The sequence below is a fragment of the Callithrix jacchus genome, chromosome 12 (assembly GCF_049354715.1).
Source record: "Callithrix jacchus isolate 240 chromosome 12, calJac240_pri, whole genome shotgun sequence".
Lineage (NCBI taxonomy): Eukaryota > Metazoa > Chordata > Mammalia > Primates > Cebidae > Callithrix > Callithrix jacchus.
In genome coordinates, this window is record NC_133513.1 from 122,053,931 (window position 1) to 122,198,109 (window position 144,179).

Here is a 144,179-nt window from a genome sequence, read left to right on the forward strand (position 1 = left end):
ACTTCCTAGTTCTCATCCTATCCAGGAATCGAGGTTGAGGAATTTGTTCCAACCACCTGGTAAAAGTTCAGATGGGATGTGAGGAGGTCTGGATCCTTTAACCAACTTTCTACTCACTCCGCAGAAAGCACTTGAAGTCAGGCAGCGTTATTGCCAAGAAACACTGTGTTCTGTGTGTGCTTGGAGCTGGGAGTATAAAAAGGCAGTTGGTGTGTTTTTTGAGCTCAGGAGTTTATTATCTGGTTGGAAAGCACTGCGGAGGGATGCTGAAACCATCGATGGCCACAGTGAGGAACAGCAAATCCTCCCGGAAGAAATGCTATGTGGACGGCGGCCTTGACCCTGGGCTTCCCCTATGCAGGCACTGGGCACTGTTCCAGGCACTGGGCACTAGTAACACAGAAGTCATAACAGCCACCTGGAGGGCAGATGCTCTTGTTGTTATAGATGAGAAAAGTGAGACACAGAGAGGTCAGTAACTTTTCCCCCTGACTATACAGCCAGTAAGTGGTTAGAAGCTCAGGCTATCTGGCTCTGGAGTTCATACCCACTGCCTTCTGGCCCTGAGGAAATTAGCAACAGAAGATGCAAGAGGAGAGAGGCAAAGGGCTCTCCCTAGGGAGGAGAATTATTGCAAAAGAAGAAGGAACCGGCTGAACAGACGCAGGGAGCGAGCCAGCCTGTGAGCACGTGTCACTGGAGATGGTCCTGTTAGGAGAGAAGGGTGCTGGATGCACAAGTCAGTAGGTGGGTCTGGGCTGGACATTAGAGCAAGGAGAAGTTTGAACTTGACTCGTAGATGATAGAAGCCATTTAGCTTTTTGATCGGGGGGAAGGTGTTTGAGATGATATTTATTTTAGGCAAGTTGTTTTTATAGAAGTGAAGATGGAGGAAATGAATGAAGAAGCTTGAAGAAATAAACACCATGGAATCAGCAGAATAATTTGGGAGATCCTGAGGGCTTGGGTTGGGACTGGTGTGGAGGGAGTTAAGGCAGGGTTCCCAGGGCATGTGTGGAGGTGCCTGAATGCATCTGGGGTTGGGGCAAGGGTGGAAGGAGCCCAGCCAGAATTTTGCCTGGAGCCCTGGGTCAGGGGTCCCTGGGAAAGATGACAAGGTGACTTTGAGCCATGCTGATTCTGAGATGCCACAGCTCTCTCTGTGTGGAAGACACGGTCCACACACGGGGTCTCTCAGTAACGGGTACAACACAGCTTACTGGGGAAGCCAGACAACATTTTAATTTGCTACTTTTAACATTATTACACAGGATTGGGACAATTTTTTTAAAGAACAGAGTAATTTTCCACACTCTCATTAGATGATTCAATTATTTTCATGAAAACTTACTAATTCCACTTATGAATTCCGAAAATTCTTTCACTAAAATTATACATATAATTGGCATCCAGATGTTGATCACAAAACACTTCCTCTGTGACTCTGACTTTTGAGAGGAAAGAGGGGAAGCATATAACATCGTTTTAAAAAGTGTGTTCCCGGAATAACTGCACAGGGGTGTTCATTAGTTTACTATGAAGGCTTTGTCAGACTTCCCTCTTCACCCCCCGCCTGTGGCACCTTCGTCTGAAAGAACATTCCTCCCGGTTTTCCTGGTTTTATAGCTTTTTGGTATAGATGGTCACCTGATTAATTAGCTATAAAACGACACAGGAAAATATAAAACAGACGCCCAATTGCACCTTGTGTGTAATGTATTATTCATCCCACCCAATACAATGGTGTGTTTGCAGGGGCTTTCTGGCAAGGTGTTGTCAGTCATGCACTGGGTTGCAACGTGGACAAAGCAGAACACACCGAATGCTGCTCTCCAGAATCCCCCTTTTGGCTAAATAAAGAAAAAAGGATAAACAATGCAATGCAGTCAGTTGCCCCAACCAGAGATCTCTCAAGTGCGTTTCCAGCATCCTGCCACGTGCGGGGGCCACGCCATCAGCCAGTCGCTGGACCGGGAGGTTGGGATCCTGCTCTTTCCGCTCCACTGTCGGCATGCCACAGCATCCCCTCTTCACTGTTGAATTTGGTGGAACGGTGGCTGAACTAAGGAAGAGGGTTGTGCTCTGAGAAAATTCAAATGTATGTATTGAGCAACTGCCATTTTCCAGGACTTCAGCAAGAGTCTAGGGTTCAATGCGGAGGAGTGGGACACAGTCGGTTGTGTTCCTGAGGGACCTGCAGAGGGGTTGAGGAGACATCCCAGGTGTGCCAGGGACTGGACTTCTCCCCTGTTGTGGCTCATTAGCTCTGGGGACCAAGCAGGGGGACAAACCCAACCTCCATGGTCTCAGAGGGCTGGCAATGAGCACCAGCCAGTGAGAGAGTCACTCTCACGGGTCTCCCAGCTAATAAGAAAGCTTTTCTACCTGAAAACCAAGGGGCAGACACAGGAGAATAGAACCGCAGAAAAATGGTGTTTTGGGGAAATATGGGCATCATTCAAGTCATGGAAGAAATTCAGACTGAGTCTGAATTCCGGCACACAGCCTGCCCGTCACAGCTGCCCAGCACTGACTGCCTCTCGCGTTTCTCTCTGTACCAAGAAGCTGCTCTGCCTTCAGAAATACCCTTCAGAAGTTTGTGTTAAGAGATGGGTTTTTTAAAAGGCAACGTGCACATTTTCTTTCACAGACCCTCTTGGGAAAATGGTGTCTGCCCGGCCACCTGTTGGAATGCATCCCGAGAAGGACGCTGAGAGTCAATATCAGATCAATAGTGTCACACACAGTGATGCATGAGACGTGATTGTATCTCTCGCCTGAAAATCCATTTTGACAGAAGGGCAACATCAAGTCATTTATGACACCGAGATGATGGGCGAGCTGGTTAGTGAGTCTGCACGCTGCCTTCTCACTGACATGGAAGGAGAAACCGATGTGGACTCCGATTCTAACTGACAATGGGCACCATATCCATGTTAACACATCAATAAAGGACCAGGCGGTTTCAGGTAGGAATACAGCTCGCTCAGACCCCTGTGAGGAAACTCAATTAATAGTCCAACTGCAACTCCTTTTTCCTGTTACTGGGGACTTTATGAGCTCATCCACCAGTAAACCTAAGCCCCCTCCTCTCTGAGATCCATCCAATCTATACAGTAAGGTGAGCCACAGTCTGGCTGTCTGTCCAATTTCTTTTAAATTAAATATCTTAGTTCATGAGTGAGTCAAAAAATCAGCTCCATAATACGCCTGGCGGGAATAGCTTATCATAGCCCTAAAACCTGGAAGGCAAGTATGTTTTAATACAAAATTAATACAAAAACCCTTTCTTTTTGAGACAGGGTCTTACTCTGTCTCCCACCGTGGAGTGCAATGGGGTGATTTTGGTTCACTGCAACCTCCACCTGCTAGGCTCGATTCTCCCACCTCTACCTCCCAAGTAGCTGGGACTACAGACACACCACCACACTCTGTTGATTTTTTAATTTTTACTTATTGTAGAGATGAGGGTCTCACTATGTTGCCCAGGCTGGTCTGGAACTCCTGGGCTCAAGTGGTCCTCCCTCTTTGGCCTCCCAAAGTGCTGGGATTACAGGCGTGAGCCACTGTACCTGGCCAGAATCAGTTTTTCGATTGGCCATTTAGCTAGGATCTCAGTACTTCTTTGTTCTCTCCCTTGAATGACATTTCCATAAACATGACAGCAGTGAACCTTGGTTTTGAGTTTTTTCACAGAAAAATATTAGCTTTATAGTAAAAGCAAGGCATGCAGGCCTCTTACCCTAGATAGGAGCATGTCAAGTGCCAGTGCCCTGGCCTCTCCTGAGATCCTGGCAGTGCTTACAGCAAGACCACAGGTCTCCACAAATGTTCACTGAATCAATGGCAGTAGGGTTCCCCATTGAACAATTCAGTACAATTTGATTAAACCTTTAAGTGTTACAGTTTACAGCATGCAGCAAAAATATCTCATCTGATCATGTCACAAGATCTATGGGCCTAATATTCTTCAAGCTGTGGACTCAGAGGGGCTAGGTGACTCGTCCTAGGTCACACAGCATGGAATGCAGTCATAACATAGAGATCCCATTGTGTTCTCTCCCTCAATCACACTACCTGCCTCCAGCTCCTGCACAAATATGTTTAATCTTAGACGTTCAGAGCACCGCATGCCATTTGGGTTTTAGAACTAATTTCTTTGATGAGGGTTCTTTCTGAATTATAAAATATTCAGCTAATCTGGATTTGGGTTTCTCAAATACAAGCACTGACTTCTGATTCCTGCTGATCATTCACAATCCACCCAGTGCCCACCCTGATCCCCAGGTGGAACCTGGGGACACAGCATCAGGTGACTGCCATTGATGGCATCATGTGCATGGAGGTGACATACTGTCTTAACAATTAAGAGTCACCTGTTGAGCCAAATTCAGGGTAAGCCAGGTCTATAGAACAGAATCTTCCAATCACACAACACATTGATTCCCGTTGACATGTGACTGTGTGATAAAATACGCCTGCCATTGGTTCCAGCGCAGACCTCTCCTTGTGGCAGCTCATAGGTATCCAATGCTTCTGAATTTTGCAATACTTCCTTACACTTTGCTGCCTTCACCCGTAAATAGCCAAACAAGTTGTGGATTAGAGCTCACACCTGGAAAAGATTCCCTCTGGAAAGACACCAGCCACCGCTCTGCAGCCGCCTCTGCTCTCCAGGCAGGGATATTCCTCAACCCGCACAGCCACACCCACAGCTGCTCTGTTCCTGCAGGAGCTAAACCGAATGGACCAGCCTGATCCCAGCAGGGCTGCGGCGAGTGAGCCTCTGCCTTCAAATATCCCTGCTTTATCCAATGGGAAGACACCTGCTCAGACAAACTAACACCTGGTGTTAAGAAGCTCTGGTACCTGGAAGGAGAGACATAGCTAGGACTTGGAAAGCAGAAAGCTGAGCTGCAGCTTCAATGACAGGGAGCCCAAGCTCCCTCCTCCTCAAACTAGATTCTCAGCCTCCGTTCTTTTCTCTTCCCTGTGACTTCCAGTTCCCACTCTGGGGTTCTGGCAGTAGATCCCCCTCTTGCTTTCCCTCACATTGCGGCTGAGCATATAAGACCAGTTCTGGCATCTGCCATTTGGGGCTAAAGCTCAATGAAAGAGAAGCCACAGTTCTCTGTCAGCGTCATGACAAACAGTGGTAGAAGAATGGCATGTCACAGTTTTACTTCCAAAGCATGTAGGAAGCATTAATGAATTAACAAGCTTGTTGAAGGCTTTGAGTTCCTTTATGAAAGTTCCTTTTAGATTTGACAGCTAGTTCAACAGTGGAGAAAGCAACATCCTTTTCACAATCATTTGTTGAGTCAATAAAATTAACTTAATGTGCATTTGAAGTTACAAAATCTGGGAGGTAGAAAACCACACAAGTTCACCCTTAAAAACAGTCTCCTTCCCTGCGTTAATGACGGATATCTAAATGAGTGGTCAATGCAGTTGGTGTGTGGGACACGGATGTGCAGAAAACTCCCATCAGAGTCTCTCACAGAAATGCAATCACCCAGTCAAACTCCGCCTGCTCTCTGGTGGGCTCTGTGGAATGACAGCAGTAAGATGCAAACGCTGCGCAAAATAGAAGGCCCTTTTCAGTGCATCACAAGTTGTTTCATGTAGGTTGCAGAGTATGTGGGGCCACGTTCGTGCTATAATATTCACTGTATTCTGTAGTCAAACACATTCGACAAAAAGTCCATTGAGCCCAAACATTCCCAGATAAAAAAAGAGAATGAAAATGTCTGCTGACAGTTTCTAAAGCTTCTGATTTTCCATTTCCTCCCTCCCCGGGACACACTGTAGTAGGGGAATTTCAGGGAGTACAACTCTTTCTCTCATCTGCCTTTGCTTTGATAAAAAAGCCCCACCAACCCTCAAACTATTTTTCAAAACTAAGTTTTTATACTTCACTATGGTTTGATACAATGCATTTCAGGGCTGCCTACACAGGCAATTTGAGGTCTTGGGGAAGGAGGCTTGAGCCTCCCTGCAGGAAGATTCCCTATGGCCCCATCCTGGGGTCTTCCTGAGTGAGAAGACCCTCTTATGGATGGTGGGGCTCTTTCCAAGGAAAGGGGTCGTCTTGAAGCAGAGAAACCAGACAGGATGCCAAGAATGTGAGTGAAGATGCTGATAGCCAGTGGGATGAGCCTCTGTCCCAGTCAGGCCTGGGCTGGGGACATGGCTTTGCTTGTCTAGCGAAGTAGGTTAGTGAGGTCAGGGTGCTGCCATTCACTCTACTCAGCAGAGCTTGCATTTCCAGCTTCCCAGCCACAGCTGCAAGGGACGAGCGATGGAGAGGTGGAGGGTTCTGCACTGCTACCACCTCCCGCCAGCATCTCAGGAAGTGGAGGGTGAGGCCGTCAGTGGAGGGAGACACGGACAGAATCCAGCCCTTGCTTCAGCTTTTTCGCTGACTCATCAGCCTAAGCACACTTAGGGTTTTCTGCCAGCCTGCTCACCTCACAGTGACTAGAGAGAGTTTTCATGGCTGGAAAGGCCTACCTCATCAGGGCAAAGGACCAAAACACCCTCCAGGCTTGTTAATTCCAAGATGATGGAGAGACCAGCTTGCATTTCTAGTGATCAAGTTCAACAAGATGTCCCTAGAAAGTCAAGCAGGAAACGGCACGAGGGTCCTCTTGGTTTTTCTTTTGTATGTCTGTATTCTCCCAAAAAAGGTGGGGGTTGGGGTACAGAATTGAAAGGAAGTTGGAACTGAAACCAGCTGCTTGAATTCTGGCTTCCATGGTGGCAGCGTCTAATCATGTGATCTTGGGTAAGTCCTTGAACCCGCTAAATAAAATCGCCGAATGTATTAGAAAATAGAAACCAAAGCACGTAAAAATAAAGAGCTAGCCAGTGTGATGAGGCAAGAAAAAGAATTAACAGGCATACCACATTAGGAAAAAAGAAATTAAACCGTCCTTATTTCCAGTCAACATGATTATCTGTGTACATAACCCCACAAAATCTACAGGAAAAAAGCTTCTAGAATGAATAACAGCAAGGTGAGAATGTTCAAGGCAACACGCAGAATCATATTTTTATTTACTAGCAATCAACAATTGAAAACCGATATTATCAAAAATTACAATAGCTCCACAAATATTTAGGTGTAAATATGAGAAAACATGTAAAAATCTAATGATGAGAACTACACAATTCTGATGACAGAAACCAAATATAATCTAAACGAACGGAGAGACATATCATGTTCATGGTTGGAGGACTCAGCAAAGTTGGTGTCATTTTTCCCAAAACTGATTTGTAGACTTAATGCACTTCCAATAAAACCCCAGCAGGACTTTCTGTAGCTATTGACAAGCTGACTATAAAATTTATGAGGAAGGCAACGGAACTAGAACAGCCACAAAACCATTTTGAGAAAGGACTAAATTGAAGATCTCACATTTCCCAATTTTAAGACTACAAACTATAAAGCTACACGTTTAATTTTTTTATAAGAGCTACTTTACTTTGTGTTAATTTGATTAAAGCAGTGTGATGTGGGTGAATGATAAATGCTTTGACCGATGGAACAACATGGAGTCCAGAAATAGGCCCAACAAAACACCATCAATTTGTTTTTGACCACGATGCTAAGGGAGTTCAAAGGAGAAAGGATCGTTTTTCAACAGACATTCACACGCAAAAATATCAATTTCAACCTGTATCTCAGACCTTACACAAAACCTAACTCAAAATATAGCACATATATAAATGTCAGTGCAAAATGGTAGGTTGACTCTGGAAATGGTTGACAGTTTCTTGTAAAGTTAAACATAAATTTACCATATGAATCATCAATTTCACTCCTAGATGTTTACCTACAGGGTCCAGCCCTATAGGCTTCTGTGAGCCCCTCCCTGTTGGTGCAGAGATGAGAAACTGTAGAAATAAAAGACACAGACACAGAGGTAGAGAAAAGGGAGTCTGGGCTCGGGGTCCACTACCAACCAAAGCATAGAGACCTGCAGTGGCCAGGGTGCCTGGACATTCTGACTTTTATTGAGTACAAAGCAGGAGGCAGGGAAGGTAGGGTGAGGTACTGGTGGTCGGTGATAGGGTCAGGTACACCACGTGTCTTGAAGATAGGGGGCCCAAGACTTTCAAGTAGCGGAGGCCAGGAAGAAAGCTAACGCGTCAGTGCTTTTCGTGTATTTGTCAGAAATATCAAGGACACTAATATTATGTTAATATTGTTAATTCTTATCTTTTATGAAAAGAGAAACCAGGTGCAGAAGCAGTGTGTGAGAGTAGACATGGAGCATGACCACTGAGGCCCAGCATCACATAGAGACAGTTAAGCCCCCAGATGTCTGTGGGCCTCCCTGACAGTCACCAGGCATTACTGCAAGCGCTTGGAGAAGCAGAGTTTTCTCCTAACTTCCCCAGGTAGGAGACGTCCCGGCCATTTTGGACATCTCCTTCCGTAGCTGGCTAAACAGCGGGCTTGCACAGCCGAGGCGCCCTCCAGCAGCCCTTACGCAGGCGTGACAGAGGGCTCAGAGCATCTTGCCTTAGGATCACTTTGTTCACAGTGTCACCTCAGTTCCATAACCCAATAGCCATTATTAAAATTAAAGGTTATATTGAGTATATATCGTTATGATTATAAGTGAGTAACTATAAGATTATACATGATTATATAAAGGAATAACTATGTGCCTACATTTCTAATTCTTTCCTAAATCAATATATGGGAACGGGCTGAGGCTTCAGAGCCTTGCCATGGCACTTGTGGGGTTTCCCCCCTACATTTATTTACCCAAGAGAAAAGCAAACATATATTCAAAAATAACCTAGACACAATGTTTATAGCATTTTTTCCCTTATTGGTCCCAAACTGTAACCAATACAAATATCTTCTGGTGGGTGAATGGATAAACAATGATACAATGAAAGACTCTTCAGCAATAGAAAATAACAAACAATACACCCAATGTGGATCAATTTCAAAGGCGTTATTCCGCGTCACCCTCTATGCATACACATTGCCTATGACGTTCTCACAAAATGCTAAGCTAAAGGTCAGGGAACATACCAGTGGCTGCCACGGGTCAGGGATGTGGACGATTTAATGACTAGCAGGCAGCATGAGGGAGTTTTGGAGGGTGTTGGAGAGGTTGTATATCTTGATTGTGGCAGTGGTTACGTAAATCTATATATATGTTAAAACGTATAGCACATATACCAAAAATTTGAAAACACCTACTTTTGCTTTATATTAAGTTCAATGCTTTTAAGATCAAAAACAAGAAAAATAATAATAACATGATTCACCCATCTTATTCATGGATTTACTCTATAAATATTTTAAAGCCCAAATAAATGCAAAGTGTTGCTACAAAATTAAACACCTTGGACCGACATTGACTTTTCAACTTCCAGTAGTTAAGGTGTCCACAGAGTTATTCGGCATCAAAGGCTCTCTTCAACCCTCTTCAACACAGTTCCTCCAGGCTTCACGCCAGGGGTTGCCTTGTGTAGGTGGATCCACTGGAAACAGAGCTTCCCTCAGAAACCTGGACTTTACCTGTCACGCCTTCCTGATGGGACTCCTGCTCACTTTGGAGGATAGTGGGACATCCTTAGGTGCTGAATGGTGCCCCTCAATATTCCTGTGTTGAAGTCCTGACTCCCATGATCTCAGATGGTGACTGTACTTGGAGATGAGTCTTCAAAGGGTAAAATGAGGTCATTAAGGTGGGCCCTAATTCAGTATAACAGAGTAATTTGGACAGACACACATATAGGAGAGCCCATGTGAAGACCCAGGGAGAAGGCAGCCAATTGAGGAGAGGGGCCCCCAAAGAAACCAATTCTACCAGCACGCTGACCTCAGACTCCCAGGTACAGAATTGTGAGGGGACACATTTCTGTTGCTGAAGGCCTCCAGACTGTGGTGCCGTGTAAGGGCAGCCCCAGGAGACTCCTCCAGACACCTCCCACCCAGTGGGTTCTGCAAAGTCTCCCAGCTCCCGTGAGCTGTCCCATACCTCACTTCCCAGCTCCCGTGAGCTGTCCCATACCTCACTTCCCAGCCGTGAGGCATGTAAGGAGTTAAGAAAAGCATTGTAAAATCAGATCAGGTCTCCACTGTCTGCTTAAAAGTTGCATCTCTAGATTTTACATGAATTTTTAATTTTAGATGACACCTTTGACTAGAAGTGACAGTGGAGCAGATCATTTGTGTAATTACAGCAACAATCACCCAGGAAAGGGAGCACCTCTCAAAAGAACAGAAAATGCGAAATGGATTTGATGGTGAATGGGGCTGGTAGCCGGAGTTGCGGGAGCCTTAGCTTGCTGGAGCTGCAGAGCAGCACGTGCCCTCACAGCCTGCAAAACAGGAGGTTATTTCTTTTCCCATTTTAGGGTAGGAATGCTATAAATTCTCAGGGAAAAAGGCAACACTTGCTTCCAAAACATGTTTTCTGAGGGCCAGAAAAAAAAACGCAAAAACATAACAACAACAACAAAAAAAAAAAAAAAAAAAAAAGGAAAGCTCCAACAGGAAGACATCAGATAAATAAAACTCAGTCAGTAAATAAACCCGGATCGCAGCTTGTGCACGTGCTCAGACTCCGTGTTTCCAGTGATCATGTCCTCAGCAGCACGAAACGCTGTGTTTTGGCTTTCTTTCCGCCTCAGATCTGATATTCAAGGCATATTAGCGACTATAAGGCAGAGTAATTAAGCTGACTTGGTCTAGAAGACACGGGTATGGAAACGCTTGGCAATTTTCATAGCACAAAGTAACCTGATGTGTCACACGGTGAAGAAGCAAAAAGCAAGCTGAGGGACGATAAACTCACAGGAACGCAGTCTGATGGCAAATCTTTCTGCTTCCACAACCTGAGTGAAAAGAACAGCCTCCAACTTAAATAACTTTAGAGGAACGGGAGTCGCAGCTGCTGTGGATTTTTTTTTTTAATTTTTTTATTGGATTTTAGGTTTTGGGGTACATGAGCAGCGCATGCAAGACAGTTGCGTAGGTACACACATGGCAGTGTGCTTTGCTTTTCTTCTCCCCTTCACCCACATTTGGCATTTCTCCCCAGGCTATCCCTCCCCACCTCCCCCTCCCACTGGCCCTCCCCTTTTCCCCCCAATAGATCCCAGTGTTTAGTACTCCCCTTTCTGTGTCCATGTGTTCTCATTTTTCATCACCCACCTATGAGTGAGAATATGCGGTGTTTCATTTTCTGTTCTTGTGTCAGTTTGCTGAGGATGATGTTCTCCAGATTCATCCATGTCCCTACAAACGACACAAACTCATCATTTCTGATTGCTGCATAATATTCCATGGTGTATATGTGCCACATTTTCCCAATCCAGTCTATCATCAATGGGCATTTGGGTTGGTTCCAGGTCTTTGCTATTGTAAACAGTGCTGCAATGAACATTCGTGTACATGTGTCCTTGTAGTAGAACGATTTATAGTCCTTTGGATATATACCCAGTAATGGGATTGCTGGGTCAAATGGAATTTCTATTTCTAAGGCCTTGAGGAATCGCCACACTGTCTTCCACAATGGTTGAACTAATTTACACTCCCACCAACAGTGTAAAAGTGTTTCTATTTCTCCACATCCTCTCCAGCATCTATTGTCTCCAGATTTTTTAATGATCGCCATTCTAACTGGCGTGAGATGGTATCTCAATGTGGTTTTGATTTGCATCTCTTTGATGACCAGTGACGATGAGCATTTTTCATATGATTGTTGGCCTCATATATGTCTTCTTTCGTAAAGTATCTGTTCATATCCTTTGCCCACTTTTGAATGGGCTTGTTTGTTTTTTTCCTGTAAATCTGTTTGAGTTCTTTGTAAATTCTGAATATCAGCCCTTTGTCAGATGGGTAGATTGCAAAAATTTTTTCCCATTCTGTTGGTTGCCGATCCACTCTAGTGACTGTTTCTTTTGTCGTGCAGAAGCTGTGGAGTTTGATTAGGTCCCATTTGTCTATTTTGGCTTTTGTTGCCAATGCTTTTGGTGTTTTGTTCATGAAGTCCTTGCCTACTCCGATTTTTAAGATACTGATAACAGCACTGAAGTTTTGGAAAAGCGACCCCTGTTGAATAGCTGGTTTGAGAGCAAACGTCACGTTTTTATTGCCTACAGGAAGACCACAACTCATGAGCCGAAGTCAAGCAAAGCATATCCTTTGAAAATTAGAGACAAGTTACTTTGCCCTCGGAAGAGTGGCCTATCATTTACATGTTGCTGTGAGCATCCTGTAGTCTCTGAACTGGAACTTGGTATTGTCAGCGGAAATAGCCTGGGAACAAGCACCCTCATCTTGTGGCGATAATGTTTTCTTGGAGGAAAAAATAATTCAACAGGTGGAAGGAACTAGCGCTGTCTTCTGCTGGGTTTTGAGGGTCATGACCTGAATTCAGTTTCCAACTGGAAGGTTTGGAAGTTGCAATTCACGTCTCTCCTTGCTTGTTCTGGATGCTGTAACTGGAACCAACATTGCCGTTTTCAAGGTGCTGGTGGAATCAGTGGGATTATTAATTTGGGAATGTGATCGAGGTGTCCAGTTTATTATGGAGACCAGCAATTCTCCCCAGCCCCAGAGGAAGGAAGGATCACAGGGGTCCATTGAGGGTGTTTTCAGGATGGAACACTGAGAATGAAGAGAGGGAGCCATCTATGGCAAGGGCCTGGAGTTCAAACCTTTCCCTGCATTTTTCCAGATTTACTACATCTTGAATGAAAATGAGAAACACCTTTCTTGGTGCAGAAATAGATCCTTGGCTCATAAAGTTAAGTCCAGTGTCGAGGAGGCGATCTGTGGCATCTGAAAGGATGTGCTCTGCTCCTGAGAGAGCTCTGCCTGAAATAGTCCTTCTTGAATAAGGAAGTTGCCTCCTTATTCAAATTCCACTTCCCCTTTGCATGTTCTCTGGGAACACGAATCTTTTAAGGTAAGATGTTCATTTAAAATGCACACGTGCTGGGGGGAGGTAGAAAGCCAGCTGTAAAGTCCCAGGCACGCGTGTTTGTGTCAGGTGAAGAGACTGAGGCAGAGGCCATCCAGGCTGTATCGTCACACACAGGAGCCAACCCAATGCAGTCACTCTCGTGACTGGGCTTTCCCAGTGGAGGAGTTTAGACAAAAGAGAGCATCCTGCTAGTAGCACACCAACGGGAAGGATCCTTAGTTGATGAAATGCAGTCACGTCCAAAGGGAGAGAAGACCCCAGACTGCAATTCCAGCCAGCGGCTCAACTGCACACTCGCTCGTGTGTGTGCGTGCCTCCTGCCCGTGTTCAACAGGTCACCAGGGGAAAAACAGCTCTGTGAGAAAAGAGAATGCGGCTGATTCAGCCAGGACCTCAGCAGTCAGCTGCTGAACTGACAGATCAAGAACTTTTCTGGGCAGAAATTGAACCAACGGTGGCTTTGAGAGGTGTAATAGGAAGGGCACAACTGCTGGACACAAGATACTACTGGGTAAAAAGTCAAGGTGTCCTCGGACCCACTGTTAAAGTTAAGAAATATTAGCGAACAGGATTCTTGGTTAATTACGCTCTGTCTGTAATCATTCCTAAGGTGAATGAAGTGATTACTCTTTCCATAATTGATGTTTTCCAAGGGTTGCTTTAACAGTAAAAGTCCCCTGACACATTGAAGGATGGCAAACTTGAGGCTTTAAGCAAGGGGCCAGGGTAATTGCTGGCGAGGAGGAGACAGTGTGTCTGACCCCAAGGTGGGCAAAGTCCTGGAGACATTAATAAGAGATGAGATCACAAAACATCTGGAGAAATAAACCAGTCAGGGTGGCTCGTGACAGCAAAGGCTGCCTGGGAATCGGGTGGGATTGTGCTGGGAGATAGGCAGAAGGCATCGCCCTCCAAGGATGCTTGTTCTCATCCACTTGAATGGTCCACACCGATGCTGGTTGCATTTAGTACAGGTCTGATGAGCAAAATGGCTTCAGAGTAGTCAAAGACTGTGTGTCAAGACAGTTATCTAGAGATGGGGGACACCTGTGAGCAGATTTCCCTTCCCCAGAGGGACTGAGGACAGGGAGGCAGGGCCCAGCCCAGGGCTTGGCACCTCTGAAACGCAGAGAAGTCCAGGCTTTCACAAAACAAGTGTAACAATCGCCGTTAGTAAGAACCGTTCTCCCTTCAGGTGACTGACACCCAAGTCAAGTATCTTACGCAAAATGTGAATTTATTCGTTTACACGGCAGAGAAGGAAGCTGAGGTTAGCCACAGATTGGAAAAACTGTACAAAAAAGGAACTCAATGACAGACCATGGTACCCAGGGCCACCAGGTTTCCCCCAACCCCTCTCCCTCTCCCTCTCCCTCTCTCACCCCCCCTTCTCTCCCTCTCTCTCTCTTTCTGTTTCCCTCTCCCTCTCTCTGTCTCTCTCTTCCTCTCTGTCTGTCTCCCTCTCTCTCTCTGTCTCTCTGTCTCCCCCCTCTCTGTCTCTCTCTCTCCCTCTCTCTTCTTCCCTCTCTCTCTCCCTCTCCCTCTCTCTTCTTCCCTCTCTCTCTCTCCCTCTCCCTCTCTCCCTCTCCCTCTCCCTCTCTCTCTCCCTCTCCCTCTCTGTCTCTCTTCCTCTCTGTCTCTCTCTCTCCCTCTCTCTCTCCCTCTCTCTGTCCGTCTCTCTCTCTCTCTGTCTCTCTGTCTTCCCCCTCTCTCTGTCTCTCTCTCCCTCTCTCTCCTTCCCTTTCTCTCCCTCTCCCTCTCTCTCTCCCCCCTCCCTCTCTCTTTCTCTTCCTCTCTCTGTCTGTCTCTCTCTCTCTCCCTCTCTCTCCTTCCCCCCTCTCTCCCTCTCCCTCTCTCTGTCTCTCTCTCTTCCTTGCTGTCTCCCTCTCTCTCTCTGTCTCTGTCTTCCTCTCTCTCTGTCTCCTTCTCCCTCTCTCTGTCTCTCTCTCCTTCCCTCTCTCTCTCCCTCTCCCTCTCTCTCCCCCTCCCTCTCTCTGTCTCTCTGTCTCCCTCTCTCTCTGTCTCCCTCCCTCTCTTCCTCGCTCTATCTCCCTCTCTCTCTCTGTCTCTCTGTCTCCCTCTCTCTCCCTCTGTCTCTCCCTCTGTCTCTCTCTCTTCCTCTCTCTGTCTCCCTCTCTCTCTCTCTCTCTCCCTCTCTCCTTCCCTCTCTCTTTCTCCCTCTCCCTCTCTTTGTCTCTCTCTCTCTGTCCTCACATAGAGTTTTCATCTTTTTTCTTTTCTTTTTGCCTCTGTCTGGCTTTGTTCTGTAGACAGACTCTACACAGCAGAAAAGGTAACTAAGAACAATCTTGAATTCACAGCCTCAGAGCTCAGCAGAGAGAGAGAGGGACTTGTTTTCCGTCAAAGCACAGAGATCAGCTGCTACAGGGGCCGTGATCGGTCCCTTCTGGGTCGCATATCTGCTGTTTATATCAATGGCTTTACTCGGAGGGTGGAATCTTGGGGCTGGTAGTTCCAAGAGAGGATCATGATTAAAGTGGAAAGGCCCCCTGAGTGAGAGACAGTGGGCTGAGTGTGGAGCCCACAAACACAGTGGGAGTTCCCAAAGCAGAGTGTCTGCCTCTGTGAGCTCTGGAGCTTGGTCCACATTTTTAAAGCGGGTTAGGATCATAAACGCATCAGTTGTGACCGCACGTTACTCTGGGTTCTAACCCACATGTTCTTGGAGTGGGAACTTTGGGTTTGCATCACTGGTAAAGGAAAGTCCCCGCAGTGTTTTTGCTGTTATTTGAAATCTTTTAGGGGCCTCGGATCAAAGGCCAGATCTTCCCGGATGGGGCTTTCCTTGTCACTGTGAGATGGAGCCATTGGCCGTCACCTTAGTTTGCTGTTGGGAAAAATGGCTCCCACTGCCCAGAAGCTCAGCTGCCCATGATCTGCACAGCCTTGATAGCCTAAAGCACCAGGCGCCTCTCCGCTGCTGGAGAAGCACTTCGGGCTGGCTCAGTCTACCCTGGGCTCCCACATCTGCAGTTGCATAGGTTCTGGGCAGAGGGTCAGTGGCTACATCTTGTAAGTAGGCAAGATATTGTTAACTACACAGAAAGTCAGTAGGAAATTTAGGTTGCAAGCTGGCTGGACCTCCCCGATGCTCTTCCTGCCTCCATTCTTGCCCCTCCTCACCCCCACATACACACCAATATCTGTTCTCTAGGCGAATTTTAAATCCTTAAATCCAGTTTTCCTCCCACTTCAAATCCTCCCCTGACTTTCCATCACAATAAACAATGATATGGAAACATTTCCCCGGTCTGCACGGCCAACACCTACCCACCCCCAGGCCTAGGCATTCACACTCCCACCTCCTGCCAGGCTTTGGTGGCTGCGTGTTCTGCTCTCACCTTCCGGACCTTCTTCTTGTCCGTGGTCTATTCTTTATTCACTGAATGCCCTTCCTTGAGTTTCTAAAAGGTGTTTTTAAAAAAGTTATTATTTATTATACTTTAAGTTCTGGGGTACATGTGCAGAGTGTGCAGGTTTGTTACGTAGGTGTACACGTGCCATGATGGTTTGCTGCATCCATCACTCTGTCATCTACATTAGGTATTTCTCCTGATGCCATCCCTCCCCTATCCCCCCACCCCCTGCTAGCCCCAATACCCCAATAGGCCCTGGTGTGTGATGTTCCCCTCCCTGTATCCACGTGTTCTCATTGTTCAGCACCCACTTATGAGTGAGAATATGTGGTGCGTGGTTTTCTGTTCTTGTGTCAGTTTGCTGAGAATGATGTTTTCCAGCCTCTTTTTGCATCTTGAAACTCACATCCAGAGAGATCTCTGACCTTCCCAACTAAAATAGCCTCCAAAGCTCAATTTATTTCATTAGATTTTGCCTTGCTGTGTTCTCCTCTGCCTCTGCAAGCTAGACGGAATGAGAGCCGGACTTCCTGGTACCTGCCGCTCATCAGCAGTGCCTACCACAGTGCCTGGCGAGCAGAAGGCCCTCAGTTAAGTGTGGCTAGGAAATAAAGCACTGACGAATCTTGTAGCTCAGAAGACATACAGCAGTGTTCCCGCTGAAGATTTGGGCGTTCGTGGTCTTCAGTCCATGCTTTCAACGATTAGCAAGTCACACGATGGCCGACAGGCACTTGTCGTTTTTGGAGGGCGGAACTGTCATCCTCGCTGTGAGACTGGTAAACGGATTGCCGCTTAGCTGTGTTCTTGTCTTTGTTCTTCAGAGGCAGTAACTCTCTTCACAGGTTGGAAAGGACTTTTTTTTTGGCCTTACGGGATTTATGAAGCTCTCTAGGCAGAGCCCTTGTGGTTATTCTATGAATGAATGAATGACTAGATAAATATTAAGACTTTTTATTCAAATTTGATGCTCAATAAACTGCTTGAGCTAAATAAATAATTAAAATATGAATAGGTAATCTTCTCAGATTAACAGTTAAAGAGGCAGAAGTCTAAATCAGACAGAGAAGAGTTAAGAGAACTTCACACGTTTTTCACCTCTTTTTACCCATACGATCAAATTCCTTCCAGGAAAGGCCACCTGTACACATCCCTGACCATGAGGCTGCCCACACTGAGCTGAGAGGTGAGGACTGTGAGGCGGGGCAGCCTTCAGGGAAAACAATCAGCACTGTCGCCGATGACCAGGCTGGAGTCACCAATTCCTTATACAAATAACCAATTCGACCAAATTTAATTTTTTAAGTAAATTAGACTCAAGCAGTGGGCTTTCCTTGCCTTTACAAATGACTGCTACCATCAGTCCCCCTGAATTTGTTTTCCTTATCACTTGCATAGAGGTTACGTGGACATGGTCAAGGGTGTAGAAAGAATCACGGTGGTTCTTAACTGGGAATGCTCAGCACAGGAAGGCAGGTGTGTGCACAAAGCTCTACTGTGCAGGCATCAGACAATCAGTGTTTGAGATAGCACCAAAGTCAACGAGGCTGCTCTGTTGGGGATTCACATGCAAACTGCAATTAGACCAGCGTGGAACCACTCATCACACTGCACTCCACGAGAAGGCTGGCTGGCTCGGGTCAAGGTCCCCTAAGGGAGGATATTAGCTATGGATGTGACACAGGATGGTTTTCCAACCTGCTCATTCGAGAACTAATTGCTAGGTCAGGAAGTTGCCGACACTCTCTGAACAAGCTAGGAAAGGGGTAGAGGAGAGGGCAAAGTTTCATCGTGAATAGAGGAATGATCGTGCTTTAAATGCCATCTTCTTCGTTGCCTGACGCAGTCACATTATCCCAGAGGCCACTTTAGTTGGTCTCCAGCTGTGAGAAAGACAACATCACATCTGTGGTGTCAGGTGGAGGCGAACACAACAGGAAAAAAATTAATTGAAAAATCTTGTCCAGCTATTTTGTGAAGAAATTAATAATGTGCTTGCCTTGTGGAGAGATGGCCCATTTTTGTGTTGTGTGCAGATATTCAATGCATAGTTAAGTAATTCTAGTTTGGGTGTACTGATAATGAAAAGACTTAAACTTAGAAAAGATGTAAACATAGAGAACTCACTCAGCAGTTTTACTGGAGTCAATATACTAAAGTCATCAAGGTCTAGGCACTAAAATATCTGCACTGGTCACAAACAGATTTGTTGTTGGTGCATGTTTAACTCATCTAAGTGAACTATTTTCTGACCAGCAAACATGGCTGAATGTGAATCAGGCAAGGACCAGTGTTGAGGGTGGGAGAACTGACTGCCAAGTCCTCATCCCGGGACCGGGGTGCCTCACATTCACTTATTTGGTGCATCCTGAAACCTAGGTACAAATACGTGGGCTCCTTTGTTACCACACACTTGACTGACATGGGGGAGGCAGAGAATTCCCCTTGAGACAATTAAAATAATCAATTTTTCCATCAGATCATGTGAATATCACATCAATTACTATCACATTTTTAAAGTGACTCCAAGTTACTTGTAATACACTATTTGCCAGTCTTTTAATTGTATCAGTAAAAATGAATTTCCACCTGATATGGTAATTAATCTAAATATGTAATAATGCATTTGTTTAGGTATGGAAAAACATAAGAGAAAATCAAAATGAAAGGATGCCAGTGGGTCCTTCACATCACGTGCTCCCCTTCCCTTGGGCTGCATCTTCCCTGAAGGTCCTTGGTCCCCTTGTTCTGCAATCAGAGTTTCCTACACTGCTGGGTACAGAAGGTCAGTTTATGAAATATTTCACAGATGCCTTGTTAACTTCCTCAAACGCTATTCCTAGGGAGACATGCTGAAGGAAAGGTGTCTTTTGACCTGAGCTGGGGTGACTTTGGGAGCTCCTGAGAACCCTGATTTGCCCTACCCCCAGAAGTAGGCAGGTCAGGACCACAGACAACGTGGGAGAATGTCCCTTCTCTCCCGGCCCCTCTTGATTTCAGGGGTAGGACACTACTTCATGATGGCTCCAGCATTTGACATCCTTCCCACTGAGCAACATGTTTCTCCTCTTCCTGAGGGGACAAGGTAAGGAGACTCAGCAGGTGGCCTGAGCCAGCAAGGAACTCCAAATTGTAGCTCTGCTGCTACCAGGGCAAGGCACTTTCTTTTCCAGCGTCTTCCATTTTCTAGCCATGTGGTGGAGAAAATAACCCCGCTCCCTCAGGGTGGTTAAGTGCAGAGTGGAGAAGCGCCTTGGAAAGCCATGCACAAAAAGGCACAGGCTGCTCCATTTCATCTCATTGACAGAAGATATTCTGGCTGATTTCATTGAATGTTTCTAGGATTAAGTAATCACTGATCATATTCATCATTAAGCTAATAAGGACTAATCTCTGTGTTGTGCTAAAATGAATTGGAAACTTGACTCCTGATTGACAGATTCTTGTTGAAGGCGAGCTGTGGAAGCCACACAGAAGCAAAGGGCCAGGGACTTAATTTGATTTTCTTGTCCTGAAAGTGGGGTGGCCTGGGCATGCTCAGGTGAGGGAATCCCTGATATCTACTGATCTGCTCAATAATTCAGTCAATATTTAGGGAGTGCACAGTGTACAGTCAGCCAACGGGGCGTGCTGGAGAGAGACCAGAGGAATTGTGAACTTCCAAGGGCCATCCAAGGTTTAGTAAAGGTGTGAATCTGTAAGGTGGAAGGTGCCATTGTACCAGGGTGTTTCCCGAAGCACCCTACTGAGCTAGAGACAAAGTACCAGAAACACGGAAGAACCCATCTCCTGAAGCTACAAGGCCATGTCAGATAACATGTGTCAACACATGCATGTTGGCACACACATGCATACACACTTTAAATATATGTATCTATGTCATTGTCGATAATAAGGCATCTAGCCAAAGAAAGGCTGCAGCACAATAGTATCTTCAAACATGAATACCAAATGAATTCAGTTATGATCACTGCTATTTCCATGCACACCAAATGAATGTATGATGACTAGACTCTCAAAGTGTTACCGAGTTTTTAAAAAAAATTCTAGAAATAATGGGAAAATTAATCTCATTACATGCTGAAAAGGTAGCATTTTAGAAAAGGTGTGTGGAAATACCTAGACCCTTGGCAACCAGTAGTTTTCAGAGCCTGCCTCGGCTCATTATCCTTCCAGCTTTGTCTAGAATCTATTTCCACTGCATTCTCAGCAATGGCCCAGCAGAGAAGGTCTTGCGTCTGTCATTTGAATGGGCATGAGTTTCCTTCATCGCAGGAGTCCTTGGCTGCTTCTGAATCTTCTTGACCTTGGAAGGTTCATCCCGTTCTGGATGTGGGGCCCTGACTGAGGCAGGAAACCCCTGCCTGCAAAGCCGTCTTCCCAACAGGCAGGACTGGAGGAGTCTTTTCTGAGCTCTCCAGGAAACAGATGCTGGCAGGAATGCAGGGCCTTAACTAGCACAGTCGGACCCTGGAATGGGACTGTTCGAAGGCCGCCTTTCTCCTGCAGAAGTCACTTTTTCAACAGATTTTTAGGTGTACCTGGAGTATGCAGAACTTGGGGAGGAGTGGAAGATCCCGTGGGAGCACGTGCAGGCACACACACCCTCGCATGCTTCAAATATATGTGTATATGTCATTTTCAGTGTGTTTATGCATATATACATATTTAATCCATTTTCAGTAACCTTTTTTATTGGGTGACCCCAGCTGTAGGGGGTCTGTCCCTGACTCCTGGAATTCGATGAGTTAAATAGTACATTATTCAATGACTATCATTTGGTGTGACAATTCTGTGCTTGACCCAAAGAAGCTGACATGATTTGGATGGATGACTCCATTTATATTCTAATTTTATAGAATTTATCCCTTACTCTTACCTGAATTGTGTAAAATTCTGAGGATCCATGCGACCAGAGTAGGATACTCAGGGGAGGGGCAGGTGAAATGCAGGTGGCTGAGCCCCACTTGAGTCTGTCTCAGGAGGTCCGTCCAGAGTGGGATCCTCAGGGGAGGGGCAGGTGAAATGCAGGTGGCTGAGCCCCACCTGAGTCTGACTCAGGAGGTCCGTGAGGGTTTGCAGCGCTCACTGGGAGGTGAGAACTGTGCTGTTAGCTGCGTTCTCACTGCCGAGCCCACCTGGCTGCTGTCAGCTCACTCCTCTATGCCAGTTCATCTTCATCTGGTCACAATGGGGGAAGAGGAGAGGCAGTGGGAAGGTGCTGGGAGGGGTTCAGAATCGGAGGCAGAGACTTTGTCAGCATTTTCTCATTGGAAACAGTCAAAAGGGAGGAGTCAAATCTGGCCCAGTGTCCTGGTAACAAATCTAAGGTAAAAAGAAGACCCTGAGGAGAGGAAGTGGGGTGCCACGGCCCACAGAGCACAGCATTGGGAGACTTGAGACACTTTGGGTGCCAGCGGCAGGACCAGACCACCTTTGGGGCATTTCCTCTGTATTTCCAGGCAGTGCACAGACCCAGAAGTCATCGAGGCAACTAGAGCCTCCCTAGACCCTTGGGTCCCTGCACCCTCAACCCCATGTCAGTCCCGCCCAGACCCTTCCTTGCAGTGTTCTGGGGCCACGTCTCTCACATCATGACCCTCTTGTCTTCAGAACGTCAAGCACCAAGAAAGAGTCCTCGGTAGCCTGATTGGAGTCACATGTCTGGTGCTGGGGGTAAGGGCTGGTAGGGGGAGATGGCCTCTTCAAAGCCCAGCAGGGCAGGACGGAGCAGTGGTGTGAAGATCAGGGAGTCGACAGGGAGTGGGGAAAAAATGCCACTTTTCTTCCTCCATAGAGTTCATTAATTAATTTCACCATGACTCATTTCCTAGGGCACATTTCTGCAGAAGCAGAGAGAAAAGGTGAGTGTACACAAATGTTCTTGAACACATCAAGAGATGAAGAGGCAATTCCCTGCAGCTTCTGGAGGAGCGGGATCAGGTACCGAGGCTGTACACGGGCCCCTGAAAGAGAAGCATCCCTGGTGGCCACAAATCCAGAAGCAGGGTCATGTGAGGCCTCCAGCCTGGCTCCTCCTCCTCCCAGCGGGGCCTTGGAGCAAACCATGCCACATCTAAAAGCCTCAGTCTCCTCCTCAATACATTAGGATTCACAATAAGGAACGGACACCAAATCCAAAGCACTGTCCTGGAGCAGGAATGACATTATTAGAAACTTAGGTGAAACCTGAGTGAAGTTTGTAGTCAGTTAATCTTACTGTACCAGCGTGAATTCCCCATGGTTCGGTAAGACGTTCACATTAGAGGACGCTGGACGAAGGATATGTGGCATGCTCGAAAACAATTTCAAGGCAAAATGTTTAAAATAAAGGCAGGGCGGGGGAAGCACCTGGTTAGTATTTGTAGGATGACTGTGTCTTAGGATTACATGAGAACAAGTCCATAGGATGACCACGACAAAACCTGGCCAGGAGAACGCTCAGGAAATGGGAGTTGCTCTCTGAGCTGTCAGCACAAAAGCAAGTCAGCTCCTTACCAAGCCGTGCAGGGGCCCTTCTCAAGTCCTGCTCCCTGTTGCCTTTCCTACCTCCTAAAGCTACAACGAAGTCATTTAGTCACTCCTCAGAGGTTTAGGATGCACTGTGCTTTCCTGGGCTCTGGACCACCACACCCTGCTCCCAACACCTGTTTCTACTCTCTTGACTTGACCTTGCTCAGCTTAGATGCCATTTGTTCCAAGAAGTCACTCGTGATCCACATAAAACAGAATTAGGGCCCCATCATCTATGGGGCTGCCATCCTAGTGCTTTGCACCCTTGATGCTAACCCCTGATTACGTATCAGTCACCCTCCAGAATGAGGACCCAGCAGTGTGCTGGATCATGCTCTGCACTGGATCAATATTTGTTGAGGACATGAATGGACACTAATTGTGTCTCTCCAGGCAGTGGGCTGTAAGCTTCTTGTGAGTAATGATCTTGAGTCTTGTATCTTCTCAAAGTCTCCTTCTGTGGTGTTGACTATAAAGTAGGTTACCAGAGAAGTCATTGCTTGATGGAAGAGAAAACAAACAAACAAAAAACTCAGGTAAAAAGTAACTGCATGAAATGCAATCAGGAGACAAGTAAGAAAAGAAATCGAGCCTCACCTTCTCCCTGAGAGCATGCTGTCCTCGGCAGTACATTTGATATTGTCTCTTGTAAGTCCTATGTCCTGAGGGTCTGCCATGGGCTGTGCGTGGAGCAGGACACCACTGGCCCCTGCCTCCACTCTGGCTGCTCAGCTGGGTGATCAAGATCAACGGTTTATCTGCATCCCTCAGAATTCACGATTATAACATGCCTTTCCTCTACTGCCTATCTTGGACACATTTTTCTTCTTTCAGAAAATAGATTCTTCTGTGTATCGATGACACCCATCCAAGGAATACCCATTTGGGTGACACTGTGAGTATCAGACTAGTCACTGCATTCAAAAAAGGCACAACCTCTTTGGAGAAAGCAGATCTGTGGGAGATATCCACAAACTTGCCACAGGAAAGTCAATGAGGGGGCCTGCCTGGGTCAGGGAAAGTTCTGCATTGAATGTTAGCCTTGAGTTTCTGGCAATGTTCTGTGTCTTGTGCTAATGCAATACTACGTGATGCATTAAAAGAAAATTATCCTACATAAGGGCATGGACATTTGTGAAAAGAGTGGGGAAGGCAGGTCTACCGTGATTGCTAGAGAGTTACAGATCTTCGGACACCCCCATCAAAAGAACCAGCTGAGTCATTTGCAAAGTCCAGTGCTAAATGAGAATGTGACTCCTTCTTAAAACTGATTAAGAATTTCAATACTATGCAGCCATAGAAAAGGATGAGTTCATGTTCTTTGTAGGGACATGGATGATTCTGGAAACCATCATTCTCAGCAAACTGACACAAGAACAGAAAAGCAACCACCGCATGTTCTCACTCATAGATGGGCGTTGAACACTGAGAACACATGGACACGGCATGGGGGGAGCTTCACACACTGGGGTCTGTTGGGTGGGGCTAGACAGGAACAGCAAAGGCTGGGGAGGTTGGGGAAGGATAACTTGGGGAGAAATGCCACTATAGGTGATGGGGGGATGGAGGCAACAAACCACCTCGCCATGTATGTACCTATGCAACATGCCTCCATGATCTGCACATGTACCCCAGAACCTAAAGCGCAATTAAAAAAAAAAAGAATTTCATGACAGTGACAGCAAAGCATTAAATGAAGTGTGCAGGCTTTCTTAGCACGGGGCCCAGTGAAACTTCACATGTCACATGCCTATGAAGCCAGCCTTGCCTATCAGTCAAACACCAGGGTCAAGCCTCCTGCCCATCTGTCTGGTCATTAAGCCCTTCAGCCTGGGTGACGGCAGACAAAGGAACAGGAGAGTGCTCTGTTTAATGTGGTTCATTTCTCGACTGAATCCTACAGCCTCAACCTTTCCTCAAAAGATCATTACCTGTTTAAGTGGACATATTCTAACCAACTTCCTTTTTATGAATGAAATTTCGGGTCCCCTGATCTTCGTTAACCACTAAAACGATTTTTCATACTCTTATGTATCTTAAGATACATAATTGTGAGAGAAATCAATTAAAAAATGAAGTATGATATCTATTCAGGGGCAAAAATTCCTAAATAAAAGAAAAACTAAAACCCAGAGCAATTAAAAAGACTCAGAATAAGCCCTCAACAACACAGTTTAAAGAGAAAAGCTTCCAAATGAGGCCAAGGAGGCAGGAGCATCTCATCTTCAGTGTCAGGTCTTGATAGGTGTAAATCAACCTGAAAGAGTAGGTGAGCTTTTCAGCAATAGCTGTTGTGAGATGTGTAATGATCGACACAGAATCCAATGCAAAGCACATCCAGAAAAAGTTTTTTCAGTGTGAGCTTTTTGAGACATTTAGTGCAAACTATAATAATAAAATGCTGATCATCCTGCTGGCAGAAGTATATGATTTATGCATGGGTGGAAATGTTTGGAAATTGACCTGGATGTCCTTTATTTGGCAACTTTTAATGTGCAAATGAGAATAAGAGAAATTTTTCTAGAAAAAGCCAGTGCCGTATCAGTTAAGTCATGGAAAATGAGCTCAGGAGAAGAATCCACGTTATCCCAAATTCCCTCACTTTTTGGTTAAATAGTGGGTTGAAGTTAGTGACTATCTACAGAGTGCAAAGCAGAAAAACAGCAGAAGAGCTCTCAGCTCTGCCGCCTCTTTGTCTGGGGAGCGTGGCGGGAGCTGGTGTCAGCCACCCTCTGCCAAGAGCATCTCTGGGCTTTTTGGTGAGAGGCAACCAGGCTCGGTACCTACTTCCTGTTTCCAGAGCTGGGAGCAGAAGTACCACCGAGGACTCTGGGAGTCTACAGAACCTGTGGATGTTTCCAGATCAAGTTACGGTTAGTACTATTTCATATTGAGTATATTTAACTGTGTTTCCATTTCTAGAAAGTGATAACAATGCATAGTGCTACCAATAGGTAAACAACTGATTCTAGACTTCTCAGGGAAGCTTTGATTTCAGTATTATGCCCCTGGACCTCTTGAGCCCCTTCATACTTAGTGGGCTAGTATGTGGATATATCCTTGTTTCATCATCATCATCATCATTATTACTGAAATTGTGGTCTTCCTATGGTGTGGAATAATTCTAATTGAATCAAAAGCTTTAGTTGAGTAGAACGTCCTTTTTCCCTTGAAAAGTGTTTGGATGGGAGTGGGCTGCTGTTGTCTAGCTCAGTCCTTGACGTTCCTTAGCTATGTCTTGGGTTTTGTTATCTGGCACTGTCCTTTACAGAGACACAGGAGGCCCCATGGAGGGCTGGGCACATTCTACTGACCACGCAGCCATCACCAAATGTCCTACTGGCAACAGGGAACTTCCTTCTAATGGGTTAACAAGACTTTGCCCGTGTTGCCCGTCATGACAATAGCCCTACTGGGGCTGTTTCCAGCTTCCATCTCCAGTGACTTCTTATTCACATTATATTGAATTAATATGCACATTATACCAATGAACATTCTATATTTCTTCAATTAAAATTCCCAGCCCTAATATACTGCTTTAATTGCCAGGAACACCAGTGTTATGTCAACACCTCTGTCTAGCACAGGGTGAGACTGTTTTTCTCTGTTAACCATGATGGACACACGTCTTCACATATCTGTCCAGAGTGAGAACTGACTGTGCAGCCACCAGGGATGCCAGACAGCAGAGCTTCTTATTCCTCAGAGAAAGAGGAACGTTACCATCCTCAGCTTTTGCAGGCTTTCAGCATGTATTGTGGCTGATATCTGGCTGCTGGTTGCCTTTAAAGAAAGAAAGAAACCTTCCCTGTAACCAAGAATGGAAACATGGCACCATTACCTGGTGCAGCCCCGATAGGAGACAGCTTTGGGACCACTCACCAGACATGGGCCAGCTAACTCGGGGCAGCCCCACATGACTTTTCTCTCCTCCCCAAACACACCATCTCCTTGACAGACAACTGACTTTGCATTCACTGCCCAGAAGCCCGGCTGCTCCCCTCTACTTGAGGAGCTCTTCCTCCACCCTCCAAGGCCATGTGTGGCAAGCCACTCACCTGTGTTCCACAAACACGTGTTGATCATCTGCTCTGTTCCGGCTCTGTACTAAATGTCAGTGGAAGGGGACGGATGACAGTCATGACCTCTGCCCTTGAAGAGCACAAGGTGATAAGGTATAAACAATATGGTACAGGTGGCCCATGTGGCTGGGCTTTGCCTGGGGGAACAAGTGAAGTTCAATTGAATGAACGAAGAAATGAACCAAAAAAAAAAAAAAAAAACAAGAAAAAAATACAAAAAGAAAGAAATGAGATCACCAGACTCCATCCAGTATTTTATACCCCACATTGACAAACAGATACGCATGTAGTCCGTTTAATCAACAGAGTGAAAGCCAGAAAGTCCAAGGTCAACAACAATAGTGAGAAATGTCGCATATTCTTCCACGCAGCACACCCGAGCCCGCGCTGACACTCTACGTCGGCATTCTAGGTGCCTTCTGCTCTTTTCCATACATAACTCAAACATTTTCTCACATCTCCTTATCTTTTCCCGTAGAATATTAAAACTTGATATAATGCAAAATCCTACTCTCCTGTCACCTATGTGAAGTAGAAAATAAACATTCATAGCCCAGTGAGGCAGAGTCCATTTTGAAAAGTGGATTTGTGCTGCTGAAGAGTGTGGGGCTGACAGGCACCACGGTCAAAGTCTTGTTAACCCATTAGAAGGAAGTTGCCTGTTGCCAGTAGAACATTTGGGGATGGCTTTCTGGTCAGCAGAATGTGCCCAGCTCTCCATGGGGCCTCCTGTGTCTCCATGAAGGACAGTGACGAATATCAAAATCTAAGACATAGCTAAGGAACGTCAAGGACTGAGCTAGACAGCAGCAGCCCACTCCCATCCAAACACTTTTCAAGGGAAAAAGGACATTCTACTCAACTAAAATGTGGAGACGGCCCACAGTGCAGGGTCTCATGGCGAGTTTGGGCTGCCGGGGAAAGGCCAGGGCCTGTGGGCTCTGCAGCTGAGTCCTCCTCATGCCTATTGATTTAGGACGCCTGCCCCACCACCTTCCCAAAAGTCAAGCATAATAAATGTACTCTGGCCTCATAAATCTCCGGATTCACTCACAGTTTCCTCTTTGTTTTCTCTCCTCTGGACCCACTGGGACACAGTAAGCTTTAATAGAACGCTCAGTAGAGGTGGTTGCTGAGATGTTTCTCTGCCCTTGGAAATTGAGATCAGCGCCTTGGGACACACTTTTACCCAATGGTAAGAAACCCATAGCCACCAACGAACTGCCACTCAGATGCCAACATGGGTCTGCCCATCACACAGCAGAGACAGTGGAGAGCTGGCCTTTCTCAGTCAATGGGTCACCTGCAAAGTCAGACCAGAGTAAGCTAGGATGTGGCTCACCCGACTCCTGGGAAGCAGCTGAGCATCTAGGTTTGCACAGCTTGGATGCAGGCCTGGTGACTGCAAAAGGCAGTGGGACAAATGAATTGGGGGCACAATAGTCATCCTCAGCTCAGCTCAGTGGCTCTGCAGAGGCTCAGGTTGGAAGAAGATTGTGGATGAATGACTCTCAGTCAAAAAGCAAAGAACCACATCAAGGAAAACTAGAAAGCCACGACTAAGACCTGATGAGGTCCAGAAAGAGGTGTGATGGGGGCCATGACAAGGTCAGAGGTCACAGCCAGGATCAGTTCCAGAACATGGCTGTGCCAGCAGGGCCTGGGACATGGTCAATGCTTGCATTTTAACCCTAAGGCCACATGCACATGATGTTGTTGAGTTTCTGCTCTGTGACAGGTACCATGCCAGGCCCTGACAATACTGAGGTGGGTAAGACTCCATCTCTGAGCTCTGTCCTAGCTGGGCAAGCCGTCATGGAAATAGATAACTATAATCCAGATGTGTGACTGGTGCATCTGAGCTGTGCTCCCTGCTGTACCCTCAATGCCTGACCAGAACTCATGCAGGGCAGGCATTCAAGACATCTTCATGAACAAAGTAATGAATGAGTGAGTGAATGAATGAAGAAAACAAGTAGGTAACAGAGAAGTCAGGAAGAGAGGCGGGTAGAGAAACAGCATAGAAGAAAGTGACTAAATCACATGGCCTTAGAGGGTCTATTTATTCCAAAAGATAATCCATTTTATCTATTTCTTAGCAAATTATAAACAATTACTGTAAGATAAAATGCATTACAATTTTGTTTTTCTTTTATCTGTTATGGAGTGAAAGGAAAGTTCATCAGTGCTTAACAAAATGATGCAGCCATGCTTCCAATAGTCAGATTATCTGAAAGGTCTGAAAGTACAAAAGTTACTGATTTGGACAGGAACTCAGGAGGGTTGAAAGGAAAATAGAATTGATCAAAACATCTGGAAGCCTGTTCTGGACAAGTGGTGGGAAGTGGGCATGGAGCTGGCTATGAGGATGTGTTAGATGAGTCTGCTTGGTGTGTGTGTGTATGTGTGTTTGTGTGTGTGTGTTTGCATGTGTGTGTGTGCATATGCACACACAAATATCAGGTAAACCAAGAAAGGCTCACTGAATGAACCTTCTAGTTTTCAGATTCTCCCATGGCTGTGTGTGGATTTCTGAGATCCCTAGCTTGGACTTTAATGCTTTCCACATAGTGGGAAATAGAACATTGGAAGCAATAGAATAACTTGACCCAGGGGTCAACCTCTAGTGCTTAGGCTCCCTCCTCCAGAAAATAGGCTCCTCACATACAGCCTGGTGCAGGAGAATACTAAGGCACTGATATGGTTTGGCTCTGTGTCCCCACCCATATCTCATCTTGTAGCTCCCATAATTCCTACATGCTGTGGGAGGGACTTGGTGGGAGATGATTGAATTGTGGAACTGGGTCTTTCCCATGCTGCTCTCATGATAATGAATGGGTCTTATGTAATCTGATGGTTTTAGAAACTGGAGTTGCCCTACACAAGCTCTCTGTTTGCCTGCTGCCATCCATGTAAGATGTGACGTGCTCCTCCTTGCCTTCCACCATGATTGTCAGGCTTCCCCAGCCATAAGGAACTGTAACTCTATTAAACCTCTTTTTTTTTTTAAATTGTAAATTGCCCAGTCTTGAGTATGTCTTTATCAGCAGCATGAAAATGGACTAATACAATAAATTCATACTGAGAGTGGGATCCTGATGAAGAGATAAGTGAAAATGTGGAAGCAATGTTGGAACTGGGTAACAGGCAGAGGTTGGAACAGTTTGGAGGGCTCAGAAGAAGACAGGAAAATGTGGGAAAGTTTGAAACTTTCTACAGACTTGTTGAATGGCTTTGACTCAAAATGCTAATAATGATATGGACAATGAAATCCAGGCCAAGGTGGTCTCAGATGGAGATGAGGAAGTTGCTGGGAACTGGAGCAAAGGTGACTTTTGCTATGTTTTAGCAAAGAGATTGGCAGCATGTTGTTCCTGCCCTAGAGATTGGTAGAACTTTGAACTTGAGAGAGATAATTTAGGGTGTCTGGCGGAAGAAATTTCTAAGCAGCAAAGCATTCAGGAAGTGACTTGGGTGCTGTTAAATGCATTCAGTTTAAAAATGGAAACAGAGCATAAATGTTCAGAAAACTTGCAGCCTGACAATATGATAGAAAATAAAACTCCATGTTCTGAGGAGAAATTCAAGGTAGCTGCAGAAATTTGCATAAGTAACAAGGAGCTGAATGTTAATCCCCAAAAGAATGGTGAAGATATCTCCAGGGCATGTCAGAGATTTTCACAGCAGTTCCTCCCATCACAGGCCTGGAGGCCTAGGAGGTAAAAGTTGTTTAGTGGGCTGGGTCCAGGGTCCCTGTGCTGTGTGCAGCCTAGGGACTTGGTGCCCTGTGTCCCAGCTGCTATAGCCATGGCTGAACAGGGCCGATATAGAGCTCGGTCCGTGGCTCCAGAGGCTGAAAGCAAGACTCAAGCCTTGGCAGCTTACACATAGTGTTAAGCCTGGCAGTGCAAAGAGCCAAGAATTGGGGTTTGGAAACCTCCATCTAGATTTCAGAGGATGTATGGAAACAACTGTATGTCCAGGCAGAAGTTTGCTGCAGCTAACTATTGATTTTACAGGTTCATAGGCAGAAGGGATTTGCCTTGTGTCACGTGAGACTTTGGACTGTGGACTTTTGGGTTAGTGCTGAAATGGGCTGAGACTTTTGAGGACTGTTGGGAGGGCATGATTGGTTTTGAAATGTAAAGATATGAGATTTGGGAGGGGCTGGGGGTGGTATGATATGGTATGGCTCTGTGTCCCCATACAAATCTTATCTTGTAGCTCCCATTATTCTCACATGTTGTGGGAGGGAGGTGGTGGAAGATGATTGAATTATGGGGCAGGTCTTTCCTGTGCTGTTCTTGTGATAGCGAATGAGTCTCATGAGATCTGATGGTTTTAAAAACTGGAGTTGCCCTGCACCAGCTCTCTCTTTGCCTGCCGCCAAGCATGTAAGACACGACTTGCTCCTCCTTGCCTTCTGCCATGATTGTGAGGCTTCCCCAGCCACGTGGAACTGTGAGCCCATTAAATCTCTTTCTTTTGTAAATTGCCCAGTCTTGGGTATGTCTTTATTAGCAGTGTGAAAACGGACTAATACAAGTACTTAAGGGGAAATTTTCTGAAGTTAAACATTTGACAAAATAAAATTTTATCATCAAAAAAAAAAGAAGAAATAGCCATCAATAGTGACAGACTGAAACCTGTAAGCAAAAATTAAAATACACGGGAAAAGATTGGATGACATAGTAACAAATGGAACACCACAACGTGAAAACAGTCAGGGTAGGGTGAACGAGGACAGCATTACTGAGTCCGTGTTGGCCTAGCATTCCTCCAGGACCAGGCACTGCTCATCTTCCCCATCCCATCATGCCAGACACACACGCCCAGACTGCACCTTCCAGTACATACTGACCGTCATGCAGACGCACACGCCCAGACTGCGCCTCCCGGTGCATGCTGACCGTCATGCAGACGCACACGCCCAGACTGCGCCTCCCGGTGCATGCTGACCGTCATGCAGACGCACACGCCCAGACTGCGCCTTCCGGTGCATGCTGACCGTCATGCAGACGCACACGCCCAGACTGCGCCTTCCGGTGCATGCTGACCGTCATGCAGACGCACACGCCCAGACTGCGCCTTCCGGTGCATGCTGACCGTCATGCAGACGCACACGCCCAGACTGCGCCTTCCGGTGCATGCTGACCGTCATGCAGACGCACACGCCCAGACTGCGCCTTTCGGTACATTCTGACTGTCATGCAGACGCACACGCCCAGACTGCGCCTCCCGGTGCAAGCTGACTGTCATGCAGACGCACACGCCCAGACTGCGCCTTCCTGTACATACTGACTGTCATGCAGATGCACACGCCCAGACTGCGCCTCCTGGTGCATACTGACCGTCATGCAGACGCACACGCCCAGACTGCGCCTTCCGGTGCATGCTGACTGTCATACAGACGCACACGCCCAGACTGCACCTTCTGGTGCATGCTGACTGTCATGCAGACGCACACGCCCAGACTGCACCTTTCGGTACATACTGACTGTCATGCAGATGCACACGCCCAGACTGCACCTTCCAGTACATACTGACTGTCATGCAGACGCACACGCCCAGACTGCACCTTTTGGTACATACTGACTGTCATGCAGATGCACACGCCCAGACTGCGCGTCCCGGTGCATGCTGACTGTCATGCAGACGCACACGCCCAGAATGCACCTTCCGGTACATACTGACGGTCATGCAGACGCACACGCCCAGAATGCACCTTCCGGTACATACTGACGGTCATGCAGACGCACACGCCCAGACTGCACCTTCCGGTACATACTGACGGTCATGCAGACGCACACGCCCAGACTGCACCTTCCGGTACATACTGATGGTCATGCAGACGCACACGCCCAGACTGCGCCTTCCTGTACATACTGACTGTCATGCAGACGCACACGCCCAGACTGCGCCTCCCGGTGCATACTGACTGTCATGCAGACGCACACGCCCAGACTACACCTGTCGGTACATACTGACTGTCATGCAGACGCACACGCCCAGACTGCGCCTTCCAGTACATACTGACTGTCATGCAGACGCACACGCCCAGACTGCACCTTCCGGTACATACTGACGGTCATGCAGACGCACACGCCCAGACTGCGCCTCCCGGTGCATACTGACTGTCATGCAGACGCACACGCCCAGACTACACCTGTCGGTACATACTGACTGTCATGCAGACGCACACGCCCAGACTGCGCCTTCCAGTACATACTGACTGTCATGCAGACGCACACGCCCAGACTGCGCCTCCCGGTGCATGCTGACCGTCATGCAGACGCACATGCCCAGACTGCACCTTCCGGTACATACTGACTGTCATGCAGACGCACACGCCCAGACTGCGCCTTCCAGTACATACTGACTGTCATGCAGACGCACACGCCCAGACTGCGCCTTCCTGTACATACTGACTGTCATGCAGATGCACACGCCCAGACTGCGCCTTCCTGTACATACTAACTGCATGAACATGATCACTGGCCCATATTTTTTTTTCTCAGCTGTTTTACAGATACTGTTACCCTCCCCAAATAAATGCTGAGAACATCTAAAATGTTATTTTCTCCAGAATCTCTCAATGAAACCCAAGTTAGTTCTTGGGCTTGTTCAGTGAGTGCTGGTAAACACTGGCAAATTCCATCCTGGAGTAGAAGACACCAAGAAGTGTGCAGGGCACAGCAACATGGTGACCACACACTGCTGGATAGTGTCTTCAATTCTGGACACCCTCTAAGTGTATCAGAATAAGCTCTGTTACACACAGCATTTCATTGATCTTAAATCCCCCTAAGAGTACCCCATATTCTAACATTTCTCAAAGAAGGCTGGCCCTCGAAATGAATGCACATATTTCATGTGAGATTATTTCTTTTCCCTACCCATTGAAAGCTGTTTGAAAAGAGGGAACTCTTAAAATCAAGGGAATATCACAATCTGTATTCGATAAATAAAGATATCTTCAGGTTCTCTGAGAGATGCCCCAGAAAACTAACAGTGCTGAACCACCCTAAGAGTCTCCACACCCACCCGCCCCATGCCTCAGTATCTGCCGTTTCCTGCACTGTGGTACCAGCACACTCACTCGGCTGCCTGGCAAATCCACAATTATTCTTCCAGTTTCCAATCTTTTCAGTGAAACCTTCCCTCCTGATGACTTCAGCTGACAAAATCTATATCCTGCTTCCACGACTAGGGTGACCAACTATCCTGTTGTGTCCAAGACCAGAGTCTATAACTGGACAGCTGTTCATAACAGTATTTTTTTTTTGAGACAGAGTCTTGCTGTGTCACCCAGGCTGGAGTGCAGTGGCACAATCTCGGCTCACTGCAACCTCCGCCACCTGGGTTCAAGTAATTCTCCTGTCTCAGCCTCCTGAGTAGCTGGGACTACAAGCACATGCCACCATGCCTGGCTAATTTTTGTTTTGTTTTGTTTTGTTTTTTTAGTAGTTAGGGGATTTCACCATATTGGCCAGGCTGGTCTCAAACTCCTGACCTCAAGTGATTCACCTGCCTCGGCCTCCCAAAGTGCTGGGATTACGGGGGTGAGCCACCACGCCCAGCCCTATGTTTCCTTTTGCTGGAGCTCTGATCATATTTTATTCGAATTAACAACTCCTTCATGAGCTGTCTATGTGCAGCTCTGAGTCACTCATAAATCACTGAATTCTCTTAACAACTCTTTCAGAAAGTTTCTACGATGATCTCCATTTTACAGGTAAGAAAACTGAGACACAAAGGGTTGAGTAACTTGCCCAAAGTCACTCAGCAACCTTTGGCCAGTTAGTAGACTTGAGACAGCGGCAGGCACGGTCCTTTCAATGGCCTTTTTCATGTCAGTCCTTCTCCAGGCCTGCTAGGTTGTGCTTGGCATTGAATCCACTGTGCTCTCTACTGCTCTGTTGTCTTCTGCATTCTCCACCTCCTGGCCCCAGTCCAGGAAGACATATGTCATGGAGAAAGAAATATATCATAGCAACGGCCTTCTTTCTTCCCCACTCAATAGTCCCTTCTGTGCTGTCTTTAAATTTTAATGTCATGCAAATCGCAGATCCATGTATTTTAAGCAGTGTTTGATTGCTTCATTCTTTGGGGTTTATGATACTAGGCAAAGCTTGGTTACATTTGGATTTAAACTCCCTTTTCAGGAAGGCACAGAGACTAGGAGACACTCCTCATCACAGGGCTGGTGCTCTCAGGCCTATCCTACCAAAGCCACACCCTCTCAAGGCAGGGCTTGGAGGTTTCCAAGCCAAGTCAGATCCCCTGGGTTTTGATTTCACATTTATTTATTTATTTTTAACTGTCCCCCTCCTGCCTTATTACAGTTCAGGGAACTCATTCATCTCTTCACCTAGTATCTTCACCGGGCCTTTTGGGATGCAATTGCTCTTCAGCGACTGAAATAGCAAAGGCTCTTCAATGTGCCTGCCGATGTGCTAGCTAAGATAGGCATGTGACGTCACGTAGCATCCACTGTGCTTGCTGGAGATGGGCCCCGTTGGTGACGGTCACAGAGGCTGGCATTCTGCGTGCTCTCGGCGTGAAAGATGCTGAACGACGAAACATAAACTTGCCTTTGGGCGAGTAGATGAAATCCTGGGACTCGTCGAAAGAGACGAACTCTGGGAAGTATTCTGAGGGATTTTTCAAATAAACCCCAAGTGTGAAAAGTCACTGGTTCATTTTTCTTATTTGCATCAGGAGGGAGCCCAAACAGCGACTTAAGCTTCCTGGTGGCGTCTCGTGAAATGATGCAAGTGATAAGATGCAACTGTGTGGCAAACTTTTCAAAATAATCGCTACCGACAGATGACTTGACAGGCTCTGCACAGACTTTCCAAACATTCGAGCCCACGGTGGTCCACTTCAGAATCCTTTCGCCTTCTGTCTTCTGGAGGGTCCCCTCTGATTATGTTTTGTCATCCTAAAAGTGTCCCCTTGGGAAGCAGGGCTGCCTTGGCCAATCAAGGATGGTTAACATCCACAGCAGAAGGTTGCGCACAGGTGGACAGGAAAGCCAGTCAAATATCTCCGTGTAATCGCTCAGGCACTTTGGTGTCATAGCATTCCTAATGTCTGTGAATGTCTTCATGCAAGGCTTCAGGAGTTACTTGAATTTTTGACAAAATGCAAAATAAAACAGGCAAATTTTAAAGATCAATTATGCCATTAAAAGTGGTCTCATCTAATGGTTTGCGTGCTTTTATTTTAATCAAATAATTTCAGAGGATTAAAAATGACAGCATAAATAGCTAGTTGGTTTCAATTTGTTTTAGAAACGGACACTAATTGTTCGTGTCAGTTTACCTTCCTGCTGCCCAGTGCTCAACTCTTGCATCAGGCAAAGCCAGCACTTACTTCCGAGCCTGCAGTCCCAACGTTGTGGGAAGGAGGGGGATGAAGAGAAGAAAAGCTGCAGATAAGGAGTGGGGCTGGGGGGATATTAATTAGCTCCCCTGTACTACACTGTATTTTAATTAATCTGACAGAGTTTTCAAAAATGGAATTGACTTTTCACCATTCTTTTACCGTGTGAGCACTCTTCCTTGTCACTGAGCAGGTCAATTGTACTCCTGCTTTTGGCTGTTCTCTGTATTGATCTCATGCCCTAGCAAAATGTCTGGTGTGATCAGCCCACAGCAGAGCAGGGACGATGTTCCTGGACAGTGATCTCTGGCCAGAAGCTTCTACCAGAAACTAGTCACTTATAAATTGTCATCCTGAGCCAAGCCCCTCACATGGTAATCCAACCCACCTTAAAAAGCTTTCAGGAAAATGCCAAGTGGCTTAGAGTAAAGAGAGATACTCCTCAAAAAAAAAAAAGTACAATGACTATATGACCCCAGTAATCCCTCTTCTGGGATTTCTTACACGTAACTCTGTGAAGAGGTGGGTATATAACCCAATGGAAACAGAATCCAGGCCTTGTAGAGATATTTAGGTTCGCATGTTCATCTCAGCATTATTCACCATAGTCAAGATGTAGAAACAATGTAAGTGTCTGTTGACAGACTAGTGGATAAAGAAGATGTGGATGTGGACACACACACACACACACACACACACACACACACACACACACAATGAAATATTATTCAACCTGGGAAAGGAGACCCTGCTGTCTGTGACAATATTAATGAACCTGGAGGACATTATGCTAAGTGAAATAAGCCAGACACAGGAAGATAAATACTGCATGATCTCACATGTGGAAGGCAAAAAAAAAGTTAACACGGTGATTACAGTAGACAGATAAAGGAAATAGAAAGAAGCTGGTCGGAGGGTACAAACCTGCGGTTACAGAGGAGAAGAAAGCCTCGAGGTGGAATGTACATCATGAGGACTGGAGCCAATGACATTTGTTGTATATTAGAAATTTGCTAAGAGAGTAAATTTTAGCCGCTCTTACACACACACACGTAACTCTGTGAAGAGGTGGGTATGTTAATTTGCTTGATTATAATAATTACTTCACTTTGTCTATGTATATGAAAACATACTATACCTTAAATATAGTGAATTAAAAAAAAAAGCCTTTAGAATTTTTGACCTTCTTAGAGCCTTCAAATTAGGACATCTTCCTCCCTTAACTGAGATTTCCATATTACCCAGAGACCAAAACTTCTTTCAAATTTCTATCAAATATCTGACTACTTCCACAATTATTAAAATATTAGCAAGAAGGATTGGGGGCATTGAGGACAGCTCAAGACAACTAAAAGGTGCTGCTGGCTTTCTGGAAAGCCTACTGTCTAACAGTGCAGCAAATACGTGCTCACACAGGGTTGGCCTTCCAGCAGTGAGCCTTTGACTTAAAAATCCTTAGAAACCTCCATAACACAGACTTTTGCCCAAGCGCAGTGGCTCACACCTGTAATCACAGCACTTTGGGAGGCCGAGGTGATCAGATCACCTGAGCTCAGCAGTTTGAGATCAGCCTGGCCAAAGTGGTAGAACCCCATCTCTACTAAAAGTACAAAAATTAGCCGGGCCTGGTGGCGAGTGCCTGTAATCCCAGCTACTCGGGAGGCTGAGGCAGGAGAATCGCTTGAACCTGGGAAGGGGAGGTTGCACTGAGCCGAGATTGTGCCACTGCACTCCAGCCTGGACAACAAGAGTGAAATTTCATCTCAGAAAAAAAAAGACAGACTTTCCTCCTCCTCTCTTTCTGCGCTGCTCCAGGCCAGAAGCCATGTCCCTGTGAGAGGTTTGGCCATGAAGGAATTAGATTTGCTCAGCCCCCCAGGGCCTCTTACACTGGCCTGAATCTGAGCTCAGTCGGGGCCTGTATCCTGGCCACCCTCGTACCCACTGTGCATAAGTAACAGGACCCTCAAGTTGTGGGATTTTTGCTGCTTTCCTGAGTTTCCACCCTGAAAGCAGGTTTGGAAGCCTTGACTTTAAGAAGGATCTGTGTTGCAGTTGGTTGTGTCTGGGTATCTGGTATCACTGCACGGGCCTCTGCTCGGTTCTTCCAACATGAATAAATGGCTCATCATGGAGCCCATTCCCTTCCCTGTGTAAACCACAGAGCAGACATCTGGTGACCTTGCTCAAGTGAAGCACTGGCAACCACCACTCTACCTTATTTAGATTCAGAAGAGTAAGGAGAGAGTTAGAATGCAAAGCCCACAGCAAGCTGCCTTTCCCACCAAGCCCCAGCGGTTCCAGGATGCATGGAAACCCCTGAGCCCGTTCCTAACAGCTGTTCCCTTCCATATCGCCCCACAGGCATTGCCTCTTGGCCTCTGGTTCCCGTTACTCATGGTACTCCTCCAACCTCATGAGGCCTGGCTTATGTATTAATAACTTGTAGAAAAGTGTCCAAGTCTCCTACCTTCTCTGGTTTCTGTTTTAGAGATGATACAAGGAAATATAACATTCTGGATTACTTCATCTTACCCAAAGCAAGAACATCTTAAAGGATTTAGATACTAAGAAAAAGAATGTGCATGATATAGTTCCTTCCAGGAACATTCACAAAAGACCTGGAAGCCTCTGAGGATTCCTCCCGAGGACACGGGCCCTGTGCGCCGGCTCATGCTCAGAAGGACGGCTGCCTCCACAATACAGCCAGTTTGCACTGGCCAACGGCAACCAGACCCCAGGAAAGGTAAAGTAGATAGAAATGTATTGCTTCATACTCAGATTCACTCCTCTGTCTGTGAGATTATTCTTAAACACACACCCACATGGATGGCCTTTGTCCACGGCCCCTCCTTGCTGGAGCGTGTACCAGCTTGTAGGAGCCAGTTGTTACATTTTCAGGGATTTTGTTAATCTTTGTTAAACACAGCCATTGTTAAATACTAAATTATACATACTTAATGTTAAATAAATTATATTTTATAAAAGACAACAGATGCCCCAAACAAATGACTTTCTAATTACTTTGTGACATTTTCCAGCAAACTGTCCTTTTGAAGTTACTTATGCCAATTTTATCTAGATGGTAAGAGTAGTATATATTGGAGGGCTACCTAGTAGGAGTATTTACACTTCGGAAACGGGCAACCACTATCCATCAGAACTTTCCCCCTTGGAACACTGCATGTGAAACACTTCCTAGCACAGTTTCATGCCCTCTGCTCTCAGCTCTACAATAGTCATGCTAAGTCCATTTGAGGAAATGCTCAGAACGCATTTCTCCATTCATTCGTATTCCCCATGAACTCTGCTGCCAATGAACAGTCATTCAGTCCTGTTAGTGAAAAGCTGGAATCTCATCTTTTTCCTTTAAATATGTTCAGCCATGTAGAGAATTATTCCATGTAATTGACTTTATCTCCATAGTGCGATTATTAATATTGGGGAGAGGTCATGTGCTTGGCAAGGCTTATGTTCCCAAGTATAAATCAGGATAAAGTAGGTTAGGTCTGGAAGGCGGAATGATGTTTTTGATTTGGCTAGTGTAGAAATAGAGTTGGATTTAAACAAGGGCTTAAAAAAATTGAAGTCCAGCTGTACAGACATGATTGAAATAACCTGGATACGTTTACCAACTTCGCAGCCAGTGGAAATCAGCCCAGGGACAAACTGAAGCCACCGTGCCAGAGCGGGGCCTCTCTTGTGGCCTGGAATCACAGCGAGTCTGTGTTGTGTGCCCTTTTATGGCCAATTATGGGCATGCTTCATTTTGCTCAGTAGAGGGGAGCTTGTAGTCCCCTTGTCAAATCAATGAGCAAGAGACAGCACAGCCTGTGCAGGTCTCTCTGAGAAACAGAGGCACCCACGTCATCCTTGCAATAAACTTTCCAGTTTCTCTGATTAATATCAAAAAGAAGTATAATAACATGACGTGAAGAACAGACACGATCCTCTCATTCAGAGGCTTTGCACCACAGGTACCCAACCATGCACTCCAGGTTCAGGCAAACGTGTCACAGTCCCCAGAGACCTCAGCTCCCACCTCTCTCCCAGTGCTCGCTTCTCAGGGTCAGTGGCAATTCACATCTCCACGTCTCCTTCTTGACAGCTTAGGGCTCCAAAAACAATTAAAAAAAAAAAAGCCAGACAATGCCCATCTTCTTACCCCACTGGGAGTGACTTCACAGGGAGGATGCTTCCTGCAGAATCCCCAGCCCTATCTGATTACCGCCTGTGCACCCTGTCAACATTTCCTATCGTCATGTAGCTTTATCTCCTCATCTCCGTTTTTCTTCACTTATTACTCTTAAATGGATATTTATTGAGGATTTATGACATGCCAGACAGAGGGAGGAACATGCACAAAAGCATGTTGAGGGAACGCTATGAAATGCATTATTAGTGAAGGCATTCCTTGGGGCAATGGCAGAGGAGGCTGAAAAAGGTGTGTAGTTTATCAGGGTGTCTGTTGAATGTTGCATGAAAATGTCCTCAATAAAAGGGAGATTCTACCTGATGTGAATTTGGGGCGTGTATCCATATGCACGTACAAACGCGTGTATATTTAAGATGGGGAGGTATCTACTGTCCCTGCCCCACCTAGGCAAGAGTTTATTATGATGTTAAGTCACTCTTATTAGGTCTCCCTAGCTCGGTATTTCATTTTGCTCAAATTTTCCATTTTTACCCATATTTAGTTCTGGGCTGACCAACACAAGACTCTTATGCACTTTTCTTCTTTCAGCTTTTCAATAGACTACGGTAGTGTTTGATACCAATCTGTGAGTGCCTGTCTGTGACTCTAACAGTCCAGGTGGCAGGGCCCCTCTCTTAGATGTTGTGAAAACAGGGTATTCACAACATGTTCTGAATACGGGGTGTGAAGAATTCCAGCCCTTCCAGGAGCCTTCCTTGTCATGGCCACCCACTCACAGCAGGCCTGGTCGTGTGACCTCTTTCGGCCAATGAGTGTGAGCAGAAGCCACACTGGCCACTCCCAAGCAGTAGCTATCACAGCCAGGAGACTACCATGATTTCCTTTTTCCTTTCTGCTAGGAGACCCAGAGCCTCCCAGACGCGGGCTACTCTGTCAGTTGGGGACCTGTAGCAAAGAGAACCTGGAGAATGCCATGGCAGATCCACGATGAACACAAAAGATGGTTGTTACCGTAAACCTCTGGTATTTCGAGATCTGTTTTTACTGTATTGTGTAAATTAGTCTATCCTGAATGGGCTAATGTGCTGCCACTTTTTGTTTGGAGTTTTGGGGAAGTCCACAGGGAATTACAATTTTTCTTCTGTCACAGAGTGTTTTTTATTTGCTGCTAAGGTGAAGAATAATTCCTGGTATCTGTAATATATATATTTTTTGAGACAGGGTCTGGCTCTGTCACCCATACTGGAGTGTGGTGGCATGATCTCAGCTCACTGCAACTTCTACCTTTCAGGCTCACGTGATCCTCCCAACTCAGCCTCCCAAGTAGCTGGGACTACAGGTGTGCACCACCATGCCCAGCTAATTTTTGTGTATTTAGTAGAGGCAGGGTTTTACCATGTTTCTCAAACTCCTAAGTTCAAGGGATCTGCCTGCCACGGCCTCCCAAAGTGCTGGTATTACAGGTGTGAGCCACTGCACCTGGCCTCTATAAAAAAATTTTTAAAAAATTAGCTGCGTAGGATGGCATGCGTCCATGGTCCCAGCTACTCAGAAGGCTGAGGTATCTGTAATACTAACTCTTTTCTAGTGGCTTCGGATATACGTGAAACGTACATAGCAGAGCTTCTATCACGGTATTAGTTGACAAATATATGACTATTAGGTGTCTAAAAAGTGAGTAAAAATAGCACCAGTAGAAATCACCTTAGTAAATAATAACTAACATGAAACAAGGCATGAAACAATAAACATGCTCCTTCCAAGTGCTAAAATTGTATCTGCATCCACCAAAGCTAATCAGATTCAGTTTTATTTGGAAACTGAAGTCTCATAAATAACTTTGTTTTATTTGACTCACCGTAACAACCACATGGGCTGTTCTCAGTACGCTGCTCTTATTTTTGTGAGCATGCCTTTCGACTTGACATTTCACCCCTCAGCCTCAGAGGTTTGAAGACAAGCCCTAGTGCCTTACACCTTTCATGATGCATCCCCTGATTTTAACCCCAACTCCTTGAACAAAAATTTCCAGGCTGTTTCTTATTTGTCACATACTTTTCTGTCTTTTCTTATTTTTTAACAATCAAGTTTTTTAACGAAGTCATGAAAGTCAGATTATACAGAATCAGATGGAGTCAAAAGCCAGTTTTCTTTTACTGTGTCTCGCAAATCCACTTGCCTTTTCAAAGATAATTGCTGAAAACATTATTTGGCGGGTATCGTTTACGTCTTTTTATGTCAAAATACATGAGTAAATATTTTACACATGCAAGTGTGTTCTGGTTGGTCTTATTGTCATGCAGAATACTTTATTCACCAATAATCAGTATCTCTTTCACCTTTTTCAATAGTATTTACTTTTAATTTTTTCACAGCTTTAATAAGGTGAAATTGACAAATAACTGTATATATTTACAGGATATGGCATCATGTTTTGATGCATGAATACATTGAGAAATGATTAAGTCAAGCTAATTTCCTCATCCATCACCTCTCATATTTATTTTCTTTTTTGCAGTGAGATTATTTGAAGTCTAATCTCTTAGCAATTTTCAAGTCTCAAATATATTGTTATTAACTGTTGTCATCATGCTATACAACAGACTTCCAACTTTTAAAAATTCTAAATAAAATTGTGTACCTTTTAACCAACGTCTCCCCAACCCCTACCTCTCCAGTCCCTGGCAACCACCGTTCTACTGTGTTTCCGTGAGTCTGAAAATTTTAAATTCCACCTACCATTAAGATTAGGTAGTGTTTGTCTTTCTGTGACTGGCTTATTTCACTTACCATAACGTACTACAGGTTAACCAGTGTCATCACAAATCACAGGACTTCCTTCTTTGGAAGGGTGTATCATATGTATAGTATAGTATCCCACTGTGTATCACATCCCACTGTGTATCACATCCCACTGTGTATCACATCCCACTGTGTACATACATCCCACTGTGCATCATATCCCACTGTGTACACACATCCCACTGTGTATCACATCCCACTGTGTAACACATCCCACTGTGTACATACATCCCAATGTGCATCACATCCCACTGTGTATCATATCCCACTGTGTACACACATCCCACTGTGTAACACATCCCACTGTGTACACACATCCCACTGTGTATCACATCCCACTGTGTACACACATCCCACTGTGATCACATCCCACTGTGTACACACATCCCACTGTGTAACACATCCCACTGTGTATCATATCCCACTGTGTAAACACATCCCACTGTGTACACACATCCCACTGTGTATCACCTCCCACTGTGTATCACATCCCACTGTGTACACACATCCCACTGTGTAACACATCCCACTGTGTATCACATCCCACTGTGTACACACATCCCACTGTGTATCACATCCCACTGTGTATCATATCCCACTGTGTACACACATCCCACTGTGTATCACATCCCACTGTGTATCATATCCCACTGTGTACACACATCCCACTGTGTAACACATCCCACTGTGTACACACATCCCACTGTGTATCACATCACACTGTGTACACACATCCCACTGTGTATCACATCCCACTGTGTACACACATCCCACTGTGTATCACATCCCACTGTGTATCATATCCCACTGTGTACACACATCCCACTGTGTACACACATCCCACTGTGTATCACATCCCACTGTGTACACACATCCCACTGTGTACATACATCCCACTGTGTATCACATCCCACTGTGTATCACTTCCCACTGTGTATCACATTCCACTGTGTATCACATCCCACTGTGTACACACATCCCACTGTGTACACACATCCCACTGTGTATCACATCCCACTGTGTCTCACATCCCACTGTGTACACACATCCCACTGTGTATCACATCCCACTGTGTACACACATCCCACTGTGTATCACATCCCACTGTGTACACACATCCCAGTGTGTATCACATCCCACTGTGTAACACATCCCATTGTGTACACACATCCCACTGTGTAACACATCCCACTGTGTACACACATCACACTGTGTATCACTTCCCACTGTGTATCACATTCCACTGTGTACACACATCCCACTGTGTATCACATCCCACTGTGTACACACATCCCACTGTGTATCACATCCCACTGTGTATCACATCCCACTGTGTACACACATCCCACTGTGTATCACATCCCACTGTGTACACACATCCCACTGTGTATCACATCCCACTGTGTATCACACATCCCACTGTGTATCACACATCCCACTGTGTATCACGTCCCACTGTGTATCACATCCCACTGTGTATCACATCCCACTGTGTATCACTTCCCACTGTGTACACACATCCCACTGTGTACATACATCCCACTGTGTATCACATCCCACTGTGTATCACTTCCCACTGTGTATCACATTCCACTGTGTACACACATCCCACTGTGTATCACATCCCACTGTGTACAGACATCCCACTGTGTATCACATCCCACTGTGTACACACATCCCACTGTGTATCACATCCCACTGTGTACACACATCCCACTGTGTATCACATCCCACTGTGTACACACATCCCACTGTGTATCACATCCCACTGAGTATCACATCCCACTGTGTACACACATCCCACTCTGTATCACATCCCACTGTGTACACACATCCCACTGTGTATCACCTCCCACTGTGTATCACATCCCACTGTGTACACACATCCCACTGTGTATCACCTCCCACTGTGTATCACATCCCACTGTGTACACACATCCCACTGTGTACATATATCTCCATTTATCCATTCATACATCAGTGGACACTTAAGTTGATTCCACATCTTGACTATTGTGAAAAATGCTGCGATGAATATGACAGTGGAAAACAGACAGTTTTCATTTCCTTTGGATATATATATATATATATATATATATATATATATATATATAAATATGCAGGAGAGGGACTGCTGGATCATAGGGTAGTTCTATTTTAATTTTTTTCTGAAACCGCCACAGTGTTTTCCATAATGGGTCTACTAATTTTCATTTCCATATCAAGAGTGTTCAAGGGTTCCCTTTTCTTCATATCTTCACCAATGTTTATCTTTTGTCTCTGTGATAATAGCCATTCTAACAGGTATGAGATGATATTGCACTGTGGTTTTTATTTGCATTTTCCTGATGATTAATGAAGGTATTTTTTCATAAATGGTTCCTGCTTGCCATGTGTATGTCTTTCTGTAAAACATGTCTATTCGAAACCTTTTCCCATTTTTTAAAGGAGTTGTTATTTTGTTATTGAGACGTTTGGGTTTGTTATAAATTTTGGATATTAGGCTTTTCTCAGATGTATGGGTTTGCAAGTATTTTCTCAGGTTCCTAACACGAGTATTTTTGCTCCCCCTTGTAGTATTTTATAGGATGGGTGTACCATACTATATTTAATTACCGTACAATTGATGAGAATTCAAGGCGGTTCCAGGTTTTAGCTATTGCAAACGATGCTGCAATACTATCTGAGTACTTTCGGCTCTGTGTAATTGTATTGATATTTCTAGAGGACAGTTTCTAGCAGCAGCTTGTTGTTAAGGATGTGGATAGTTGTTGCCATAAGCTCTTCAAAAATGCTCCAGCAAAATGCATTCAATAAACCCCTGTAAATGTCTATGAATGTGCCTCCTACTCCCTGCCATTGCTGTCACTCATGATTACATTGATCTGTACTAGCAAAATACAGTATCTCCTCATAGCTGTGCTCTGAATACACTCCCTCCTATTGAGCTGAGACTATGTTCACATGTTTATGGGTATTTTCTTTCCCCCTACCCTCCTTGAAAATACCACCACTTTAATGTTCTTTCTTTTAATATTTTTTCTATTCTTTATATATCTTTTTCTTTATTTTTTATACCTCTTGTCAAATTTTTTCCAATCTATTTTTCAGCCTTTTAATCTCTCAACATTTTGTTTCATGTTACTTTGTGTGTATTTCTTATACATAGCACATCACAACTTTTTTCTTTGTACCTAATCTCCTCTTTGTCTTTTAATGTACAAAATAAAGGTATGCACATATCCTGGCCTAATTGATATGCTTGATTTTCTTATTTGTTTTTTTCTTAATCTTTCATACCTTACCTAGTTGGATTAAATTTTTCTTCTTAATTGCTCTAGTGTTTTGTAATTTATATATACTATTTCTGTTCTCTCATATTACCTTTAAATATGTTTCATATAAATGCTAAAAGTTTGTAACTATAATTTACCCTTTGCCCAAAATAAGACAAACATTTCACACACTTGTCACCTTTCTCCTATATCACAAGTTTAAAGGAAAGTATCCTTCTTTCTTACAAAATTGTACTTATTCTACTTCTTTTTTTTATTTTTTTGGAGATGGAGTCTTGTCCGTCACCTGAGCTGGAATACAATGGCAAAATCTCAGCTCACTGCAACCTCCGCCTCCTGGGTTCCAGTAATACTCCTGCCTCAGCCTCCCGAGTAGCTGGGACTACAGGCACCCGCTACCATGCCCAGCTAATTTTTGTATTTTTAGTAGAGATGGGCCTTTACCATGTTGGCCAGGCTGGTCTTGAACTTCTAACCTCATGATCTGCCTGACTAGACCTCCCAAAATGCTGGGATTACAGGTGTGAGCCACTGCACCTAGCTTTATTCTACCTTTATAGTAATCAACTGTTAATAAATGCAACAAATTTAAGTGATGAAATAAATGCTTTATACAGATGTTTTGTTCAAATATATTGATTTTTAAATGATAATTATTGGTACTGTCCTCCCCAAAGCAATTCTGCTGCCTCTAGGACCCAAAGGAGTTCAAGTTGATTACATGTGGTAAACTCCGCTTCTCAGTAAACTATACTAACTGCTCTACACCGTAAGTCCCAGTTCTGGTTGGTGGGAAGTGATATGGTAAAAAACACACAGCGATTAACCACAAAGATCAGACGGATTCAGGACAGAAGCCGTACTCAAGCTTTACTCTTTTGAATTTCACCATGGCTGAGCTTGGGTGGCTGACAATGTCTTTCAGCAAAGTGGGGTGAGTTCTCAGGTAATGTTTACTTTATCAACATGGTTTTTGTTACTTTCATTAAAAATGGACTGGAGTTTCCCAGTGGCAAAATAGCAGTCCGTGGAGAGGAACAGAGCCCGTTTCCCAGGTGCAGCTGTTTGTTGCAAGCTCTGTAGAGATCTTGCTTGTGCTGGCACAGTCATCGAACTGTTGGAAAGAGGGTGCACCGGACTCACACTCCGGGGCCCCCAGCACAGCGGGAGGCTGTTGGCATTGGCGTCACTCTCCAGCATGGTCTGGGGGGCGTGATGTGGTGGGGCCAGCCCAGGTCCCTTGGAAGATACTTTCTCGAAGCATTTAACTAGAAGGATTAAAATGCAGTTTTATTACCAAATCGAAAACGAAATAGAGGAATGAGGACAGAAATAAAGCCAAGGCATATTACTTATGTAACAACTGTGACTGACTCTAACTTTTCTATTAAATGATTTGCATATCAATACACATAACTTATATACAGTTCAGCCTTGCTTATACACATACATTAAACCAAATCATATAAATATTTTTAAAGAGTCAGAGAGTTGATTGCTAACCAAAAGAAAAGCTAAAATGGCACTATAAAAAATTGACAAAGAATGGTTCAAGGCAGGAATATTTACATAGGACAAAGAAGCATATATTTTATATTTGATAATTAAAATAGCCTGAGAAGGAATAGCCGTCATCATGCCATATACAGGGAGCAACGTAAACCAAATTGTATCAAGAAAAAATAATGTTGAGTAAAATCTGAATTAAACCATGTTTGTAGAGGAACATTTAATCTACTCTCTCCAGCACTGGAAAATCAAATAGGCAAAAATGTGAGCCTGTAGAGGATATAATTGACAAAATTAGCAAGTTCAATCACACACAAACACTTATACTTGGGTACACATAGAGCTAGAGTTAGTGTGTTATGACTATTTGCGTGTGTACATGTATAAGCACATATAAGTATATATGTGCACTATTATAACTATTATGTGTGTGTACATGTATGAGAACATATCAATAAGTTTGTGCTTGTACACAACGTGCACACATTTGTAGGAAGCAAATAAAGATTTTATATTTTATCAAATATCCACTAAAATAAGTGCAAATCTTTTACTTCTGGATGTGAAGATCCGCTATGATACAGGAGCCAAATTGCAGTCCTAATGAAAATCCCAATAGAATTTCACTAAATTTAGAAATGATCATTCTAAAAATTATCTGGAAGATGAAATTATAGAGAACAATGCCAGGATACCCACTCTTTCAATTTCATTTCAAGGTTGTCTTGGAGGTTCTTGCCCCTGCAGTTAGAGGAACAGTCAAAGAAAAGCTGAAAGATTAATTAGAAAGAAGAAAGAACACTCTCATTTTTGAAAATGATAAAATGATAAATAAAATCACAAATAAGAAATTGTTTACATCAATAGCCCAAAAGGATTTTCAGGTTAATGAATGAATGAAGAAGTGACTTTAAAACTTCTCTAGGGATAATGTTAATAAAGAGAAGTCGTCTTTTTATATAGTCATATACAACAAAAAATGAAAAATGTGAAAGTATCATTCTCAGTAACGTTAAAAATATCAGGTACATAGGAATAAATATCATACATACTGTGGGCAAGGCATCTACATAGGAAACGATAAAACCAATTAAGTTAAAGGTGATCTCAGTAACGGAGACATAAACCATACGAATTGGATGACACAATAGCATGAAAATGCCAGCGCCCTAAGCTGATCGGTGGCTTTCGAGTGGGAATACAGCAGATCTAAAGATGATCTAATTCTGAAGCTGATTTAAACATTCTTATAAAAATCCAAGTGCAAACACCAGCTCTGGTCACCTTAAAAGAAAAGAGCAAGTAGGAAGGATTGCTTCATAAGAAATAAAAGTTTATTACAAAGTTATGTTAAGACAGTGTGTATCAGCAAAGGGATATGCAAAGAGACCAACAGAACGGAATTTAAGGATGTGAAACAAACATATACGTATATGGCAATGGATTTAGGACAAAGGCGGGATTGTAGAACACTGGGGAAAAGGGTGGACTTTCAAAAACAGTGCTGGGAAAATTGGATATTCGCATGAAAAAAATATTGTATATCTTATATGCAAAACTCTAGCCCAAGAGATTATAGACTTAAGTGTGAAAGGCAAAAGAATACCCTGTTTAGAAGGCATTGCCGACAAACATCCTCGTGACTTAAAGGTAGAAAAATATTTCTTAAAAAGAACACAGAAAGTAGCTATGAAGGAATTGGCTGACACATTTGAAAACCTTAAAAATAAGAGCATCTTTTGATCCATAGACACCGTCACATATATGAACAAACAAGCCACAAAACAGAAGAGGGAAGATATTTTCAATTCACATACCAACGAAAAGCACAAACCTGGAGCATATACAGAATCTCTACAAAACCACATGTAGAGACTGGACAATTCAGTTTAAATGGGCAAAAGGCATGAACAAACACTTCACAAAGGAGGGAATCCCAACTGCCAATAAGCGTATAGTGCTCAAGGCATCAGAGAAAGGTAAAGTCGAGCCTCAGGAACTTCCGTCATACTCGCCTGAAAGTCTAAAAGGAAAAACTAGTCAGTATCAAGTAGTGGTGAGAATGGAGTTCAATGGAAATATTTAGACCCTGCTGGTGGGAGTGCAAGTGTGCCTGGTATACTGGGAACACTCGGCTTTGCCATCAATATTAAATGCACGCATACACTTCGAAACTGGCACCATACCCTCTGAAACATGGTGCGTAGAGTCTCACGTGCCCTGAGGACGTATGCAAGAATCCACAGCAGCTTATCCAGAAAAGCCCTAAACAGGAAGCAACTTAACTTTTCAGCAACAGCAGAACAGATACATATACTATAGGATATTAATGTTAGAAAATATTTTGTAGCAATGAAAACGATTGCACGGAAGTTATACATAACAATGTAGATGAGTTTTCGAAACAAAACAGTGGCTCACGCCTGTAATCCCAGCACTTTGGGAGGCCGAAGTGGGTGGATCACGAGGTCAAGAGATCGAGACCATCCTGGTCAATATGGTGAAACCCCGTCTCTACTAAAAAAACAAAAAATTAGCTGGGCACGGTGGTGCGTGCCTGTAATCCCAGCTACTCAGGAGGCTGAGGCAGGAGAATTGCCTGGACCCAGGAGGCGGAGGTTGCAGTGAGCCGAGATCGCGCCATTGCACTCCAGCCTGGGTAACAAGAGCGAAACACGGTCACAAAAAAAAAAAAAAAAATTAAACAAAAGAAGCCAGATACAAAAGAATGTTAAGTTTTTTTACGTAAAGTCCATATTTATATAATTCCGTTTATATGGAGTTCAAAAGTGTGCAAAGTTCATGACAGTGTTTCAGCATTTGTACTTGGCTGTGATCGCGCTGAGAGTCAGTGTGGTGGCTCCTCTCCGGAAGCAGTGAGTTGAGGCTCAGCTCAGGCTAGGGGGTCTCGGGCCTTCAGTGTTCCGTTTCTTGACCTGGGTGGTAATTACATGGGTGTTTATTTTTAATAATTTGTTAAGTTCTACATTTATGTTTTATACATTTTAATACATGCATTACATTTCATAATAAAAAAGTTCTAAGGAAATGAGAATTTTTAGAAAAGAATAAATTTGTCAAAATGAGAGTAATAAGCAAGCTGTATATACGACCATGCATAGTCACTCCGCAGTCCTGGAAACAGTGTCCAGGAGCAGACAGCCCCGCCAGGGCACAGAGCGGGTCACTCCACAGCTTGGAAACAGTGTCCAGGAGCAGACAGCCCCGCCAGGGCACAGAGAGGGTCACTCCGCAGCTTGGAAACAGTGTCCGGGAGCAGACAGCCCCGCCAGGGCACAGAGAGGGTCACTCCACAGCTTGGAAACAGTGTCCGGGAGCAGACAGCCCCGCCAGGGCACAGAGAGGGTCACTCCGCAGTCCTGGAAACAGTGTCCAGGAGCAGACAGCCCCGCCAGGGCACAGAGCGGGTCACTCCACAGTCCTGGAAACAGTGTCCAGGAGCAGACAGCCCCGGCCACGGCACAGAGAGGGTCACTCCGCAGCTTGGAAACAGTGTCCAGGAGCAGACAGCCCCGCCAGGGCACAGAGAGGGTCACTCCACAGCTTGGAAACAGTGTCCAGGAGCAGACAGCCCCGCCAGGGCACAGAGAGGGTCACTCCGCAGCTTGGAAACAGTGTCCAGGAGCAGACAGCCCCGCCAGGGCACAGAGAGGGTCACTCCGCAGTCCTGGAAACAGTGTCCGGGAGCAGACAGCCCCGCCAGGGCACAGAGCGGGTCACTCCGCAGCTTGGAAACAGTGTCCAGGAGCAGACAGCCCCGCCAGGGCACAGAGCGGGTCACTCCGCAGTCCTGGAAACAGTGTCCGGGAGCAGACAGCCCCGCCAGGGCACAGAGCGGGTCACTCCGCAGTCCTGGAAACAGTGTCCAGGAGCAGACAGCCCCGCCAGGGCACAGAGCGGGTCACTCTGCAGTCCTGGAAACAGTGTCCGGGAGCAGACAGCCCCGCCAGGGCACAGAGCGGGTCACTCCGCAGTCCTGGAAACAGTGTCCAGGAGCAGACAGCCCCGCCAGGGCACAGAGCGGGTCACTCCGCAGTCCTGGAAACAGTGTCCAGGAGCAGACAGTCCCGCCAGGGCACAGAGAGGGTCACTCCGCAGTCCTGGAAACAGTGTCCAGGAGCAGACAGCCCCGCCAGGGCACAGAGCGGGTCACTCTGCAGCTTGGAAACAGTGTCCGGGAGCAGACAGCCCCGCCAGGGCACAGAGCGGGTCACTCCGCAGTCCTGGAAACAGTGTCCAGGAGCAGACAGTCCCGCCAGGGCACAGAACGGGTCACTTCACAGTCCTGGAAACAGTGTCCAGGAGCAGACAGCCCCGCCAGGGCACAGAGCGGGTCACTCCGCAGCTTGGAAACAGTGTCCAGGAGCAGACAGCCCCTCCAGGGCACAGAGAGGGTCACTCCGCAGCTTGGAAACAGTGTCCAGGAGCAGACAGCCCCGCCAGGGCACAGAGAGGGTCACTCCGCAGCTTGGAAACAGTGTCCAGGAGCAGACAGCCCCGCCAGGGCACAGAGAGGGTCACTCCGCAGCTTGGAAACAGTGTCCGGGAGCAGACAGCCCCGCCAGGGCACAGAGAGGGTCACTCCGCAGCTTGGAAACAGTGTCCGGGAGCAGACAGCCCCGCCAGGGCACAGAGCGGGTCACTCCGCAGCCCTGGAAACAGTGTCCAGGAGCAGACAGCCCCGCCAGGGCACAGAGAGGGTCACTCCGCAGCTTGGAAACAGTGTCCGGGAGCAGACAGCCCCGCCAGGGCACAGAGCGGGTCACTCCGCAGTCCTGGAAACAGTGTCCAGGAGCAGACAGCCCCGCCAGGGCACAGAGCGGGTCACTCTGCAGTCCTGGAAACAGTGTCCAGGAGCAGACAGCCCCGCCAGGGCACAGAGAGGGTCACTCCGCAGCTTGGAAACAGTGTCCGGGAGCAGACAGCCCCGCCAGGGCACAGAGCGGGTCACTCCGCAGCCCTGGAAACAGTGTCCAGGAGCAGACAGTCCCGCCAGGGCACAGAGCGGGTCACTCCACAGTCCTGGAAACAGTGTCCAGGAGCAGACAGCCCCGCCAGGGCACAGAGCGGGTCACTCTGCAGTCCTGGAAACAGTGTCCAGGAGCAGACAGCCCCGCCAGGGCACAGAGAGGGTCACTCCGCAGCTTGGAAACAGTGTCCGGGAGCAGACAGCCCCGCCAGGGCACAGAGAGGGTCACTCCGCAGCTTGGAAACAGTGTCCAGGAGCAGACAGCCCCGCCAGGGCACAGAGAGGGTCACTCCGCAGCTTGGAAACAGTGTCCAGGAGCAGACAGCCCCGCCAGGGCGCAGAGCGGGTCACTCCGCAGCTTGGAAACAGTGTCCAGGAGCAGACAGCCCCGCCAGGGCACAGAGCGAGTTACTCTACAGCTGTGCCTGAGAGGTGCAGAGCTCTTAAAATGTGATAGGTGCATCTTTTTAAATCTATGGGGGATAGATGGGTTGATTATTTAATAGATGGTCCCAGGACAAATAGTGCTAGCAAACACACAAAAAAACGATTGAACCTAAATATTTCCCCACCCCATCATACAGGACAACAAACACTAGATGAAATAATAAGTTCATTATAAAAATCGAGTAATCAACAAGATTATTTGACCTTTGGGCAAAGGAGCGCATTCTAAGTAAAAACAAAGCGAAACCTTAGGGAAAGTGTTAATAAATCGAAATCACCATTTATGATTTTAAAACTTCTGATGTCTAAAACTTCCAGTCTAAAAATTCAAAAGCATATATCAAACTGGGAAAGTTGTATTTCAAACCTTTATGACACACAAGGGTGAACACCCTTAATGCCCAAATGTACATGTGTGGATGTTTTAGAAGGGGCTAAGACTCAAGGAGAGGGCCGGGGTCTTTTCAAAAAAGGAAAACATTATACAAATGGATATTGATGACGAGGAAGTTTCCATCTTGCAAGTACTCAAATAGTGAAAGGTTAGAACAAGGTGATCCCATTTGTTACCTATCAAATTGTCAGGGATTTTTAAATGCCTGTTTTTAAGTACTGGCAAGGACACAGTTGGGTAGCATTCTCATCCTGCCGACAGACTGTCCATCAGGGAAAAGCGATTGGCCGACGAGTATCAAGAACTATCAATCCATTCCTCCTTTTTTTCCCCAGTACTTCTCCTCCTGGAAGCCTATTCCAGGGAAATAATAAGAAATATGGACAAAGATTAATGCATAAATGTGTGGCTTGATGTGTTGTTTGTAATAGCCAAATATTTGGCTATAGCCTAAGGTTCAGCACTACGGGGCAGGTGCAGCACCACGGGGCAGGTGCAGACCCATCCCCCGGTGCTCCATGCCTCACTACTGGAATCCCACTCCTAAACAGCTTGTGGCAGCGTGGGGAACTCATGCGTGAAATGAAGGTGAGGGCAGATCCAGGTTTTGGAAGACTGAGGTTTATACGATGTGTGTGGCCTCTAAGAGAGAGAATACAAATCCCCACTGCAGGATGGAGTCCTGGGTAGGGGGCCGGAAGTATAAGCTTCATGTGCTTCTTAGAAATCCATCTCTGAATATCAAATTATGAAGCACGCTTTAAAATTATACAAAGATATACGTGTAATAGAAAAAGGGACTGAAATAAAGGGACAACATATGAACTTGGTGACTGAGGTAATGGTTAGTACTTTTCTTCTTTGTATGATTCATTAATTTAAAGAAAAACAAATTTTAAGTAAGGAAACAAAGTGGAGAGGGAGAGGGAAATAGAAAATTCTAGGCAGAAAAGAGATACTGAGCAAAGGCAGGGACACCCAGGTTTGTTCCAGCGACAGGAGTATAATATGTGGGTAAAGGGACAGGCAGAGTCAGGGGCAGCTAGGGAGAGACAGGGACAAATCCACGGAGCCCCCCACGACCCCATCAAAAAGTTGAAGCAGGGAAACTCCTACTCCCCCAGTCCATGTGTGTTCTTCCCATCCCTAGAGGTTTGGGTTGTTTCAAAATAAGAAAGCTAGTGGGGTGTTTCTAAGGACTAGGCCTGCAATGATACCTTATTAGATGTTAGTTGTCAGCCCGTCTGCTCCAAGGACTCTTTGAATAGAAATATTTTCCAGCTGGACAAGTCCATAGGAGAAGGTGCTCCTCTTGAAGCAGGCAAGAGAGGAAAAAGTCCAGTTTATGTAGGATTGTTCAAGCTGACTTGGTGGGATTCAGGATGGGGAAGGGGCTCTGAACCACATAGGAGGAGGGCAGGAGGGCCAGGTCCAGGGAAGGGGGACTCTCATGACAACACGCAGACCTCCCACCGTGGCCAGGGACCACCTGGCTGGAGCAGGGGATCTTCCCCTCCTGCCCAGTACCCCCAGCCTCATCTCGCCTGACAGAGAGTCACCCTTGAAGGTGGAAGAGGAAGAAAGGAAGGCTCACCAAACACTCAGTGAGCAGAGAAGGTGATGCCGTCCGCTGGAAGTAGCACATGTATCCCCACCTGCTGCAGGACTGAGTCAGTAATCTGGAGATAAGACACTGAAGATCTGAGCCTGCCAACTCGGGCATGGAGGGAAGGGGCCAGGGGAAAGGGGGCTCTTAGCAAAGGTGGCTCTTGCTTGTGAAAAGATAGAGGCCCCCTTTTCTTATTTATAAACCAAAAAATCTTCCATTTTCCATAAGGTTTTTCCAACCCTGAAAATCATCCAGGAAGCCTTTCCCAGGTCTCATCCACCTTCATTCCAGGGTCCTTTTGTGTCACAAAAGATCTTATAGGAGACTTAGGGAATAATAAGAGGAGGAACAGGAACCATTTTCAGGAAAATAAATTCTTCTCCCCCATCACTCACCCCAATGAAATCGAATTATTTTTACTCACCATAGTCTCTACTATTCAAATGGTAAAATAGAAAAAAAGTAGTTTTATTAGCAAAATTTACTAGATTAATATGACTGAGAACTCCACATAAAATGTTAGCATTAAATATTAAAATATATTAATAAAATACTAGATTAAGAAGCCTAATATTTAATACAACACATTCATTGGGGGAATTGCCTCAGTTTAAGCATAAAAGAGAAAAGAGAAGATTCTGATGACTTTTACCAGGCACAATGGCCGTGGCCACCAGCTAGAGGCTGGGCTCATTGGAAAGCAGAGAGGGGTTTCCAGCAGTCAGTTTCCAGCAGACGCAGGCAGAAGGCTTCCTTGAAGGACTGTTTACCAAGCTGGGGGCAGAGTGAGGGAGTGAGCAAGGAATGGTGAAGCCCTGGGACTAGTAGCAGTGGGAAGCTCTCGCCACCCTGGGCCTGGAAAAGGCACGGACAGTGACGCCAGGCCAGTGAGGGCTTTGGCCACTGAGAAGGGCTTTAGGGAATGCGTGTTAACATGCCGTCCCCACCTAGTCCACAGCTTCTCAAGAAAGGCACCAGAGAGTCCACATCTTGATCTCTCTCTCCTCTTTCTTTAGAGCTCCCACCAGCTCTTCCCATGGCCCACACCCTCTGGAAGCCAGGGGGCAAGAGAGGCCAGGCTGCCAGCCCCACAGTGCACAAAGCAGAGTGGATGGACTTGGGGAAGGAACCAACCAGTGAGGGGCCACCCTTCCTCTCTGCAGTGCCCCGTGTCACTTTCCCAGTTACGGCAAATGGATTATCTTTGTGTTTATCAGCACTTCCTGCAGATCAGAGTGAGAAGCAGCTGGAAGAAGAGCAATGCATTGAGAAACTTCTAGAAAAAGACACCAGCGCTGGAACAGGACGAACCTCAAGTGCCTGTTACCGCAGTCTGGGTCAGTCGCAAATCTGCCTTAGCCACTGCACCATCTGCCAGTCTCTGCCCACTCTGTCCTCCCATGGAAAGCAGAGGAAGGGCCCTCAGTGCTATGCCCAGGGAGAAGGTCGAAGCCATATCCTGGTGTTGGTCTAATGCCTGGTGGCTTTTGGGAAAGCCATTCCTGCTAGGCCTGTGACCTCGTCTAAGCAATCCAGGCATAGGTGGGCGATTTCTGAACCCCTTTCTACTCCCTGTGCTTCATCACGTAATGTACACAGACAACACTGCAACTTCATAGACATACACGGCGTGCATGTCTTCAATCCTGGCGAATCTCAACCAGGGACAGTTTTGCTCCATGTCTCCCCCTGAGGGGTCTAGGCAATGTTTGGAAACACGTTTGATTGTCCTAGCTGGACAGGTCAGGGTTGCTACTAAATATCCTATAATGCCTGTGGCAGCAAGTAACATTGGAAGAATAAACAAGATGAGTTGAAACTCAGGTCAGGGGACGAAAGAGTAGCTGCAACTCAGACAACATCAGTGATGCGAACAAGCAATAAATGGATAGATGGATGAAAGAATAAAGGATGGATGGAGGGATGGACGGACGGATAGATGGATGAAAGAATAAAGGATAGATGGAGGGATGGACAGATAGATGGATGAAAGAATAAAGGATGGATGGAGGGATGGACAGATAAGGGATGAAAGAATAAAGGATAGATGGATGAATGGAGGGATGAACGGATAGATGGATGAAAGAATAAAGGATGGATGGAGGGATGGAGGGATGGATGGATAGATGGATGAAAGAATGAAGGATGGATGGAGGGATGGAGGGATGGATGGATAGATGGATGAAAGAATGAAGGATGGATGGAGGGATGGAGGGATGGATGGATAGATGGATGAAAGAATAAAGGATGGATGGAGGGATGGACGAATAGATGGATAAAAGAATAACGGATGGATGGAGGGATGGACGGATAGATGGATGAAAGAATAAAGGATGGATGGAGGGATAGATGGATAGATGGATAAAAGAATAACGGATGGATGGAGGGATGGAGGAATGGATGGATGAAAGAATAAAGAATGGGTGGATGGATGGAGGGATAGATGGATAGATGGATGAAAGAATAAAGGATGGGTGGATGGATGGAGGGATGGACGGATAGATGGATGAAAGAATAAAGGATGGATGGAGGGATGGATGGATAGATGGATGAAAGAATAAAGAATGGATGGAGGGATGGAGGAATGGATGGATGAAAGAATAAAGAATGGGTGGATGGATGGAGGGATGGATGGATAGATGGATGAAAGAATAAAGGATGGGTGGATGGATGGAGGGATGGATGGATAGATGGATGAAAGAATAAAGGATGGATGGAGGGATGGATGGATAGATGGATGAAAGAATAAAGGATGGATGGAGGGATGGACGGGTAGATGGATGAAAGAATAAAGGATGGATGGAGGGATGGACGGATAGATGGATGAAAGAATGAAGGATGGATGGAGGGATGGAGGGATGGATGGATAGATGGATGAAAGAATAAAGGATGGATGGATGGATAAATGGAGGGATGAATGGATGGATGAATGAAAGGACAGACAGACAGATGGATGGAAGGATGGCTGGCTAGCTGCTGTGCCCAGCAAAGTGCTAGGCAGAGGGAGATCTTCAAATATTTGTCCCCTGATGAATAATGTGCCATAACATTTTACCTATTGTTAAAAAAAGTGATATGGCTAAGATGCCCTCTGTATATTTTTTCATCTTTGAGTGCATCTTTCTTCAGGAGATCCCTAAGGATGAAAAGTCTTACAAATATGTACTTTCCAGGTGTTATTGTTTTACAAAAGGACTCACCATTGGCCGTTCATTCTCTAACTCTCAAATCTATTGGAAGCATAATCAATTCATGACATTGTTCTTCTCACTAGAAACATGTCCATAGCATGAAGTGAGATCCATGTTTATTGAGTTTATGCAGCTGAATTACAGAATTTAACTGAACTCTTGGATAACCAATTGAAAGACAGTAAAATGATTTTTTGAAGTTGAATTCAAAACGTGTTAAATACAAAAGCTTGCCAGGATTTTTTAAAAATATGTTTTAAACGAGGCACTTAAAATGTTTATCTGTAGTAGGAGATATATTAAAGTCCTGTGCAGTGATTGAACAAATATTTCAAATGACATTCTAAGTATTTTATGGCTTTAGTAACAAAGTAAAGAATCACACACCTTGAAGGTTATGTCACCTGCAAACATTGCCTCTTAAGCTAAATATCACAGTTAGTTTTTAACACATTTGCCCTTGGTACACAAAACCAATCATGTGTGTTTTAATGCTGCCAGCCCAACATTTATGGTAGATATGAAAAATTGTATTTAAATTAGAAATGCTAAAATTAATATTTATTGACTCGGTGTTTCATTATCATTAGAAATTAGTTTGTTCTTGGGTAAACAGTTTATAGCAAGATATAAATATGTTCCATTGACCTATTAACTGGCCCAATATATTATGGAGTTATTGACGGCAGCAGTAAAATTTACTAACAGCCATTAAACCTTGTAACATACTTGATAGGCCTCTGTCCCTAGAATACCCGGGATTAGGGGTGGGTATTTTTTAAGGATAATCTGCTGCTGATATTAAATTCTTCCAAGATTTTAATATATTGTCTAAGTTTATGAGTCATAAAATAAACCTAGAGCTTACAAAAATTTACATGACAATATTATTTTTTTAAAAAGGGCATGTAAATTTTAGTACAGTACAAATGATGATATAAACCACCAGAACACATAAAAAAAGTTCCCCAAACTGCATTAAGGGAGTATTTAGGGTCTTGTTTCAGCACAGAAAGCCCGCAGACTGGCCGGGTAGGCCAGCAAGCACAAAGGACTTTTGGTAATTACTGTGGCATATTTCCAACCATGCAAATCCATAGAAGAAGCAAAGCTGGTGTCCAGGCTGGGTGACCAGATACACACTGGGTCCAGCGGGTGTCATCAGATGTTTCTTGGGAGGGCCAGACCCCAAAGCTTGCAATTGCCCAGATGCAAACCTTCCAGAGCTCAGTATCAGAGCATAAGTTTCAGAGCCCTGGCTGTGGCCTGGGCTTTTTGCTTGAAGCATGCGGAGAACCGCCCTTAGTAGACTCCATGGAGCTCAGCAAAGCGTCTCCTCCAGATGCCGTCTGTCTGTCCTCAGCTGCCACGCAGCAGTTCGGTGGATGCCTATGTGGATGCCTCAGCCGTGGTGCCTCTGGCAGCCACAGACAGTGGCATTTCCCCAGACCTCCAGCCTGAGAAGTTCCACAAAATCCATGATGACGTTGCCCCTGCGAAGTCGAAGCCAAGGCCCCCTCTGGTCCGGCATCACCTGCACTACCTGAGGGTGTATATCAGTGTCCGGGGTCCGCCATAGCAAATTGCACAAGCTAAGTGGTTTAAAACAGCAGAAATGTATTCCCCAACAGTTCTGGAGGACACAAGTTCAAAATCAAAGTGTTGGCAGAGTCATGCTCTCTCTGAAGACTCTAGTCTGAGTCCTTCCTCTGTGTCTTCCAGCTTGTCTTTCCTGTTGGTGGCTGTGTCATTCCAGTCTCTGCCTCCAGCTTCACAGCGCCCTCTCCTCTTCTCTGTGTCAGTGTCTCTGTCTTTTTCCTTTAACAATACTTGTTGTTGGAATTGGGGTCCATGTAGATAACCCAGGATGGTTAATTTTATGTGCTGTCGTAGCTGGGACACAGTATCAAGATGTCTGGTCGAACATTTTAGTCTAGATGTCATTCTGCTAGTCTTTGTGTCAACCGAACTGAGCTAATGGTTGTCCAGATAGCTGCTAAAAGATTATTTCTTGGCTTCCCTGTGAGGGTGTTTCTAGAAGAGGTTAGAGTGAAGCTGATAGTCCTCCCCTGCGTTGTGGGGAGGGAATCATCCAATCCACTGAGGCACAAACAAAGCAAAGCGATGGTGGAAGGGCAGGTCCGTTCTTTGCTTGAGTTGAACATACATGTCCTCTTGCCCTTGGATATGGGCACTGCTGGTTCTTAGGCTTTTGGACCCGGACTTGAAGTTACACCATCACCCTGCCTCTGAATTCTCAAACCTTTGACGAAACTACCTCAGCTTTCTTGATTTTCCAGCTTGCAAACAGCAGACTGTGGGACTTGGTCTCCATAACCACTTAAGCCAACTCCTGTAATAAATCTCCTCTTCTCTCTCAATCTGTATCCTGCTGGTTCTGCTTCTCTGGAGAACTCTAAAGCTTACAATCATCTGCCTCAAGTTAACTAACGTAATTGCATCTGCAAAGACCCCTTTCCCAAAGACGGTGACATTCACCGTTCCAGGAATTTGAATAAGGAAGTATCTTTTTGGAGGCTACCATTCAACCCACCCCAAAGTGCAATGGACATATGTAGCTGGGGAGAAACTGTGGTAGGTCATGGATGCCTCAAGTCATCCTGCAAAGATCTGTATCTTATTTTATATTTATGTCACCAGTGATGTTGGGACACATGAAGATGTCATGGCTTAATAGAATATTAATACTGCTGGTGTATAGCACTGATTCTTAACAGAACTGTGGGAATCAGGCTGAAAGGGAGCCAGTGGCATAGTGAGTCTGTTCCCAGCTGGAAGTGCCCAAGCTTCCCTTCTGGAAGGCAGAGGTCTTTGCTTCCTGCAGTGTAAGGTAGTGACAGCTACTTTAGATCCAGTCCTTAGATCCACCTGTGATCTCCAGGGGGTCACATCCACTTTTGGAAGTGGTGTGGTCTGGTCTGCAGGGACCAGATCTAAGGCTCAGGCTAGGTCTAGGATGCAGCCACATGTAGCCTAAGTAGACGGTGCCTTGATGATGAGCTTCTAGCAGGGTAGGGGGAATGGTACCTGGGCGTCTGTTTCAGGGTCTAGTACAGAGTCAGGTGTTTGCTGAATAAGTGAGAAAAAGCTCTAAGGTACAAAAGGACAAAGGGCAGTGGAGAGCATTGCCAAGTTCATCGGAAACTTGCAATGTTTCCTAGCATGCACGAGATGTCAAAAGCACGGAGGTGAGTGGTGTTGAGTCTCTGTGGAAAGGAGCCTAGAATGTAAGTGGAGAAGCATAGTTAAAGCATACGATACTTATACAGCATACATGGGGTGTAAAACCCATTTGTAAAATTACATATATGTACTGCTATGTTTACAGAGGCATTAAAAATTCTGTGTGTGAGTATGTGTGCACACAAGCATTGTTGCTGGCAGAAAACTGGCTCTCCCAAAGCTATGAGTTCCTAATCTCTGGATCCTAAGAATGTTACTTTATGTGGCAAAGATTTAATGGCTGTGATTAAGTTAAGGGTCTCGAGATGGGGGATTATCCTGGATTATCTGGGTGGGCCATAAATGCAACCACAAAGGTCTGGAGAAGAGGGGGCAGCAGGAGATTTGACATGGACAGGAGAGGAGGCCCCGTGAGGACAGAGACAGAAATGGGAGTGATGTGTCCATACCCGACAAACACCAGAGCCACCAGGACCCGGGAGAGGCGAGGAAAGAGCCTCCCCTAGAACCTTCAGAGGGAGCATGGCCCTGCTGGCATCTGGATTTCGGTCCAGGGACGCTATTGTCACAATTGTGGTCTCCAGAACTTGATAGAAAACACACTTTTCTGTGTTTTAAGATTACCCAGTTTGTTGCAATTTGTTACAGCAACTGCAGGAAATGAATACATACACATACACACACTCACACGCATGCACACACATATACACACTTAGACACACATACACATACATGCATATGCACATGAACATATACATACAGATGCATACACAAATGCACATGCACAGACACACAAATGCACATACACACATGAACACACATGCATACACATACATATACACAAACACATGCATATGCACATAAAGACATATATATACACACATGCACATACACAGACATACCCACATGCACATACATGCGCACAGACATACACATACACAGAGATGCACATACACACAGATGCACATACACATGTATATCCATGTGTGTGTCTGAGTATTTCTTTGTATTACCTTTTTTCAGAGTTTACCCCCAAGGGTGGAGAGAACTCAGCAGTAAGCCTCTGTGGAGAAGGGAGCATTTAAGCTGGGCCTTCCCACTCAGCAGAGGGAATTCAGGAGCAAAAGTGCCAGGGAGGGTGCAAGTTTGGCTCTGCGGGAATGGGGACATGTGACAGAAGTCCTTCTCCAATAGCATGCCCATAGCCACTGTCCAGGCTGAGGTAAGGGGTGATGTGACCAGGAACCTCACCTGCCCCTGCCAGCTATAGGCCCCACAAGGTCACCCCAGCCATTGTCTTCAGGGGCCTGAGCATCTGAGGCACCCCCGGCAGACTTCCTGGAGGTGGCAACATTTAGGTCTGGCTATGGGCTCTATGGCCTTCACTGTCCTGGTCTTCGCCCTTCCCTTGGCAATGATCTTGGCACAGGACTCTGAGATACTTGTTGCCAACCTGTAAAAGCTGCTTTCACTAGGTCGTTAGTATTTTTGCCTTTTTTCTTCCTTTGGCTACCAAAGGTGCTGGATCAAACGCTTTTCCGCTATGTGCACTTTCGGGAAATGGACTCTCCTGGCTTGTTTTGGTGCCAGGACTTAGCAAGGTTAGGCTGAAATTTGTGACCACAGGGCAGTGGTTTGTCCCTGCAAGCAAGAGGTCAAGGCCAAGCCATCATCGCTCTAGACCCCTTAAAGCTCTTTGCCTATGGAGGGCCCCACCTCACAGTGGTCTATTTAAATCCGTGGATGGATTTGTTCCCTGTTTCTGCTGCCACCAGTCGAACTCACTACAGACCACCGTCCACTTCCTCAGAATTGAACTTACAGCTTCAATTATGAATGCCACCACTCTGGGTTATTTTCTGGTCTTAAAAAAAATTCCCAGCTGAGTGTCAGGGTCCTGGCAAGAAACAGACAACATTCTCCCACACAATAATCCAAGGATAGCTTATTGACCAAGGACCTAACTACAGTGATGTGGAGGCGGTGACTGGAAACCATGAGGGATATTGCCAGGGCTCCCTACGATGGACCTATTTCCACCCTGGGCCCAAAGGGACAAGGAGAGGGGGTGGTGGCCAGAACTGGGGAGGGGTAGAGCAGGGCAGGACAGACTTGCCTTGAGGGGAGCACGATGACCTGTTGGGAACACAATCAGCCCAAGGTGCCTCAGAGGGAGAATAACTTGATGCTACGTTCCAGCAGCCCTCTTTCTGTTCCTTCCGTGGGGGTCCTCATGGGCTGAACCGGTGGATAATAATTCCAAGCTGAGAACAAGATTGAGAAGGATAAAGGGAGGCCCCACAGTGGCCAACAGAGGGCCTGGAGCATGAACTGTAACCAGTGCTGCCTACTTCTGCCCCATCTCCCCAGGTAATGTCTAGCTACTTAAAGACAGAAAACAACATCCTCCTGATGACAACAGAGCCAACAGGAGGAAGGACGTGTGTGGGTGAGGAAGACGAAGCAGACTCTGTCATGGAAAACCGGAACTGGAAACTGAGCGCTGGAGAAAGCTCAGTGAAAACTAAAAGGACAACATGATGATTTACACATCCTTTCCCTTGGAAGAGTCAGGACACCTTCTTCCTTCTCATGAGGAGCGTTTTAAAGAAGACACTGAGCGGGACAGTTGTTGCTGTCAGGAACAACTAGTCGCAGTGAATCCACGTGCTGTCTGACGCCTGCGTTTTACCTTTAATGCTGGCCGGAGGGTTGGCACTGAGATACACCTCAGTAAAGCTGAAATATACAAATTTTTCTTGGGCTCCCAGATGGTTGGGTAGAATTTACCCTAAGGACAAGCTATCTAACCATGTCGCTGCTGTTTTTCTTATTAGAGATCATGTTGCTCCTATTGGCTTTGGCAAGGAGGGTATATCAGTCAGAGTTCTCCAGAGAAACAGAACCAATAGGATAGCTCTGTATGTATACAGAGAGGAAAATAAAAGGTGTTTATTGTAAGAAATTGCCTCACACGATTATAGATGCCGCTAGGTTCAAATGTGCAGTGTTGGCCAGCAGATCGGAGGGCCAGGAGGGCCAACAGCGAGCATGCAGTTCCAGTCTGAGGGCAGTCAGCTGGAGAATTCTCTCTTGCTTAGGGAGGCCAGGCTTGGTGCTCTATCCAGGCCTTTGAGGGACTGGATGAAGCCCACGCACACTGGAGAGGGAAACCTGCTTTACTCCATGCTCACTAAATCACATGTTAATCTCATCCAAAAACACTGTCAACGCTGACACATACAGTTAGCCCCCAGGGAAGCTGGGCTCACGTTTCAGGTGTACACCATGATGACAGTCTGTTGTGCTACTCTTCTGTGCAACCGAGAATTTAGGCAGATCCACATCCTTTGGAGATCAGAAGAAGAAGTGGTGTGGTTGGCAATCCAACATCACATCTAAGCAGCGTGACACTATCACTGGCCCGTTTCTCCTGGAGAGGACTCACAGCCATCCCTAACTTTGGTCACTGCCACATTGGGTGGCACTCAATGTGAACAGCACAGAGGCAGCACTCTCCTGGTCACCACTTTGCCCCACTTGGCTCAGCAGCATTGGGGCAGTATTCTCGCTAGCCACTAGTTTGCACAAATGCACTGGAGACGGGGTCCCTTTAAAACCTTCCGTGGACCTGTGAGTCATAGCAACGTGCCCAAAAGGAAGCATGTCAGATAATATTCCGGAAGAGCTGTCAGTGTCGACTCAGCCATGAAGGCGAGCAACATAAGCAGATGAATTTCTTGTATTGCTCACTTAATTTATTCAAGCATCAACTAGTAAAAGATTGTGACATATCAAAAGGACCTTCCTGAAACCTTTAAATACTGTGGTTGTAAGAGTTCTACAGACTGATGGAGTCTATGAAATGGGTGATATTCATCAGGGCTGACTTTGAGTCCCCCTGGAGTCTAATAGCCTTAGAACTTTGCTCCTTCTTCTCTGCTCTCACGGAACCCCAAAGACTCCAGGCCTGGGCATTCTGAGGACAGGAAGGCGAGGTCTGCCCAGCACCAAGTCGGTAAATGTGTTGGTCATTTCTTGGTGAATGTTGGCTGTGGAGAATGAATTCCAGTCCCTTAGGCCAAAAGATGACTAATTCCAAACACCTCTGCTCTTTGCCTGTTTTTATGGTGGCCACTCTTTGCTCTCAAACACGACTCAGAAGAAGAGTGCCAACACATCTCTCCACAGAGGGGCACTGGCTGGCATCCCTGTAATACGCGGTTTGTAGAGAATGAAAGCAGCTTTGGTTTCCTTTTGTGCGCGTGCACCCAGTTACCAGCGTGACACTATGGTTTCCTCGCTCTGCTTTGAAATATAGTAAACTCACAAAAGCTACTGTCGGGTTCAGAACAAACACAGGGGGTATGTTTAGTTATTTGTTTTTGTAGTAAAATAAAATATTTATTATACGCAGACACCTACTGTGAACAGAGGGGGAGGCCACTGTGTTTTATCTTGCCGGTGTCATGTTTGACTTCCATTAGGGATGGATTATAGACCTGTGGGTTTTCATGAATTCAGAAAGTCCACTTTGAACACTGATTTCAAAGCCTACAGGGGGTGTGAGGAATGTGAGAACACAGCTTTGGAGGAGGGAACCTGTTGCATCCAGCAAGCACCTTGTGTTTGATAAGGCAGAATGGAGGTTCCCTGGGAGAGAGAGAGGCCAGGACGCTTTTCCCTTAATAAGACGACTTTAAAGGAAGCTTTCCTATTGTTTCCTCCACACTTTCCTCAAGGTGTACACAATTAATTCAGTCTTGGCATCCTGAGAAAATAACCACCGTATCAGTCCGCTAAGCCTTCTCCGTCTCTCTAACTTATCACAGGGAATCGGAAAGTATTCTGAATCATAAGGGGCTCCTGGCTTCACGCTTCCACGTTTGCTGGGCTGGCTTCCTGCTCTGGCACGCGTACAGGAGCCCGCATCCACACTGTAGGCTTTTGCACCTACAGAGAAGGGGGCCAAGATGAAGAGGTTGGCTACCCTTGGCATGCATCTTAGAGTCCCATCACTCCCAGATCCAATTCTGAGTTCCACACCTAAAAAGACTTTGGCGAAAGGAGTGTGTGTGAGGGAGGGTGTCCCTGATGAGAGGGGTTGACGACCAGCCCTTGAGGCAAAGCTGAAAGAACCCAGGGCGTTTATCCTGGAGAAGAAGAGTCGGGCCAAATCCTGTACACCCTCAAGAATGTGAGTCTGTCTTCTCATGGAAGAAAGCCTGAGTTTGGACTGTGGGTGAGGATTTTACAGAGTTGACATTTGGGGTCACTGGAAAGAAAGTTCTAACGGCCTTCTCAGGAACCAGGAGCTATGCATCACTGCAAGATTGGGATTCCTTGGTGGGGTAGATGTAGAAGGCGGGAGGGTTGGATTAACAAGCGGAACAGCCATGGAAACAGACGATTCCCTGGTCCAGCAGTGAGAAGTCACCTGCAGGGCAACTTTATAGAAAAAGAAACGTATCACATGGAATATATGAAAATACACAGAGGGTCTCCTCTTCTTGCATCAGCCTTCCAAGAAGATGGAGGAACCCTCTGGTCCTTGTCTGAATTAGAAACAAGGGACATATCTTGTGTTTCTGTTTTATTTTCGCCTCGGTGAGATGTCCATGACTGGGTCCACTCACACCTGGGCACTGCTGTGATGGTCCTAGCATGAATCCCCCCCTCGCCCCTGGAGACTAAAACCCAGAGAGCATGACCCAGAGCAGAAAGCAATACAAACCACCTGAATAAGAATGTGGACCCACTTCAAGTTATATGTCACAGTTCTTTCCCCACATTCAGAAGCAATATGGAGAATCTGCAACTGGGATTCAAAACCCCGGCTGGGGAGAAAGACTCTAGCCTGGGCTTAGCGTTGACTGTGTGAGTGGTTTTCAAGCCACTTGGAGTCAATGGCTCTTTGTGTCAGCAAGAACGTCCTATTAGATGCTTAATCTAGATTTTAGGAAAAGTAACCCCTTAAGATTATAGGATGCTGTAACTTAGTTATTTTTTTTCCTTTTGCTCTCAACTGTGCTTTGTCATGAAGATTCAGGAAAGCTGGGCACTGCCTCGGAGTATGTGTATGTGTGAAAGTCCCCCGCCCCCACTCTGCCATTCTGGCAGTAGGTAGTGAAGAATGAGAACAGTTACCCTACACTGGGCGTTTGGGGAGCTGTGCTGGCCCACACTCTGGCATTCATACTTGGGCATCCTTAACGACCAAGCCGGCAGGAAAACGGGGCCTGTGAAACGTCCACTTGACCATGACCCCCTTCCATCACCGGCTTCTCGAGGGCAGAGGATGAGATTTGCTGGCAGCCCCGGCGGCTAGCTTATGGCCTGGCCTGTAGGGGGAAGTCCGTGTGTCTTTGTTCAACTCAGCTATATCGCCAGAGAGTGTCAGGCATTTTTGAGCTCGCTAACGTGAGACACTGTGCTCATGTTTACCTTTTCAATTTCTACATTTCTTAGGCTTTCATGGTAGCTCTTATTTGTTTATTCAGGCATTCAACAAACAGTAATTGAGCACAAACAAGACAGAAGAGCCCTCAGTTCCTCCATGTTAAATAGAGCAGGTCATGTGTGAGTGTGGGTGTGCCTCCACCACCTCCTGGCAGGAATCCTGGCTGCCTGGGATCCAGGAAGCCTGTTTCCAAAACCTTCCTCTCCAGCCCTGAGCCTGTCCAGCACGTGCCTGTCTTCTGCCTGACTGGCACCGACCCGCCATCAGAGTGCCCCTCAGTCGTGTTTCAGTGCGTCACCTTGCCCGTTACTCTTCAGCCTCTGCCCAGGCGTCAGGTCTCAGCACCCCTGACTACATCACAGCAGGGTGCTTGGCCACACACCCAGTGAATGTGCCCACAGGGCAGTTCCCTAGCTAGTCAACTGTCTGTGCATCTTGTGAAATCTTTGCTCCTGGCTCCTGATTCTTCTGGAATCCTTTCCTGGATGCTGTGGATCACATAGCAGCCAGGCTTGGCATGAGTTCTGGAGCAGGAATCCCTGAGGCAGATTAATAATGGACTTCCGAGCAGGGATACTGATACCGTTGATATCCAGGAACAGGTTGTGTGTGGCTTCCAACCAAGCTGCAGCTAGTGTAGGGGAAGAAGCAAGATTATCTCCGGAGAGAGTCATGAGACTGCAGGGCTGCAAGTCGGCCCGTTATCTGGATCACTGCCCAGCCCCAGTGATAGCCGGACTGTGGCCCCAGAGCGGCTCAGGAAATCACAACGTGGAAATTGCTGGAACAACCATAGCCACTCTGAAACCTTGACACTTGATCCTTAGAATACTTGGACCAGCTTCTGAAAGGCTGTAGATTTGAAAGGCCAAAAGGAAGGAGAAAGAGAGGAGAGGCACGGGCTGCTTTTGGGGATGAGAGCTCATCTTCCTTGAGGTTTGCTCTTCATTCTCCAAGGCCATGCAGATGTGACTTGGGCACAAGGCAGCCACTCCACTTTCTTCCACTCTTCCTTGCTCCTTCTCTTCCTAATCCTCTCTCTTTTCTTCCTAAAGTACATCATGAGAGCCTGCTGAGTTTGCGCTGAGACCCTTTCATTGGCAGACTTGCTTCTGCCGTGATGGTAGAAGCAGCATTACAAGAAACCACCTGACAGCCGATTCTTTCAGGTTCACAGAAAGATTCACACACAGTGCGTCTCACTCTTCTGAGAAAAGCATGAAAAGAACTTGAACTTTGCTAAAATCCCAACAGTTTGCCCTTGGGTGCTGTAGGAAGTTGGAATATCACCACTGCAAAGTTAAATTTCCGGATTGTCCTTATTCTTGCATCAGATGAGTGCTGTAATGTACTCCATAAACGTGTCTCAGGATGTTTTTAAAAGTGTTTGAGGGATCTGGTTTTTTCTTGGGGGAAATGCTGTGTAAAATGGTGTTCCCGGACAGGCACAGCAGTGCATACTTGTAATCCCAGCTCTTTGAGAGAATAACATGGGAGGATTGTTTGAACCAAGGAGTTTGAGACCAGACTGGGCAACATAACACAGGGAGCATTTGAGCCCAGGTTGGTCTCGAAACTCCTGGCCTCAAATGCTCCTCCTGGCCATGGACCCCATTTAAAAATAAATAAATGTGTCAATCAAGAAATAAAATGGTACAACAGCTAGGTCCCTGAAGCATTAAGTTTGTGAACCAAGCTCAGAAACTTCTGGAAGTTAAGAGTCAAAGTTCCCATGGCAACCTTCTCTGTTCCAGTACACAAATGTATGATGACAACCCTGTTATTACCTGACTCCATAATACTAAATAACCAGAAGCACATCCTGGCTAATAGTTTAGAGAAATGGCTAACCATGTGAAGAGAGAGAGAAAAATGTATGGGCACCTCATCCGATCCAGACAAGCTGAGCATCAGAAGTTCCGCCACCAGGAGCAAAGAGATTCCCAGCCTGGGCCTTTGGACTTTTCTTGCCTTTGCCCAAGTGCATTTCCTCTATGTTGTAGACTGGGTAGTGGGCAGTAGCCTAGGAATCCAAGGTCCTGGCCTGGCCTGGCCTGCCTCAGGTTGCTGGCCTGAATGGGGTCCTCTCCACAAAGACCATTTCAGCAGTGCAAAATGCTTCTTTGCAGACCTAGTTCCCATCACCTGAGTCCCAACCTCTGACTGCATGTGGTTCTTCCCATGATTGGTCTTCTTGGCTGGGTGTGTGGAGGCACACTGATGCAGACCACGCCCTTGCTCAGACCCACTGTGACCTGAGGCAGCCCGTCTGATGACCTGCTCCTGAAATTAAGTAGACAGCTTGCAGTGATGGGCGCACAACTGATTCAGTCCATACTCCCCCCGTGGCTGTCCTCAGCCCCTGCCTCCGCTTCCCAGCTGGGGCTCACACATCTTTCTAGACCCGCCCTAGGAGGCTGCAGAATCCCAACAAGAGCAAGGGGCACACAGCTGGAGCAGCTATGTTGACTAAACCATTGGAGAAAAATCATCTGGTATGTAAACAAAGATATTATGTCAACCGGATTTAAAGTGTGCATATTTCACAACAGAATGCAAGATTTTCATTCAGCAAATATTGACCGAGTTCTTGTAATAGGCTGGGTACTGTTTTAGGCCTCATAGCTAGAATGCACCAAGCTCACACTCTGTCCCCAGCCACTGTCTTGAGCATTTTGTGTTATTCACTGTCTCGAATCTTCACAGGATTAGGAGTTAGAGGCCTATTTCAACCCCCCATTTGACAAGTGATAAGACTGAGGTGGAGCCAGTTCAAAGCACTTATCTAAGGTCATTCAGCTGGAAGGGGCCTGGGTGGGGCAGATTGTCCTCTGCAGTGTCTGGGTGCTAAACTTGGGCTATACTGTCTCAACCCTCAGAGAAATGTGACACTTCTTTTATTTTTTGCCATAATTCCCAAATTTCGATAGCAATGTCAAACCCATCAGCCTGAACAGCCTCAGTAAAGGGCTTGCTCTGAGCCGACTCATCTGACACAGTCTTGCACAACTCTCCCGAGCACACCACCCCTCGGCCCCACCAAACTCCTCGTTGAGTGTGGGGAAGTCAGTGCTTTCTGGCATCTCTGAGGCTTTGCCATGCTGCTCTCTTTCCACCTGGTCAGCACCTGCCTTACTGTGAAACTGTCTCGGCTTGCTCCTCCAATCTCAGCGTCAGGGATTCCTGAAGCACCCACATCCCTCTGTGGTGGCAGTGGCAACCTTCCACCCAGGTCCTTATGATCTGCTCATTGCCTGTCTCCAACCCAGGCTCTGAACTCTTTAAAAGAGTCAGAGAACCACATGCAGTTAGAGGTTGGGACTCAGGTGATGGGAACTAGGTCTACAAAGAAGCATTTTGCACTGGTGAAATGGTCTTTGTGGAGAGGACCCTATTCAGGCCAGCAACCTGAGGCAGGCCAGGCCAGGACCTTGGATTCCTAGGCTACTGCCCACAGCCCAGTCTACCAACATAGAGGAAATGCACGTGGGCGACTCGTTTAAAGTGTGCCTGCTTTGCTGTTGCAGCCTCAGCTACTGAGGCCCCCGTTGGTATTCAGTGGGGATGGGAGGATGGAGTGCACACTTAAGGGAAAGGACACCATTTCCTGTATGTTGCATTTTGAAATGTTGAGAAATAACAAGAGTGCAAACTTGAGGATGCCTGTAGCCACTCCAACACAGGATCTTCAAATGCCTGTGCTTAGGAAAATGGAGGAGAAGTTTGGTCCATGTCTTGGGACACTACAAAACCCAATGGTCAAGGGACAGCTAGGTCCTAGTTGATTCAAAATATGAATAGGGTGGCTGCTCTGAAATAGGCCAGTGACAAGGAGGGCATGGCATGTCTGCTGTGGAACCCTCACCTGTGGGTACCCCTGGAACAGGTGCTGCTCTGAAATAGGCCAGTGGCAAGGAGGGCATGGCATGTCTGCTGTGGAGCCCCTCACCTGTGGGTACCCCTGGAACAGGTGCTGCTCTGAAATAGGCCAGTGACAAGGAGGGCATGGCATGTCTGCTGTGGAACCCTCACCTGTGGGTACCCCTGGAACAGGTGCTGCTCTGAAATAGGCCAGTAATAAGGAGGGCATGGCATGTCTGCTGTGGAACCCTCACCTATGGGTACCCCTGGAACAGGTGCTACTCTGAAATAGGCCAGTGACAAGGAGGGCATGGCATGTCTGCTGTGGAACCCCTCACCTGTGGGTACCCCTGGAACAGGTGCTGCTCTGAAATAGGCCAGTGACAAGGAGGGCATGGCAGGTCTGCTGTGGAACCCCTCACCTGTGGGTACCCCTGGGACAGGTGCTGCTCTGAAATAGGCCAGTGACAAGGAGGGTATGGCAGGTCTGCTGTGGAACCCCTCACCTGTGGGTTCCCCTGGAACAGGTGCTGCTCTGAAATAGGCCAGTGACAAGGAGGGCATGGCATGTCTGCTGTGGAGCCCCTCACCTGTGGGTACCCCTGGAACAGGTGCTGTTGGTGCCCACACACATTTCCATTTCTGGGCCCCAATGTCCAGCAACCAGAGGACTACATCACCCCATGCCCTCCTCAGCTGCAACCAATGGCTAACAGAAATGGAGGTGCAAAGACCAGTTGTCTCATCACAAGGGGGTAGAGTTGATGCCCCACAGGTCCCCTCTGCCCCCAGACTGTACCTGAAGCCACATCCTTGCCCTGTGCGTCCCCTCCCCTGTCTTCCTGGTCTCAGCCCTGTTGCTTTGCTCCCTGAAGTGCATTCCCTCAATCTCTAGCACATTTGCCCAAATCCCTGCCTCAGGCTCTGCTTCTGGGAGCCTGGCCTAAGGTGGAAGCCCTGTGAGGAAGCCCTTGTGGTTTAGGGTGTTGCAAACAGACCACAGAGCACAGAGGCACCCTTTGGCCAGTGAAAATCTACCCACTGAAAAGAAATCCATGCTTCAGATGTGTGAACAAATAGCAAAATATGAGGAAGGAAATATTACATTCACTTAAAATTTCCATAAGGGTATAGATACTGTGTTAATTAAAGACATGGTGAGATCAATTTCCATGGGCTTTTGTAACAAACTACCACAAACTAGGTTGCATAAAGCAACAGACGCTTATTGGCTCATTGATCTGAAGGCCAGAAGCACAAACCAGCAGGTGAATTCCTCCTGAAGGCTCTGTGGGCAAATCTGTTCCTTGCCTCTCTTCTCTGCTAGGGCTACCACTCTTTAGAGCACCTTGATTTCAGATGCATCAGTGCTGCTCTGCCACCTCTGTCTTCAAAAACCCTTCCTCTCTGCCTGTCCCTTTGCCTCCCCTGTTCTCATGAGAACCCCTGTCGATGAGTTTTGGGCTTACCCTAAATCCAGTAAAGCTTATTTCAATATCTTTAACTTAACATCTTCCAAGATGTATTTTCCAAATAAGGCGACATCCACAGGGGTGTCCGCCGGGTGGACACATCTTTGGGGGGTGGGAGAGAGAGTTCAACCCATGATAAATGGATTTGTCATCTAAGGTCCTCTGCCAAGATCCAAAAGGGCAGAGTCAACGTGTTCTGGACAACTGAGTTTCCTTCCCCCCGCTCCACCCACTGGTCCTCTGGGACAGAAGGCTGCATCCAAAACCACTCAGAGCAAACTGCTCTCCACTGTTGCCTGCCAAGTGTAATAAAGGGCAGCCTAGGTACCGAGAGTCCAGCAGCCATAAAACAGCCATCCTCAAAATAGATGAGTCTCAGAACCCTTCCATGACATCTGGCGATATACGGTTTCAAAACCGAGAGTCTTTGAATGACTAAGAATTTGGCCCTGCGTTTATTCATAAACCTCAATAGCCAAGAAAGATTTACATGAAATCATTAGGTTAAAAAATCACATTATGCCAAACATATTCAGCTTATTGTTCGTTTCCTTTTAGCCTTTCACGTTTCAGTTTCATCAATCATGTGCGTCATGCCTCTGAAGTCATATTTTACCTTCAAAGCCACTGAAGCAGGCACCACTCACGTGATTGCAAGACCACAGGGCTGAGAGCATCCTTGAGAACTCAACTTGAAGGTGCAGCAGATGCCTTGTCTCCAACCCATCCCTACGGACCCAGGGTGGGGCTATCTCAGCCATCAAGAGTTCCGGTTGGGTCTTTTTTTTTTTTTTGAGCTGGAGTTTCGCTCTTGTTACCCAGGCTGGAGTGCAATGGCGCAATCTCGGCTCACCGCAACCTCTGCCTCCAGGGTTCAGGCAATTCTCCTGCCTCAGCCTCCTGAGTAGCTGAGATTACAGGCACGTGCCACCATGTCCAGCTAATTTTTTGTATTTTTAGTAGAGACGGGGTTTCACCATGTTGACCGGGATGGTCTCGATCTCTTGACCTCGTGATCCACCCGCCTCAGCCTCCCAAAGTGCTGGGATTACAGGCTTGAGCCACCATGCCCGGCCCCGGTTGGGTCCTTCTATGGTTTAAATGTCCCCTCCAAAACTGATGATGAAACTTAATCCCCAATGTGACAGTATTGAGAGGGGGATCCTATAAGAGGTGATTGGATCAGGAGGGCAGAATGCTTATGAATGGGCTGGTCCATTCATGGGTTAATGGATTAAGGGGTTATCACGGGAGAGACCTCGTAGCTTTATAAAAAGAGGATCAGAGTGACCACCTTTGTACCCTTTGCCCCTTGCTGTGCCATGATCTGTGCTGCCCCACCAGCAAGAAGGCCTTCATCAGATTGGGCCTGTTGACCTCAGACTTCTCAGTCTTTAGAACTTCAGTAACTACATTTATTTTCTTTATTAGTTACCCAATTTCGGGAATTCTGTTAAAAGCAACAGAAAACAGACTAGGGGTTTATTCTTAGATTTGCTTCTGCAAAGTTTCGTCTTCACTCCTTGAGAAAAGGCATGGACTGTGCCCATGGGGGCCTGGAGCACCTTGGCAAAGGTAAGGTTTTCCAGCCATGTGGCTATGGCCATATTAGAACAATTACATTGGTTTATTGTCTGTGTCCAATGGCATAATCTTATTGTGAAGACACAGAGTGAGCATCGGAAAATATATCACAGCCCTTGTGAGTCAACGTCCAGCTTAGCAGGAAATGGGTGTGGGTGCCACGCGTGGGTGTGGGTGCCACGCATGGGTTCTGCAGTGCCCGTGTAGCTGGATGCTGTGTGCAGATACAGAGATGAAACCCATCACACTTCCATCAAAATTAGGGGCTCCTAACATGCTGTGCCTCATGAAGAAACAGTCTACAACATGGTGCTTTTGCTTTAAAATGTTATCTCCTGTTTGATTAATTTGGTCAATAAGAAGCCAAGTGAGAGCTGTGCGGTGATTTGTTTCAAAATCAAAGGATTTTATGTGTGAAAATAGGAATTATGGCTCTGATTATGATATTATCATTAATACAATTATTTTTAATTAAGAATTTTTATTAGACCTCATCAACGGAAGTAATGGATGTGCTGTGAAATAGATTTGCTTCCCCCAGATGAAAGGGTCTACATTATGACAAAAAGCCAAGGAAAAATGCATTTTTCCTGCTTTAAAGACACCACAGCCACCTTTCTGAAGGGCCAGAAAGGTACTAGTCCATTGGCGCATTTCCCTAAAATCTGCCACTTTCCATTTCTGACCAGAGAAATCGAAGGATTAGGCTGGAACTCTAGGGTCTGTCTGGGCGCCGCATGAACAGGGATGACATAAATTTTCAATCCTTTTGTTTATTTTTATTTATTTATTTTGAGACGGAGTCTCCCTCTGTCACCCAGGCTGGAGTGCAGTGGCATGATCTCCGCTCACTGCAACCTCCACCTCCCGGGTTCAAGCAATTCTACCACTGCCTCAGTCTCCTGAGTAGCTGGGACTACAGGCATGTGCCACCATGCCCAGGTACTTTTTGTATATTTAATAGAAATGGGTTTCACCATGTTGGCCAGGCTAATCTTAAACCCCTGATCTCAGGTGATCCACCTGCCTCAGCCTCCCAAAGTGTTGGGATTACAGGTATGAGCCACCACACCTGGCCTATTTTCAATCTTTTTGAATGCACTGGTTCTGACTCGGAAACATGGATTAGCTATGGGAACATCTACCCTCTGTGTGGTGTGATCAAAAAGCCCCCACCTCATGGTGCATCTTGTCCTGCTAGGAGTGGCTCATCGCTTCGGGAGCGAGGCTCCATCTACACGAGCCAGGCAGGGTTATTTGCAGCTGATAATCCAGAGCTGACACTGCCCCCACTAAGCAACACGAACGTCACTTTAATTAAAGTCAGTATATTTCTTTACATCCACAGCCTCTTGGAGGAACTAATGCAAAACAAACCAAAGGGGGGAAAAATCTCAATTGTTTGGGGGATTTTAAGAGAATTCTTTAATATCAGATTAAGCCCCTTTTGATTGTAAATCTATTTTCAGCTCAACATTACCAAAGAATATTACAAGAAAACTCCGTTTTATGAAGTTACCATGATTTACATCTTTCTCTCTCTGCTCTTCCCCGCGACTTCCTCTTGCAGACGTTCCCTCTCCAGAGGATTTGAAAAGCAGCCTGGAGCTGTCCTTGTCTGTGCTCCAGGTTCATGCCACAGACTGAGGAGTTTTTCACAAAACACCGTGATTTCCTAGGGTTCCACTGAAGAATCTGGAAAGAAAGATGATTTTCGGTCTGAACCACGAGGGAAATGGAGCTCCCTACGTCACAGAATCCTCCTCCTCCTCCTCCTCCTCCTCATTCCCATTGTGTTCAGAATTGAGTATTTTCTAAAACTCCAAAGCCCGTGACTCCCCAGTTTTAACAGCCATGTTTACCCTCGTGGGATTGCAACACAGCAGGATCCCAGGTGCGCGCCTACCTTGGCTGTGTGTGTGAAACACTCCAACCCCATTTCTGAGCTGAGGGAAGGGTGAAGAGCCTTGCAAGGCAGTTTTTGCAGGAAACTTGGAGCTTCATCTGATGCAAGCAGGGCTCTGCAGGCGTCTGGAAAGAGGCTTGCCCTGGACAGTGCTGTACATCCTGGGGATGTCGTCTCAACACTTGGAGCCTCTTTTCTGCACAGGACCGCTCAGCTCCCAACTTCCATCTCACAGATTTTCAGGTCTGTTCTGAGGCCCATTTGGCCCCAGGAATGAAAAGCAGCCGAGGAAGGGAAGCCGTTTGGCAGCTGCGGCGTGTTTCTGAGCCGTGTCTCTTCGGCGTCTGTGGGTTTGCCAGCCGAGAACACAGAGGCCGGGTCGTGGAAAACGTGTTTTCGGTGATGGACTGGCCCCAGAAGATTCTGTGGCACAGACCCCTTCTTATTTATGCCAGTGACTGAAGGACTCCCCAGAAAAATCACACACTTGGCCAACACTTGTGAATACATTCCTCACGGCCGACTTTAATTAAATGGAAGCAAATACACTTTCACAGTTGCTGTCACGGGTGTGCCACCAGAGCAACCCCTGGCATGTAGAACATTCATCCACGAATAGAAATAAATTTGGAAATTCAACAACTTCCTTCGAAAGTTGAACTCTGGCTTTGGTGATATTTTGCGGTGTCCTCTGAAGCAGGCAACACAAGAGGTGTCATGTAGGTGTTTCCATGGCTTCAAAGTGCACTATAAATTCCTAGCTGAGACATGGCCCAGCTGATTGTAATGTCATAATCACATCCGTCCTAATTATCCTGAGAATAACAGGAAGAGCGGCCCTCACTCCCCGAGCCCTTGCTACATGCCAAGCCCACTGCAAATCGCTTTACAGCCCTTGGCGCATTTGACCCCAGGAAGATGCTACGGAGTTCCTCTAGTTTTTAGGCATTTTGTCACATTTTAATATTTCTGAAATTGGGATCTGACTTATAATTGATAATATCATCTGACAAAACAAATACTACACATTCAGTATGCGCATCAATTTGCAGACATGGCACTGATCTAAGCCCTTTTGGAAGAGAAGTAATAGGGTGTGAAGGCTCCCATTTGCTGATGAGGCAAACTGAGAGACAAAGGAATCTGCGCAAGGGTGCATAGCTGGTGAGCTGTGGAATAAGGGGTTAAGCCCATTTGCTTGCTCTGTCTGATTCTGACAGAAGCTTGGCTTTGATGCTTTGCTCATTATGAAAACATTTGTGAAAAGCTGAGCTAATTGATGTGTCCTGAAAGTCCCCACTGCTAAATGAAAGATGGGGATACTTGGAGTATATTCCTAAAACTTAGAGATGGACATCAGTGAGAAAATGGATCTTTAGTCTCTCTCTGCCTGGCACCATCACAGTGCACATCATGGCAGGATGTGGCCTACGGGGGGGGGGGGGCAGAGAGAGAGGAAGGGAAGGAAGCAGGGAGGAGAAAGATGAACAAAGACCTGACCCAGCACAGAATGGGTGTGGCGCTTCACTGCATGGTCTCCGTGTCTGTCACCGTGTACTTTCTTCTCCTAAGTTTCTCAATTTTCTTCTTCTTTACTGAGCATCTTGATGACTGCCACGGACTCAGGGAAAACGGATTTCTGGTTCTCTGCAAATGAAAAAACCCTACAAAGATCACCACCTCTCACACAGTCCGGTGTTGGCCCCAAGTCCACAGTTTGCATGGTTTGTAGCAGCAACGGCACCTGCTTCTTTCAGCAACAGCATAGTGCGGTCCAGGCGATGCAGGTTAAACAGGAAGTCTTTGTCAAATGATTCATGACAGATGAAAAAGCCGACTTCATCAGTGATATTTTATAACCACATAAATAGTCATAAGTGATTGAACCTTGGGACACAGCTAATGTGAGAAAGTGATTGCTTTATGGAAGAGAAAGCTTCTTTCCAAGCTCTTTCAATTTCCTGATGATCCAGCGCCCAGGATTCCTTTCAACAATTCCATTTGATTGGCAGTTAAGATGCTCAGGAGGCAAGGGTGCTGTCCATTTGTGCTCTCGCTGTGCTGTGCACAAATAAGACCTCCAGGTTTCTCACGGTGCACCAAGTACTCAGGACTCACTGTTGCAGCAAGCCCCAGCTGGGCACCAGGCCAGACATTGGTGGCTGCTTGCCTTCCCGGATGCCACAGAGCTTCTTGGTGGCATGCAGCCTCGCTCTTCACTTTATGAATCTTCTTATTCCATCAATATTAGGTTCAATGACCTGAAGCTGAGGAACAACAGAAGGCTCCTGGACAGAGAGGTTGACATGGAAGCTCGTGCAGTGCCTGTGCTCACAGGGGAATGTGCTTTCATGGGGCCAGGTGCAGGTGACTGGCAGCGCCTTTGCTTCAGGCCAAGGCTGTTCTCATGTCAGGCATGGGAAGGAGCCCTCCTGCCATGTCAGATCTCCAAGGAGCTCCTGCTGGGGGAGGTTATGACCAAACTACATGGGGCTTCTGGCTATTTTACAAATAAATCACATCTTAAAATGTCACTTTTTCTTCCCAAGAAAATGTCCTTTTTGTCTCATTAATGAGCCCCTTCTCCTCGGCTCCCTGGTGCCCCCCTATTTTCTCCAGCCCACCAGGACCCACCCTCTCCATTGTACAGAACAGAGCTGACACACTTATGGGAGGAACTGACTAGAGTATTTGCCATGATTCCTCAAGGCTCTGCCCCTACACTGGGACCGACTCACTCACCTCCACCATCAGCAGAGCACAGAGGAGGCCATGCTGGAGAGGCAGAAGTGGGCTGTGCTCACAGGCACATTCGCTAGTGAGCTCACCTGGCATTTTGCTTCATCCAATGGCAAAGTCGCATTGGGAAAGAAGCGTAGATCACTGTTTTCAGGAGATCCATAATGACGAGGAAGGTCTTCTTTGGAGAGCGTATGCATCTGTTTATAACTGTCAGTGAAGTCCGGGCTGCACTGTGAGTCCAAGTGGTCAGGCAGCATTTGAATGATGCAATGCACAGACTCTAATTTCACGCAGTTAATCCAGGGGGTGGGTTAATTTCACTCAGTTAATCCAGGGGGTGGGTGGGGCGAGCAGCGCCATGCTTGGGTGTCTCATTTTACAAAGGGAATTTGAAACTTTATGCTATATTGCATAGTTGTGTTATTAAAAATTCCAGATTTCCAGAACTATGTCCTGATAAGTTTTTAAACTGGAGAAATGTCCTAAAATAAAATTCAGATAATACAAGGCACAGAGACTCTGCCAAGAAAACAGAAACCACCCTTAAGTTCGCACATTAGAAAATCAGCGCTGTGCGGTGTTTGTAGAACGATAGAAATTCTAGAGGCAAAGAGCGAGACCTGCTCTGCACATTTTCAATAGCTGTATGTAGAATGTAGAGTCACATTGTCCTGCAACAGGAAAAGCCAGACATCAGAGATGAGGGAACAAGACAAGCAGTAAGGGAGCCCAGCTCTTACTGGGCTGCTGAATAAATGGGTGGATGGATGGATAAATGGACAGATGAATGGGTTGATAAATAGGTGGATAGATGGGTGGATAGATACATGGATGGATGGAGAGATTCATGAATAATAAGTGAAAAGACAGATGAATAGAGGGATGGATAGATGGGTGGATGAATGGGTGGATAGATGAATGGATAGATGGGTGACTGGATGGGTGGCTAGGTGGATGGACAAATGGGTGGATAGATAGAAATATGAATATAGACAGAGATACAGATGGAGCAAAGCTCAGGTGTAGATGGAGAGGGAGAGTTTAATATATACATATATATTAAACATATATCTGCCTCTTAAGTGCTAACTCTGGGGACTTTCAAAATGAAAGACAAGCTCCCTAATTTCAAGCAGACCCCAGGCTAGTGAGGGCAAGACACTGTCATGATTATTTTAATACAACGTGTTTGTCTTTCTTATAGAAGTAACAAGAACATGTCATGAGAACCAGTGCAGGGTCTGACTCAGCTGGGGGAGGCTGTACAGAGAATGGAGGGAGGGAGCTGGGGACCTGTGGTTGAGTTTGGGAGCCAATGGGGTACTCAGGGGGAAAAGTGGTGACTGCAGGTGGGGCAGCACAGAGATTTGGAGGGCATCTGCACCCTGGTCTTCCACTTCTGTGGGCTTGTGGGTGCGTGCACACGCAGATGCCTCACAGCTACCAACGGCCTTCAGCAACCCCCTAAGCCTGCAAGGTCTGGGTGAGAAGGAGGCAGCAAAGGCCTCTGACTTGAGGCATCTGTCATCTCCCCAAGGGCTGGGTTGGGGTGAGAGAGGTATGGGAGAGAATATTGATATGACATTGAGAAAGAACACCACAGCAATCAGTCAGAGCCTGGCTGCTGCAATTTTCCAGAGTCTGGTCTGAGAGTGTTTTCTAGAGCAGCACACAGAGCTGCAGAAAACCTGCGGATGCCAGTGAGGGTCAGGGGAAAGGATGTAAGGTGGCCCAAGCTGGGGCGATATTACAGGTCAGCCAAGAAGCAGGCACTGTAACTTCAGCAATCGATTCTCTATGGAGGAGGTCACTTGCTTGGGAACTTCTACTAAAAAAAGCCACTTAAAATGACTAATGTCTGGAGACTGTGCAGAGGACCGTGGCCTTGGAGAGGAGCAGAAAGCGCAGTTAAAGGCTGGAGGGAGCCCCTCAGCATGGCACTGGGAGGAGGGAGGGACAGTGAATCCCAGGCACAGCTCCCAGGAAAGGACACTACCTTCACAGGTCACTTCCCCACCTTCTGGTGCTGCTGCAGGAGTGCTCAGCTAAAATACATCCACTGATCTTCTTGGTCCCCCGTTCCCCACTCATGGCTGTCTAGGGCACTTCACCCTCACAAGCTGACCTAGCCAGCCTCCAATCCACATACCCCTGGCCCATTGGCTTGGGAATCAGGGCTTCAGCCCTGCTTTGTGCATTAATGAGGTGTGTTCCAGAACCTCACCAGCACTGGGGACTTTTAAAACCGTGTGACAAAATCTTCTTGGCAACAGTTTGAGTCCACCTCCCATCCAATTCTCCAGAATCTAGGCAAGCAACCCAAAATGCTGACATTCACCAGAGCCTGGCCAAGGAGGCTGATGCTTCTGCAGTCCTCCCTGGGAAGACTGAGTGGTGTTGGTAGGTGATATTCTCATTATTTCACGGCAGAGCACAGCTGTCCACTTAATATACTGACCCGTGCCTATGCCTGAAGGCAAAACTGAACCTGAAACGCATCAGAAAAGGAAAAATGTCCCGGTACCTTTTCCTTGCACCTCCTTTGCTCCACTTGGTGATCTGGACATCAATGTGTTCCTCTCTGAAACCCAAGCGTGAATCTTGTTTAAGCAGCAATGGTACTGCCGTTGAATGCAAACCCATTTGTTTATACTTGTGACTAATTTCATTTAGATTTTTGCAAAGCAGAGGCCAGGCGCAGTGGCTCAAGCCTGTAATCCCAGCACTTTGGGAGGCCGAGGCGGGTGGATCATGAGGTCAAGAGATCGAGACCATCCTGGTCAACATGGTGAAACCCCATCTCTACTAAAAATACAAAAAATTAGCTGGGCATGGTGGCACATGCCTGTAATCCCAGCTACTCGGGAGGCTGAGGCAGGAGAATTGCCTGAACCCAGGAGGCGGAGGTTGCAGTGAGCCGAGATCGCGCCATTGCACTCCAGCCTGGGTAACAAGAGTGAAACTCTGTCTCAAAAAAATATATATATATATTTTTGCAAAGCAAATACGGATTTCTGCCATCATTTAAAGCATTTACACGCTGAGGAGACTTGGCAGCTCAAACATCTGAGTTTGTTTTTTTAATACTCAGAACTGGCTTTGATTGCTGCCTTGCCAAGGAGTCTGTGCCTGGCCCTCCCACCTAGAGGGACAGCAGATTCACCCTGGTGATCCAGTAGACTAAGTGGATTCTTGATCCTCTGGCATTGGCCATGAAGGAAAATAAGGAGAGAAAGGAGAGGATGAGGAGGATCAGGTCATCTCTAAGCAATGTCTCACAGACCACAGAGGGGATGCAAGATGAAAGGAGCGAGCTGCGTGGCTCCCTGCACATCACTGTTGGAGTCCCCCTTCTCACCATTTTCTCCAGGCCTCGTGACCAGCCAGCTTTTATCTCTCACTAGCAACTTCTGACATGCTGCTGGCAAAGTTTTCCCAGCAGCAACCTGGGGCTGTTTCTGGTCGTGCTAAAGCAGGAGGTGGGAGTCAGGTGGGGCCTCTGAGTCAGGGATCTATGCAGCTGTGACCAGTCACGGATTGTCACACCTGGCACATCAGATGGCACCGGATAGCACCTGAGAGACTTCATCAGGGCTGCTCCAGCGAGATCCTGGCTCTGCAGACTCCACTCTAGGTGCTCCGTTCTTTCTCCTTAGAATATATTTTAGGTCATGTCTGCCACATTCCCCAAGGTCAGGGCCATTTCTCATGGCCACTGAAGAAGTCTCTAAGAAGCCAATACCTAGAACAACAGTGCATGAAAAAGATGCGAAGGCAGCTTCTTCTTGGTGCCAGCATCAGTCAGAAGGTTCTAAGGACAGTTTGTTGCATATAGAACGAATGAATTCCTGCTTGAGGACATGACAGCGCTAGACATCAGGAAAGCTATTCTTATCTCCAGCCTCTGGGGGAAAACAGAGCAGAGATATAGCAGGTATGAATGGGACCATCGGAATACCGTGGCACTAGGGCTGTTGTCCCACGAGATGAGCCTTCCAGAAACAACATGGAGTCACCATAGTTTCTCTTCCATTTTGAGTTTTGTTCCCCCACAAATACATATGAAAGCCAAACCCCCAGTACCATGAAACGTGACTTGACTTAGAAGTAGGGTCTTTACGGAAATAATCAAATTAAACTGAGGTCACTGGTGTGGACCTGTATTAATTAATCTATTCTCATACTGCTGAAAGATATACTACCTGAGACTGAGTGATTTATAAAGGAAAGAGGCTTAATTGACTCACAGTTCTGCATGGCTAGGGAGGCCTCAGGAAACTTACAGTCAGGGGAAAGGGAAGCAAGCTTGGACCTTCTCACATGGTGGCACGAGAGAGAAGCAAGAGGGCAGGGGGAAGAGCCCCTTATAAAACCATCAGCTCTCATGAGAACCCGTTCACTATCACAAGAACACCGTGGGGAAAATCATCCTGTGATCCAATTACCTCCCACCAGTTTCCTCCCTTGACACATGAAGATTATGGGGAATTCAAGATGAGATTGGCCTGTAATCCCAGCACTTTGGGAGGCTGAAGTGGGGGGGTCACTTGGGGTCAGGAGTTTGAGACCAGCCTGGCCAACATGATGAAACCTGATCTTTTCTAAAAATACAAAAATTAGCCCAGCATGTGGCATGTGCCTACAGTCCCAGCTAGTTGGGAGGCTGAGACACGAGAATCACTTGAACCTGGGAGGGGCAGATTGCCGTGAGCTGAGATCATGCCACTGCAGTCCAGCCTGGAGGACAGAGTGAGACTCTGCCTCATAAAAAGAAAGAAGCTGAGACACAAAGCCTAAGTACATCCGGACCTTAACCCAGTGTGATCAGTATCCTTATAAAAGGGGGATCGTCAGATGCAGAGACAGACACACAGAAAGGAAAGATGATGTGGAGACACAGGCAGAACTCGCGTAGAGAAGAGCTGGAGGAATGCATCTATCTTGAGGAACACTTGATGCCACCAGAACAGGGATGGAGGCAGGAGGGAGATCCCTCCCCAGGGTTTTCGGAGGGAGCAAGGCCCCAACTGACATCTCGATTTGGGACTTCTGGACTCCGGAACTGTGAAATATTACATTTCTCTTCGTTGTCCCCCACAGCATGGTGTGCTTCGCTACACCAGTCCTAGCGCACGAACGCACTTCATCTTCCCCGATACTGCGTGCACATCTGACACCGGTTCTCTTGACCCTGCCGAGGGCAGGGCCGTGGGCCAGGAGCTCCTGTGCCCTGTGCAGGGATTGTGGTCTTCTGTGCAGACACGAGAGAAGGAACTTCCTGGAGACATCACCTCAACTTCTGTGTTCCAGCCATGGCCGATACTTTCTACTTTCAAACGCACATTCTTGAATTCAGCTGGGGCAGCCGCCGGTAATCAGGCAATGAGGCCAAGTCTCTTCCGATTTGGAGCCTGCTGATATCCTGTGACCTATGGGAAATGAGTTGATCGTTTCAATCAAACGATAACCATGTTGGGTCACCCCATCCCAGGGCTCCAGGAGGCCAGCCAGACCCCTGTGTTTGCCTCAGCCCGTCACAGAGTGTCAGTTCCAATGAGTGGCCTTGCCACTGTTTAGAGGACATTACCTGGGAGTGCAAACCAAGGAGACTGAACCTCCTGGCTTGTGTTCCTGGGGTGAGCAGTGTCTGCTTGATCATACCGTTTCCCACTAAACAGGTCTTGGGGGATTGTCCGGTTGATGGGGCACCTGACAGGCAGGTTGTATAGAGCTGTGTTTTGTGTTTGCTGGAAAGGAAAAGAGTTTCCCGTCCCTGACCCGTGGAGCAGGAACATGCCACGTTTCTGAGGCCACGCCATTCTGCTTTTTCTCTCTGCCTGAGTCATGCACAGTGTACACGATTCCCAGTGGAAAGTAGAAATGGAGAATTCCTCCAGGAAATGTCCCCTGTACCCACCCACAGTGTCTCCTGCAGAAAACCTGGTGACACCTGCAGAAGAATGATGGAGAAGGGGCCACAAGGACACACCAACATGGCACCTGGTGGCAACTACACAGACGCACTCTTTTTTTTGAGATGGAGTCTCACTTTTTTTGCCCAGGCTAGAGTACAATGGCACCATCTTGGCTCACTGCAACCTCTGCCTCCCGGGTTCAAGAGATTCTTCTACCTCAGCCTCCTGAGTAGCTGACATTATAGGCACCTGCCACCATATCTGGCTAACTTTTTTGTATTTTTAGCACAGACGGGGTTTCACCATGTTGGTGAGGCTGGTCTCAAACTCCTGACCTCAGGTGATCTGCCTGCCTTGGCCTCTCAAAGTGCTGGAATTACAGGCGTGAGCCACCACGTTCGGCTGACACTCTTTAAATCCACTTAATGCCATCTGAAAATTTGAAAGGCATAATGAATACTGGCTTGATCAGGTTCTAAGATTATATCAATATAGTCTGACTTTTCTTAACTATCTGGATGATTTGACTAAACGTGGACGCAACATGGTCCTGTCCACATGGATGTGTTTCATGTTTGCACTTCAATAGCCTGGTGACCATGACCTTTTCACTTGAAGCCCTGTTCCTCCTACAAAAGGAGAAAAATATGCTATTTAATATTATAAACACTGATCTCTGAGTCAGCTTCCTGGCCTGAGTTCTTCTAACACTGTGGAAGAACATGGTTCCCCAGTCTTAGTCCTCCTGCCATGTTGTTCCACACCAGGAGTCAGATAATGAGATCCAGAGTTCCTTAGAGGAATCACACCCCATGGCATCTCACTGGGGAAATGTCACTCTAATGAAAGGGAATGAGGACAGTCCCCACTTCCTCTCCTGGAGAGCGCCATGGGTGGCTTCCATCAATCCACCAGGGATCCTCAGCTCTCAGAAGAGTGTGTGTTGATCGGCTGCTCAGCCCCAGGATCTCATCAGGCCTCAGGACACTCACACACTTTCACTCAAGACCCAGAGAAGGAGGGTGGCAGTTACCTGGCAAACAGTCAAACCAGACTCACAGAAGCTGAAAAGCCAATCCCTGGCCAAGCCCTGAAGATGGCTGCAAACCTCATGCAGAAGTCTCGCCCAGGGAAAGCCTGTGCTTCAGCCCACTGCGTGCCATGCTCCCCACCCTGATTACTGCCCCCCAGCCACCCATCCCCACTCCTAGACCCTGGCAGCACAAGGACAGACTTGCACATGACTAACCAATACTCTACTAAGCCACCCCACCACCGGGATTTAGGGTGAAGATGGCAGGCTGGGATCTGGCTTCAGGAGGTGAAGCAAAGGCAAGTGTAGCCTTGGGTGCTGTTCTCAAAACAGCAGCTGGAGTGTCGGAGACCACAGCCCCCGGACAGTAGAACCTGGAGTTTCACCGTCTGCTCATGTCATATCCCACCTCTCAGCACATGTTTGCTGAAAGACTAAATGAACAAGAGCCGGCCAGGTTGTCTCCCAGGACTAAAAGAAATGGGACAGAAACAGCAATGTGTCTGTGCAAAAACAGAGTCTGTGCACTGACCTCAGGGAGTCAGCCCGGGCCAGCTGTGAGGGCGTCTACTCTCTGTGATGCTGTGGGTCACGAGAAGTCGAACTCTTGGACCACTGAGCCACTGCCCGCTGCAGGAGAGCTGAGGTCTGGGGAGTGGTGAGCTGAGATCAGCGGGCTTGTAAAGTGTGTCAGGCTTGGAGACGGACAGGAATGTTCCCCACAGAGGCAAGCATTCTGCAAATGTGCCAACACGGGAGGTGTTTCCAGCGTGGAGCATCCGGCACTGGAAGTTTACATGGTGAGGAAGGGGTAGGCCATGGTCCCGTGGGGAGGGGCTGAGGACAGACAGCTCTCTGCTGAAGGGCAGGACAGCCACGAAAGCCTTGTCATCAGGGGAGTGTGGGCTACAGCCACTGTGTGAGTGGATGGCGACTCCGGCTGCTGTGGAGAAAAATCGATGAGAAGCTTGGAACAAAGATTTGCAGAACACCTGGCAGGAAAAGCTGAGAGAAGGAAAAAGAAAAAAGAAGTCTCTTTTCCGTCCTCCCAGCAACGGAAGCGTCAGGAAGAGCCAGGGACCCAGCAGTGCGCTTGGATCGATCACCATTCCGGGCTGCACTACTGGGCCCTCCCAGGGCTCTTCCAACAGTGAGCAGGTTTTGAACATCCTGTCATGAAATTCATCCAGTGGGGAACCAGAACGATCCCATCATTTTTAATGATGCTCTATTCTGTGGTCCTAAAATCTCATCCCAGAGTTAGTCACCCTTACATGTTTGCATGACACCCAAATTCTTACAGTATCTCTTTTCAACATTTAGAAACACTTAAGGAATGGAAATTTAGTGCCAGCCTGGTGGAACCCACCTTTAACTATATAGTCAGGTGGAAAAATCTGTGATCACCTGCAGATCCTCAACCAGGAGGCTCCAGCGGCCTTCACTGGCCCTCGAAGGGATGGGGGAGGACATAAGATAGGGAGAGGAGATGTCAGGCACCTTTCTAGGGAGATGCCAGAACATCTCAGCGCCCGGAGCATCTTTGAGAAGAAATAGATACATTTCCAAGGAGTTAACAGCTCCTGTGAAAACTATCCCAGTAGGGTACAGACTCTTGGTCTAAGTAATATTTTCAAATCTACAAAAGCACCTTTTTCTTCCCAAGCAGCTTTTCTGAAACATTTTCTGCAACCTTTTCCTGTTGGCCTCTGGCACACACATATGAGAAACCTGATTTCTGCACATTTCCTTTCTGTTTGTGAAGGAAGAACAAACTGCATTTTGCCAGGTGAACAGAAGCATAAATTCAGCCGAGATGGTGAATCATTAATCAGTTCGCAGGGCTGGAGAAATGATACCAGAGTGGAATCCCCACACTAAATGCATCAAGTTAGGAATGATTCATTTACCTATAGGAAAGGAAAACTACAAAAATGGTGGAAGAGCGCCAGTTATTTTTCATCCAAATCCTCTTTGGCTTTTATGATTGAAAAATGGAATAATTTAACAGAGCAGGTACATACACTAGGTACAGTGCACGCGCACTTCCCATAATGCAAATTGGTGTCTGACAGTGGAGAAAGGAAGGAATGCCAGAAGGCACGTCTACATTTGGAGAGTTGAGGAGCATAAATCTGAGAGGAAGATTAAACTCAAGCTTCATAAAGCTTGCTCAGACCCCACTACAGAATAAGGAGATAAAATAGGGCTCTGGCTTCTCACTGCATCAGATTGGATATCGGAAGGACCCTTTGTCATGAAGTCATCACGGAAAACCTCAACTGACCTTCTGACTCCAGGACTCATCTGAATAATTTCAAAGCTAGGGTGGGAGAAACACAATAATCAGACAAGATACCGATGCTTCTTCCAACAGTTCTTGGATATTTTCGTAATGTAAATAGCAGCCCTTTCCTAAAGTGGAAAGCCAGTGTGCCTGCCCAAGGACCTTCTTGCTCCATTAAGAAGATAAACTTATCTGTGGAATAATGGGAATGGCCAGACTCAGGTACAGAAATGGACGATTTTACGTATTTCATTTTGCCGGAAATATGTTTTAAATGAAATACTACCTGACAGATAAATTACTTGGCTTTGTGCATACAACAGATTGATTTAGTGTTCCCAGCAGCCCGGATGGCTGGCGACAGCTTTGTAGGGGCTTAGACATCTTGGTACATGAAGGCAATTTCTGTACTAATGCAAAACATTTGTAGTGACCCCAGTGTGTAATCTTTCTCTTTTAACCTGAGAAAAGATCAGCCTCAGAGTAGTCAGACACAAATGGGCTGAGGTAACCCATACCTTCTTTAAAACAAAGGGACAGTTAAATGTACCATAATCATGGTTTCATGGTGACCCAAAATTAAAGTGCATGCTCCAACATTCAGAGCAATCGAAAAACCCTTCCTCGAGCGTAGGGACAGACACACCGGCGATTGGTTTTTATAATTGCAGTCTTTGTCATCTCTAATTTTAAATAGCAATGTGAAGAGGACAGCTGGAAATTTAGCTAGCTGTTCTCTCAATTCCCAACAAGAACAAAGGGTGCCAACCCGAAAGGAACCTACCTAGGCCTGGATACGGGAAAATTAACAATCTATGCTGAAGACATATGTCGTACAGAAGCATCGTCTTAATAATGATAATGCCAGCTCGGTGTCCAGACCATGGGACCATCCTACAGGTGAACCCATTTTATAATGAGAAACTCATGCTACTAAATTACCTGGATGGAGGCCAAAACAGATTTGCCGGATGCCAAGTTCTGCCTGGAGGAAATGGTGCAGGGAGCAAAACAAAGAACAGCATTCTACGATGGAACCAAACCCTCAGAGAAGACAGCAGAATGATCAAGGAGCCTGAATAGCTGCAGCTGGGAGGCTTCATAGCTTGGGGCTCCAGTGTGCAGGGCAAAGCCAGCCAAGCTCGAGCCCAACACGGCTGTGGAATCACAAACTGTCAGGGTGAAAGGCAAATAAATCCAGGTCTAAGAACTGGGACCAACAGTCACCCTCGAAGTTCAAAAATTGATGGATAAAACACAAAAGCAAATATGTATGCTCAGCCTGCATACATACCTGTGTATGTTCGGCCTATATCTTACCTTAAGTGGAGGAGAAATAACATAAACTATGAAGAAATCCTCAGATGATATGCCATGATAAATTATTCTGATGAATTTGAATCGATTTGGGGGCACATCCTCATATTTGAGGGCAGACCCCTAGAACTAAGGATCTCGTGATTCTAATAACAGCAGCAAGGACTCCTTGAAGAGGCTTGGAGAGGAAGATCAAATGAAGGGAACTTTGAACAGTTTAAACGTTCTGTCCTCAACTTTCATGGGAAATATATTTGTGTCAGTAAAATGTTCGTCATGTCTTGTCACGGTATTTTTAATGGTTAATCAAAGCTCGAGGGTCTTTGATGACCAACAGAGTACATTTATTTAAATTGATTTAAAGTGCTCGGCGGATGGACGGTCCACTGTTTCTAGTTGATTGGGGAGGGAAGCTGCAGCTAATATCTGTCTTTTCAGAAAGATCAAGAGGACCTAGATAAGTTTATTTACCTGCTCAGTGGTTAAACAAAAGTCCAACTTTATCAGGGAGCAACTTTTCTTCAAGTAAGTGAACATTCACTTCACCTATACTTATTACAACCCTGCTCAGGGGGTGATACCACCCTTCCTCTATCTCACAATCAAAGAAAGGAGTCTGTAAATGTGCATGCTCTACAGGACATAGTGTCATTAGGTGTCCTTTAGAGAGTGATGCACTTATCCGAAAGTGATGCCGTTTCTCACCAGTCCAGAGATTAACGGTCTAACTATGTTGGTTGACTATGGCTTTTCGGCCAAACTACTTGTGAAGAATAATATGCCCCATTTCTAAATTCAAGTAAATGTCTTTTGCCTTTTATTGTCCACAGGAGACTGACATCTAATTCTGTCCTTCCAGAATCCCAGCTGCACTGCACAACGTCTGCAATGCTCAATGAATGTTATATATTAATATACATATAGTGCATACATAAAACATATATCAATATGGAGGATATATAATACACACAAATCTGCAATAAGACTGGAATCATGGGCCCCTATTCTCACACCCTGATGTGGAGAATGTCTGCAAAATGCACTGCCAACGGTAACAGGCTGTGTTGACACAGCTGCTTCCTAGGATGGTAGACCCAAAAGCCTTCCTTCACAATGCAGGAGGGAAGTCATTGCAGGGCTCCATTAGAGGTACCTAATGAGCAAGGTGTCAGCAGGTCACAGCCTATGGGCAGTAAGAAGCATCTGGAATTCGTGGTCCTTGAGATTCCATGGGAGTTACCCACAGCAAAGTCCAACTTGATAGATGGGATGATCTCTGACTGGCAAACAGCAGCACCAGCAGAGGCTGGGCAAAGTCCTTTCTCTCAATGATGACTAATCTGCAAGCTTGATCACATACAAACCCAGATCCCCCAGACACAAAGTCACAGTGTGGAAAGGTGATCTCCTCCTGGAGCCATGCATCATTCCGTATCCCTCCTGATTTCCAGCCCTTTGTGCCTCTTAATCTGTAGAATGTTATCAACCAATCCTGGAACTGAGGTCCTAGAACATGATCTAACGGCATTCCAAGAAGGACAAGGGAGAGAGTCAAGGAGACTCTATGATTCCTGCCTTGTGGAAATGTGAGACTAGCAGACACTTCTTTTTATCTGGAGAAGAGTAAAAACTGTGTGAGTCTAGTGCAAAGATCCCACAGAATAAAAGTAAGATAGCACTCTACTCGAGATGCTGGAGAGAAAAATATTTTTGAAAAACGTTTATAACAGAAAATGCAACCCAATAATAAAACAGAAAATGTAAGAATAAAGCAAGAAAATATGAGAAGTCTTCAAGAAGATTATAGAAAGTGAATATTATGAACAGCTATGCATGGATTTCACATTTTTTATACCAGAATAAGCTTGCATTAACTTTTTATATAACATGTCTGACCAGGATCTAGTTTGAGGCACTAAGAAGGATAAGACATCAGTTTGAAAAGAGTCCCTGTCAGAGCCACACGAATTCAGGTAAAATCAAGGCAAGAACAAACATCAAATTTATGCTGAAACTTGGGAGGAATAATGGTGAAATCATAGATGTTTTACAAAATGTTTATGGAGACAATTCTTCAAGGAAATCACCAGTTTACAAATGGATAACTTGCTTTAAGAAGGGACGAGACCATGCTGAAGGTGAAGCCCACAGAGGCAGACCACAGACATTAATTTTCAAAGAAAATAATAATAAACTTGTTCATGCCCTAGTTGAAAAGGACCAATGATTAACAGCAGAAACAATAGCCAACACCATAGACATCTCATTTGGTTCAGCTTACACAATTCTGGCTGAAAAATTAAAGTTAAGCAAACTTTTTACCTGATGGGTACTAAAACCTTTACACCCAGATCAGCTGCAAACAAGAGCAGAGCTTTCAAGGTGAATTATAAACAAATCGGATGAAGATCCCGAAGCATTTCTTGGAAGAATTACAGCAGGAGAGGGAACGTGGCTTTGCCAGTACCATCCTGAAAACAAAGCACAATCAGAGCAATGGCTACCGAGGGGTGGAAGTGGTTCAGCCAAAGCAACAGTGGACCAGTCATGAGTCAAGGTCATGGCAACAGGTTTTGGGGATGCTCAAGACGTTTTTGCTTTTTGGCTTTCTGAAGGGCCAAAGAATGGTAACAACGGTTTATTATGAGAGTGTTTGGGGAAATTTGGCTGAAGAGTTAGTAGAAAAACGCCCAGGAAATCTTCACCAGGGTCCCTTCCAACCACGGCAGTGCTCCTGCTTATTCCTCTCATCAAACAGGGGCAATTTTTTCAGAGTTTTGATGGGAAATCATTAGGCATTCACCTTAGAGTCCTGATTTGTTTTTTTTTTTCTGACTTATTTTCATTTTCTAATCTTAAGAAAATGTTTAGAGGACTCATTTTTCTTCAGTCAATGATGTAAACCAGGCTTCATTCACATGGTTAAATTCCCAGGACCCTCAGTTTGCTAGAGATGAACTAAATGGCTGGCATCATCTTTGCAACAGTGTATGGAACTTGATGGAGGTTATGTAGAAAAAGAAAATTTAAATTTTTACCTTTATCTTTGAATTTTATTTTTCCACAAACGTTTTGAAGTCCCTTCTTGAAAGAACTACATTATAATATGGAAGAAGTAAGAAAATGTATTGTAACAATCATAAATAGTGTCAAAAAGGTATGTTAGAAAATGTAAAATAAATGTTATTATATGCAGCTGATACAATTGCCCACCTGGAAAATTCCTTGATAAGAAAACATCAAAATGCATATGAGTTCTATAAGGTAGTTGGTAAATAAATAAATGTATAAAAATATATGGTTTCTCTCTATGCAATTGAAAATATAATAAGAAAGAAAAAGCCCACTAGATCTGTTGTATATCTGTACTAACAGCAAATAACAATAAACTCTCTTCAGAGGAGATCACGTAATAAAGTTCATAAATGTGTGTGTGTGAGATGTGTGTGGTCTGTGCAAACACTAACAGAAGTTATGATGAAGGTGGCATTTCAAAATCATAACCAAACGACTGATAAGTTTTAAACGTTGTATATAATTTTATAATTATTAAAAAAGGAGAAAAGCAGTGTCTTACCTCATGACATACATCATAATATCTGCTAGATGAAAAGAAAAAATATGAATCAGAAATTAGAACTAGAATACAACATGGATTAATATGTATCTGATCTTAGAACAGGGAAGTCCTCAGCATGACACAAAGAAACTATAAAGGAAGAGACTGATCTAATGATCTAACTACATTAATGAAGTATTAAAAGGAAACATCATAAACAAATTCAAAAAGCCCAGAGTATTCTGAGAAAGTTATTTGGATCACATTTCAAAGATCTAATCTACTTATGGTATAGCGATGATTTGCAAACCAGTAAGAAAAAGATAAATAATGCAATGGAAAAAGAAACAATCAATTTACAAGATAAGAAGTACAGGTATTTAATAAAACATGACAAATGTTCAGTTTCACTGTTACTGAAGAAAATGGAGGTTAAAATAAGATCTACCATGTTTTGCTTAAGCAGTGGTTACTAGTTCTGAAAACTTTTAATGAACATACTTAGCTTCTTTGAAGGTTCTATGAAAGGAGGCTTCCTTGCAGACTCTTGCCAAAGTCTTGTTGATATAATAATTTTTTTATTGTACTTTGGATTCTGGGGTACATGTGCGGATCATGCGAGATTGTTGCATATGTACATTCACGGTAAGGTGGTTTGTTTCCACCATCCCCCCATCACCTATACCTGACATTTCTCTCCACGTTATCCCTCCCCCACCCACCCTCCCGCCATCCCTCCCGTAGTCCCCCACAATGGACCCCAGTGTGTGATGCTATATAAAAGAAACGCACACACTATCTAATAAAGTAACTGCTACTAGGCTTTCCGTTAGCATTGTACTCAGGACTTACATGTAAGGATATTCCGCCAAGTTTTATCTATTCCCGTCATAAATGGGAAACAGCATGAATGATCCAGGAGCATGGGCTAGTTAAGTTGGTAGAGGTACATTCAAAGGACAGAATACTATTTAGCTGAAAATGATCTTCCCAGAGAATCTGTGAGTAATCCTGTTAGAAGAGGTACAGAAAATCTTACGCCCAATTTCATCACTATTGCAGTCCCCTTATCCTCAGGGAATACGTTCCAAGGCCTCCAGTGGATGCTTGAAGCCCTGGATGGTACATAACCCTGGACGGACTGTCACCCCTTCATACCCCCGGGGGTTAGGTCCAAGACCCCCCGCACATATCAAGATGTGTGGATGCTCGAGTCACATGTAAAGTGGTGTATTATTGACACATAATCTCCTTTATCCTTTAATTCGGGGTGTCCAATGTTTTGGCTTTCCTGGGCCACACGTAACATACACTAATGATAGTTGATAAGCTTAAAAAATCGCAAAAAAATCTCATAATGTTTTTAAAAAGTTTATGAATTTGTATTGGGCTGTATTCACGGCTACCCTGGGACACATGTAGGCCGGGAGCAGGTGGGGCAAGTTTGCTTTCATTCCTCTCCAGATTACTTAAAATACCTAATACCATGTATCTGTTCTATACATGGTTGTTATACTGCATTTTAAGGCTCTGTCATTTTTTATTGCTATATTGTTATTTTTATTTATTTATTTTTTCTTTTCAGAATATTTTCAACTCATGTTTGATTGAATCCACAGATGCAGAACCCATAGATACGGAGGGCCAACTGTAACGCACAGCTATCATAAAATTCAATTTATAAATTAGACACAGTGAGAAATTAACAACAATAACCAATAATAAAATCGAATGATTCTAACAATGTACTGTAATCAACGTAATGTGAATGCAGTCTCCCTTTCTCTCTCTCTCAAAATATCTTAATATTTTCCAACCACAGTTGCTCTTGGACAACTGAAACCAAACCAAGTGAAGCTGCGTAAAAGGGGGACTCCTGTACGTGCAAAAGAAAGCTGGGCACGGTGGCTCACGCCTGGAATCCCAGAACATTGGGAGGCCCTGGTGGGTGGATCACCTGAGGTCAGGAGTTCAAGACCAGCCTGGCCAACATGGTGAAAACCTGTCTCTACTAAAAATACAAAAATTAGCTGGGTGTGGTGGCACATGCCTGTAGTCCCAGCTACTTGGGAAGTGGAAGCATGAGGATTGCTTGAACCCGGGAGGCGGAGGTTTCAGTGAGGCAAGAGTGAGCCACCAAACTCCGGCCTGGGAACAGAGCAAGATTCCGTCTCACAAAAAGAAAAAGAAAAAGAAAGAAAGCACTTCCAGGTATGCCTTTGATTTTCTTATTCTCTCTTGAGCTTTCCCAGTTTTGAACAAATAACATGGATTACTGCTTTTGCCAGAAATCTAAATAAGTAAAGTGCTTTAGATAAATAAACATGATTAGCTACACCACGTCTTCCTGTATCAGAGCACTGCAGTGAGCAGCCCCAAAAGCTGCAGGAACCACAGCTCAAAATAAGCCAGCGGCTTTAGTAATGGCAGCCCAGGTTCCAGTCCTGTGCCACTCCTGTCTGTGAATCTGGGAAACTTGTATCCTCTCTCAAACATTGTACGTGTCCAACAGCCTTTAAACTATAACAATTAATTCGAATATTAATTTAGGTCGTACACATTCACAATTTCAAAATAAGATGTATGAATTCATTAGTTTTTCCTCCCAAAGTGATAAACTGCATGGGGACCACAAGTTAGCCCATCCTGGATGGTCAGGGATCTATTAATCACACCATGAGAAACCCCATTCAGATGACAAATTGGCTTTTTAAGTTTGCTGTCTTTCGGACTCAAGCTCCACTCCAGGCTTACCACTTCACAACGTACCAAAGGGTCCATGGAGCTTGGAGCATATACAGATGCAAGATGTTTGCAATGGCAGCTGGGCGCCCTCCACACTGCCAGGTCTTGCCAGGAGGACAGTGATGCGTCTGCATCTGCTCGTTGAGAAGTGTCTTTGAAAGGCTGGATAGATTGTCCTGAAGGGAGTAGACCCTTTATCACCCAACTGGAGAAGAAAGCACTTTTTTCTTATTCACAATGAGTATTACCAAGCATTGTCAGTTTTATATTTAGAAAACTAAACACAGACTGTTATAATAGAAATGAAAAATCAAGAAACCGTGTGGAAAAAGACAGAAGTAAATACACCAAGCAAGTAGACAAATGAAGCTACTGTGATTGCGTGCTGCATGGAGGTCTATGGAGCACCTAGATCCTAGTCATAAAAATTAGACATAAAATTGACGTATTTCCCAGGAACTCTATAGATGGGCTGGGTTGCCAAGTTCTGCTATAATTTTACATGGAGCAAAAACATCGCTAGGAAAGGCAAATGAGGCGTTTTGATCTACGAGCTCAAGCTTCAATGTCTAGGATATCCTGAATGTTCTCCTATAATTTGTCTTGGAGTGAAGGGGGAAAAAAATTTAAACTAGAGCCAAGCCAACAGGAAATTTGCACTTTTTCATACTTGAGAGCCAAATGAGCTGCTGAAATACATAGTAACGGTTCGAAATGTGTTCACTGCGGTTTGATTGCACAGACTTTTCCAGGGAGTTCAGCAAAGCACAGGATACAATCGACAGAGTCAGACAATGCTAGAGGAACTGAGAGAAAAAGAATAAAAGGATGGATTCCAGCTTTGGCACTTTGCAGTCCCATTTTGGTGAATACACTCAGGAGGCTTAAGAGAGCTTAGAACATGAGCTTGGAAAGAAATGCTCAGAGACCCATAAACAGACTGTGGCCACCAGGGAACGTGGGGCAGTCAGCCTTCACTGCATTTTTTTTTTTTTTTTTCAGCAAGCTTTTAATTTCAGCAGGAACATGAGGCACTGATGGAGTGCATTTGGGTCTCAACTGGTCTCAGATTTTAAAATATTAAGCCAAATACTCAATTTAATAATGCAGAAGAATTTAATTTTGAGTCCTGACTACAGATCAGTGTCAAAAGAATTCTCAAACAAGAAGAGGAGGTGGCAGGGGGAGCGGGCAGGACAAGCACTGTAGATACATTCCCAAGTTCTTCCAGGCTGGTCCAAACATTGCTCCATGAGGGTGGCCCCAGGGGGCTCTGACTTCCCTTTCCCAGGGTCCCCATCTCTGTCATTTTATTGCAGATGAAGTCGGTTTCTAACCCTTCTCGAATCTATTGTACTGTCTACAGCACAGCTAAGCAAAAAGATACTGGACTGCTGAGCTTCTGAGTGACGGACGCCACCAGCACACTCACCCATACAAGGCACGTGGAAACCTGCTCCATCAGGGCCGCAGGGACATGATTTCCCCTAAATAAAAGCAGAAATACCCTGATAAGAGGGCCATATGCTTAAACCTCGATCACAGTTGGTGGGTGGTAATGACTGGGATTTAGAACTCTGTGACTGAGAGCCTGGAGGCACACCTCCAAACAAATCGGTCTGCTCTTCCTGTATTTCCTGGCCAATCCAAGGCTCTGGGGACCCTGATATTCATCAGGGAGGTGGGTGGACTCTTGCTCTTCTTCCCCCATCTTTGGCCTGACTGATCAATGTGTGGTGTAGCCTGAAGAGCTCTGGGCTTAGAAGCCAGATGCCAGGTCGATGTCAACCCTCTCCAGAGCTGGCTGATTTCTCCAGGCTAAGTCGTGCCGTCTCCCAGCCTCCACTTTACTGCCTAGAAGAGGAAGGCGGTGGCATGCATCATCTCTCTCGTGCCTCACGGCTCAGACACACAGAATTTTGGTGTCTGATGATGTCAAGCAGGGGTTATGACCCTCCAGCTCACGGTAGCACCAGGGCAGGTCAGCCAACCCGATGTGTCACTCAACAGTGCAGTCAGGAACTGGGGCTCGGGGCAGTTCATTCCTCAAGTTTCATTCAAGGTGTGTGTGAATGTGATTCTTTAGAGGGAGACGTAAAATTCACAGCATACTATTTTGCATTCTTTTCGTCACAGGACCCACTCCAAGCTCCACCTTCGCCCACTACAGGGCGCTCAATCTCAGCCATCGCAGAGCCCTTCATGCGTTCTTGGGGCAGCACCAGAATTTGAGCTTGGTGATGCCAGACCCAGAGAAAGGCCCAGATGAAAGGCCCTGGGGACAAGTGGCTCTGCTGCTTCCTAGGAGCTTGGGCACAGGAATCACCCTCCACGCAAGGAGCTGTGGTTGATGTGAAGAGTCCAGCCTCCCTAGTAGCCCCACCTGCTGTCCTCCAGTGAGGTCTTGCTGTCTCCCAGGGTCAGAGCAGGAGCCAAGCGAGCACGGAGCCCCCTGAGTTGAGAAGAACTTCAGAGTTCCAGCTCCTCCAGGCATGGAGATACTCCAGTCATGGAGATACTCCCATCTGCCCAGCATCTCCTGCTGCTCACAGGCAAGCCAGCTGCCGGTGCACTAAAGACTGGCAGGCAGTTTTTCTAAAACTTGTTTTGCTTTCTGCCCTGTACTTTGGATCAAAGGAACTGAAGCTACTTGCAAAACAGTTAGCCAACAATTCAGGGACAAAAGAATATCCACGATTAGCTCAGAAAGATTTTTTGCTGTATAGCCTAAGTCACTCTTGAAGTGCATAGGGACACAAGTAGACACATCTCAGAGAACAGGAGGAGGGAGCATTTATGCCACGTGGCTAGAGCTGGGGCATGAACCAGATCACCCCTTCTTGTGATCCTTGCCTGTACCCTCAAAGACACTCCATGCAGTGCAGCATATAGGAAGATAGGCTTGCACCTGGACCACACTCCATGGAGGTGCTGACTCACCTGAGCGCACAGCTCATGCCTTCTCCTCCTTCGAGCCCCATACCGGGGGCTACACCACACCCGGGCCCTGCATCCTCTTTGGTCACTTCTGGAGCTCCCCTTTGAGATGCCTTTCTAAGGAGCCATGGCAACAGGAGGCAGATGAGGTGGGAGGGAGAAGAAAGGTGCGGAGGAACAGGAGGGCACTGGGACGGGGCCCGCAATAACCCAGGACTCACGACGGAGGCTCTGGGCCAGGTCCCCAGCCTGTTACCTCATTCAAATCACTCCTGCCACCAGGGAGTAAAAGGAACCGTTTCTACTTTACAAATGGAGCAACTGAGGCCCACAATGATGGAATGGTGTGGCCAGGGTCACAAAGCTCATAGAGGGTGATGCCAGTGTTTGAACTGAAAAGGGGGTGCAAAGGGTATCCCTATGCTTCCAGCTCCTTCCACTGCCTCTGCCAGCTCAGTGACTCAAGGCCTGGGCAGCCAGACCCTGTTTAGTCCCCTGCTCCTCCCATCCTTCTCTGAGGTCTGATAAGGTTCAGCAGCTCCATGTGTCCATGTTGGGGCTCCTGGCCTCCTCCCCCGACCCAGCAGCGCCCTGATGCACCTCCAACCACCCAAGTGAAAGGCTCTCCCTCCCATGTGCACACAGTCCTTTGGCAAATTCTGCCCCAGATGGCTTTAAACCAGACTGAGTCTATCAGTCTGTACGGAACCCAGAGGCTGCTGCACCCTTGTCACCATTACCTCACAGCCGGACAGTTCCAGCAGCCTTCTAAGTGGTCTCCTTCCTTCAAGACCCTTTTTGTCCTTGGAATCCATCCTCAGACAACAAGAGTGAGCTTGTTCTTTCATTCAGGAAACATCACCCCTCTGCTCCAATCTCCACAGTGGCTTCGCACGTCATTTGTAGCCAGAGCCAAAGTTCCTCGCACGGTCTCCTTCATTGCCTCCTGGCCACCACCATCCTCTCCACTCGAGACACACTGGCCTCCCTGCCTCCGCCATCTTCCCCACTGCAGCCACACTGGCCTCCCAACTTCCTCCATCTTCCCCACTCCAGCCATACTGGCCTCCTGGCCACCACCATCCTCTCCACTCGAGACACACTGGCCTCCCTGCCTCCGCCATCTTCCCCACTGCAGCCACACTGGCCTCCCAACTTCCTCCATCTTCCCCACTCCAGCCATACTGGCCTCCTGGCCTCCACCATCCTCTCCACTCCAGCCACACCAGCTCCGTGCTGAACTAGAGGCTCTGAGCAGACGGCCTTCACACTTGTTATGGCCTCCATGTGACCCCTCCCTCACTTCTCCCTTCAAAAATATTTTCGTGGGTGACTCCATCCATGAGCAGGGCTATTTTCTACTCACCCAGCACTTTTTTTCTCTTCCTTGCTTGATACTTCTCACTGCTTGTCATGATCTATCCAATAACCTGTGGGTCTTACTCATTACCTTTTTATTCTGTATTTCCCACTGTCATGTGAGGGCCAGGGGCTCATGGGTTTGGTGCCCTCCTGCATGCCAGCACCCACACCCCCTCTGGCACACAGCACCCCTCCATAACTGTTTGTTGATCAGATCATTGAGAGAGTAAAAGAAATATAAACATACACAGTCATTGCCATCCTCCTTTGCTCTGTGTTCCCCCTCCTGCCTCTTCCCGGATGAGCTCATCACATCCATGGCTACTCTTGTCCTTGCCAAGCCAATGGGGGACATCCCAGACACCCCAAAAGCTCCAGGACAATGACTCTTACCTCAGTCACCCAGGTGCTCCCTGGATTTTGTCCCCAAAGACATTTGCATCTTGGTTTATGGTGACAACTGAGCATCCAGATTTGGAGGGCCTTAGAGTTCCCCAGTCCCTGCTGCAACCCCGTCTGGTTCTTTCTCTGCAGTTCCTGGAATCCATCCTTCCTTTTAGCACCGCGGCACTCTCCCCTTCTCACTGCCTCAGCCCTCAGCAGTGGCCCCAACATGCAGGTCTCCCACCTGCAGCTGCTCCCCCTCTAGACCCTCTCCTTGGCAGCTGCCAGCCCCAAACTGGCCTAGGCAGTGGAGCCCTGTACAAGTCCGCAGTTCATTCTGGTAAATAATGGCAGCAGCTGAGGAAGTGAAAAGCAGCTGAGGATTAGCTACCTTCCCCTTTGTCCTTTTCTGCCCTGTTCCTCCCCAGGACCTAATGATCAAACACACAGAATAAAGATTCCAAAAGACCTTTGAAACAACACTGTGCGTGCGTGCTCTCAGAGAGATGTACCCAAAAAATAAAACGTTAAATGAAAATGAAGCTTCCTTAAGTCAAGGTGTTGTCAGTAGTGATGTTGATAACATTTGGAAATAATGTTATATTATCATAAGATAAAGCTTAAAAATGGGAGCTAAATTTTTCTGTGTAAGATAAAATACACATAACTATAAAATCACAGAAGTTAAGAACACTTTGTAATGTAGAACTTTAATGGAAATGTCAATGTGAGTCATACTTTATCCACCAATAGGGCCTGAAGGAAGGGAAAATCCAGGGGCAGTGAGCACACCTGGAATCTGGATGTTGGCTTCTAAACCCCACCCTCCACTTATTCAATGGGTGGTTTCAGGTCTGGGATAAGGAAGATAAAGGAGAAATGCTGTGATATGTTGTCCTTCCCGAGAGCAAGAACGCATCCACGATAGGATGGTGGTATTTTGTGTGCGCCACAGCACACGGGAGCCGGCCTGGAAGAGTTTCTGCCAGAAGCATTTGAAACAATTGTTTCAATATCAGAACAGATGACAATAACAGTAATTCATTACAAAAATGAATTAATCATAATTCATAAATCCAGGAGGGGGTCATGTGTGTGTGTGTGTATGTGTGTGTGTGCATGTGTGTGTGTGAGAGAGAGAGAGACAGAGAGAGAGAGAGACAGAGAGAGAGAGGGAAAACTGGTAACTTTACAAGGCAACTTACTATTTCTTTAGAAAGAACTGTAGTTTATTGGGAAGGAACTAGAGCTAATCCAGTAAAGTGAGAAAACACTCTTTATTAGAACAATGCCAGTTAGGAAACAGGATTTTAAAGATCGCCGTCCTGGGAATTGTCAGGCCCCTTAGCATTTTCTTTTCTTTTCTTTTTCTCCCTAACATTCCTAATCTACCTATCAGGGCCTCTGAATCCTGCCATGAAATCCCCTCCCCCAAGGGAGGGTTATTCTCTTGCAGCAAGTGGGCCCGGAGGAGGGTACAGCACACCTGGGCCATGCTGTTTCTGGTGAGAAGCTTGGCAATATGTATCAAAATTTGTCACATGTGTAATTTGTTCTCTGTTTCTAGGAATTGTTCCTTAAAGGATAGTGACCTGTGTACACAAACATGCCCATGGAGGGGGGTTGGTGAGAACAGAGTATTTGAAACTTTCCTGTAAAACACCAAAATAATAAATAAAATACAGGATCATAAGTAAAATGACAATGTAGGCTTTTATAATCATAAAAGGAGTTTATAATATAAACTTATTCCTTTTTTGAAAAAGTCATGATTTATATTCACCTAAAATATGATTGACTCAGGTAAGGACTACCAATAGACATTAAAACCATCAGGTAAAGGCACACACATATTGTTAATGGAAAAATCCACATTCATCACAAAGAGATACAACAGCACTCATCTGAAGCAGTCTCAGTAGTGATGGGGCAACCTGCCCTGGGCCTGTGAAGTACAAACACACAAAGTTCAGCTATTTTTGCCAAACACTCAATTTGGATCAAGCCTTTATACCTAACCTCTGTTTACAGGAGTTGCAGGGGATAGAAGAAAATGTTAAACCCCAGCACATGGAAACCATCAGACAAACCTGGTCTTTTCAAAACAACATCATAGAAAAAAAAAATAGGAGAGACGTGCTCTAGATAAAAGACCCTCAGAAGTGACAACAGCCAGAAGCTGTTCATGATCCTTCATTGGATCCTGTCTGAAAGAGAAAACCATCAAAGACATCTTCAGGAAAACTGGAGAAATTTCAGCATGGGCTAAACAGTAGATGAATTTAGGGAGTTATGATTACCGTTCTTACTTCTGATAATGGTGTTTTGTGTGAGAGAAAGTCCGTATGTTTGGAAGTTGCATGCCAGCGTGTTTACAGAAGTGTGGCGTGATGCCCGTGCTCACCTTTAAAAGGTTCAGCTGGAGCCATAGTTAGAGATAAGCAAATGTGGAAACTCGTACCGATGATCGGATGCGTGAGACAAATGCATGGACGATCGTTGTGCGGTTATTTTCATCTTTCCCTATCATTAAAGAAATCCAGGGCAGCTAGGAAATGTGAAGGCGTGCCTGGCTGCATGGCGCGAACTAAGGGTCTGAGCCACACAAACCCCACATCAGAATTCCAGGACAATGGAAGCCGCTGTCGGACGGCAGGCCTCACACAGGTGAGAAATGAGTCTTATGACGGTACATGACAAAGATCTTGCAGTTGCCGAGCCTGGGTTGATGCACAGATTGTGTTAGCTGTTAGATCACTGGTTATTGATCAAGATATGGGGTAACAGAAATGCCAGTGGGAGCTGCCTCTGGAGTGTGAGTTTCCCAGTGAGAACACAGCTGACCTCCCTGAGCCACGCATTTCTTATCAGCATATTCAGTGTGAGATGAAGCATCTTACTTAGTTTTACATTGAATCTTTGTATGAAAGTGTTTCAAATAAAATTACACACATTGTTAAAGCCCGGCATTAGCCTTCCTAGCGTATGCCTTTGTTCTGTGTTTGGAAGTATCAGTGGCTCTTGTTGCCTGCTGAGGAAAACAACTATTCAGTGTAGCATTGTGGGCCTCCCTCACTTGCCCCAAACCACCTATCTAGGCTTCTTTGCTTTATTACCTTGCTGTGCCTGTGATCTGCCACGCTCTTGCCATTCTTCTAAATGCAACTTCTGCTTCTGAACCTTCGCAGGTGGGCATTCCCCTCTCCATCTCTCTAGAGTGAAAGCTGCCTGGGATGGAGCCCAAGTTTCACCGCTGATTGGCTGCGTAGGGAAGTCACCTCCACCTCTTTAAGCCTCAGTTTTCCCTTCTGCATAATTAGCTTAAGGCTGACTTCATAAAGTGGTTGTAAAGATTAAAAGAGATAAATACTGTGTGTCTGGCTTTGGGCTCATACATTTCCTATAAGGACTCAATTAATGTTGTCTATCTTTCTATCTATCTGTCCATTCATCTATCTATCCATCTACCGATCCATCTATCTATTGCATCTGCATCATCATCGTTAATCAGTATTCAGTAAATGTCAGAAACATGAATAAATAGAATAATACTAAATAAATGAATATTCAAAGACCCCCATTGTGTAGTGATGCCAAGCCAAATCCAGGAAGGTCCTGTTCTGGACCCACGGTGCCACAGATTGAACCAGGCTGATTTCCTGGGCCTTGCTTTTGGGGTTTCCTTGCAGCACAGGGTGGAAGGCAGGGCAAGCATGTCCTTTGAGGGGCCAGTAAGGTGATTCTACAGAGGATCCTTGCAAGGAGAAAGTGTCCGTCCCACTCTCCACTGGTTCCGCAGGAGGGAATCCAAAGCTTCAGCCAAGTCCCAGTCATAACTCTGACTCAAGGGAAAGATAGAGAAGGGCTCCTTCCCAACGTCTGACATTAACCTTGGACCCACATTTAGAGAATGTCCTGAACTCACTGCCTCCTCCCACCTGACTCTTCCCTTTAGAACACTTTTGCTTTGATAAGTCTTCCTGGATGCCTCTGCCAGGCTGGAACTATGTGCTTCCCTTCCTGGCCCCATGACACCTCGTCCCTCCCTGCAGCATAGCTCAGTTTGTCTTATTTTGAAAAATTGTGCTACTCTTCTCCCTTACAGCAGCATGTGTGCCTGGAGCCAGAAGGCTGTGGGTGGCCAACCGCCCAGCATTTAGCACAGGGCCTGGCACACGGCAGGCACTAAAGGGCCATTTGTGGAATGGGCAGCTGTTGGCAAGAGGCACACAGGAAAGACCCCGGTTGGTGATGGTGACATCACCAACCCACATCAGGACAGCCAAGGCAGGCTCGCCAAGCTTACTTGGAAGCATCCAAGATGAAGCCATCTTGGGAAAAACAAAGCCGGAATGAGCACTTACCACCTGGCCAGTAGTGAGAGGAGTGAGTGAGTATCAGTTCGCCATTGCTCTGAGGGCAGCCTGGTGGGAGCTGGTGCCACCTCTACCACCAGAGCCTAAGTGTCTGGCAAGGGCTCTCCCACACATCTGTGGGCTAGGAACATCATGCTGAGGCCAGGCCACTTAGGGCTGTTCACAAACAGATTACCCTCATGGTGCCATATTCCAGGGGAACTGACAACAAGCCTGCAGCTGAATACAAAAGCAATGTGGTTCCTTTGTTCTGCTTTCCTTTCTCTGGAAAACTCACCACTCTTCAACTCAGACACGGATGAAGCTCTGGGGCTTGGCAAACTTAGGAAACATAAAGTTTGCAGAAAATTGTTTAAACAGAAAAGGCAGAGAGCTTTCCACCAGGTTCTCTCCGTCTGCAGCACTCTGCAATATGGGAATCTGCTGGGAGCAAGTACCAGGAATGAATTCCAAATGACCTGGAAGAAACCCTAAACTAAGAGGGACGGAGACCTGCAAATCCCAGCTCCACTCAGGGGCATCAACAAGAGAGGAAGAAAAACAGAAATAAGGGGAACTCGAGGCAAATTCTAGCTTGGATCTCAGCTTGGCCTCCTGGACTGAGAGGGCAGTGCCGTGCAGTGCGAGCTGGCTGTGGCCTCTTGTCCCCTCCGGCCCTGTCAGAAGCGGGTCATGGCTCTGTGGTCCCAGCCTTCACGTGGAAGCACTCCTGGGCACACTCAACATCACCTGGCTCACAGCACACGTGTCCTCACGTTTGCAAAGGGAAGAAGCAGGCAGGCCTGTCTCTTTGCTTCCCTCCTCGCCTGCTACTGCCATATTATCACTGTCACGATGTTATCAATGTGACTAGCATACAAATAGCAATACACAATGTATAGTGATGACCCGTATGGATTAACACATTGGGAAATGCTGTGAGGTGAGGATTAGTAACTTATTTTACAAATTAAATCACATTAGGCAAGTAATCCAAACTTCCAGGTTTTGATATCCATACTAACCTAAACTCTTATAGACACTCAGCCCAATCTCAGTGCCTCCTCAGCATCTCCTCACCATAGCTTCTTAAATGGCAAACTACGAAAGAGGCCCATCAATCATTCTTGTATATTTAATAGTTTTTAATTTTTAAAAACATTTTTTAAAAACTTAAAATTATTTAAGTAATAAATAATTAAATACGTCTCCTCCTTTATTTAATAAATAATTTTGAGTATTGTATTTAATTATTCAGTAAATATTAAAAAAATAATTTTAATATTCTTAAAAATGTAACCTTTGAAGATTTCCAAATATTACAATGGAGAATAGGATACATAGGGCACAGAAGGAAGGAGGTCTCTCTCCGCCCCGGTCATCAAACTTCACTGTCAGATGAAGCCATCACAACTAGCTTCTTTGCGTGTGTGTGCGTGTGTGCATATGTGTGTGTGTGCATATGTGTGTGTGCATATGTGTGTGCATATGTGTGTCTGCATATGTGTGTGCATATGTGTGTGTGTGCATATGCGTGTGTGTGCATATGCGTGTGTGTGCATATGCGTGTGTGTGCATATGCGTGTGTGCATGTGTGTGTGCATATGTGTGTGTGCATATGCGTGTGTGTGCATATGTGTGTGTGCATATGTGCGCGTGTGTGCATATGTGTGCGTGTGTGCATATGAGTGTGTGTGTGCATATGTGTGTGCATATGTGTGTGTGCATATGTGCGTGTGTGTGCATATGTGTGTGTGCATATGCGTGTGTGTGCATATGCGTGTGTGTGCATATGTGTGTGTGTGCATATGCGTGTGTGTGCATGTGTGTGTGCATATGTGTGTGTGCATATGTGTGTCTGTGTGCATATGTGTGTCTGTGTGCATGTGTGTGTGTGCATATGTGTGTGTGCATATGCGTGTGTGTGCATATGTGTGTGTGCATATGCGTGTGTGTGCATATGTGTGTGTGCATATGTGTGTGTGCATATGCGCGTGTGTGTGCATATGTGCGTGCGTGTGCATATGTGTGTGTGTGCATATGCGTGTGTGTGCATATGCGTGTGTGTGCATATGTGTGTGTGCATGTGTGTGTGTGCATATGCGTGTGTGCATATGTGTGTGTGTGCATATGCGTGTGTGTGTGCATGTGTGTGTGCATATGCGTGTGTGTGCATATGCGTGTGTGTGTGCATATGTGTGTGTGCATATGCGTGTGTGTGTGCATATGTGTGTGTGTGCATATGAGTGTGTGTGTGCATATGTGTGTGTGTGCATATGTGTGTGTGATCTTTATGTACACAGTAGTGTGTGTTATGCATATTGTACTACATCTTGATTTTTTGAAATTAAATATATAACTTGGAGATTTTTTCCATATCAGCATAAAACTCTTGTTTTTAATGTTTGTTTTTGTATAATATTTTATGAATATAACAGAAATCATTCAATGAGTTAACTATTATCGAACAATTTGTTTAAGTTCTTCATCACGATTAAAATAAACATGTTATATATCTTTATTTAATGGGTGCCTAAGGAGAATTCCTGGTTAAAAAGGTTTGTAGATAATTATTAAATTGCTTTCAAAGAGGATGCACAAACTTGCACAGACATTATTTGTGTGCAAAATGCCTCTTTTCAGTCAACATGATGGATACAGTGTATTACAATTTTTAGGGTTTTTAATCAGTCTCATAGATCATAGTATCTTATTTAAATTTATTCAATTAACTTTTTAGTAAACAGTAAAGTTGAGCTTTTTACCCTAAACTCAAAAGTCATTTATATTTCTTTGTGCATGAAATTTCACACACACACACACACACACACACACGTATATATGTATGTATGTATCTCCCTAGATTAAGATTCATATTCTAAGACTAAGATCAAAATCGAAAAAGATCCACTGTAACAAAACCTAACGGCAGGCTGACAGGATCAGGAGATCTGCCAATAGTTTAATTACCTACCAGAACAGAGCTTCATATCCATTAAAGGCAGCATAACAATACACCCTACAACACGTCATAAATGTTCAGCAATCAAAAATTATTACACAAAGCAGGAAAACGTTATGCATAATCGTAAGGAGAAGGATTCCATGGAAATATACGTGTGTTGGAGAATTTAAAGGCAAAGAGGTAGATAAAATGTGAAGGGAGCAGGAATCTCAGCAGAAAACGAAGAGACCATCAGGGAAATTCTGTTCCAGAAAAGCAAAACATCTGAAGAGAAAAATTTATCCAGATGAGCTGCTCGGCAGGTTAGAGAGCAAAGAAAGGCAGCTAAGAATTGACCAGTAGAAATTCTACAAACACAGAGACAGGAAACCACAGAAAAGGATGTTGTTATTTTTAAATGAACAGAGCCTCAATAACCTGAAGGGGAAAAATAAGCAATGGAGCAAATTTGCAACAGGATTCCCAGAAGGAGAGGAAGGGCGGACTAGGCCAGAAGAACATATAGTTATATACACCTCAAAGAAATAATGCTGAACTAGTTTCAGGTTTCAGGAAAAGCATCCATCAACAGATTGAAGAAGCACAGTGGAAAGAGAGCCTGCACACAGCACACGGGAAAATGGATGGAAACCAGTGATAAAGAACACATCGGAAAGAACCATAGACAAATAACATTAAATACACAGAGAAAACAACGACAGCTGGCTTCTCAGCAACCCACCAGTCAAGGCCAAAGATGAAGGAGTGACATCTTTAAAATGGTAAAAAGTAAAAACTACCAATCCCTTGTCTTACATGCACTGAAAGTATTAAAACGTGTGGCAATCAGCAAAAGCAGTAGGTGGGGATAATGTTGAGCTTTAAATGCACATTTCCAGAAAAAGGTATAAAATCACTGGTAGCAGAGTTCTTCTAAGAAGATAGAACATGCACAGCAAATAAAACACAAGAACTTATTAAGGAAATAAAAAAATACAGATCAGAGAAATCAAAAAAATAAAAAACAAACAATAAAGAAAATTAACCAAATTTAGTTCTTTGAAAATATTAGCAAAATGACACTTCATTAACCCTGAGCATGACTCATCAGGGAAAAAGGAGAGGGAAAATGCACTTACCTCCAGCACAAGCGAAGAGGATGTCATGTGTCACTCATACCCTGGCCACTGAAAGCTAACATGGAAATACTGCTAACAACTTTATGTCAATATACCTTACAAATGAGAGTAAATGGTGAAATTTTCTGAGGAACATAACTTACCAAAACTGACCCGGGAATAAATTTTTAAATTATATTTCTAATTGACAAAGGAAAATTGTATGTGTCTATGGTACGCAGCGTGTTTGGAAATATCTGTACATTGTGTAATGGCTTAACAGGGCTGATTAACATATGAATTCCCATACATTTGTCATTTTTTCATGGTGAGAACACTTGAAATCTAATCTCTTTAAAAAATGAGAAATTCTAAAAATCTTAATAGTGTGATATTGGTTAAAGCAATTAGAGTTACCATGAAAAGCCTTGTCACATGCACACATGCATGCATAGACACCCACAGGCTAAGGACAACGTGCATCCAGTCACACACGAACTTTCTCAGAAAATAAAGTGGGAGAGATCACTTCTCAGTCAGTTTTTAAGGCCAGTATAACTCTGATATGAAAAAACATATTAAAACAAATGTAAAGAAGAAACTAATATTCCCTATGAATGTACAAACAAAATAGTTAATAAAATATTAACAAATGAAATTCAGCAACATACAAAAAGGCTAATACATTCTTGGCAAGTGAGTTTTATCATAAGTATTCAAGGTCAATTTCATATTTGAAAATTAGTCAATATAGTAAGAAAACAAAAACGTGATCATTTCCACAGATGCAGAAAGAGCATTTGTCGAAATTCAACCCCAACTCATGACAATAAAAAAGCAACTCTCATCAAATTACAAAATAAGGGAACTTGCTCATTCTGATAAAGGGCGTCTATAAAAAAATATCTACATCTAACATGACATATAATGGTGAAATGTTCAGTGTTTTCCTTCTAAGAATCGTATAAGATGATGACATATTATCATCACTTCAATTCAACAGAACAGTAATGCAAAAAAAAAAAAGCCGTAAAGTTGGAAAGAAAGGAGTAAAGTTAATTTCCTATAAGGAAATTCTAAGGAGTCTACAAAACACTGCTAGAATTAGTGAGTGAACGGAGCATGCTCACAGAGTGCATAAATATACAAATTCAGCTGGACTTACACATTCTCATTACAGAAAACCCACTTTAAGAAACGGCGCCATCTACAGTAACATTAAAAAAAAAAAAAGATCTGGTTTCAGAATAAATTCAATAAAAGCCACGCTGTACTATGCAGATGACAACACTAAAAACAAAAGATAATTTCTGAGAGAAAATCTTTAAAGACTAAATAAATAAAGAGGTAAACAAAATTCATAGATTAGAAAACTCAGTATTGTCAAGATGTCAATTTTCCCCGAAATTGATTTCTATGGATTCAACATTATACCAATCGAAATCATAGCAGACATTTCTGAAAAAAATTAACAAGCTGATTCTCAAACATGTGGCGGTAAAAAAAAAATCTAGGACAACCAAAACAATCTTAATGACAGAGTTAGAGAATTTTCACTACCTGAAATGAAGACTCTCTATATGCTATAGTTTCTAAGGCTGTGTGATTTTGGCGTATGTATTACAAATAGATCAATGGAGCAGATTAAGAAATTCAAAGATAGTTCCACCTACGTATGGTCAAGTGATTTTTGATAGGGGCTAAGTGGAATTCAACATGGAAGAATTATCTTTTCATCTAATAGTGTAGGAACAATTCGATAAGCATAATAGAAGAAAATGTACTTTAATCCTTGCTTCGCATACCAAATAATAATAATAATCTAAAATTAATCATAGCCCTAAACATAAAAGCTAAAACTAGAAATTTTTTGGAAGAAAATATGAAAGGATGTTTTCACAAACTTGAGTTAGGAAAAGATTTACTACGGAGAATGCAAAAGCACTAAGAAAAAAACAATAATAATTTATCAACTGGACATCATCAAAATTAACAACTTCTATTCACCAAAGGTATCTATTCAGAAAATGAAAAGTCAAGCCACAGACTGGGAAAAAAGAAGTATTTGCAATTATATATTTATACACACATATATATATAGATATACATAGACATAAATACACACACACATACATATATACACACACATATATATAAAAGCTTTGCACCCAGATTATATAGACAAGTCCTAAAACCCACTTTATAAGTAATAACCAATATTTTAAAAAGAGGCAAAACACTTATGGTAGACCCTTCACAGCAGAAGAAATAAATGGCCAACAAGCACATGAAAAGATGCTTTATGTCATCAGTCATCAGGGTACTAAAAGTTAAATCCACATTATATACCACTTTGAACCTAACAGAACAGCTAAAATTAAAAAGACTAACAACACTAAACGTTGGTGAAGATGTGGAAAACCCGAATGGAGTTAGACATTGCTGATGAGAACATAAACTGGTATAATTTTTTAAATGTCATAATTTCTTCGGGAAACTGGCAATATCTTATAAAGTTAAATAGATCCTTACCTTATGATCTAGAAGTTCTTCTCCTTAGTATTTATCAAAGACAAATGAAAATGTATGGCCACAAAAAAAAAAATTCTTCCATATGAATACTTACAGCAACTCTATTCAGAATACCCCCAACTAAAAACAACAGAAATGTTCAACAGAGAAATAACAAATCCATGGTGGTATATTCTTAGAGTGGAATAAGGTCGGCATTACAAACATATGGATGCATATGGCAACATGAATGAATCCTGAAAACATCATGTTGAGGGATGGAAGCTAAACACAGATGTGTACATTCTGAATGATCGCATTTATAGGAAGCTCAGATAAAAGCATTCAATGGTGATAGAAATTAAATAGTAGTTTTCTGTAGGGGTGGGAGTTAACTCTATGGAGGCATGAGGAAATCTTCCGGATGATGGAAAGATTCTATGTCAAGACTGAGATTTTCGTTATAGTAATGTACACATTTGTCTAACCTTATTCAAATTAATGCTGAAATACTGTGCATTCTGCAATTTCAAATTTTACTTGAATTAAAAGTATTGGATATCCTTATGTTATGATTGTTTTGCCATTCAGTCTGATACTTTTTAAAAATCATTCTTTATGTTCTGGAGTACATGAGTAGATCATGCTGGTTTATTGCATTGGTATACATAAACCATGGTGGTGTATATGCATTGGTTTATTGCATTGGTATACATAAACCATGGTGGTGTATATGCATTGGTTTATTGCATTGGTATACATAAACCATGGTGGTGTATATGCATTGGTTTATTGCATTGGTATACATAAACCATGGTGGTGTATATGCATTGGTTTATTGCATTGGTATACATAAACCATGGTGGTGTATATGCATTGGTTTATTGCATTGGTATACATAAACCATGGTGGTGTATATGCATTGGTTTATTGCATTGGTATACATAAACCATGGTGGTGTATATGCATTGGTTTATTGCATTGGTATACATAAACCATGGTGGTGTATATGCATTGGTTTATTGCATTGGTATACATAAACCATGGTGGTGGTTTGCTGCATCCATTGCCCCCCACACCATCATCTACATTTGGCATTTCTCCTAATGCTATCTCTTCCCAATCCTCACATTCTCTGCTATTCCTCCCCTAGCCCCCCATCCCCCAGGCCCTGGTGTGTGATGTTCCCCTCCCTGTAGTCCTTGTGTTTCTCATTGTTCAACACCCACTTATGAGTGAGAATATGTGGTGTTTAGTTTGCTGTTCTGGTGTCAGTTTGCTGAGAATGATGGTTTCCAGTTTCATCCATGTCCCTGCAAAGGACATGAACTCATCCTTTTTTATGGCTGCATGGTATTCCATGGTGCATATGTGCCACATTTTCTTTATCCAGTCTATCAATGATGGGCATTGGGTTAGTTCCAAGTCTTTGCTATTGTGAACAGTGCTGCAATGAACATACATGTGCATGTGTCTTTATAATAGAAAAATTTATAATCCTTTGAGTATATACCCAGTAATGGGATTGCTGGGTCAAATGGTATTTCTATCTCTAGATCCCTGAGGAATCGCCACACTGTCTTCCACGATGGTTGAATTAATTTACACTCCCACCAACAGTGAAAAAGTGTTCCTAATTCTCCACATCCTCTCCAGCATCTGTTGGCTCCTGATTTTTTAATGATTGCCATTCTAACTGGCGTGAAGTGGTATCTCAATGTGGTTTTGATTTGCATTTTTCTAGTGACCAGTTATGAGGAGCTTTTTTTTCATATGTTTGTTGGCTGTATAAATGTCTTCTTTTGAAAAGTGTCTGTTCATATCTTTGCCCACTTTTTTGAGGGGTTGTTTGTTTTTTTCTTATAAATTTGTCTAAGTTCTCTGTACATTCTAGATATTAGCCCTTTGTCAGATGGGTAGATTGCAAAAATTTTTTCCCATTCTGTTGGTTACCCATTCACTCTATTGTTAGTTTCTTTGCTGTGCAGAAGCTCTAATGTTTAATTAGATCCCATTTGTCTATTTTGGCTTTTGTTGCCATTGTGTTTGGTGCTGTAGTCATGAAGCCCTTGCCCATGCCTACATCCTGAATGGTATTGCCTAGGTTTTCTTCTAGCATTTCTATGGTTTTAGGCCTCATGTTTAAATCTTTAATCCATCTAGAGTTAATTTTTGTATAAGGTGTAAGGAAGGGATCCAGTTTCAGCTTTCTGCATATGGCTAGCCGTTTTCCCAACACCATTTATTAAATTGGGAATCCTTTTTCCATTGCTTGTTTTTGTCGGGTTTGTCAAAGACCACATGGTTGTAGTTGTGTGCCATTCTTTCTGAGGCCTCTGTTCTGTTCCATTGAGATGTGCTAATTCTCCAGCCTTTCCCGAATAATTCTTTATTTTGAAAGCTAAATATCTGTGGAAAGTAGATATTTAGAAAAGAATGCACTAGTTGTTCGGTTCTTTCATCGTCAACATTTATAGCAGAGTTAGCAGTGATCACAATAAGAACGTAACCACTGATCACAAGACAAGTGCATACATTTTGAACGTGACTTACCTGATGTCATTTAATTGGCACGTGCTGACACTAATCAATCTCAGAGCTTGCTCTGTTGGCTTCTTCTTTTGTTTTGTTCTGCATTCCCTTTTTAAAATAGAACGCTCGACAACATGGCAGGAAGCCAGTAATCCGCACATTAAGTTTAGGTCAATGCTAACCTAATATCATCCTCAAAGCTTTATGTGAAGGGACAAAGTTCGCCCCGGAGAATTGGTCCCCAGAAGTCACACAACACATTTAGGGACAAGACGGGTCCAAGAGTCCCTTGGTCCCAGAGCAGTGTGAGGTTGGCTCTGTCAGTTACCATCTATCCACTGAGGAAATTAGTGTTTTCACTCTCAAAGAAGATTCTAGGCACATCACACTTCCATTTCTACTCCCTGAAGAATTTTAGATTAGTCAGGATGAACACAAAATGTGATTTTACATTTCTGTGGAATTGTTGCCATATTTTCCCCATAAGAGTGATTCGTTTTAAGACCTTCAGTTAATCAACAGAAAAAAAAGGTGTTACTTTCATCGGTACAAATATTGTGTGCCTCAGCACATCATCCCAAACAAACAGATAAAAAGGGCTTATTCCTCACAGACTCAACTTGTAGTCAGAGACACCTGCCCGTGTTCAGTGATTTTCTACAAGGACTAAATCTGGGAATCTTGGTTTTCTTGGAACAGCCATGCATTCTCCCCTTACCCTGATCTCTGGATTGAGTTTAGGCCCTGATGTTTAAACTCCCCAGAGAAAAATGTACATGTCTTGTGATTTTGGGGATTTTCCTACTATTGTGTTAGCTGATTGTTTAAAAACAAATGAACCCCAAATCCATTCGGCTCAAGTCAATTTCCTCTCCCTGCCTTCTGATCTAGAAAACCAAAATGAGGGAACTTTTTCTGCTGAGTTTACACGACACATTGAAGAAGGGAAACAGTGTGGGAAAATGCCTTGGTTGTATCGAAGCCTTGGAGAAGGCCCAATGGTAGAGCATCCCCAGGGTGTGAGGGTTGGAAACATGATGAATGAGCCGGCCGAGAAGCCGAGCCTCCTCTGGCATATGTTTTTGTACTCTCTTCCTAATATATTGCACGATTATTGCTAAGGCGTGAACAGTTCTGGAACTCCTCCTCATCCCTTAAGACTTAGCCAGCCCACCCCATGTTTTACTTGAAACATAAACTACTTGGAAAGACAAGGCTCATACAGTCGTTATGAGGGCACAGCGCCTTAACAATAACGGTGCACCTGTGCTTGATCTGGAGCTTTCAAAATAGCAATGAGTTTCACATTTTTAAGAGGGAAAAACTGAGAATAACGCCGTTTTAGGGAAGGGTGTTGAACCCAGAGTGTGTAACTGTGTGTACACTAGTGCTTGGAACCATATCAGGATTTCTTTAAAAATTGTTTCTGGAAAAAAGAAAAAAAAACACACCAGCCCAAAATATTCCCATTCATTATACTAAATATGGAAAAATGTCATTTTAGGTTTTCTGGGTTTTGAAAAATGATGACATCAAAATGGTGATTGTAATACTTCTGTGAATTTCTAGAAGGTTTCAAGTTTTTTGTACAGATCAGTGAAGTTTCTTTTTTTTTTTTCCTTTTAGAGACAAAAAGTTATATTTGTCCAAAGTGTAATGAAAGTCCATGAAACTGGGTCTCTGTTTAAATCAGCATAAGGTTTATGTTGATCTACAGTAGAAAGGCTTTAGGGAGAAAAGGGAAGAGTCGAATGTTGTGTTTCTGATACTCTGACTCAAAATCTACAAAAGCTAAATGTTCAGAATTTCTCTCAAGTGGTTAAATGTCACATCTGACAGGAGGAGCTATTCATGGAGTTTTTTGTTTTTTGAAATGCAGTTGGCAGAGGGAAGCCACGGGAGCTAAAAGGCAGGTCCTGCTGAGTACACGGCTAGGTGTGGGACCCAGTGTTGGCCTGGGCACTGGCTTTCTCACTCCACACCCTGTTAGACACAGGAACCAGGGTCAGTGCTGGGAGGAGCCACAGAACATCTCAGAGCCCTCAATTCAAAGGCAGAAGTGCAGAACAACAGGGTGGCATTTGTTCCCTAAGATGCCCAAATTCGCTCTATGAAACTCCTCCTCCTGTAAATGGGTGAGGACTTTGGCCCGAAGTCACTGCCAAGACTGCCAAAGACTTTCCAGGGATTCCCTCCCTCCCTTTCTCATGCCCCCCCCCCCCGCCTGTCCTAACCCCCCCGCTTCTCAGACTCTCGGCGACCTCTTTAGTGTCCCTGTCATCTCATTGCTGTCCAGCGGTCTCATGGATTGTACTTGGGGGTTCTTCTGGTAGAAAGGGAGTCTCACACACACATGTGATTTTGCCATTCCTCCTCCACCTTCCCTATCTCTGCTGTTCCCAAACCTTGGGGAGGAAACAAAAATGGAAACGAGAACTTGAAGCTTAAATTGGAGGGAGGGCAACAAAAGCAAGGAGAAAGGAAGCGGAGGTTTGGAATCCAAATAGCATCCAAACTGCCTTCCAAGAAAACCTGTCTTGTTTCCACCCACCCCCAGCCATTTCTACCCACTCTAATCCCACTGGTAATTAGTTTCTTTTCAGCAATAGTGGTAGATGTATTTGATTTAAATTGAATGTAGATAATCTAACATTTTCCAGCTGATATAAGAAAAAAACTTGTCAGCAAAACTCATAAAAGTCACCACAGGAACAAGTAGAATTTTCTTCATCCCATGGAGCAGTCAGATGCAGAAGACACTCCTTGGGTCTGGAACGGGGCTCCTCTTGTGTCCTGGACTCCTCCTGGTCAACCCCTTTGTACTCTGTCTCCTCTGCTGGGAATTTCAGGTCATGGGCTGCAGAAACCACAGAGGTCAGTGCATGAAAGCCTGAAGAAATGCTATTCCAAGCATGCTGGAGGCTGGCCTCCCATCAGGGGTGATGGAGCAGAGAGAAGGTAGCAGTCAGGATTGACAGATAGCTGTGTTCCAGCGACACTGGGCTGTGAAGAGGAGAGGTGTTCTGCCGACCAACCCTTCCACCTGTTACAAACTCAGAGATGAATTTCTGAGAACACAAGAGCCAAGTCAGGTAAACAGTGTGGCCAGCCCCTAGGACGGAGGGAGGCCTATGGGAGTTTTAGAGACATCTCAGCCATTGATTTATTTTTCTGTGCATACGATGCTGCAGAGATTCTAGAATTCTCCCCCTCCTCAGCTATTCTAACACCAACATTCCTGCCCCCTCCACCCCACCATCTTCCTAGCACAGAATCCCCAAAGCTGCAGACCTGAATTCACTTGTGCGTGGTCTTGACTGCTGCCCTTGCCATTTGCAGAGAGTGACATCTGCCAGCTCCCACAGCTTCCCTAGAAAGTGAAGGCAGAAGGACCAAGACCGGGGGAACAGGACTGGTGAGGGGGAGAGGGAGCATCCAGATCGCATCTCCAAAAACAACTGCCCTGCTGTGAGCTGCAGGGTTTGGTTGGCAGGGAGAAGCCCTCTTCCCAGCTGTGGGCCCCGGGAAGGATTTCAGGGTGATCGGAGGACAGCCTCCAGACACGAGTTACTACCTGCACCCCCTAAAAAGACAGGAAGGGAAGGCAGATGTGGGAGGCATGGCTCAGGGATAGTTTTCTGGATGAGATCTGGGTCTAGATTTTGGGGGTGACTTGCTGCTTAAAATAGGGGCAGTTTCTCAGTTCCTGGATCTTACTGAGACAAATGAGACCCCTCATCTCTGAAGAGAAAGGCATTTTGACCCGGTTACTGAAGCTTGGCTCACGTGCCACATTCACAGCACTGTCCCTGGGACAAGCACATTCTCCTGACATACATTGATTCCCGGCTTTTAATTCATTGCAGCTCCTCAGGCACACCTGACTGTTTTCCTTCGGGGAGCTGGACAGAGAGCACCTCGTGCTTCCCGTGCCTGTGCCAGAGTGATCCTGCACGTAAGGGTGTTAGTGAAACTCCACTCCAGAAACAAAATGGGGTTTCCAGAGGCCCGTGGCAACCAAACAGAGCCCCAGGGCCCTTTTCTTTAAAAATGGCAATACCTCCTCCTTCCCCTCAAATGTTTATTTTATCTGTTTTTTACGCATAAAAAGGCAAACAATGCTGTAATTATCTTTAGAAAAATGAAAAGTCAAGAGAGCCCGAGAGTATGAATCATGCGTCTGTTTTCTCTTTTTCCTTCCATAACTGTTTCTTTTGGAAGACATCTCAATTGTGGTTATTAATTTATCTTTATGTGATTTCCAGCTGCTGATCACGTGTTAAACCAGATATGAAGGGGAAAAAAGAGGTGTCTGGGGACCAGGGCTTTTCTCAAAGTGAAAAGCAGGTTTTCCCAATCCCCAGTCCTGGCACCCTTGTGATTGCCCAGTCCCTTGGCAATCACTGCCATTCCTCCTAGGCGCCTAACCCAACAAGTCACGAAGGGTAATCAGCTGGAAAATGGAATTTGTCCATACATGGGGAGAGGAGCCTGGGCAGTGGAATACCAGGGGGTCAGCTGTGAAGCTGATGGCTGAAGAGCAGAAGCTATCGCCAGAGGACCCTGGTGGGAGCTGCTCCCTGGGATGGGACAGCTCTGGGTGAGGCTGAGGACCGCAGAAAGCCAAATGAGACGTGGACTCATTAAAGCCCCTTAAGCACTTTAATCAGGAAGGGCAGGTGACCTTAGTGTGAAACAGTGAGAGTCTCCATCTGGGGACACAGGACCACACTTTCTCATCTCTCTGCCACCTCCCACAGTTGCTGCCTGGGAAACAATCTCTCGATGAAATCAAAGTGCAGAGTCTTTCTGTGACTGGGAATCATGATGACGACCTCACGGGGTAAATGAGCAGGTGTGTGAATGTCCTCTCTGCAACATCCACTCTGGCCAGAGGTCATTGCGGCAGCTACAGGGAAAAGTAGGCTGAGGTCAGCCACCCTCTAGAGGTCAAGGTCAGATGCATTTGGGAAACCTTTCGAGGAGAGGCATCTGGATTTGGAGGCGGGCCTCTAGTAAGGAATGAAGTGCAGCTCCCAGGAAGAGCTTGAGTCCAGGCACCAAGGTAGGAAGGACAATCATGGGACAGGGAGTCAGGACAGGCCAGCATCCAGTCCAGCAGAAAGAATGGGGGCTGGAAATGCCTGCAGGGCCAGCTGAGGACACAGGGAAGGGACTCTCCCCAGGGAGGAACACCAGGTGTGAGAATGCTAACTCCTCTCTGCAGGGGCAGGCTGCGAAGGAGTCAGGAGGGCTGGCTCATCGCCTTTGGAAGCTAAGTTTAATACAATGTATCACTTATCAGTAGAGTAGTAGAGGAAACAGTCATCTTGGTTTGTACTACTTGATATCATCAAGCTTCCAAGTTTAATACGGCATCAAAGAACAAGGAAGGATGGAGCCAAGCCCTTGCTCTCCTGGACTGACTTTCCCCTGCCTTCCAGGGTACGGGTTGGCATCCTGGGAGCCCTGAAGGCACAGGGCTCTCTGGCTGCTCCATCCACCTGGACTGCACTTCAGGGATGCCCATGGATGGTGTGGGTGTGGATGATTTGCGTTTCCGAGTGACTTCAGCTCTTCCTTTGTGTCCAGCTGTATATACAGTCTTAGGGTCTAGCATTCGTGCTGTAGCTTTCTCTGTGAACACAACACGCAAACCGCCCACGCAGCAACCTTGGAAAGTCACCCGGAAAGCCATGTCCTCGGGCAGTGCCGTCAGCGAGGAGTCAGGGCTACGGCAACAGCCCCATCGCAGGCAGGATGGGCCACGGCCACACGGCAATGCAGTGGTTGGGGGAATATGGCAATATTCTGAAATGGCAATTCTCCTAAATAAATAGCACATCAACTTACTTAAACCGAATCATAAATGGTACAAATTGGGCCCATGTGCAAACAGAAACCCGAGCCGAAGTCCGGAGTTAAAGCAACCATTGTTTCTCGCCTGACCTGGGCTGGGGGAAGCCTTGCGTGTCCGATTACATCTGTTAAAACGATTTGAATGCCAGCCCCGTATTTTAATTATAAATATATAAAAAATTTTAATAAGACGGCATTCTGGGCTTGCTAAGCTTTTAAAATGCTCATTGGGGGTGGAGCAGAGAGAGGAGAATTCCATGTGCCCCAGACCCAGTGCCAGTGTATAATGATTGAATGTTTTCCTGTAATAAATTGAAAAAATCTGGTTTGTAAGAATGGATCCAAATCACTTGGCATTAGAAAGGTAATTCGTTACCTGGCTTCCACCGTACTGGAGCTTGGTGAAGAGCTGCAATCGCCAAAGAAAGGGAAGGGGACCAGAAGGAAACCTGTGTCTGGTGCCCACCCCTGCAAATTTCTGTCCCCCCAGCCCTCCTTGCCTCCCTCTGCCTTTTAGCAGTTTCTCATCCTTCCAGAACAAGAGGCTCTGCAGCCCAAAACGGTGAAGGGGGTTTCCCAGGACCCAAGCCAGCTCTTAGCCACCTTCTTTGTACCTCTCCAAACCTCAGGCCTGCTTAATTATGATTAATTGCCACATGGATAATCAGATACAGTTTCAAAAGGTTGGAAATGACACTCCAAGGACGCCAGGGAAGATACAAGGTATGCCTTTGTTCGCAGGAAGAAAAGGCAGGTCCCTTCCTCAGCCCCATAACCTTTTCTTATTTTAACAATTCCAAACAGAATTAATCCCATCAGTATATTGTTCCCACTCCGGGGAATTGAACTTCAACTGTACAATTTCTGCAGCTGTCAGTGTTTTCCAACCTCCTGTCAATAATGCAATGTTGGGGTGCCCCTCTGCTGGAATGAAAGCAGTTTCAAGTTTCTGCTTTATGTCTGTGCTTTCTGGGTGGTGGGACATGATGAGAAAGTACAAAAAAAAAATAATAGCGGCAGTTAAAAAGCTTCCACTCTTGACTTAACTGGATCAAGTGTAATAGACTTCAGTCTCTTCTCCTGATTTCCTCGGCTTGTTTTAGAAAACACGGTGAACGTGCAGGAGCTTTTGTCTTGCCAGCTCTTCCCTCCATTTAAAATCCCTTTGGCTAAGTCAAGAATCACAGTGTGTCATTTCCAGTCTAACAGGAGTGCTGGGCCATGCTCAGCTCTGACTACCAGGAGGCAGATCCCTGGGTTCCCGGCGCCAGCGTTGCTGGGCTTGGCTCCGGTCCCGGTATTGTTCCCCTCATTGCATTCCAGAGGGCCTCTCAGCCAGTTAATGTTTGCACTGGGAGGTCCAAATATCCAGCAATCAGCACTGAACTTTTCTCTTTTTGTTGAGAATTGCAGGTTCCAAATGCAGTCACTGGCTTTAAAGAAAAACTTACAGGTGAACACAAAAGCACTGATTTACATTTTATTCACAAACAATAATACTGGCAGTGCTTTCACCGTGTGCACTCATAAAAGAGTTTTAGAAGACGTCTGGCTTTTTTTTTTAAGACTTTATGGTGGCTGGAATTGGTTTACCGATTTAAGGGCAGTCATTTCACTTATTTATTTATTTTTTAAAATCCTAAATAGCAGAAAAGTATTTTGTCCTAGTCTGCGAGCAGCCCGTGCATTCTGCATGGTTAATATGTGCACTCGCATGGGAGACAGTCATCAGAAATAGATAAACTAATTTGAACCAGTTTCAAGCACATAGCATTTAATTAAATCACATCTTCAGAATGGATTTTAAAGGTTGGAATTTTCAGAGCACGGGGGCCGTGCTCAGCATCTTGGCCGTGGTCCTGTAACGCTCTGCCAAGATGGCCACAACTCATGGGCCTGCAATCGGGACCAACATTTCATGGAGTTTTGCACAGGATTTCATGCCCAATCAAAACACAGGGGACGTGAGCTTCTGACCCTCCCAGTGCAGCCAAGTGCTTCTCCGGAGGGCGCCCTTGTTTTCTGTGTGTCTTTCCAGTGGAGCCTGTGGAGGGAGGGCCGAGCCCCCTCTCCTCACCGAAGTACCTGGAGCCATGCCTGGTGTTAAACACTCTCTGAATGAAGATACCCCCTAAACAGGCTTTGTGTGAGCAACATGGCTGTTTATTCACCTGCGTGTGGGTGGGCTGGGTTCAAAAAGAGAGTCAGCGGAGGGTGGTGGGACAGGGGTTGGTTTTATAGGTTTGGGGTTGTCAGGGGAAAGTTACAGAAGTTCCAGTTCAGGGAGGGTTTTGAGAGATGGGAGGGGGTTGTAGAGTCTGGAGTCATGAGGTTGACCTATTAGTTGAGCAAAGTTGGTTACAAAGTCCAGTTGCCTTATCAGCTGAGGCCGGAGTAAGGAACAATACAAGTATGTCTCAAAGTTAATTAGGCACTGCAATGGTTGGTCATTCTTTTCCTTTTGTGGTTTTCCAGTTACTTCAGACTTTCTAGTTCCAGGAACTCATCTGGAAGTATATGTGTGGATCACAGGGGTTACCATGCAGTCTGTGGTGCAGTCAGTCAGCCTAAAAGACCTTACACCTGGGCCCAAGGCTACTGAGCCTGCAGACCTTCCTTTCCCCCACTCTAAGAACCCTCATTATCCAGGGCTTCAGCACACATCCTTCTGGGAGGTGGGAAGTGGGGTGCTGGTGAGGGGTTCAGAAAGCACACGAGCCTAACATCTCCTGAGGATGCTGCCCCAGGAGCCGAGGTGCCAGCTGCTTAGGCTGCCTGGAATAGAGGTGACAGCAGAGCGATACCTAGCTTACCATCAAACATGGATTTCCTGGCTCTGCTCTGGAGAGTAGAGTTCTCTCCTCCTGCCTTCCTTCCTCTGTCCATGGCCACTGCCACCACATCCTATCTTCTGCTACCTCAGTGTTTTCTGGAGCTCGAAGGGTAAGCAAAGACAGTCTTCTTATCCTCACTTGTCACAAACTGAGCAAGGAAAAGAGTACTTTGATGGGGGCACGTTGATTTTCTCCCGTTCTTTTGAAAACCACAGCTTTAGGGAAATGCCCAAGACCCCGCTCTGCCTTTTCCCCAGCTCTGCTCGCTCACTGCCTTCCCAATGCAGCCCTGCTCTTGCCCAGGTAGATAAGAGCTGTATAAGCCAGTGTCCCTTGCCAGGCTGGTTGCCATTCTTCAAGATGCAGCTCTTTCGCCATGACGTTGGAAGTCAAAGATCACAACATGTCATTTCCAGCCTAACAGAAGTGCTGGGCCATGCTTCTGATAAAGTAATGACACAGGCCTCAGAACGGATTCTCATCATTAAGCGACATGATCATGCTGGCCTTCCACACCCACCTCCTCGGACCGTGGCTTCTGGAGGACAAGGACCATGTCTTTGTCACCTCCTCTGTCTTTCTCATCCAAGGACTAGTTAAGAAATTCAGACCAGAGAAAGTCCTTGGTCACGGTTTGGTAAAACAATACACAATTCAAGTAGATGAAGAGCATTTACCTGTTTGCTCCAGTCGGGTTACTCGGAAAAGAAATCATTTTCCACACCATTTTAAATTTCGTTCTTTGTCCACCCACCCCGAGAGTAATTGAAAGGGAAATCATTTCCTTGCTCATTCGTTCTTGTATTCAGCCATCTTTTCTGAGCTCTGCTCTAGGCCAAGGACCCAGAAGGCCATGGAGGCGAATGGCCAGAGGAGAGGTAAGAACCCGAGGGTTGTATAAAAATGACTGAGCAGCCCAGCGGGTGTCTCACAGCTGTAATCCCAGCACTTTGGGAGGCCAAGGCAGGCAGATCAGGAAGTCAGGAGATTGAGGCCTTCCTGGCTAACATGGTGAAACCCTGTCTCTACTAAAATTACAAAAAAATCAGCTGGGCATGGTGGTGTGTGCCTGTAGTCCCAGCGACTCAGGAGGCTGAGGCAGGAGAATCACTTGAACCCGGGAGGTGGAGGTCGCAGTGGGCCAAGACCGCACCACTGCACTTCAGCCTGGGCAACAGAGACTCTGTGTCAAAAAAAAAAAAAATGAGCACAGTGTGGGAAAAGACTAAATGGTGGTGAATGGTAAAGAACCGGCTCCCACTGCAATTTGGAAAGCATAACTAGTTTGCGGGTAAGCCTCAAGGACAGCCAAAGGAAAACCTACCCATCTGGAATGTTCTGTGGGCTGGACAGGGTTGCCAAGGTGCTGCTGAAGAAGCCAGGGTCAGGGAGAGAGGCAGGAGCAAGGAGACCGGCAAGGGGACACGGAAACAATCACACCAGCCCCTTCTCACCCCTTTGCCCGTCCAGACTACACTAGTTCTGCTGTTTTCCAGAATATTAGGAAGGAATTAGAATCCCAAAGGCAAGACTTCCAAACTTCAGAAAAACCAATGTAGTGCACCCAGTGGATGACAAAGGGCTAAACCACTTTGAGGGTTGAGTTAGTTACTGATGCGACATGTTCTCAGTCTGATAATGCAAAACTACGTTCAAACATATTTGCTTTATTATGCTGTATTGAGCCAGTTCAAACACAGATCCTTGCTTTATGATTTTGGAGCAAGGATCATAAACCCAAATGTCCAAAGGGGCAGATGTAGGGACAGCAGGCGGGTTAGTGCAACCCAGTGGGGCGTGAGGTGGGCGCGGAAGCAGGGGTGGTTTCTGCACGGCGAGGACCATCATGCTCCAAACCCAGGGTCCCCCCAGGAGTGCAGCACTGTGGGAACGTGGGCCAAGGTTTCTAGGGTTTCCCAGCTTTCCAGATAAACTAGAAACCTACATTTATAGGTAAAAGCTCTTAATTTTAAAATGCCAGGTCTAAGATTGTAGAATGTTTTGGGATGAACACAAAACATTTGCCGGTTTTAGATTAAGTACGTGGGCTGCCAGATTACCACCTTGTTTTAAAGTACTTTTAAATAATAGATGTTTTAATTATATTGTTAATAATTTCTAAATTTCAAGGAAGGTAATTGAGGGTTGCAGTAGTGCCTTTTATTTAAGGGAGTTCAAAATTCTTAAATCTCTCTTAGATATTTGAAGCAAAAACTCTTTAGCATAGGAAGTTATATAATAAAAATAGGAAATTTTTTCTCACGTTTGCTAATAATGCAAATATTATGGCATGTGCTATTTCACTGAAGTGCTGCAATGGCCCTACGAGATGGGAACTATAATTCTCTTTATGCTACAGATGAGGAGACCGAGACAAAAGCGATTAAGTAATTGGCTGAATTTTACAAGTTCACTGCTACTTTCTGGAAGTGAAATTAAAGTTCAAGGTTGCAACCACGAAACTATTTTGTATCCCTAAGGAAATCTGAAACCAATCTGTATTATTTTGGGGGAGGGAAGCCTTTCTTTTAACAATTTTTAAACAGCAAAAATGAATGCCAATGCAAGCTTGAACATGGTTTCTTACAATAATTAGCATCTTTTCCCCCTCATAAACATCTTACCTCTCATTTTGTAGCTGTTGATAGTAAGATGTCATTTGAAAATCATACTCAATTAGTTACATGGAGTTTTTAAGAAGCAGTACACCGTAGCAGAAAAAAACTCAGGCATCTAAGTTACAGATCTCAATTTGAATTCCAGCTCTGACATTTGTTAAGTCATATAAATTGAGGCAACTAACTTAAGCCTGTATCAGTCTTCTCCCCTGTTAAATGGGAATAATTTCCATTTCAATTGCAGAGTTATGATCAGGATTAGAAGCAACATAGGTAAGCTGCCTCCTAGTGGCTGGCCTGCTATAGAGTTTCCATTTGTTTTATTATTTAATTATAATGATCTACCTTGAGGCACAATGATAATAATATTAGATACATAGAAAATCTGAAAGTAGAAAGCTATGACCCACAGCTTTCCACCTATAGAAAATAGAAGTGACTTCTGAGCTTATTCACACCCTCCCCAATGGCCTCTTTTGCCAGGAACCCTGTAATATTTGTGAGTAAGTAGTTTGTCGAGGCAGTAGCTGAGAGCCAGGGTTCGAGCCCTGGCACTTTCTTTCGTTGCCTTGGGACCATGAATGAGTGTCTTCCTGTCCTTGACATCAGCCAGGCCCTGAGACTCCCCCAGGAGGAAATGCGGGCTCCTGCCTGCTCTGAGTCTCAGGCCCGGCAAGCTCAAATGAGACGTTCAGGGAGAGGCCTGAAATCTGAAGAGCACTGCAGAGATGAAGGGACTGTTGGGATTATAAGGATAAAACCCTCCTGATTTTTGCATGGGTGCCCTGAAATGCTATTTCCTGAAACATGCCAGTTTACCCTGTGCCCCGATTTTGCCTGTTTTAGCCCCCATATGGTTATTCCCCAGGAGAAGACATTCTTTTCTATGATTCCAGCTCTGCAGGGCTGTTCATGCCTTTGTGTGTGTCATGGAAGTGTGGTGATGGGCAGACCAGCCACAGCATGGGAAGTGTCTGCCTGGCCTTCCTGTGAATGCCAGCCTCCTGCCTGACCTTTCCTCTTGGCACCAGCTCCTGCTGCTGAGAGTTGGAGGGGGTGTCCCTAGGCTGTCCCTGCCCACCGGCCTGGTTGATGCTTGGGTGTCTGACAGCCTGGGCCTTCAGGCTCCCCTGATGGTCATCTGCCTGGCCCTCACCTTGTCCCTCCATTCCTGCTTCCTGCCACAGGGATGCCAGTTCCCAGGGCTCTGCACCTCAAATTCTTGCACTCACAGCCTCCTAGGTCCCGCAACCACATGGTCTGAGTCCCAGAGAGCACACAAGCTTCCAGTCATGCTCTGCTGGCTTCAGGACTTAGTGAAGTGAATGTCCTGCCGTGACCTGTGGGTGATAAGGCTTCGGCCCCCGGTTCCTGCTTCTTTCTTCCCAAAATGCCACCCAACTCAGTTCCCAGCGGGAGCTGCCCGGCTGCTGTCAGGGCACAAGCAGTTTGCATCCTTATGCTCCAAGAGACCCACTTCCTCCATGCACGCAGCACCAGGGCCCAGAGGATTCCACACTGGAATCCTCACTGGTCTCTCTAGGTGTCACGTGCATGACCCAAGCTTCCACTTCTTGTCCATAACCTGAAGGAGTCATGGGGATGGATGGGATGATGATGAGGTGTGAACATGGTGGGTCAGGGGCCATACAAGTAGAGGAGGTTCCACACATCCATTCACTTGCTCAGGAAGTGCTTCCTGGGCACTTACTTGTGTGAGGCGTCATTGGAGGCAGAAGAAAAGAGCTGCCATTGCCAAGTGTGGATGGCAAGAAACCCTCACACAAAGTGTTGCAGCACAAGATGAAGGGGTCCATGCAAAAGGGGGAGATGTGGGACAGGATGGCCAGGCCAGCCACCGCAAACACCGCGCTCCTCCGCTTGATGCAGAAGGGGGAGATGTGGGACAGGATGGCCAGGCCAGCCACCGCAAACACCGCGCTCCTCCGCTTGATGCAGAAGGGGGAGATGTGGGACAGGATGGCCAGGCCAGCCACCGCAAACACTGCGCTCCTCCGCTTGATGCAAAAGGTGAAGGGATGCAGCAGAGAAGAGGCAGAGACCGTTGGGCAGAGCGCTGCCCATGAACCAAGCACCCCAGATTGACCTCAAGAGCCTTGGTCAGAAGCTGAGGTCTCAGTAGGAGTGTTTTTGGCAGGGAACAAAGGCAGGTTGCTGAAGGAATGGTGAGCAGGGGTAGTGTCTGGGAGAGGACTGGGCAGAATCCAGCATAGTTAACATACCTTCTTTACATGTGCACATATTAGTTTTTTTAATTTAAAATTAGAAATTGTAATCAGTGATACCCATGATTGCTAATAGAATAAGAAACTAGAGAGAGAACAACCATTTAGGAAATTATCTCAAAAATTCGCAGAGAATGTAAGTGAGCCCAGAGTAGGCAGTTGGTGGAGAGGCTAGAAAGAGATAGCTGGGGGTGGGAGCCATCCCAGGGCACCCCTCCTGTTCTTGATTCTCCTTCAAAGGTAACTGGAATATTCCAAGGGCAGGCAGCAGCAAGGATGACGGAGCAGAGGTTGCCTGGAGAGTTGCCCTTGACAGAGGAGGCAACGGGTTTGAATTGAGGTTGAATGAGCCAAAGGCTTGAGTGTGGACCCAGAAATTGCAAGGCAGCCAACACTTAGGTGAAGAGAGAGCCCTGGTGTGCAGGATCTGGATGGCGCCATGTGGAAAGGGACAGCCAAGGAGGACAAAGAAAAGAGCTTGCCGGGCCTGGAGTTGCCTCCTGGTGCTTGAGGTCAGCACCTCACCCAATTTTAAGATCTTCATCTAGTTTCTCCAAGAAAGAAGCAGTGATCCAGGGCCTGCTGAAGCTTATCAGTGGTGAGGTGAGCCTGGCTCCCCCAGTGTTCCTTAGTAATGTTGCTGGTTATTGAAATGCTGAGCGTCTTCTCCCCTTCCCTGTGCCAAGATCTGCCTTCTCCTTCTACTGTCTGTCCATTAATTCTAGTTCTTTCAGTGGGGCATAGAGAACTCAGCTGGCTTACTGCTACTGTTTGCCAATAAATGTGTGCCCAGATCTGTCTGCAAAGCCTTGCCCTGCAAGAGAGTGGCTCAGTGTGTGCTGGGAGCTGGACGGGCATCAGACTGTTCAGGGGAGGGGGGAGGTGAAGAAATGAGGAAGGAAAGTGAGCATCTGAACCCCAACATGCTGCAGAGAAGGCAGGAGAGAAACCAACGGGACCTCAATGAGGCTTCAGGGCTGTTGCGAGCTGAACTGTGACCTCCCTAAAATTCACGTGTTGAGGTCGTAACACCCATACCACTGAGTGTGATTGCATTTGGAAATATGATCTTTCAAAAGATGATTAGATTAAAATGAGATCATTAAGGTGGGCCTGGATCCAATAGGACTGGTGTCCTGATGAGAAGAGGAAATCTGGACACAGACACTGTTGAACAAAAAATTAACTCACACACTTGTTCACGTGGTAAGGCTGACTTTATTCATGGGGCCGTGGTGAGGGGTACAGGGACCTTACAGCACATGGGGATGAGTGACTGCACTCAACTTTTTTTTGTGGGAGTGGATAGTGTCTCACTCTGTCACCCAGGCTGGAGTGCAGTGGTGCCATCTCAGCTCATTGCAACTTCCACCCCCTGGGTTCAAGCCATTCTCCTGCCTAAGCCTCCCAAGTAGCTGGGATTACAGGCGCCCACCACCATGCCTGACTAATTTTTATATTCTTTGTAGAGATGGGGTTTTGTCACATTGGCCAGGCTGGATTCAAGCTCCTGACCTCAAGTGATCTGCCTGCCTCAGCCTCCCAAAGTGCTGGGATTACAGGCATGAGCCACTGCACCCGGCCCATACTCAACTTTGACTGCAACAAGGATAAGCAGGAATTTCTGCCCAAAGAGCAAAGTTTGCAAGTGAGTGAATGGAAAACTACCAAAAGGAAACATCAGGGATCAGAGGGTCCCGGCAAAACTGACGTGATAGAATTATTGCTTGAAGCCAGGCCAGAGTGACAAGATATCCAGGATGGTCAGACACCCAGGGTGGGGGATTTTCACTCAACTGACTTATCAGGATTCCTGTTCACACTGGATTCAACAAGCTTTACGTCAGGCAGAAATCACAGTGATGCAGCCAATTGTCATTGGCCAGCGCCTGCCATGGGCTGCCCCCGTGGTGGCATGCTGGGTCCATTGATGGGATGATCACCTTGGGAGAGACAAAGGCTTCCTGGCCCAAGAGCATGAGCTCTTCTTGCCAAGGATGGTTTAACTGCTGCTGCCCCTCAATGTCCAATCTGCCAGCAACGGAGCCTGGAAGAGTCTCCCTGGTTGATTGGTGGAAAGTAGACTTCATCGGGTTCCTTCACATGGAAGGGCTAGCGATGTGTGTGTTACCATCGGAACGGGCATATCCTCTGGGTATGAGTTTGCCTTTCCTGTCCACTGGGCCTCAGCTGGCACCATCTGAGGGCCGAGGAAGTGTTTGACTCAGCATTGTAGGATGCCACATAATGTTACAGGGCTGACCGTTCAGCAAGGCAGTTGCAGGAGTGTGCCCGGAACCCCAGAAGGCATTGAGGGTGCCACATGCTGCACACTCAGGAGTGGCGCCTGGTGGAGGGGTGGAAGGAGGCTTTGCTGAGGCTCCCCTGGGGATAGCAGTCCATAAGGACAGGGTGCCCCTTCCAGGAGGCAAAACCTCTACAAGGTGCCCTGTCCCGATGGGAAGAATTCACGGAGCAGTGACTGTGCTATGGCAAGAGTGGCACTGCTGTCAACTCACACAGACCTCCTGGGGCAGCTGGTGTTTTATCCCAGGATCTCTGCATTCTGTAGGGTTAGGGTCCTGTTCCCCAAAGAACACATAATTTCCCTGAGAGGTACCGTAAGAGTCCCATGGAACTCTAAGCTGTGGCCACCACCTGGACCCCAGCAGGCAGAGGGACAATCACCATCCTGGCAGAAGGATTGAGCCTGGTCCTCAGGAGGAGGTCAAGCTGCTTTGACACAACTGGGGAGGAAGACAACGTGTCCACTTGGGCGCTTCCTGGTGCTCCCCTGACCCCTGTGAGGGTAAAAGGACAGGTGCAACAGCCTTGCCTAAAAAAGGCATGGAGACCGAGGGCTCGACCCCATGGGGAGACAGTCCAATCCCACCACCGGGCTGCCCATGAGGTTGTGGTCAGCCCGATGTGCTAGCTGAGGACAGGGGGACCTGGGATGGATGTGGAGAGGGTGATGCAAATGCAGGATCCCCAGGAAGAGAGGCCCGCACAGTTCTGCAGGGGCTGCTCCTTGACTGGGCATAAAGTGGATCTGAGCCCCACAGGGGATACGGAACGGCCTCGTTCAGATCCCTGCAAAGCCCCCAGACCACAGGAGGACTCCGGGTTACAGGTGTCAGCTGCCTAGGGTTTGCCTCTGCTGCAAGAAGCAGCCCTGCCTGGGGTACACCCATGCCCAGGCAGCCCACGGGCAACAGCGGGTGGTGCTGGGCTGGGAAGGAAGGCTTGGCCACTGCAGTCCAACACAAGAAAACCTGCCTCGGGCCCCTTGCTCAAGGCCTCCATGACGGGCACTTTGTCCCATGTAGCAGTGGCTGTTTCCTGTCCTCTCAGTCCTTCTAGAAGGGTTGATTCCTAATAAATACCCCACCCACCCAACTCCGCCTCAGCGTGGGCTTCCTGGAAAGTGGAGGGCTTCCTGCCAGTGGAGGAGGAAATGGTCTCAAAGCAGGGTGGACGCTGCAGTGTTCATGCCAAACACAGTGGTAAACTCGGGCATGGTGATGTTCGTAAGAAAACAAAGACCCAGTGAAAACGGCGACAGCTCACACCCTCAGGGGTCGAGACTCGCATACTCCGGCTCCACACACGCAGGTTTTCTGTGGTGCAGGCCAGAGCCCCTGCTCACCGCCCATGCCAGGCCTTTGGTGGCTCCTAAGGGTGTTTTCTGGAGCCTCCGTGCAGGAAGCGGCATGCTGTGAAAGGGTGACTTCTCTGGCTGGTGGCATCTACCCCAGGGCTGGCCGTCTTTGAGCATACAAACTCAAAGGGGAAAATAGACACAAAACTTTTCACCTTGAGGCAGCAGCCTGTGTTGTCTGCATCTGCACATGTGAAGGAGGCACTTGGTTTAAATGCACGAGTCCCTCACCTCAGCATCCCAAGAGCCTGCTGCTTCTCTGCCTCCTCTCTCATTTCCAAAGCTGAAGTCCCAGGCGCAGGCACGCGTGGAGACACACACACACACACACACACACACACACACACACACACACACTTTCCTGTGAATCCAAAAAACAAGAAGACAAAAAGCTGGCAGATGCTGATTTTTCCGCTTAACTGCACATATTTTATAGTATTTCTCTGTGTTTTTCTCCCAAGACGCCCACCTGACCTCACTGGCTCTCCAAATTCTCTCTATTGTGGCCAAATGTCACAGAACATGTGAGACTGTTTGAGCCCATGAAAATATGCTGTAAATGAGTGCATCTGCCCTTTGATCTTAACCCTTCTCGTTCCTTCTGCAGCGACATTTTTTCCTAAATGAAAAGCCCCGTCATTAGCAAAGCCTATCTGACAACCAGCACAGAGAAAACTCCCAACACATCCTCTCAGCAAAGCTCAATGAGAACAACTGGAGTTGTGGGCTCACATTTGCATACAGAAATCTTGGCATTTCAACGAGTATTTCAAGAGGGGAGGGGCAATAACCAAAAACACCCATGCCTTCCACAAATAGCAGAAAGACAAAGACGGTGCAGAGACTGTCAGAGCCCTGAACACCCACCCTGGAACTCAATGGGAGAAGGAAGAAGAAGAAAGAGAATGTGATGGCAAAAATGTAGTTGTTTCTACATCCAGTTTAAAGGAAAGACAATCATTTGAGCATCACAAATACACACTGAGCTGTGAGTTCATATTTGCATCAATGTCCGCCATTCTTTCTAGAGGTTTTCAACAATTTCTGCAAAGACAAACAACTTTCAGGCAGATCTGGTGCCAGGCACAGGCATATTCCAAGCTCAGTCGTGACTGAAAGACTGTTTCATTCCTAAGGTATTTCTAGCAGACATCTAAGGAGATGTCCCCCACTCCCTTAACCTGATTTGGAAAGAAAGAATCTTACGCTGATGATAGGCTTCAGATCTTCCCAGTTCCCATCTCTGCGGGCCCAGAGATGTGTCTGGGGCAGGGGGAAGGAAGTCATCACTGTGCTTCTTAATGAAACCCATGAATTTCCCGGCTTTCTCTATCACCTGTAACTTTGCGTATGTGCAGATTGCTGTGCTAAGTCTGGTTCAGTGTTTCTAAATGGGAAAACTGCTGTGAACATAAAAAATTTTCTTCAGAAAGTGTCTTTGCTACTTAGTCCCAGGACCAACTGCCGGTTTTAATCTTACACCCTCTGGGACCATGTAGAACTCTCTAAAATTGCAATGCATACAACTCTTAGAATTTTTCAAGTACATAAGAAACAAACAACAGTGACTTACAAGCTCTCGATTCCCTCTGTACACCCAGAATTTCAAAGATACCTATAGGAACTTTGGGGCAGAGCCGAGCTGGGGAAGGCAGGAGCAGATGGCAGGAGGAGGAGGCTCAGCTGCAGGCTGCGCATCCCTTATTACGACTCCCTCAGTCGGCGGGACATCTTTGTTCTCATCCTCCCGCTCTCCTAAGATGCAGAAGAAGACGCTGTACTGTGTAAGGCACCGCACATTCCGCTGCCTGCCTGGGAAGCTCAATGTTAAGCACTTTGTCTTAGTTATTTCAATGCCACCAACTCTGTACGTTCCCCAATGACATTGGAAGGGTCTGAATGTAAGTAGGTGTGACTACACGGAATACGTATCCATATGCTCACACGCAATGTCTCTCTGTCTGCCTGTTTGTTCCTTTGGAAAACATTTTATTTTCTGTCTAGGACACGACACAGCTGCCGCGATGTGTTATTTCATCACCATCTTAGCAACAACAGATGCTGGAGTTTCTTGAATCAAACTATTCCAGTGACCAGGACACTCCCAGTCTGCCAGTTCTAGGCCTCCTTCCTGTCTTCCTGAGCGACCAACTGCCGGTTTTCATCCATACCCTCTGGGACCATGCAACACTCTCTAAAATTGCAATGCATACAACTTCTGGAATTTCTTAAGTCCATGAGAAACAAATAAGGGTGTCTTATACTCTCTCGATTCCCTCCGTCACCACCCCTACCCCCAGAATTTCAAATATACCTATTGGAACTTCAGGGCAGAGCCTCAGTGGGGAAGGGCAGATCCCAGGAAAAACCAAATACATTTTGATTTATGTATTATTTTGGCTTAGGTCCTACACAGAGAACAGAGCATTTGGCATTTGAACCATTGTGAAGTGTATGATTCAGTGGCATTCAATACCTCCACACCGTTGTGTCCAATAGCAACTCCACACACACTCACCGAGCCTGGCCCTGGGGCGGGCTGGCAGTAGAGCAAGGACGCAGTCCATAGCTTGTTCTTCTTGCAAGTAGACAGGGCTGAGACACAGGAATGCTGGTTTCTGAACAATATTAAGAAGAGAAGCAGGGCCGGGTGCGGTGGCTCAAGCCTGTAATCCCAGCACTTTGGAAGGCTGAGGCGGGTGGATCACGAGGTCAACAGATCAAGACCATCCTGGTCAACATGGTGAAACCCCGTCTCTACTAAAAAAAATACAAAAAAAAAAAAAAAATTAGCTGGGCATGATGGCGCGTGCCTGTAATCCCAGCTACTCAGGAGGCTGAGGCAGGAGAATTGCCTGAACCCAGGAGACGGAGGTTGTGGTGAGCCGAGATCGCACCATTGCACTCCAGCCTGGGTAACAAGAGTGAAACTCTGTCTCAAAAAAAAAAAAAAAAAAAAAAAAACGAAGAGAAGCAGAGTCACGTGGGCAAGAGGGAAGATAGTCGGGGAGGATCCCTCTTGGGAATTGCCACTTACCTGGGACACAAATGAGGAGGAGGAACCGGCCCTGCCAGGGTCTGGAGGAGTAAGGTCCAGCAGCCACTGCTGGAACAGCCAAGGGTGAGGGGGTGTTAGCAGTAGCTTTATATGAGCTGCTTTATGTGATGCTAAGATCACTCTTGCCTTTGTAGGAGAGGAAGGGGTTCAGAGTTGAAGGAGAAAGTGTGTTTCAGAAGCTCTTCCAGGCGTCCAGAGGAGAATGGAGTGGCTAGAATCAGGCCAATGGAAGTAGAAGAAATGTGGAAAAAATCAGCACAGGACTTGCTGTTGGACTGGAATTGAAGCAAGACAGAAAGAGAGACGTGACAGGTGCCTCCTGGGTTTTAGGCCTCAACAACAGAATAAATGGCAGTGATGTTTACAGAGTGTAAGGGGTAGGGAGGGGAGAAGAGTGAAGGAAGGAAAATCTTTTTATGGGGAGGGAAGCAAAAGTTAAGAAGCTCAGGGCAGGCTGAATTTGCCAGGCTCGTAGACATTCCACTGGAGACATGGGTCCAGCAGGTGGACCCAGGACTCCAGTGCTGGGCGGGGAAGCAGAGATGAGTCTAGATGCCTGGGAATCGCTGGACTACTGAGAGAGAGTGTTCAAAACCAGAGGACAGACATCATTGTCTAGGAAAACCACCAGTGTCTTTGTAAATGGCCCAGAATCAGGGCATCCCGGCTTATGGCCCTGGATAATTTCCTAATCTGTTTCCCATCTTCAGAGCAAGAAGGGCATCCTCAGGTCATGCCAAGCTCATTGTCAGCTACAGCATTCAAGGGCTTATATTTTTTTTCCGAAGAGATAGAGTCTCATTATGTTGCCCAGTCTAGATTGCCAAGGCATGATTACAGCTCACTGTGGCCCCGACTCCCAGGTTCAGGGTCCCCTCCTTCCTCAGCCTCCTAAATAGCTGGGACTGTAGATACCCACCACCATGTCCAGCCTCAAAGTCTCATTGTAAATTTCCTTCCCCGAGTCTCATCTTCATACACAAGGACATCTCTGAGCCATCTGGACAGTGCTCAGAGAGGAGACAGTCTTCTAGAAGGCCACCATTGCTCTAGAAACTTCCCACTGACAGAGCGTATCCCTGGGAAGAGAAAGAGGCCAGTGTTCTTGTAGGAAAACAATTTTTCTGTCTTGTTCTTAAAGAATATTGTGATTGTGGATGACAGCAGCAGGGGGCCTCGGGGGTGGGTAGGAGGAAGCTGACAAGACCCGGTCAGAAAGTATTACTTCTCAAAAATGTTTTCAGTGGCTCGAGGTCCGGGTCATCACTGTCTTCCTCTAAAACTTCCCTCGCCTCCTCCATCCAGCGTGTTCACCAATCTCTCTCAGTTCCCTGGGGACTATTAACAGTGAGCCAGTAAGATAAGCAGGGAGCGGGTTGGAAGCAAATCAATCTCAGAGTTTATTAAAAAACCGGCTATTGCAGAATATTTTTTAACTCCTCCGGGAAAATACTTCCAACAACCATATAAATCCCCTTGGCCTTTGGCTCTGAGCAAACATACCGCAGATTCAAAAATGAACTTGCGTTTAAGCTGGCCGGGCTTTCGTGCGGCCCATCCATTGCTACCACATTGATACGCGTTCAATCAACAAAAGGTTTAGAAAAGTGGAAGGAGAAAACTGCCCCACACCTAAGTTACTTTGTTTTTGTTGAATAATATTTCTTTTGGTATGGACTGATATCTTCTTAATTGATGAGACAGTCCCTGAGCTGGAAGGAAGGAAACGGATGGGGTCAGAGGGATGTGCTTTCCAACAGCGAGGCTTTCAGCAAGTCTCTTGGCTCTCTGAGCATAAATGCTTATTATAAAATTAACACAGCCTCTCTGGGTTCTTGTGATTGTGAGTGTTCCTGTGACTCTCAGAACTATGATTATTATTATTTGAGATGGAGTCTTGCTCTGTCTCCCAGGCTGGAGTGCAATGGTGCAATCTCAGCTCACTGCAACCTCCATCACCCAGGTTCAAGTGATTCTTCTGCCTCAACCTTCCAAGTAGCTGGGATTACAGGCTCTCACTAACATGCCCAGTTAATCTTTATATTTTTAGTAAAGATGGGGTTTCGCTATGTTGACCAGGCTGGTCTTGAACTTCTGACCTCAAGTGATCTGACAGCCTTGGCCTCCTGAAGTGCTGGAATTACAGGCATGAGCCACCAAGCCCCCGTGCCTGGCCTTATCATTATGTTTTGAGATAGGGTCTCCCTGTCACCCGGGCTGGAGTGCAGTGGTATGATCATGGCTCACTGCAGCTTTGAATTCCTGGACTCAAGGCACTCTCCTACCTCGGTGGCTGGGACTACAGGTGAGCACCACCATACCTGGCTAATTTTTTGTATTTTTTTTTTGTAGACATGGGGTCTCCCTTTGTTGGCCAGGCTGGTCTTGAACTGCTGGGCTGAAGTGATCCACCCACCTTGGCCTCCCAAATTGCTGGGATTACAAGCATGAGCCACAGCACCCAGCCAATTATTATTATTATTTGTAGCAGTATTACTAAGAATAGCTAAAATCCTCAGAATTTTCCAGTCTCCCAAACTGAATATAGGAGATTCATCTGCTCGTGAAATACAATCACTCGTCATTCAAAAGTTTCCTTACAATGAATATTGTTCCAAGAACAATGTTTGGTCTTGGAGTTGGGGCTAATATTAGCCGGAAAGGATAGAGCGCAAATCCGAACCTGACATCTTGTGGGTCAAGGGCACAGCTCTCATTCGGTGATGAGCAGGAAGCAGCTTCCATTGCTGGAAAGGGACTGATGACATCACCAAAGCATAGGTGGAGTTTTGTCACCTTCATTAGGAAGGGAGCGAGATGAGAATAGACATGGAGAAACGGCCCACAGGCGGGCCTGCAGGAAGACATGGTGACTTACAGCCTTCTTGGGTATGGGCAGCTATTGAACTTCTGCTCTGACTGAGCTAAGAGCTCTCACAGCCGCCAGCACTCAAAGCTAAGAAAACCTTGGGTTCACGGGCACTAGGGGAGGGCATAGAGGGCCACACTCATCCCGGCCGATGGGCAGGCATTCAGAGCCCTTCTTCCCAGTGGTTGCTCAACACTGTTCTCTTCTACCCCAGGCAGGCCACGGACTTCAGCTCCGTGGGCTCAGACAGATGGAAAGCTGGCCCAGCCATGGGCCAGGCGGTGAGCACTCACCATGTGCCAGACGCTCTTCCCACTGCCACAGGCCAGCTGTGCTGGGCAAAGGCGCACACAGTTCTTCAGATGAGATATGTAACTGAGGAATGGCAGGATGTTCTCAAACCAGCTTTGGCCCTGCAGGCTCCGGCAGGCAGCTATGGGAAAGGATCTTGGAAGAGAGAAAAAGGGGGACTGGGGAGGAGTTAGCTTCAGCTGGACAGAATCCCAGCTCCTCAGTGCCTGCAGGGAGCTGCACACAGATGCCTCCCCTGTATGGAAGGGTCGTATTGAATTCACAGACTCAGAGATCCTGGGTGTCAGTACAGTGCAGAGAAGACAGACAATGCCCCCGTGGGATGGACCGAGGGGCTGGGGAAGGCTGGATGATCATGTTATCTGGGCACTTCCTAAATACCCATGAAAGAAACAGGTCAACAAAGAGTCTCTTAGACTCGAGTTTTGAGATGGCCATAAAGTCAAGGAATGTGATGTGGACTTTGAGCGTGCCTCTCTGCAGACTCGAGTGTCCAGGGAAGCCCAAGGGCTCTATGGGATGGGGAAACGGGCAGCAGGGACAGCTAGACTTGTTTCAGGAGTAGGAAAAACCAGGGAAACAGGGCTGTATGGGGGCACAAGAGGGGTCAAGGGTCCAAATAAGATGACAGGGGAGGCTGAGTGGAGTTTGCCTTTGCCGGAAGTGGGGTGGAAGCCAGGGGGAGTTTTCAGCCTTAGCATGACGGGACCTGGTTAACATTTGGAAGAAGGGATCTCAACTGTTCTTTGGAGAGTGGGCAATAGAGGGGCCACAGTCGGGCTCCGGTTAGGAAGACCTGGTGGTTGATCTTGAGAGAGCCTCCTGGGGCTGGCAGCTCCATGGACAAAGTGGGACCCGGCCAGGGCCATGCCTGTATTGCACATATGTGCAGATAGATAATTCTGAGGGCTGTAGCTCCTTCTGCACCTGCCTGGCTTCCTGCATGTCCCGTGTGAAGTCACTATGGTTGTTTCCTTAGCACGTTTGGAAGTGCTCCTCCGGTGGGTCTGATGGGTTATTCAGAGCCTACTAATTACTCAGCATGCACCGTGGAAACCCTTCGTGCCGGATCTTAATCTAGGACAGTGCTGTGCCAGGTTCAGATGGCTCTTTTGGAGGGTCCTTGATGCTACTGAACCACGAGGGACCCTTCGGTTTCCAGGGGGAATAATTCACCCAAACCAGCTCTAGCATGGACTCATAGCAGGAACTCCTTCCCATTCTCATTTATCCTGGAGGGGTAATATTAATACAGCCTGATTCACATTAGTGAATGTTAAACTCTAACCTGTTCTAGAATATTCCACTTTGAATTTCACTATCAGGCTATTCTACACAGAGACAGGATGATACCTTCAGGAACTGGTGACGCCCCTTTAAAAATGACACTTGTTATTTCTTAGGATGGTTTCCAAACAGCCAGATCTTCAGTCAGATCACTGAGCTACAAAATAACCAGTTGACAATGTTCATTGATATTACTACTAAACATTTTGCTGTTACAATTTAATTAAAATAACAACCAGTAGCATGCCTTAACCCAATCACCGTTTTTACAACCTTTATGTCTTTTATCAGTTTACTTAAGAAAAAGAATCATACTGTGCTAAATGAAAAAAAAAATCAAGCCTAGATATTTTTCTGCTTTGCACTGAGAAAAACTTCTCAAAAATGAAAGATTTTATAGAAAAACTTAGAAAGATTTATTTTTAAAGTACCATTATTAGGCATACAAAGATGATCGTGTTATCTGGGCACTTCCTAACACTAAGCGCTTTGATAATTAATTTTCACATGAAATTAAGCCCCATATATAAATGTTTAGCAATGGCTAAAAGCATAGACTAGATTTAAATAATCAATAATGTACAATATACACTCGTTGTTTATATAGTATAAAAATATGTCTTTTGTCTTTATTTGGATTAAATAACAGGAACATTTTGTTTCCAAATAGAATAGACTTCAGAGAGGCTTATTTTGTTCATATTGCTGGCCTGTAAAATCTTGCACGTAAATATAAAAGAACAGATCAAGCAAGCCTTTCCCCACATCAAAAACCTAGAATAATGTTGAAATTCCAGCAAAAATTAAAAAGAAAAGGTTTTAATTCATGTACCACTCACAATCTACTGCTATAAAAATATATAAAAACCTCTAGATAAATTACAGCAGACTTGTGGAAGTTGCTCGTATTGATTAAAACATCAAGCAGTTACGTACAAACCAGTAATGAATTAGTTCATGCTAGAAGATAAAACTTTGTGATATTTAAAATTACAGACTTGAAAGTGAGTAAAATTACCCCTAATTATGCAGAAGGGAGCAACACCTTAGCAGTAAACAAGATAAGCACCTCAAACAGCACTAATAATTTTAATTAACATTTTCTAGTTTCCTTTCACCTCGTTTCAAGGTCACCTATTCCCTCTTCAAGGAACAGCATTACAGCTGCTTGTTGCAAACTTCCCCGGCCTTCCTTATCCCCGGGATTAAGCAACAAGAATGTTTTATAAGACTGATTTTTAAGATGAAGTAATTGTGCACAAAAGTAAATATTGAATCTCGGCAGCCCGTTAGCAACGATTAAAAATGAATTGCAAATCTAATTTTCCATTCTTGTTACTATTGTAACTTTGTCTTTCCTAAGTCCCTCGATTTGAATTATGAAATATGCCTGAACTGCTGAATATTCAGATTATAATCCAAGTCGAGAAGAGTTTAGCTATCAATGCAGTATTTGAGCCTCATGCATAACACGACCTATCTACACAGTATTTGTATTCTCTGTTGAGTACCGATTAATATATTCATTTGTTCAAGATTTATGATTTTGCTAAACTGTTTTCTCTCTTTTGTAAATTAAGAAACCAGAAAGTATAGGGCTTTGTTATATCAATGGGTTTGTTCCATTCCACAAATTTAATGTACAGGGTCACTCGGAATATAATGTGTAGTGAAAGAATCTCATTAGGCTAAAATGAATGTAAAATGTGTCAATTTGATCCAAATGAGAACTGTAGTAAAACCATGTTTGATGTTCATGTGCAATAAATCTTTAACATTTGTCTGTAAAGTATTAGAGAACCCACAGGGAAATCTGTGTTTGTGATAGGGGCACGTTTCTCATGGTTTTTCTCTATTATTCTTTGTTGGCATTTAGCATATGGAAGTAAAACGTGAAATCTGAGATGGGGGTTATTAACTATGACTCTAAAGTAAATAGAAAATGTGCCTTCATGCTAAAGTCCTTTTGAAAAAAATAAGAATAATTTTTAAAAATAAGAAAAGTAAACCTTTGAAGACAGTTTCATTATGCATTTAGAGAAATGCTACCGAGAGTCCTTCAATTTCAATCCGCGAAACGGTGCCAGATTCAATCTATGTTTGCCTTGAGTGTCTTTCAGTTTGAGATTTGATTTTTGGGAACGTTTTAACATTTTCACTTTTGTTGAAGATGTGATGACCATGATCTTTCCAATTCATTTTTATTTTGATATATTCATATTGTTAATTACTGTTGTATTTCAATTTTCTCCCTAGTATTTTTGTTCCTTCATAATGGCTTCATGGTTCACTGGACCGAAATGAGTAAAATGAAAGATTTCCAAGATTTCTTCTGGGAGTAATTTACAAAAGACCACCCTTTTTTAATTGCTCCTCGTGTTGAGCACTGGTTGTCTGCTTCAGAGAGAAATCAATCTCCATCTTTTAGGTGCAATACTGAGCACATCATCATCTTTTTAAAAAATCTTGATAATTAAATCTTTTTTTCTTGATTAATCTAAACACTTCTCTTTCTATTTGATTTCTGCAGCACTTTAGGGCATAGCAGTGCACCTACTACCTCTGTTTACGTTAATTCATTTGTGGAAGAAGTTTATTTTGCACTTTAACACAGTGAAAAACAGTAACAATCAGTGTGACGTCAAAAATAATTAAGAGAAATAGCAAGATTTCCTCCATAGGATAATTCTTCCTGTAGAAGAATGAAAGAAAATTAATTTCCCAGAGTTACTATAATTAAAATCACCTGCAGAATCTCCAGTAAAAGTTAGAAATTGACATGTCATTAATAAAAATCAGCTCACTAAGAAAATCAATATATTAAAGATTTCATAGCATCATAGACAAGATTGTGGAAACATTTTGTCAAAAACCAATTTCTTGTGAGGCACCATGCTGAGACTCTCTTAAAAGACAACCTTCCTTGTTTTTACAAGTATCAACACACACTCCTAGGAAATGCGCTGATTTCAAGGTCAAATTAACATGTTTCTGGAAAGGGAGCCCCCTTCGCCACCTCTCAGTAGATGGTAGAGGTCCATGGTTGATTTGTTGCTGTGAACCCACTCTGCTAACTATTTTCTGTATGAGGTAGTGACCCCTGTTATAAAGGCTGTTGCAATCGATGACTAATATCCCTGTTTACTTCTGCAAAATTTTATTGTTGATATTCATTCTAATTAAAAATGTCTGTGTTTAAAAAAAATCAAGATAAAACTATTGTTTTATATCCAAAATATTAGTTACTGGCCAATGTCCAAAAAAAAAAAAGATAAATTCGCTCAGTTCCTGCAGCCTAAATCCTGCAACTATTCTGTTGTTGGACAAGTCTGTTTTTCACTTTCGATTGATACCCGAAGAAGAGCCTGTATGTGGTTTCCATTTGAGTTTAGAATACATTACAGGACATTTTTTTGTATGAGATTTATTTTTCTAGTTATGATTGGCTTTGATTAATATTAAACTCAGTTGCCGTCTCCTGAGCCTGCATTGTGTTGGAAGGAGGCCCAGAAGCACACGAAATGAAAGGGAAGCCAGGCAGATATTCTGCTGTGGACAATTCAAGCACAGAAGCAGGGGCTGTCTGGGGTCCATTCTGTTTGAGAATCACAGCTCTGGAAACAGGCACTAGAAGAAGCCGGTTACAGTCTCTCAAATAGGCTTAGCCTCCATCGAGCCCTGTGCATCAGCTTCGGCAGGCTCACCCCACAACCAGAGGGAAACGCACCGCCACGCTATGAAATCTCCAGCTTCGGCGCTCTGACTCACAGGGGCCCCCAGCAAGGCCTTGGGAGCTTCCGTGGCAGAGTGTGTTTGACTTTGGAGAGCCCCAGAAATCGAGTATGCTTTCAGCTCTCCCCGAAAACGAACCCATTCCGTCCACTGTGGAGAGCACAGATTCGTTTTTTTAATTTTCATTTTATCTGGCCCTTAAAAGTTTGAATTAAAAACGACCTGTTAATCTACTCGTAGGCAAGCAAAGAAAGAGAGCACTCCTTTCCCCAGGGGACCAATTCACTCTCTTACCCCAAGAGGCAGCTTGGGATTTAACTCTGGAAAAGGGGAAGATCCCAGGTGATGTCTTCTGAATCAACCTGACCATCCCCATACATCCAGATCTTCCTTCCAACTTCCCCAGGCAGCTGTAGCCACTAATCTGGGACCACCGTCAGTGTTCCTAATCCACCTTCCCTGCAGTCCTTGCTGCCCTTCCCGACTCCATGCCCAAGCCCCCTCCACAATCCAGCACCATTTTATAATTTTGCCTGATTAATGTCACTCCTCTAATGAGACCTCAATGCATGAATATAGAGGACTGTTTGCTAAGCTGGCACTCAAGGCCTTCCATAGCCCAAAGTGTGTCTCACCCAGCCAATGGTCCTTCTTTCTGTATACTCTCTATTCTAGGCGACTTGTACCGTAGAAGAGCACCGTGATTAAGTTCAGCCTGAAAGACCTGGGCATGAATCACCCACCTGCCCTTTACTGA